We start from the raw sequence: 138,451 nt of genomic DNA, 5'->3' as shown, positions 1-138,451 counted from the left end.
GAATTCCTGGCGTCCGGTAGCTGGCGGCAACTAGGGCGACCTACCAACTTTTCCCCTGGGCATTTTCTCACCCCCTCCTCCACCCCCCAGTGCTTTCTTTTCTTCTCCCAGAGCTCTTTTTGAAAGGAGGCACCCAGGCCCAGAACGTGTTCTGCAGTTTAACTACTTCCAAATTCTTTGTTCAGGTCACCCCGGGACTCCATTGTCCGCTATTGAGAGCTGGGGCAGGCGCTCTCTTGCCGGCGGGCCTGAATCCATTAGGCCGCTGCTCGGGTCCCTGCCGCCCATTGAGTCACCCGCCAAACCCGGGCTCCTGCCCCACTCTGGTCCTCTCCACTCCCGCGCCCAGCTGCCCTTTTTGGAGGCCTCGGTGGAGTCCGCCCAAGGTTATATGGGTTTCTCCCCTTCCGGAGGGAATGGGCGCGGATGCAGGCCTAGTATGATTCTTGCTGACCCTGTCCCAGCCTGCGGGTTCTCACCCTGGGGGTTGCTGAGACCCTGTCGTCTGCCCCGCGGGGCAGCTTTTGAGGAGGCCGCAGTCTCGGCCTCAGGACTGGGCAGTGAGGGGACAGCCAGCACACACCACTGCGACTTCGCCACCCTCCCCTGCTCTCCTGCAACCCGAATTTCCCTTCCTCTCTTTCCTCCCAGCCCAGACCCCCAGCTTCCAGTCAGTTCAAGCCTCTCCTGAGTTAAGGGTGTGAAAAAAGGCAGCCCAGTGTTAGGGGAGAAGCACAGAAGGGCACATCAGCTCTGTCCTGCGCCCGCCTGGCGCCCCGTGTTCCCTTCGAAGGCCCGTCTCCTCAGCATGACAGGTCTCTCAGATCACTAGGAAAAGGATGAGAGAGAGATGCTCTGGTCTGAGGCATGACTTTCAGGCTCCCAGGGTGCCAGAGCGGGCTCCCCAGTGGCCTCACCTCTCCTGCCTCAGGACCCGAGGAGAGAGAGTGCCCAGGAACCCCTCTGAGAGCTCAGCTCGGTGGTGCGAGCCTGGGAATCCGACTCCGATGCCTAGGGCCTACCGAGCACTCCAGCGAGTGTCCCTCCCGGTCCTACAGGAAGGTGTTTGCACTCTGAGCCCCTAAAAGCCCAGGAGAGACTGAGAGTTCAGCTTGAACCCACGGGAAAAAACATCGAGATTCCAGAACCAGTGCCCACTAAAGAAAGGGTCGATTACTGTTAGCACTTCTTTTCCTGGCTCCCAGCCAGCCCTCCAGCCAGCCCCTAGCCTTCCAGCAGCCCCCAGCCTTCCAGCAGCCCCCATCCTACCCTTCTACTCCAGGACTATGGAGTCCCTGAGCCCAGGGTGAATAGACGCCTGGCCCCAGAGGTCACTCAAACCTCTGGCTCGACCTGCTTCGTCCATTTCGAGGATTGGCACGCCCTTCCCAGGAGCAGAACTGGAGGGAAAGCGGTTAGATGAGCTCATAGGCGGGCCGGGGATAGGAGGACCAGACCCTTCGTGGGAGAAGGGCCCGGGAGCGCAGAGGAAGAGCGCTGGATAGTGGTCTACGCAGGCCGCGGAGGGAGGGAGGACGGGTGGGCGACCTCTTTTGCACGATCTTCCCCAGGAAGCCCCGCGACTCGGACCCCCGGGCGGGGACCCCGGAGGGACGGGGAGACTTCGAGGAACCGACTGCGGCCTAGATGGATGGCGGAGAGGCCAGACTAGCGCTCCTGGAGTCTCTGCTGCAGCCCGCGCAGTGCCACCTGGTCATCCTCCTTGCCACAGGTTTCAAGACCCGAAGCTGGAGAGGCTGAAGCCCGCTCACGCCCAAGACCTGGCTATGCAATGCCAGGACTCTTGCAGGACGCAGGAGTTATGAGGATATCCCGGCCTCCCACCCTAAGCCCTCCTCCTGTTCTTTCCGTGTGTCCGCTGTCCTCCTGTTCACTGTACTGACCTCGCCGCCCTCCGGAGCGCGGCTCGGCGCGCTGTCCAACAACGCTCTCTGGCGGCAGTTTCCGGGAAGTACAGGCGCACTGTGGCCCGTGCAGGAAAGCCTCCAGACCAGCCTGATGGTTTAGGGTTGTCTCTTCTCACCCCTGGCTCCTCTAGTCTTCTCAGCCTGCACGTACATCACCCGCTCGCGTGCACCGGACCCTCTCACGGGAAACAGGCACTCAGGTAGTGGGAACAACAGTGAGGCAGCCAGTCTGCAAGCCTAAAGCTCACCTGTTCTACCTGGGACTGGGGTCTCTGCTATCCTAGCCTCCTTCAGGAAGATCCCATGAAGACCGAGGGGGATCAGGCAGTCTCAGGACTTCCCCCCCAGGGTTCTTGCAGCCAGGCAAACTGTGCTGCCCGTCACTTCCCAGCTTTCCCCTCCCCACCTCTGCAAAAAGCCTGAGGAATGAGATTAGGTCTGAAGAATGAGAGATGGGCCAAGGGAACGGTGGGACCTGTGGGCAAAGCCTGGGGTTTGGAGTCTTGAGTTCTAAGAGAGTTGGAGAGTCTAGGCTCACACCTCCAGTGGTAGGAGCATCTCTGCCCCTGCAAGCATGGTGTTCTGCTTTCTGCCTGACCATGTTTTGATAGGTTCTTGACATGTATTCAACAGAGCTGAGCTCCAACTACATGCCTCTGGGGACAAAACTCAGAGAGGGGAGGTAACTTGCTGGAAGTCACACAGCTAGAAATTGCTGGAGCCGGGATTCAGCTTCAGAAGCATGCCACCCTACCTCCATCTCTTGTCTTTCACCTGAATGATTTCAGAGGTCTCCCGGCTGGGGCTCCTCTTCAGAACTCAGCCCCCTCCAATATGTCATCCACACTTCTGGATGAGGACCCTTCTAAGATGCCAGTCTGATTGGTCATGTCTCCTCCTTGCTCAGAATCTTTCAGAGGGTTCTGTTACTTTCAAAATAAAAGCCCACGTTCCTCAGAAGCATTCAAGCTCCCCCCATGACCTGATCTGTGACCTCTTCTCTGGGTTCCCAACACTCCCGCCATCTCAGATGTCTTCATTTCCCCAAGGCCCACACTTTTGCACCACTCACTCCCTGCATTTGTGTGACCAACCCTTCCTCTGCCTGTAATACTCCTCTCTCCTGAGTATCTTTTGGAATCTAGGCAAATGTCACCTCCTGCATAAAACCTTCTGACTCAGACATGGCTCCCTTCAGATAAAAGAACAGATGGGCCTAAGCGGCCAGTTGGGGCTACTCTCTAGTTGCAGAGTGCAGGCTGCTCACTGTGGTGTCTTCTCTGGTTGCAGAGCACAGGCTCTAGGGCACGTGGGTCTCAGTGGTTGAGGCATGTGGATTAGTTGCCCTGGTGCACGTGGAATCTTCCTGGACCAGGGATCGAACTTGTGTCCCCTGCGTTGGCAGGCAGATTCTTATCCACTGGTCCATCAGGGAAGTCCTAAGTGGCCATGTCTGCACCTCCTGCATTCTTTCTTCTCCACGATGATCCATTGATTATATCAGGCATGGCCACTGGCCCCCTGAGGCTAGTTTCTGGCCCAGGTGGAGTCTCTCCTGAGCACTGAAGTGAGAGTAGGCTGAGCAGGTCTGCATGGGCCTGATGGATGCTGCATCAGCCCAGGCAATGGGAGCAGAGACGCTGAGAAGAGAATGGAGCCAATGGACAGAGAAAAGGTCCCAGGGCTCCAGGATGAGAGAGCCTGAGACTTCTCAGAGGGTTTCCGCCCCTCCCTGGCAGGAGAGTCTTGCAATAAGCCTGCATCCATTGGCCTGATTGGCATAGGATTCTGTTCTCTGCCCCTGACAGCTTCCTGACCCAGAAAAAAAACCCTCCTGTCAAGCCTGGCCTTCCTCCCTCGTGTGCGTGGGCACGTCCTGGCAATGGGCACATCTCGCGGAAGCGGCCCTCCTGACCACCTGGCAAGAATCACACCTGGCGTAATGCGGGCGCTTCTGTTGCGCCTGCTGCATAGCGCCACCGTGTGGCAATTCTGAGAAACACAGCCTGCCGTCCACTCGAGAGCCAGCCCGGGAAAGATGTGCTTATTGATTAACGTTTAAAATGTTTTAGGGTTTGCATTTTTCAGATTTGTTCACGGGGTGAGAGTTTGCTAACAGTTAATTGAGTGAGAACAAACCAGTCAATCCTAAAGGAAATCAACCCTGAATATTCATTGGAAAGACTGTTGCTGAAGCCAAAGCTCCAATACTTTGGCCACCTGATGCAAAGAGCTGACTCATTGGAAAAGACCCTGATGCTGGGAAAGACTGAGGGCAGGAGGAGAAGGGGGCAACAGAGGATGAGATGGTTGGATGGCATCATCGACTCAATGAACTTGAGTTTGAGCCAACTCCTGGGAGATGGTGAAGGATAGGGAAGCCTGGCGTTCTGTAGTCCATAGGGTCACATCCAACACAACTTATCGACTGAAGAGCAACAGTAATTGACTGAGTGTGCTGTCCTAGCACTTTATGATTAATCTTCACAGCCATCCTTATTCCAAGAGGTTCTTTCTCTCCTCATTCAACAGATAGGGAAACCGAGGTACAGAGAGGTTAAGTCGTTTGCCCCATCACAGGTATTCAGTCAGTGGCTGACGGGATGTGAATCCAGGGTCCACGTTCTTTACCACTACATTACACTGCCTCTTAGTAATAGTTTTCCATTGTTCCACTTCCTGTTCAAATCATCCAAATGTTCTTTTAAAAAAATAAAAACCAGGCAACACTTTTTATTGTTGTTGTTTAATCGCTTCAGTTGTGTCCAATTCTTTGTGACCCCATGGGCTGTAGCCCGCCAGGCTCCTCTGTCCATGGGATTTCCCAGGCAAAGTGTACTGGAGTGGGTTGCCATTTCCTTCTCCAGGGGATCTTCCTGACCCAGGGATCAAACCTGCCTCTCCGGCATCTCCTACATTGGCCGGCAGATCCTTTACCTTATCAGACTCTGTTGTACACCTCATCTGTTTGCTCTACACGACTGTGAGCCCAGTGAGGGAAGAAATCCTGTCTCATTCATCTCCACATTTTCGCTCCTAACAAGAAGACACAGGCAGCATCTCTAACAAATTACTTTTTTTTTTTTTTACTCTTTTATCGATGGCTGCTCTGAGTCCTCGTTGCTTCTCGAGGGCTTTCTGTAGGTGTGAGCAGGGGGAGCTCTTCATCGTGGTGCGCAGGCTTCTCATTGCGGTGGCTTCTCTTATTCTGGGACGTGGGCTCCAGGGTGTGCGGGCTTCAGCAGTTGTAGCTTTTGGGCTCAGCAGTTGTGGCACACGGGCTTCAGTTGCTCCCACACATGTGGAATCTTCCCAGACCAGAGATTGAACCCGTGTCCCCTGTATTGGCAGGTGGATTCCCATCCACTGTACCATCAGGGAAGTCCAGGCAACATCTCTAGAAGCTGCACCCTTCAAGAGATAAGAAGCTGCCGAGATGCTCTGCGTATTTCTGCTTGTTTTCATTACTCCCGTGGCAAATTCTGGCATTTCTCTTCTAGAGACAGCAACAAGTCTTTGAATTATTGTTTGTAAATTTCTTCACGTGTTGTACTCTAGAGGAAAAGAAAAAAATCGGAGTGGAGCCTCCTTGTGGACCACGGTCTGCCCTCTCCTTCTTAGTGCATCCTGGGAGACTAGGATTATGCAAGTCAGAGATTTCAGGAACTTGATCTGCACAAACAGGAAATGGGCTTCCTGATGAGGTAGTGAGCTCCCTGTTGTTGGAGGTATGTAAGCAGGGTCAAGAGGTTGGGGGAGACAGACAGGGATGCCCTCAGGCCACAGTTCATCTGGGGCTTCAGGAACCGTGTTGAAGTTCATGTGTTAAGCATCCAGCCCGTGCAGACCCCTCCTGGCTTCATTCTTTAATGGGTTGCTGGTCTCCATCTCCTTGCTTTCATGCCCTCATTTTCTCCCTGCCAAGCCCTTGTGATTTGGCTGCCTCTCTGTCCCTTTTGGTGATTGAAGTCACCCTCTCAGCGAAGGCCAGGGGATGCCAGCCAAGGCCTGGATACCTCCCTCAGGCCTGAAACAAGGAGCCTCAGGTCCTTGCTCTGGCTTCAGAAGGAGCCTGGCAGGCACTCTTTCTCCCTGTCTGCAGACATCTCTGCCTGTCTTGGTGATTACAGCCCCCACACCTTGACAGTCCAGCTTTGACAGCTTGTAGAGCAGTCATGTTCAGCTAGGATTTCCTCCCAAGCCAGGGTCACAGTTGCATAGGTTAGGTGCTGCATTTCTCCAGGGGGTGCCATTCATTTGCACCCCAGTACTTCCCCCCAGGGTTGCATATTGCAGAGGGAGGGAATCCTATCAGAACAATGGTGGTGGTTTGGTCACTAAATCATGTCCAACTTTCCGACTCCATAGACTGTAGCCCACCAGGCTCCTCTGTTTATGGGATTTTCCAGGCAAGAACACTGGAGTGGGTTGCCATGCCCATCTCCAGGGGATCTTCATGACCCAGGGATGGAAGCCGGGTCTCTTGCATTGCAGGCAGATTCTTTACCACCGAGCCACCAGGGAAGCCCCTTTACTGCTGCCACTGCTAAGTCCCTTCAGTCGTGTCCGACTCTGTGCGACCCCATAGATGGCAGCCCACCAGGCTCCTCTGTCCCTGGGATTCTCCAGGCAAGAATACTAGAGTGGGTTGCCATGTCCTTCTCCAATGCATGTGCAACCCCATGGACAGCAGCCCACCAGGCTCCTCTGTCCACGGAATTCTCTAGGCAAGAGTACTGGAGTGGGTTGCCATTTCCTTCTCCAGGAAGCCCCTATAGATAAGGAGAAATGTCATTAAAAAACATATATATCCAGGGTCTTCCCTGGTGGTCCAGTGGTTAAGAATCTGCCTTCCAATACAGTTTGAAACCTGGTTGGAGAACTAGGATCCCACACGCCGAGGAGTAACTAAGCCTGAGCACAACTTCTGAGCCCACGTGCTGCAACTAGAGAGTCTGTGCACCACAGCAAAAATCCTGAGTGCTGCAACTGAGACCTGATGTAGTCAAATAAATCGATAATATTTAAAATATATATATATCCATTATTGGGATATAATTACCTTTTCAGAAAAATTAAATCCTTCATTGTTTAGGCAAAACAACCATACAGAGTAAAGGTGGACTAAGTCTTCTCTTCTGATGGTTCTGTGGAGAAGATCTTGATTTTCAGTGGTGTGTGCAGCTGGCAGGGGAGGGCAGGAGATGTTTGTGTCTGTAAAAGGTGATCAGAGGGGCTTCCCTGGCAATCAGTGCTTAGGACTCTGGGCTTCCACTGCAGAGGGCCTGGATTTGATCCCTGGTCAGGGAACTAAGTTCCCTGCAAGCTGTGTGGTGCAGAATGAACCCCCCCCCCCCCAAATAGTGATCATAGAAAAATGTTGAGAAATCTGGTTGTCCCAAAGAGTGGACAAGCTCCTGGCTGACACCTCTGAGTGTCCAGCAGGAAGTGAATGCATTTTGGAGGGCACTGGACAGGCTGGGTGGGGGCCAAATGTGGTAAAAAAGCAGGGGGCCCAGCCACCAGCAGGAGAGGTCAGCCAAGGGGTAGCTTTAGGCCCCATGTAACCTCCAACAGCCTTCAATAGCCCCCCAAAGCATACCGATAATCACAATCCTACACCGTCTAAAGGAGGAGGAAGAAAAGAACCGGCAGGGTGTTCCTGGCAGGGGTCACGTCAACCTATCCACGCTGCATCTTGCGTGCCCCACATGGTTCCAAGAACAGAGTCAGCACTTCGCAAATCAGAGTTGGTTTCCCCTGAGGCCCCCTCCTTGCGGATGGCTGTCTTCTCTTCCCCAAGTTTTCACATGGTCTCTCCTCTGCACTCTCTGTGTCCTGTCCCCTCTTCCTATCAGAACACCAGTCAGACTGGATTACAGCCCACTCTGAGGACCTCACTGCAACTTGATTACCAGCCTGTCAGGGCCAGTGTGGATTTGGGACAGAGGGGTCATCACCATGCAAAGACCATGGCCATCCATGTCCTAGGGCGTGCAGTCCACGTCCACAGGTCTTACCTGGTCACCAGGTCACTGGACTCTCTTGCTCCCTCTCCCCCGCGAGTCCCCACCAGCATCCTTGCCTGAAGCCTGGTGTGTGTGGCTCCTTGAGGGACCTGCTGTCATTTCCTGATCTACACTCACCTGTCCTCACCCTGCATGTGCTCAGAAATCTGCCATCGGCTCCTGTTAGCCCTCAAGTCCCACATTCACCCTGGAAACTGGGACGGTTCCAGGCTGACCCTGGCCCTGGTTTCAGCCTGGTTGAGAAGAGAGATTCTGTTATTTCATATTTCCCCTGTCCCGTCCCTGCTTGCTGGCCAGCCAGGGCCAGCAGTGGGCCCCACCTCACTCCTAGCTAGAGCAAGTCATAAGATGCATCCCCCCAAAGGCCTGTTTTCATCTGTCCAAAGCCCTTCTGTCCTAGAGACAGGCTGGTTCTAGATCAAGACAGATTTTATGGCATAAACCCGGGCCACATTCCCAGCAGCCTGTGCAGGTGGCATCCGTGGGTGTTTGCGTCTCAGCTAAAGGGAAAGGCAGCAATACCACCCTTCTGTGCCACTCGGGCGGCTCCCAGCCCTGCTCACGAGTTAGTCATCACCTTGGCAGAGCCCACGGATCCACATAAACCATCTGGAATGAGGAAGGCCAAGTGAAGCGAGAAATCAGTGGAAAACAGCAGAGTGTCCAGGCAGTCGCAAATATGCTTGTGTAAAAGAGTACGTGCAGGCACAGAAAAATAATCACTCGATAGTGTCAGATGACAGACAGGGGTGTGGGTGCACTGCTCACACTGAAAATGACAAATATAGCAACTTCACAAAGTGCACCCACCGAAGCGTCAGCTGTGATTATCTCCGGGTGATGGGCTTGGAATATTTGAATTCTCTTTTTTTTGTTTGTCAGTGTGGGGGTGGTGGTGAGGACCAGCTTGGGTCTAAATGGGATTCAGACAGTCTGGGCTGGACTTGTGGACTAGGCTATTTGCATGTGACCTCTGGGAACTACAGTTCTAGTTCCGCAATCCCTCCAACCAGGATTCTTCTTCTTTTTTTAACATCTATTTGTTTATTTGGCTGCTCTGGGTCTTAGTTGGGTCATGCAGAATCTTTGTTCTGTGTGTGTGATCTTTACTTGCACCACATGGGAACAAGTTCTCTGGCTAGGGATTGAAGCCTGGCCCCCTGCATTGGGAGTGCAGTCTTAGCCACTGGGCCACCGAGGAAGTCCCCACCAATCAGGATTCTGGTCACTGTTTCTAGTGTGTGTAGGGAGTTCCCCCTCATCACCTGGCAATTTGTTGCTCACTAGCTGGGTGTCGTGTAATTCCACTCAATATGACACTGTGGAGATAGCATCAGATTCCACAGGTTAAGGGCTCGGTCCCACAAGATCACCCTCCACTGTGGGTGTCCCTTGCAAATCCATGTTGTCACCTGGGCTTCTGACCAACTGGCTATAAATCAGAGGTTTCCATGACCCCTTTCTTGGGTTTGATGAATTTGCTAGAATGGCTCACAGAACTCAGGAAACTCATTGACTCACTAGACCACTGGTGTGTTACAAAGGACATTAAAGAATGTGAGTCAACAATCAGGGGAAGAGATTCACAGGACAAGACCCTGAATAAAGGAGTCTGTGTCCTCGAAAAGTCTGGGGAGTTTGGGGCCCAGCAAGGTAGCATGTGGAAGAGTTCTGGTTCATCAACCTGGAAGCTCCCTGAACCCTCTCCTTTTGGATTTTTCTGGCAGCTTCATGGCATACGCAGGATTGATTAATGCATTGATCATTGGTGATTGATTCCTCCTCCAGCCTCACTGTCCTTCCTGGAAATCAAGGGGTGAGACTGGAAGTTCCACCTCTCTGTTCAGTGTTGGTTCCTCTGGCCACCAACTCCCCATCTTTAGAGGATTTCCAAAAGTCACCCCATTAGCATAAACCCAGTGGTGGTGGAAAGGGGCTTGTGAATGATGAGACAAACATTTATCTTTTACAGCTCTGAAGTCATTTCAGGAACTGAGATTGGCTTGGTGATGTTTGGTCACTAAGTCGTGTCCGACTCTCACATGGTTCTCACGTGAAAGCTGTGAGCCAGGAACCATGGATAAGGACCAAATGCACATTTCTTACAAATCACAACATCACAGGAATCTTCGAAAGTTTACAAATTCTATAATAATAATAGCTAACCTCATTATAAGGGTCTAGGTATTTGCCAAGCAGTTTGTTTGATTTTGATGCCTACATAACCTTGGTATGCTTATCTTACAGATGAGGAAACTGAGGCCAAGAGAAGTTGAGTAGCTCATCCAAGGTCACACAGTGCTAAGAACCCAGCTTTTAACCACTCACTCTGCATCTCCATGCTCAGTCATGTCAGACTCTCTGTGACCCCATGGACTGTAGCCCACCAGTCTTCTCTGCCCATGGGATTCTCCACGCAAGAATACCAGAGTGGGCTGCCATTTCCTCCTTCAGGGGATCTTCCTGGCCCAGGGATCCAACCCACGTCTTCTGTGTCTCCTGCATTGCAGGCGGGTTCTTTACCCACTGAGACACCAGGGAAGCCCCACTCACTCTGACCACCCTTCAGGTTCCCCCGTGGTTTTGAGAATGACCTCCCTCCATCTTCCCATCAGAGAAGCCAGGCACTCGGGGTGCCATGCTGGGGGCCAGCTGGCATGCAGACAGGCCTCAGTGAACTGACGGTGTGCCTTGTCCTTGAATCCATGTGAGATGCCCCCAGAGGTTCTGAGGAGTACCTGGGGGTAAGGGCTGGGGTCATGGGTGATCTCATCCATCAGAGGGCAGAAGGAATGAAAACCACAACCACAGAAAACTAAATAAACTGATCACATGGATCACAGCCTTATCTAACTCAATGAAACTAAGAGCCTCACCAGGTAGGGAGAATCAGTAATGTCAGTAATTCCATCTGTACCCACTAGGTGCCGCCACTAGCAGAAAGAGCTTACTGCTTTATTTATTTTTTTTTTTTCTGTTGTATGGAACTTTGTTCAGTCGCTCAGTCATGCCCAACTCTTTGCGACTTTGGACTACAGCGCGCCAGGCTTCCCTGTCCTTCACCATCTCCTAGAGTTTGCTCAAGCTCATGTCCACTGAGTCGATGATGCCATCCAACCGTCTTGTCTTCTGTCGTCCCCTTCTCCCCAGTCTTTCCCAGCATCAGGGGCTTTTCTGATTCAGCTCTTTGCATCAGGTGGCCAAAGTATTGGGAACTTCAGCTTCAGCATCAGTCCTTCCAATGAATATTCAGGGTTGATCTCCTTTAGGATTGACTGGTTGGATCTCCTCGCTGACCAAGGGACTCTCAAGAGTCTTCTCCAACACCACAGTTCAAGAGCATCAATTCTTCAGTGCCTAGTCTTTTTAATGGCCCAACTCATCCTGATCCATCAGAGGGCAGACAGAATGAAAACCACAATCACAAACTAACCAAACTGAGCACATGGATCACAGCCTTGCCTAACTCAATGAAACTATGAGCCGGGCCGTGTATAGGCCACCCAAGACAGACAGGTCATGGTGGAGAGTTCTGACAAAGTGTGGTCCACCAGAGAAGGGAATGGAAAACCACTTCAGCATTCTTGCCTTGAGAACCCCATGAACAGTATGAGGAGGGATGGAACTTCAAAAATTCACAAAAGTGACACACACCTCTCATAACAAAGCAGAGGTGTATAAAGAAAACACTTCATCGTCCCCTCACCCCTTATTCTTCCCCAGGAAAGTCAGGTTGAACCTCTCCACTCTTCTCTGAGCTCCAACAAACATAAAACACAGAGGTGGAGGATTAAAAAAAAACTTTGCTTTATTTGTTTATTTACTTTTTACAATATGGGGTCATCCTGTGGTCAGTACTTTTCAGCCTTCAGTCTTCACTGAACTGTCACGGGCATACCTCTAAATTAGAGAGCAGATGATGCTCATTATCCAGTCGTCATGCTCTGTAAAGACTCTCGAAAACAGGGAAGAAGCGAAGGCTGACCCAACTCTCCTAGGGTAACGTGGAGTTGGATTCTTGCCAACCTTGGGTCACTGTATTTTTCTCAGTGGATCAATAGGTAAGTATATAGCCTTGTTTGGGGGGATGTTTCTACTTAAAGACATCTTTTTAATGTGTACTGCTGGTTCATTAATGTTGCACTCAGGGTCAATAGCTCTATGACTTATGTCTGAACAGAGCTAATTGAATGACCATATTTTCGCCTTAAGGCCCATCGCATGCTGAGTCTGCTTAGGAACACCTGATGGTACTTCATTCACCTTTAGGCTTGGGGGTTGTTATAAAGACCAAAAGGGAAAAGGGAAAGGGAAGTCGCTCAGTTGTGTCCGACTCTTAGCGACCCCATGGACTGCAGCCAACAGGCTCCTCCATCCGTGGGATTTTCCAGGCAAGAGTACTGGAGTGGGGTGCCATCGCCTTCTCTGATAAATCACATACCAAAAAAAATGCATAGATGTGAAAAAAGATCATCCTGCATAAAATACCAAAAGGACACTTGTTTGGGATCTGAGAGCTGAAAGGAGAAGGCAGAACTCTGTCTTACTGGACCTCAGCTAGAAACGCCAGCACCTGGCCACTCAGGTTCTTCTCAGCTCTGCCCATGTTGGAGAATGACTGTGAAAATCCCACAGGTATCGATCTTGGGGGTTACAAGTAAATGCTAGAGAATGGGTGAATTCACAAACACAGAATCCATGAATCCACGAGTATGGATTGTGTTTTTTTTTTTCTTTTTTTCCTTTTTTGGCTGCTCTGGGTCTTCCTTGCTGCGTGTGGGCTTTCTCTGGATCCAGTGAGCTGGGGCTGCTCTCTAACTGTGGCTCGCGGGCTTCTCATGGAGGTGGCTTCTCCTGTTGCCGAGCCAGACTCTAGGTGTGCAGGCTCAGCAGTTGTGGGTCACAGGCCTGGTAGTTTGGGGCATGGGATCTCTCTGGACCAGGGATTGAACCAGTGTCCCCTGTATTGCCAGGAGGTCTCTTTTCAAAAAAGAAATGTGTCTATTTGCTTTTGGCTGTGCGGGTCTTCGTTGCTGCACAGGCCTTCGTTGCTGCACGGGCTTTTTCTCTAGCTGTGGCGAGTGGGGGCTGCTCTCTAGCTGTGGCGCTCAGGCTTCTCTGTTGCAGAACACAGGCTCTATCTAGGGCATGTGGGCTCAGTAGTTGTGGCACATGGGCTTAGGTGCTCCTAGCATGTGAAATCTTCTGGGACCAAGGATCAAACCCATGTCTCCTGCTTTGGCAGGTGGATTCTTTACCACTGAGCCACCAGGGAAGCCTGGCAGGAGGACTCTTAACTGCTGGACCATCAGGGAAGTCCAGGATTGTATATTGATTAAGATATATTTTCAAAAATTTCTACAGTTCATCTGTGGGTTTTTTTTTTTTTTTGAATGGGAGGAGTGGTAAACAGAGAAAAAATATTGCTTACTTAATAAAAAAAAAAAAAGGCAAGGGTTGGGGGAGTGGGTGAGCTTTCGCCTCCGCTATTAATTCCATTTGCCACCCTGGTCCTCCATGCAGAATTAAAGTGGAAGCAGTCGCTTCAAATGGAGGTGGCCCTTGGCTTGGGCTGTGGCCAGGGCTGAGGGGGTTGGGGGAGTGGGAGGCCACAACTCTGTCCACAAGGCACAGAGAACTCTGATGAGGGCAGGGAGCTGGGCGGTGTCCCGAGTCTTCCACTCCTGAGGGCTCAGCTGGTTGTGAGGGAGGCAAGGAGGCATTTTCTCCCCATTCCACAGATGAGCGACGGTGGTTCTTAGAGGTCCCCTTCTGCGGTCACGTAGCACTGGATGTGGCCCACCACTGGCTCAGGCCTTTCACTGTGATGCTTTCTCCCAACATCCATGGAGTCAGTGCTGCTCTGGGGCCTCTGGGGGCTAAGGGAAAGTCGCTCAGTCCTGTCCAACTCATTCGACCCCATGGACTATCCATGGGATTCTCCAGGCCCGAATACTGGAGTGGGTAGCCTTTCCCTTCTCTAGGGGAATCTTCCCAACCTAGGGATCAAACCGAGGTCTCCTGCATTGCAGGTGGATTCTTTACCAGCTGAGCTACCAGGGAAGCCCTTGGAAAATTCTGGGGGCTAATAGTGGATTTTCCCCTTTCCTCCTAGGTGGGTCTGGCCTGGAGGGCCTAAGGGATTGCCCCCAAGAGCAACTGAGCCTGTAAACAAGGCCAAGTAGAGGCCTATGAACAAAAGGAGTTTGAACCCTGACACCACCTGTTGAAGCCGTGTGACCTCCAACAGAGTATGCTGGACCTCCCCAGGCCCGAGCCCTCCTCTCTAGAAGTGAGAGCTTGTGAGGTTTCACTGCAGTAACAGGGGCTGATTCCCTACTCGGAAAGGCTCTGGTTGTGTTCCCCCTTCTCCAGAGCTAGCTGGCCCAGCAGCAGGGCAGGTGATGGCAGGCTGGGGCTAGAGAAGGTGGCCAAATGCCTTTTCGTCATTTGGCCCATCCTTCTGAATGCAGTGTCCCAAGAATGAGCCATTAGGCCCGACACAGAGGGGGATGGTTTGTGTCATATCCAGGTCACACCCCGGCTCACTCCAGGGTGCAGGGCGTGGACTTTACAACGCCTGATACCAAAGCCACCAGGACACCCCCCTCCCCCACTCCCCAAAGCAGCCTGTCTAGCCCCTTTATTTTACAGAGGGCAAGACGAATCACTTACAGTTCTCTTGGCTGTAAGCACCAGAAACCTGATTCACACCAGTTTTGGCAAGACAAAGGGAAAATGTATTGGCTTTCTCAGCCAAACTGCAGAAAGGGAAGGACGACAGGAACCTGACGTCATCGGGGTCTCATCCGGCTCTCCTCTCCTATCCCCTCCCTGCAGGTCAGACCAGCTTTCTCCACACTGCAGATGCACGGCTGCAGCAGATTTGAGACCTGACCCCCTCTTCTAGCTGCCGTTTAAAGAAATTCCAGGCAAAGAGCCTGGTGGGCTGCCTTTGGTTCACCTGCCACCTTTAGATCAGTCCCTGTGGCCAAGGTGGGGTCTGCAGATCTTTACGGACCACCTGTGGGAATCCATGGCTCAAGTGGTAAAGAACCCACTTGCTCGGGTTCAATCCTTGGGTTGGGAATATTGCCTGGAGAAGGAAATGGCAACCCAGTCCAGTATTCTTGCCTGGAAAATCCCATGGACAGAGGATCCTGGCGGGCTACAGTTCATGGGGTCACAAAGAACTGGACACAACTGGACACACACACAGGCATATTGTGGGAAGCTGGGTGTGTGCTCAGGGTGGGTGTGAAGTATAGCATGGAGGGTCCTGCTTGAGGAACCATAGTGACTTGACCATTGCCTGCAGTTAAGTTGAATGTATGTTAACCATGGAAGTAAGTGAACGTTGCTCAGTCATGTCCAACTCTTTGCGATCCCATGGACTGTAGTCCGTGGAATTCTCCAGGCCAGAATACTGGAGTGGGTAGCCTTTCCCTCCTCTGGGGGATCTTCCCAACCCAGGGATTGAACTGAGGTCTCCTGCATTGCAGGCGGATTCTTTACCTGCTGAGCCATAAGGGAAGCCCTAACCATGGAAGTAGATAATAATAATATATGGAAGGGGGAAATCACTTCTTTTTCTCTTTAATCACTTCTTTCCTTTTTAGTTTTCTTTTTAGTATTATTTTTGAACAATAACAAGTTTATCATTCAACATTCAAGAGCTGGGAATTCTCTGAAGGTCTGGTGGCTAAGGCTCCACGCTGTCAACACAGGGGGCCAGGGTTCGATCCCTGGTCAGGGAACTGGATCCCACATGTCTTATATAAGAGTTTGCATGCCACAGCTAAAGACCCCACATGCCACAACTTAGACCTGGTGCAGCCAAATAAATACTTAAAAAACATTTTTTTTTTTTTTAATTCAAAAGCTACCGCAAGATTGAAGTGAAGATTCTCCCTGTGTCCCACCTGGGGGCATTGATGGCGCCAGTTTCTTGCATTTTGGGGGGAGGCGAGGAGCCCTGAGAGCTCCCCTCAGGACGTCCAGGGTGGAGGGGAGGTCACGGGGAGAACCAGGTGCCAGTGTTCGCCGCTCCCATTAGGCCCTGGATGTGTCTGCTTTCTTGGTGGCCCAGGCTCCCCAGTTGAGCCCTGGGAGAAGCGTGGGAGACCCTGGTGCTGTGGTGTGTCAGCAGCTTCCACAACGCCCTTCCCTTCCCACCCCTGCCTGCTGGGGAGCTTAGGTTCTAATTCCTAAGGCTGACCTGATCATGGCCTGCCCCACCACAGGGGCTCTTCACTGCCCTTCAGACCCAGGACTGGCAGGAGGCTGAAGCACCCAAACTGGTGGTCAGACTCTGCCATCTACCAGGTACGGGTAGCCGAAGGGACCAGACCCACTCAGGAGGCGCTGAAGCAGAACAGCCAGACCCCACACACCTCGATGGGTGAGGGGTGAGGAGCCCTGTGCCGGTGGGTAAGGGTGGCCGCCTTTGCTCTCTGATCCTGCAGCGAGGCCATCGTTTTCCCCTGGGTTCCTCCCTCTCAGACACCAGTCACACTTCAGTGACCTTGGCTTCCATTTGGGAGTCACTGAGTCTCTCTGCAAACCCAGGGAGGGGCAGCTGAGCCCTGTCTTCTCTTGCTGTGGGTCCTGGGATTACACACCCTGCCCAGGACCCCCACACTGGGGGCATAGCCCTTGTCTGGAACCACCAGGCTTCCCCAGCAAAGTCTTCTGAGTTCTTCTGTTTGCTTGAGCCAGGCCTGCCCTCCTGCCCACTTGTGTGCTCTGCCTTCCAAAAGGTCACTGGTCCCTGAGCAGAGCTGCCTCAGGCCAGGCCTTCAGCTGCTTTTCCTGCCGCCTCTCAACTCCTGTGAGTAGGGGTCAGGGGATAGGGGGTGGTTTGCTGGCACTTTTTAGGAGTAGCCCAGCAGTCCCTCTCCTAGATCCTCATGCTTGGGAACCCACAGAAATTTGTGTGAGAACTTGGCCAGAAACCTCAATGGAGCTCTTGTTGTCCTCAGAGCATGGGTCAGGCCCAGGGTAATGATGAAACAGCTCCTGCCCTCAATGCTGGGAGCCAGCGTGTAATTCCCAGAGGCCCTTGCAGCTGGGGTTCTGGCTGTAATTTATATTCTTCCTGTGAGACACACATACGAGAGGCCTGAGAGGCCAGGGAGAGGCAGGGACCGCCTTCCTGTGGCCTCTGCACAGACCAGCATGCTCTGGCTGACATGATGGCTGTCAGAGCCCAACTCCGTGTGTCACCCTCTAGTCGCTGGATTCGCATTGTGGCAGCAGCCACAGTGGTAGCCGTGGCAACACTGGCCTCCTTCCCTCTAGAATCTGGCTCCAGGTCCCCCGCTGCAGTGGTGTGACCTTGAAGCAAGTCACCCGAGATACCCACTCCGCCAGCCCGTCCGCCATCTTTATTCTTGCTGATGAAGTTCTGTACCGAATCTCCTCTTGCAAGAAATAGCCAGGGTGTTCTCTAGTTCCTACTCTGAATGATGTGGCTATGAAGGTGAAAAAGAATTTATTCTCACCGGGAGATTCATTGGTCCATGCAACAAATATTGGCCGGGCACCTTCTTCCTGCAGATTCTGTGCTGGGCGCTAGGGATGTAAGGGAAACCAGACACAGCTCTCAGCGAGCTTGTGGCTGGGGTGGGTGAGGGCAGCAGGGAACTTAAGCACCCCATGGTATGTGATCCACACCAGAGAGCGCGATGGGAGCCCAGAGGAGGGTCCTGGCATCAGTCAACGTTCAGTTTCAGGAAACAAAGGGCTTTCCAGATATTTCTGTTGTTTGTTCAGGCTCTTAGTCGTGTTTGACTCTTTGCAGCCCCATGGACTGTAGTACACCAGGCTTCCCTGTCTTTCACTCTCTCTCGAAGTTTGCTCAAACTCATGTCCATTGAGTCGATGATGCCATCTAACCATCTCATCCTCTGTTGCCCTCTTCTCCTCCTGCCCCCAATCTTTCCCAACACCAGAGTCTTTTCCAATGAGTCAGCTATTCGCATCAGGTAGCCAAAGTATTGGAGCTTCAGCTTCAGTGTCAGATTTTTAAAAATTTATTTTAATTGGAAGATAATTACAACATTGTGATGGTTTTTGCCATACATCAATATGAATCGGCCATAGGTATACGTGTGTCCCCTCCATCCTGAGCCCCCCCTCCCACCTCCCTCCTCACCTGATCCCTCCAGGTTGTCACAGAGCACCAGCTTTGGGTGCCCTGAGTTACACATCAAACTTGCACTGGTTATCTGTTTTACATACGGTAATGTATATGTTTCAATTCTTTCCCTTTCCAGATATTTTAATACACAGGGGACTTAGAGAAGGGAATTAGGTGCTTACAAATCTTAGGAAGGGCTGGAGGGTAGATTCTTAGTTGGGCCTCCGGAATGAACTTCCAGAACTGACCCTCCAGCAAAGCGACCATCCTGCCACAGTCACGGCCAGGCCGGCAATTCTGCATCACTGTAGAGCACCGAGCATCGTGGGGAGAGCTCACAGGGGTACAGCGGTAGCTCTGGTGACCTCGGGCCTCTTGTGTTCTCAGATGAGAATGGCCAGGGCCCTGTCACACCTCCTGAAAGAGGATGCAGCAGGGACACTTGGTCACTATTTGGTTTGGATCACCCCTGTGGGCTAAGCCTCACTGCATTGACATCTAGTCTCTTTCAGACCTGGCTGGTCCATAGCTACCTTGGCTCGGGTACCTGCCTGAGCTAGTCAGTTGTGGTCGGGGGAGCACAGCTGGTTTCCTGAGGGGTGGGTCTTTGGGCACGGCAAGTCTTTGGGCACCTTCTGGCAGGACCCCCTCCCCTGTGGCGGCTGACCCCACCAGCCACTAACCTGAGCTGCTTCCTGGTTCTACGCTCTAATGATTACCTGATCACAACTAACCTTGTTCAGTCACTAAGTTGTGTCTGATTCTCTGTGATTCCATGAACTGCAGCACGCTAGGCTTCCCTGTCCCTCACCATCTCCTGGAGTTTGCTCAAACTGATGTCCATTGAGTCAGTGATGCCATCCAACCATCTCATCCCCTGTCATCCGCTTCTCCTCTTGCCCTCAGTCTTTCCCAGCATCATGGTCTTTTCCAGCACAACTAACCTCTGCCATTTTAAAGTGTTTCTGGGACAAAGCAGGGAATAAATAAATAAATAGCCACGCCAGTCCAAACTGAATGGCACATTACAATTACCAAATATGTCCATCATTTCCCCCGAAGGACAACAGACAGAATCTTCTCTCGAAACCCTGACAATTAAATGCCAAGGCAGGATGACCATTTCCTTCCAAGAGTGGGGTACTAGAGATGTCCCCCTACATGAGAAAACCTGCTCTCAGAGTCTTGCTCTCATTTTTCCCCCATTGAATGAATACCTTGTTTGTTACTGGGATGGAATGGGGTGTGTCCTCTTTTAATAGGAGAGCAAGACTGTCTCTACAAAAATTCTTGGTGCTTGGAATTTAGCCCAGTATGACCCATAAATCCCATTACTGGGCATATATACAGAGAAAACCATAATTAAAAAAAAACATATGCACCCCAGTGTTCATTATAGCACTATTTATGATAGCCAGGACATGAAGTGAAAGTGTTAGTTGCTCAGTCGTGTCCAACTCTTGGCAACCCCATGGATTGTATTCCACCAGGTTCCTCTGTCCATGGGATTCTCCTGGCCGGAACACTGGAGTGGGTTGCCATGCCCTTCTCCAGATCTTCCTGATCCACGTCTCCTGCACTTCGGGCAGATTCTTTACCATCTGAGCCACCAGGGAAGCTTTGCCAGGACATGGAAGCAACCTAAATGTCCATCAGTGGAGGAATAGATAAAGATGTGGTTCATATATACAATGGAATATTACTGAGCCACAAAAAGGAACAAAATTGGGTCATTTGCAGAGATATGATAAACCTAGAGACTGTTATACAGGAAGTCAGAAAGAGAAAAACAAATATTTTATGTTAATGCATGTATGTGGAATCTAGAAAAATGGTACAGATGCTCTTATTTGCAAAGCAGAAGTAGAGGCACAGACATAGAGAACAAGTGTGTGGACACTAAAAGGGAACACAGGGTGGGAGGAGTTGGGAGACTGGGATTGACATATCTACAGTATTGATAGGATGTAGAACATAGATGACTAATGAGAACCCTACTTGATGTTTGTGATGATCTAAATGAGAAGGAAATCCAAAAGAAGAGGGGATATATATGTATATATATATATAACTGATTCACTTTGCTGTACAGTAGAAACTAACACCACTTTGTAAAGAAACTATACTCCAAAAAATTAGCTTAAAAAAGTAAAAGAGTTCAATCCAACATACTCCTCAAAGGAAATGTCTCTGCAAGAGAGAAATACACATTTCTTTTAATACCACAGCTTATATTTTGAGCATAAAGTCTTTAGAGACAAACTAATGGCAAGAAACGCATTTGCCGTCTCCGGCGGGCAGGTGGAGTGGCCACTGCGGGTCTAGGCTCTGTGCTGTTCTCACCCTGCAGGGGACACTGCTCGCCAAGCCAGGCCAGGCCAGGATCTAACAGATTAGGACGTGGGATTCGAAATTTTGCAGCTGGCAAAACATGCCACGGGGCCTTTGCCAGGGCTCCGAGCCCATGGATATTTCAATCCTTCAGGAGTTGAGGGTTTTGCCCTTCTCTGTCTGGAAGGACACATGGCACTGATGCCATGGCCCCCAGGGTGGATCCTTGTGGGGATTTTTTTTTTTTCCCCAGCGATTTGTAGAACTGTCACTTCCAGAAGTTGGCATTTGTTTAGTATGTGAAATATGTGTAAGGATGCTAATGTCTGTCAGAGAAGGCAGTTCAGTTGCCTTTCTGGTGGTGTGTACATGTGGATTGAGATGCTTGGAGCTGATTAATATTATCATTATACATATATATATGAAATGAAATTATCTTGTTGACCCAGAATGTCCTCTTTATCTTAAACTAAGATATGTTAACTGTCTCCTTTCTGCAGAGTGTTCATAACATTTCATTCTTCTGATGGAAGAACTTACTTTCAGGAGTGTGTTTTTTTTTTTTTTTTAAGGATTTTAAAAAATAATTTTATTTTTGTCTGTGCTGGATCTTTGTTGCTGTGAGGCATACTCTCTAGTTGCGGTGCGCGGGCTTCTCATCACGGTGGCTTTTCTTGTTCCAGAGCATGGGCTCTAGGGCACAAGGGCTTCAGTAGTTGCAACGAGTGGGCTCAGTAGTTGCGGCTCCCGGGCTCCAGACCGCAGGCTCACTAGTTGTGGCACACGGGCCTAGTTGCACGCGGGATCTTCCCCAATCAGGGATCGAACTTGTGTCCCCTGCATTGGCAGGTGGATTCTTTAACTACTGAGCCGCCAGGGAAGCCCTCAGGTGTGGGTTTTTGTAAATCAGTTGAATTTCTTACTGGTGTTTGTTATTTTTAAATTTTATATGTTAAATTATAATTCAATGTATTTTAATGTATAAATTAGCTATTATATAGTCGTATATGTTGAAATTATATTTATGATGTGACAATTTTCAGCTTATGGTAGAAATAAATCGTTTTCTTTCTGAATGCTTCTCTGTATCAGAGATAGCTCCAGTATCACAAATCGTTGTGCAGCGAAGGTGAAATTAACAGCTGCAGAGCACATTGCAAATGGAAGAATCTTGTGTATTGGCCTGGCGAAATTTACTTCAGGGAAATTTAACTAAAGATATTTTTTAAAAAAAGCTCAATCATTTATTCAGCAAGTATTTAATGAGTGCTCAAGCTTGCTGGTTGCGACCACTGAGGCCCTGTGCCACAACTAGAGAATCCATGTGCTGCAACGAAAGATCCGACATGATGCACCAAAACCCTGTAACTGAGACCCGAAGCAGCCAAGTAAGTGATTATTGAAAACAGTTACCCCTCTGAAATATGAAGCACATTTTGAAACTAGCCTATGCCTCTCATCCCGATTTTTACACCCATGCCAAGGTGATCCCACGTGTGGTAGACAGAGACCTGGGACTCCACAGGAGCTGACCCCAAATGAGCACTCGACTCCCTTTACCATGTGTTTTTGGTAGAAACAGCTCAAGAGAGATGGTTGCCTTCTGCCTTCTGAAGCCTGGTAGTGAAGGCCTTGTTATTTCAGGGACAGACGCCCCGGAGGTGCTCATAACGCTGGTGCAGCTTTTACAGAGGTGCTGACGTAAGAATAATCACATGCTGTATTTTGTGAGCGATTACTCTGGGCCGGGCTGTGTTCTCAGAGCTTTACACTTAGAACTCATCTGACCCTCACAGCAACTGCATGGTGCTGATGCTATAACTGTCCCGTTTTACGGATGAGGAGGTTCATGAACTGCATAGTAAATAATATTTGGTTAAGACACCTCCCCTACCCACTGCTTCATCCTGGTCCTCTCGTTCAGCTCCTTGCGGGGGGATCCCACTGGGTCAAGCACAAAGGAGGAAGTCTCATGAAAAATATTGCTACATTCACATGTAGTACACAATGCTATCTTTAAAATGAATAACCAACAAGGACCTACTGTATAGCACAGGGAAGGCTGCTCAATATTATGTAACAACCTAAATGAGAAAAGAATTTAAAAAAGAGTAGAGACATGTATAACTGAGTCATTTTGCTGTATACCCGAAACTATCATGACATTGTTGATTAACTACATCCAATATAAAAGAAAAAGTCAAAAAAAAAAAAAGACCTATATCACTCAGATACAAATGTAAAATGTTTTTTAAAAAATAAACTCACATTTGCTTTCTGACAAATATCAGAAGGGCCGCTATTGCTGTGACCTGGGGTCTTATGCCAGTCATTCTGGGGCGGGCTAGTAGCAAACCCAGGATCAGGGCTGGCTTTCTGTCTTTTCAAACTCGCTTTCTTGCTTGTGGGGGCTTTAGTGGGCTCGAAGAAATGCCTGGTGGGTTGGGAATCATACGGTGCTTGGGTCCTAAGCCAGGCCCTGCACTGACTGTATGATTTTTGGATAAGTGAGTCAACCTCATACTTATTACTGGAGACTTTCTTTTCTTCCTCTGGTTCTCTGAGATGACCTAGAGGGGTGGGATGGGGAGAAGGGAGGGAGGCTCAAGAGGGAGGAGATATATACATAATTATAACTGATTTGCATTGTTGTAGGGCAGAAACCAACACAACATTATAAAGCAATTTCCCTGCAATTGAAAAAGAAATTTTTTTTAAAAGCAGAAAGACTGGGTATTAAAAAGAAAAAACAATGAACATCAACCATACCTTTCTAAGATTCAATTAGTCCAACCCCAAATTATTACTTTAATATAAATAATATTAATATAACTATTATAGTAATATAGTCATGCTAATAAAATAGTTAATATTGAAACAAACTAGTATTGTGTGCATGCGTGCATGCTTAGTTGCATCCAACTCTTTGCAACTCCGTGGACTGTAGCCCACCAGGCTCCTCTGTCCATGGGATTCTCCAGGCAAGAATACTGGAGTGGGTTGCCATGCCCTTCTCCAGGGTATTTTCCCAACCCAGGGATAGAACTCAAGTCTCTTATGTCTCCTACATTGGCAGGTGGGCTCTTTACCATTAGTACCACCTAGGAAGCCTCATAAATATAGTAAAAAGAAAAATCAAATAATAATAGTACCCATGTGCTAGTGGTAAAGGACCCGCCTGCCAATGCCAGTTAGACATAAGAGACTCGAGTTTGATCCCTGTGTCTGGAAGATTGGCTGCAGGAGGGTATGACAACCCACTCCAGTATTCTTGCCTGGAGAATCCATGGACAGAGGAGCCTGGTGGGCTACAGTCCATGGGGTCAGACAGAGTCGGACACCACTGACTTAGCACACACATCAATAGTACCAAAGGGGTCATTGAGCAGATTGAAGGAGAAGCTACTCTAAAGCGTTTAGCTTGGTTCGTTTGGCAGTGGTAGCTTTTGTTAAAGGTAGAACAGTGATAGTTTCTCTCTGAGGCAGAAACTGCTGAAGCTGGGCTTGGCAAAGATGACACAAAAAGGTCATCAGGAAGGAAGCTCCCTAGAGGGACCGTGGAGGAGAAGGCAGTGACCGGAGAGTCCCTTAGTCAGCAACAGTGATGCAGAGTCGCCCCAGCCTGCATCTCCAGCCTCAGCCTGTGTCTGGCCCACAGCCTAGGAGCAGGGGTCCTCAGCTTTCAGGGTTAGTGGGTGGTCACTGAGTAATACAGCAGAGCAGGTTTCCCTGGGTTCAAATCTTGGGGAAGCTCCACCACTTACCTGCTGTAGGGCTTTAGGCTCCCTACTTTATCTCTCTGGGCCTCAGTGTCCTCATCAGTAAAAGGGGATAATAACAGAATCTCTATCCTAGGGTTAATGCAAGGATTAATTAATTTAGATGCCACAACCTGACATCTTAATATGTGCTAGTAGTTATTACCAAGCTCCAGCCAGGTCCTGGAGCAGAGCATCCAATGAGACACAAGGTCAGTCTTCCTGGGTATTTAACAGCAGTGGAAGGGGAGATTAAAAAAATAAAATCAGCTTTTGTTACACCTGAGATTCGTGCTTTGCAAGAAAGTACAGAGTGTTTCCATCTGGGCAGGGGGTTCCTAATGAATTTGTCTCTTGCTCTGTGGGAGGAGAGGTCCAAGAAATTGTAGGGAAATGTATGTGGTTTCTCAGGTATTACTCCCTTGGACAGCAAGAAGATCAAACCAGTCAGTCCTAAAGGAAATCAACCCTGAATATTCATTGGAAGAACTGATGTTGAAATTGAAGCTCCAATACTTTGGCCACCTGATGAGAAGAACTGACTCAATGGAAAAGTCCCTAATGCTGGGAAAGATTGAAGGCAGGAGGAGAAAGGGATTACAGAGGATGAGATGGTTAGATGGCATCATCGACTCAATGGACATGAGTTTGAGCAAACTCCAGGAGATGGTGAAGGGCAGAGAAGGCTGGCATGCTTCAGTCCATAGGGTCACAAAGAGTTGGACAGGACTGAAGCTACTTAGCACAGCACAGTATATATACTAAATACATCTAGAACAATGTATAAACAAGGTTTCTTTTCTTTCTTTTTTTTTTTTTTTTTACAAGGTTTCATACTTAAAACTAAAGAAAGGGGAAATGTATGGGAGGATCTAGGTTCAGTGCTACTGTGCAGTCTTCAAGCCTTGTTCTGGGGCTTCTCACTGCTTCCCTGGGCGCGATCAGTTCACAGGACCAGCGGGGCAGCGTGTTTTCCCCCTTGTTCAGTGGCTAAGTCGCATGGGACTCTTTCTGACCCCATGGACTGCAGTGCACCAGGCTCCTCTGTCCTCCACTATCTCCAGGAGTTTGCTCAAATTCATGTCCATTGAGTTGGTGATGCTCTCTCACCATCTCATCCTCTGCTGCCACCTTCTCCTTTCCCTAGATGTCCCCAAACCACACCCCTGAAAAATACCGAAGTCCCTTGCTCAAGTCAGTCAGTTCAGGGTGTCCTGGCACACCTACGGCCTAGGAAGTGGGGGCCGACTTTCTGCGAGGCCTGAATTTTGTCCCTAATCAGCTGTGTGTCTTCAGGCGTGTCTCAAACCTCTCCCAGCCTCACTTTCTTCATCCGCGCGGCCGAACCTCCAGGATCCAGCCTCCAGGCTCTCGTCGTCTGCGTGGGCCTGATTCTCTGCAGCACTTTACAGTATATCAGAGGCACGTGGAGCAACAGGCGGTGGATTGCAGACAGGAGACCGCGAAGATGGAAGGCTACCTCTGGTGACTCCTCGGGCCGGTGGGGTGAGCCAGAAGCGTTGGCTGCGGCTGCTGCTGCTAAGTCCCATCAGTCGTGTCTGACTCTGTGCGACCCCATAGACGGCAGCCCACCAGGCTCCTCCGTCCATGGGATTTCCCAGGCAAGAGTACTGGAGTGGGTTGCCATTGCCTTCTCCATAGACGCGTTGGATGAGAGCTTAATACCCGGCGACAGATTCGGCTTCAAGGGAAGGCAGTATTTTTACTCATCAGAATTGTCCAGGATGAACAGAGGGAAGGGGCTTGCCTTCAAATGTGAATCTCTGTGATTCCCACGTATCAGTTCAGTTCAGTTCAGTCGCTCAGTCGTGTCCGACTCTTTGCGACCCCATGAATCGCAGCACGCCAGGCCTCCCTGTCCATCACCAACTCCCGGAGCCCACCCAAACCCATGTCCATTGTGTCGGTGATGCCATCCAACTATCTCATCCTGTGTCGTCCCCTTCTCCTCCTGCCCTCAATCCTTCCCAGCACCAGAGTCTTTTCAAATGAGTCAGCTATCCGCATCAGGTGGCCAAAGTATTGGAGTTTCAGCTTCAAATCAGTCCCTCCAATGAACACCCAGGATCCAGTTGATTTAAAATCGGAGTTCCCGCAAAGGATGCTCCTGCTTCTCTACCAGTGTGGGGGTATGAACACGGATGGTACCTTTTTAGAAATTGACCACCACTTCCGCTCACCTCCATGTAGCTGTAGCAGGTAGAGGAACAATTTCACAAGGACACTGCCGGGTGGGATGTGGGTGCAGTTACTTCTTCAGATCTGGGTGTTCCCAGACATGAAAGAGGGGTGATAATCCGCAACAGCGTTTCCCTACGGTCCTATTACTTGAATTCCTAAGAAATGATAAACCAAAAAGCAACTTTCCCCTTTGCGACCGCGGCAGGACTCGAACCTGCAATCTTCTGATCCGAAGTCAGACGCCTTATCCATTAGGCCACGCGGCCGCCCGCTAGCTAGTACTCTTTGGACAATCTAAAAAGTATTATTACCGCCCACCGGCTTGCCTGGGACTAACCCACCTGCTTCTTGAGCAGGGGAGGTCGGACCTTGATTCCCAGAGTTCCGCAGGGGAAGGTCCATCCGGAAGTCCTTTTTCCCCCCTACGGGCGGACCGGTCTACTTGTGGCTCTCCTATTGGTCGCGCTAGGAGTCTCCGGCCTGCCTCTTGGGTAGCCGCGGGACCTAGCAGGGTACAGACGGGAAGTTGCCCCTGCCTGTGAGGCGGATCGTTCGGGTGGAGGCCACAGGCCACCCCGAGGCTGCACAGGCCGCGCGGAGGGAGCCGGGGCGTCGCCAGCCTGGGTTCGGGAGCCGCAGACCAGAAGGCACCGGGCGGACTGAGGTTTCCGGCGGGTTCGGCGCAGGGGGGCGGGCGGCCGGGTCGCTGAGCGGCGGCGCGGCCCCTCCCTCTCCAGTCTAGGAGCGCGGCCCTGGGCTGGGCGGAGGCTCGTCCCAGCGCGCACCGCGGCGCGGCCGCCGGGCTCAGGCTGGCGGCCGAGGGCCCCTGCGGCGCGCTGGGCCAGGGCTCGGGCGGGGGTGGGGGCCCCGCGGGACTGCGGCCCCCTTGGCGGGCTCGAACCCGGGCACCGGCCCCTAAGGGCGCTAGGCCCTCGGGCTGCGGCGATCGGGGGGCACCGGCAGCCACCGTTTGCTGAGCACTTGCCGAGGGCCGTGCCCCGCGGCAGGTTCGCCCTGTGTCACCCGAACAGCAGTCCTGTATGACCGGTAGAACCCAGTCACCCCATTTTACAGAGTAGGGAAATGGGGGCCTAAGCCGCCTGCCCAAGGTCAGACGTCTCGGAAGAGCTGGAGCCGGGATTCAAACCCTGGTTGTCCCCACCAGAGTCTTGCGCTCTTAACCACTACCGTCTTCTTCTCTGATGAACTTAACGTGAACCTCGGTTTTCCGAGGGGTATTGGTATTTCCCAAGGTTGCTTGATGATCAACTGAGAACATGCACCTAAAGGCGCTAGTCACCCTGCTTTGGGACGCAGGCAGTGCTCGCGGAAGGAGGGCTGTTAAGATCGCACGTGCTCTGCATGTTGGTAACACTGTACATCTGTCTCCTTTAGGATTTGTGGGTGGAAGGCAGGCATGGTCAGAACCATTTCCCTGGCAGGAAAGCGGAGACAGGACGTGTCCCTCTCCACGTCTCTCAGCCAGTGAACGCTGCCAAGCTGGAGCCCAAAGCCAGGTGTCCTGACGCCCACCGAGGGGCTCCCTGCACCCACCATGAGCCGCCTGCTCTGGAGGAAGGTGGCCGGCGCCACCGTCGGGCCAGGCCCGATTCCAGCTCCGCGACGTTGGGTCTCCAGCTCCGCCTCCGACCCCGTCCCCAGCGACGGGCCGCCGTCGCCGCAGCCAGTGCCATCCTCGGTGGGCGGGCAGCTGCGGCACAACCCCTTGCACATCCAGATGCTCTCGAGAGGGCTCCACGAGCAGATCTTCGGGCCCGGCGGGGAGAGGCCCGACGAGGCCGCGGTGCGCCGCAGCGTGGAGCACCTGCAGAAGCACGGGCTCTGGGGGCAGCCAGCCCCGCCCTTGCCCGACGTGGAGCTGCGCCTGCCGCCCCTCCTCGGGGGCAGCCTGGACCAGCACTTCCGCATCCTGGCGCAGAAGCAGAGCCTGCCCTACCTGGAGGCGGCCAACTCGCTCTTGCAGGCGCAGCTGCCCCCGCGGCCCCCGAGCTGGGCCTGGGCGGAGGGCTGGACCCGGTACGGCCCCGCGGGGGAGGCCGAACCCGTGGCCATCCCCGAGGAGCGGGCCCTGGTGTTCGACGTGGAGGTCTGCTTGGCAGAGGGAACCTGCCCCACGTTGGCGGTGGCCATATCCCCCTCGGCCTGGTGAGTAGGGAGGGGCCAGGGTCAGGGGACTTGAGCCCTCGAGGGGGGCCCCCACTCTGTGTCTGACGGGTGGGTTTCCAGGGACTGTGGACTCAGTGGTGAACTGAAATCAGCTCGACCCCAGCTTTGATAGAGCTTACTTTATGGTGGGGAAGGTGTGGGTGGTAAAGGACACCCTAGCAAGTGTCAGGTGGTGATGGGCTCAGCAGAGTCCCAGTAACATGTACTTGAAGCTGACTGGGAGACCATTTGAGATTACCTTGATTTGATGCCTTTACCCCTTCCCCTAATAGCTTCCTGAAAAGTTAGTCCAAGACATTTGAACAGTGTTTCTGTTTGGGGATGTCTGGTTATTTTGGGCAGGAGAAACTTCCCTTTGGTGGGAATGTCCCAGGCGGTATAAGACACTTAGTGTCCCCAGCTGCTCTCTTAAGTGCCAGACCAAATCCCGCTGCCCCCCCATTTCAGTTTCCAAATACCCCTCCCCTCAGGTGACACCTTGCTGATCACCCCTAGTTGAGAAACACTTCTTCCATCTCCCAGCCTCCCAAGTAGGCCTGCAGGCATTTTGGTCCCCCAAATGTATATTCAATCACTCTTTTCTTTTTGAGTAACTTTCTAAGTGCTACCCAAGTTTCTTTTTCAAACAATGATGGCAGTACTGTTTCTCCCCTTTTTTTATTCTTCATTCCAGGATTAAAATACTATTTACAACCTTAATGCTTTCAGGCATGGCCAGCAAAAAAAAAGTTGGCAGTTTCTTTATTCCTATTGGAAGCTACATCTTTGTAAAGAAAGCTGCGAAATGTTAAATATGCAGTTGAAAATGGTGAAAACATGGCTAAATAGATAAGGTAGGCATTAATGGCTGAAAAGAGCAAAACCAGATGATTCCTTATTGATTAGTTCCAGTTAAGATGAGAATCTCAGAGCTTACTATGTAACTTGATGGTCAAACTAGAGGGAATACTCTCCATCATTTGAGAAAGTAAAGTAGGCTGTGGTGGCTGAAAGGAAATTAGGAAACCAGTGATAAGAACTGTTTTTTGATCTTTCGGTCATTCTTGGCCAGTTTACCTCTAGTCCCCTTTTTCTTTTCTCTTCTTCCTCTCCTGACGTTTCACCTCTTTCTCTTCCTGTCCTTTCCATCATCCTCTCATTCTCATACCATTCTTGCCAGTGGTACTGGGGGGCACCGCTCAGTTTGCCTGGCAGTGGAAGTCATTACTGAGGACCGGGCTCATACAGGGCCTTCCTCCTGGGAGCCTGACTGTGGTGGGGGCAGAAGGCTGGGGCCCTGACAGCAGCCCACTTAACTTTGGCATATCCCTGGCACCTGGCTGTCTAACGTCAGATGCCTGAGCAGCCCGCGGTTTCCAGTGGAAGGGAGAAGCCTTGCACAGGCCAGAGGGCAGCTTTCCCAAAGGCTGCAGGTGAGGGCTTTGGTCATGAGACCGGAGGGACACTGCACAGGCTGTCAGTGCCAAGCTGAGGCTCACAGGGAAAGTGTAGTGTTAATGGCGTTGGTTCTGACTCATCTTAAATATGCCAAAGGTGTTTGCATTTTGGCTTTCTTCTTTTTTATCACAAAAATTTGACAAGATGGCTCTCATGCACAGCTGCAGACCCAGATCTTGACACCAGTCTGGCTTTTTATTGCAACCAAAGTCCCTGTCATCCCTGCAGCCTCTGATATTTGACATCCTTCAGCCTTTTCTTCCGTGTTATTAAGGGCTTTGACATGCTGAATTGAGAGGGAAGGAGGTTGCAACTCGAGTTCCTGAGCATTTTCCCATCATTTGGGGTGTGGGTTAGATCTCACCAGGTTTAAAATTAGGAACCACTTTTTGCTGGTAATGCTCTCCCCGAGAGAAACTAGTTTTATGTTTGTCATTAGCTGTTGTGACAGATAACCCCTCCTCCCCTCCATAAGGGACACAGGGAGCTTGCTTGCAGCTGTGGTGGCCACACAGGTGGCCTCGTCACTCACTTTGGTGCTGAGTGGCCTTGACCCTTTGGCGTGATCCATGGTTCACAAGAGGCTTTTTGCTCAGTGGCCGTTTCCCTACACTTATCCTTGTGGATCTTGAGCAAACTCCGGCCTTTTCCCGAGTCAGTGTCAGGCCCCCAACAGACAGCACTCACCCCCTGTCCACCCCACCCCCCAGCTCTAGCACGTACTTCTAGAACATGTGCATACATCTCCTCCTTTCTGGCACTTTCCCTGGTCTGTCACTGGGGGTGGTTGCTCAGAGGCCCAGCACCTTCTCCAAGGTGCATGACTTGCTCTTTGTCCTTCGGAATCTTTCCAGCCGTCAGATGATTCATCCTGTACCTGTGTGCAGCGTTTGTCTTTTTTTGTTTTTTTTTTTTTGCCACTTTCAATTAAAAAAAAATTCCACTTTGGGTCCTATTATAATTGTCTGTCCCCTTTATTAGCTCTTTGAACATGAGCTGTTTCATGCTCATAGATGTGAGGGGTTGGTAACATTCATTAAGACATCTCAGAGCCAAGCACAGACTTGGTGAGCCCCAGACCTAACAGACATCTTGATGGCCAGGCTGCATGCCCGTCTGGGACACCGGGGACTGTGGCGCGTAGCTGCCTTCCTCTCTGTGGAGGTGGAGAAGTAAAGAAGGCTTTGTAACTCCTCCTCACTCCCAGCACGGCCCCTGACAGCACCCCACCCGACCTCCAGCTCTGTGAGGGTTAGGAGACCTTGTCCCCAGCTGCTAGCGCAGGACCTGCATGTGGTGGAAGGTGTGCAGTGGGGCTTGAGGAGCGGGGCGTGCACGTCTCTGGGCTGAGCCTGCCTGCCTCTCACCTCCTCAGGTATTCCTGGTGCAGCCGGCGGCTGGTGGAAGAGCGTTACTCTTGGACCAGCCAGCTGTCGCCGGCTGACCTCATTCCCCTGGAGGTCCCTGCCAGTGCCGGCAGCCCTGCTCAGCGAGACCGGCAGGAGCGGTTAGTGGTGGGGCACAATGTGTCCTTCGACCGAGCCCACATCCGGGAGCAGTACCTGATCCAGGTAGGGATCCTGGGGCTGACTGCAGGTCCTGGCTCGGGGTGGGCTCGGAGCCCGGCTTCCAGTGGCTGGGGAAGGACTGCGTGTCCTGGCTAGTGCCTCCATTGCCTTTGTAGCAGCTCCAGGGCCCCCTGCTGACCAGCCCTGCCCGTGGTCCTTGTGCCCAGCTCTTGGGTCCCCAGCATCCCTGGCACAGGACCTGAGCTGTCACAGTACTGATGGCCCTTGTCTGTATGCGGCATTTTAGAGCTTGACCTGGGCTTTGGAGGCCGTGGGCCCCACAGCCTGGGCAAGCGTCCTGCCTCAGCCACTGGTGAGCAGCATGTGCTTCTTGACACCCCTGAGCCTCAGTTTCCTCTTTTGTAAAAAGAGGGAGATAGCAGAAGTTGCATCAAAGGATTGCTGAGAGGGTTTGAACAGTGCACATGTCAGACACCCAGAACCATAGTGTGGCACTTCCTGAGTTTGTGGAAAGTGCCCCAGGAGAGGTGGGGCAGGTGGGAGCAGCCTTGGCCTCCAGCTGCAGATGCTGAGGCTCAGACAGCCTTGTTAACTTGGCCAGGGCCTCATAGCTGGTGAGTGGCAGGGCGGGGCAGCCAAGCCTGATAGCTCGGAAGGCTTGGTTTAGGCCCCTCTGTTCCCAAGGTGCCTCTCAGCGCTGTTGCTGGGAAGGGCCTTGTGTTGGGACTGAGCCTGGCCTGTGCCTTCCAGGGTGGCTAGGATCTAGAAGGCAGGCCCCTCACAGGTGGAGGAACAAGCACCAGCAAGTTTGAAGACACTGCGTCTTGAGCATCTAGCTGTGTGCTGGGAGGGGGGCTATGGTGGGGCTGGTGGGCTGAAGCACTGAGCTGGGGTAGGCAGGCCCCTCCGCTGCAGCCTCTCCCTACTCCTCAGGGTTCCCACATGCGCTTCCTGGACACCATGAGCATGCACATGGCCATCTCGGGGCTGAGCAGCTTCCAGCGCAGTCTGTGGATGGCTGCCAAGCAGGGCAAGCACAAGGCCCGGCCCCCTACTCAACGAGGCCAGAAGTCCCAGAGCAAAGCCAACGGCCCACCGGTGAGGGCACAGTGGGCGTGGGGGGACCCCGTCACAAGCCTGCCCATCTGGCTCAAGGCCACGCTGACCTGCCATGTCCCTCGCTCTGGCCCCCAGATCTCGTCCTGGGACTGGCTGGACATCAGTAGTGTCAATAACCTGGCAGACGTGCACGGCCTCTACGTGGGGGGGCCTCGCCTGGAGAAGGAGCCCCGCGAGCTGTTTGTCAAGGGCAACATGAAGGACATCCGTGAGAACTTCCAGGTATGGCAGGGGGTGGGGTGCTCCGGGGGTGCGGGCAGGAGCAGGCCCCTAGAGGCCCTGGGAGTGTAGCTGTCACACCTGACCCTGGGCCCCAGCGGCAGTAGTGGGATGACTGCCCACCCTGCGCCTTCCTGTCGCCTGTGCCAGGACCTGATGCAGTACTGTGCCCAGGACGCGTGGGCCACCTATGAGGTTTTCCAGCAGCAGCTTCCACTCTTCCTGGAGAGGTGAGGGAGTGCCCCTCTGGGAACCCCTGGGGGTCAGTGGGTTCCCGGTGGTACCTGGGCCCATTGTAGCCAGGTGCTGCTGGGCCTTTCTCAGGCTGGGGCCCTCAGCCTTTCTGGCCTGAGAGCACGGAGCTGCTCTGTCCAGGGGTGGCCACCTGGGCCTTGGGCTCTCGGGTGTCTACAGAGTCCTAGAGGAGAGGTCCCAGGCTGTGCTTATTTCATGGTCTGCTCAGCGCCCTCTCTGAACCCAGATCCTGAGCCACGGGCTTCACGTCCATCTTGGTTATGTGTCCTAGTGAGTCAGTCTGATGATGCGGTCAGAATTGGAAGCCTCAGCCAAACCCGGTTCTGATCTTAATTGTCCGGTCCAGCTCATGTGACCTTGGGCAGGGCAGTTGGTTTCTCTGAGCCCTGGTGGTCTTGTCTGTGAAGCACACACAGGCATACTTGACTATCCAGTTGTGAGGCTCTTGTGTGACACTTTGTGTGTGTGGAGTTGTTAACGCAGCGTCTGGCTCCTGGTCATTACTCAGCATGTGGCAGCCACCTCCATTTTTGTGAGCTGTCATTCCCACATTATCCCTGAAGATGGAATGATATCCCTATTTTATAGATGAAGGAACTTGGGCTCAGAGAGATGACATCACTTATGCAGGGTCTCATGGCTGGGAAGTAGGAGAGAGCTGGGGTTTAAACCCCTGTCTCTCTGATGTGGGTGGTTGGGTTGAGGATTGCCAGGCCGGCTCAGGGCTTGGGCCAGAGCCTTGCCTCCCGTGGTCATTTATGGCAGCCCTGGTGTTTGTCCTGAAGGTGTCCCCACCCGGTGACTCTGGCTGGCATGTTGGAGATGGGTGTCTCCTACCTGCCCGTCAACCAGAACTGGGAGCGTTACCTGGCGGAGGCCCAGGGCACCTACGAGGAGCTCCAGCGGGAGATGAAGAAGTCGCTGATGGACCTGGCCAACGACGCCTGCCAGTTGCTCTCGGGAGAGAGGTAGCCAGGCCCTTGGGTGGGCAGGGTCCTCCTACAGGGGCCGGGCAGTGGGAGGCCTGGCCTCTGGCGTGGCCTTAGCCCTGCCCTGGTGAACTGGCTGTGCAGGTACAAAGAGGACCCCTGGCTCTGGGACCTGGAGTGGGACGTGCAGGAGTTCAAGCAGAAGAAGGCGAAGAAAGGGAAGAGGAGGGAGCCGGCTGCAGCCAGCAAGTTGCCTGTCGAGGGGGCTGACGCCCCTGGGGACCCCAGGGATCAGGAAGGTGGGGAACATGGGCGGGAGGCGGGGAAGGGAGGGGCCCTGGGAAGGGCCTGGGACCCTGGGGTCCCTTGGCAGTGGTGGCTCCAGCCTTCCAGAGAAGAACCCACGCCCCCTGCAGTGGAAGCACAGAATTCGAACCACTGGACTGGACCGCTGGGCAGGTCCTGGGAGGGTCTTTCTGAGATACCCTTCCCTGGTCCTGATTGTCCTCCCCACCCTGTGCAGACCCCGGCCCCCCCAGTGAGGAGGAGGAGTTCCAGCGAGATGCCACAGCCCGCACCTGCTTGGAGCAGCTGAGGGGGACCACAGAGCTCCTGCCCAAGCGGCCCCAGCACCTTCCTGGACACCCAGGGTGAGCCCTTCCCCTCACATGTCCAGAAGCCACCCTATCCCTCCCTCCACCTCGAGACACCCGTATTCTGGGCCCCAGCACAGAGGGTAGTATGCGTATGCGCCCCTGCTAACACGCTGCCATCTGTTCCTGCCATCTTCCTGTCCTGCTGTCACCCCTGGGTCCCTGGGCTTGTTCACTACAAGTGCACTAAGCACCTGCTGTGTTCTGGGCCTTACTGCAGCCTCTGAGGGGCAAAGAGAAGCATAACTCCTTTCTAGTAGCTTCTTCCTGGGAGGAGCCAGCCTGCGCTGGAGTTGATATCCATCATGAGACAGGAGAGTCATCAGTGTCGAGGCAGAACCTAAAACTCTGCCTGGTGAAATCAAGGAAGGCTTCCTTGAGGAGGTGACCTTCATTCTCACCCCACAAAGTGGCAGAGATGGGAAAATAGGGGCATCCAGACCGAACAGCAAGGGGCCAATTTTGTGTTTCCCTGAGAGGAGGCCCCCTTAAATCTGTGCCCTGAGTGCCTCACTTGCCTAGCTCTGGCATTGGCTTTGGTGAACAGCCCGTGAGGGATGGAGCACTGGGGGCCCTGGTGTGCTTCTGGAGCAGCAGAGGTCGGGTAGACCTGTGCGCTGCTCTGGGCAGTTCCCCTGGTGAAGTGGAGCTTGGCGAGGAGTCTTGCCCTTGGCAGTGTGTATGGGTCCTGGAATAGGGAGCTGACACAGGATCTGTCCTTGGGGAATATTTGAATTATTCTAGGGGCCTCCATGGGGGTCCTGGCTGAGTCCCAGTGGGAGGGGGTGGTAATGTCAGGCTGAGGTCACCAGCAGGCCTTGGGATGGGTGGGCATTGTCACGGGTGGAGAGAGCCTTCCTCGTTACATGCTGTCCTCCCCTGACTGCTGTGACGCACTCTCTGCTGGCGGTGTAGGTGGTATCGGAAGCTGTGTCCCCGGCTCGATGACCCTGAGTGGACCCCTGGCCCCAGTCTCCTCAGCCTCCAGATGCGGGTCACACCTAAGCTCATGGCGCTGACCTGGGACGGCTTCCCTCTGCACTACTCGGAGCAGCATGGCTGGGGCTACCTGGTGCCCGGGCGGCGGGACAACCTGGCTCAGGTGTCGGCCGGCAGTACTCCCACGTCGGCTGGGGCGGCCTGCCCCCACACGTAAGGCTCTGGCTCGGGGAGGAAGGGGCTGGCATCTCGGGACCCTTCCCCTTGTTGGAGAGGCCAAGCCCAGCTCGGGCTAGGGTGAGGAGCCTGAGTTGGAGTGTCTGGCTTCTAGTTCTTTTTTGATGGCAGTCTTTCTGTCCAGGCCTCCGAGCCCTGTTGAGTTGAGAGCGTGGGGTTGGAGTGGGAAGGGCTGAGGCCCTGCTCAGGAGCCTGCAGCCCGGCTGTCCGCACAGGAACACGTAGAGGGCGGGCTGGAGGCTGTTGAACGTGACGGGTCTATGGACTTCGTGTGCCTCCGTTGAGTATCATTTATCGAGCACTGGTTATCTTCTGTGTTAATAAACCCATTACAGTGCTTCCTCGTTTGTTCCCCAGGCAGCCGCATGAGACAGGGTGGTTATCTTCATTTTAGAGCTGGCAGAAGAAAAGGCCATGGGGAAGTCTCTTGTCTGAGAGCCCAAACCCTTGAGCCTTTGACAGGCAGGTGCTGGGGAGAAGCCATAGTGCGTGAAGTGGCCCAGAACTGAGGGCCCTGGCTCAGCAGGGCATTCTGACCCTGCCCGCCTGTGGGGCCTGAGGACAGAGGGATGGGGGTCGGCCTGCGCCTGTGAGCTGAAGAGTGGGTGCAGGAGCCAGCCTGGGGTGGGCCTGGCCCTGACTTCCCGCTGCCCTGCTCCCCACATGCTCTTCTCCCGAGTCAGCCTGGGCCTCGAAGCCCAGCCTGCCAGCAGCGTGCTGTCGTTCTCAGCTTGTCCCTCGCTATCTATGAGCCGGGGAGAGTGCTGTCCATTCCTGCCTCAGGGCCGCTTCTGGGGACTGAACAGGGAACGGTGGAAGGCACCCGGCGAGCGGCCTGGCCCGGAGGGGGCCCGCGGTAATCAGGCTGCGGCTGCCGTTCTCTGCACAGAGCCATCGAGTCCCTGTACAGGAAGCACTGTCTTGAACAGGGGAAGCAGCAGCTGGAGCTGCCACAGGCAGACCTTTCCGAGGAGTTCCTGCTGTCCGACAGCGGCGCCATGTGGCAGACGGTGAGGGCGGCTCTGGCTCCAGGACGGGGCAGCCTCTGGGTGGGGGCCGGGCGCCAGGGGCACTCATCTGCTCACTCACCCCAGAGTGGGGCTGGCGGACGTGGGCCAGCCCAGCCCCCTGCTTTACTCGCTTGGTACCTGGGCCCCTCCAGGTGGAAGAATTGGGCTGCTTGGAAGTGGAGGCCGAGGCAAAGATGGAGAACTTGCAAGAGGCAGTCCCAGGTCAACCGCTAGCTCCGGTGAGCTGGGCGCCTGCTCAGGGCTTCTCTGGGTGGGTGCTGGCTGGCCACGTCCTCCTGTTGCGCCCAGGTAGTGCTTTCCCCCTCAGTTCCCAAGGTTTTGGGGGGCTGGGAGATGACCACCATGCCCTTAGGCAGCCCCACCCTTGTTGGAGGCCAGAGAGGGAGCCTGAGACCGCATGGCCATCCTGTCTTTTCCCAGCTGCATGCCATTTCAGGCCCTTATTCCCACCCCTACCCCATGGCCCTCGCTGAATGCAGGTGCTGGAGCAGGGCCTGATCTAGGTGTGTGGCCCCCACAGACTGCTGCTGGTGGCCCCAAAGCCAGCCAGCCAGCTTATCACCATGGCAACGGACCCTACAACGACGTGGATATCCCTGGCTGCTGGTTCTTCAAGCTGCCTCACAAGGTGTGTGTGCTGGTTCACACCCTGTTTCGTGGTGTCCTGGGGCACATAGTAGGCCTGCAGAGTGACTCAAACCAGGAGACGGCCTTGCTGTGGGAATGCCAGGAGTAGAGGGGCAGAGCATGATCTCGGACAAAAGTTGCCATCTCTCTGAGCCTTTGTTTTTTTTCTAAAAATTGGGTGGCAAGGGGCCTGATGGCAGAGTTAAATGACATAAGGCTAGAAAAAAGAGAAAAATGACATGGGGCATCTCTTTGTGACCCCATGGACTATAGCCCGCCAGGCTCCTCTGTCCATGGGATTCTTCAGGCAAGAATACTGGAGTGGGTTTCCATTTCCTTCTCCAAGGGATCTTCCCCACAGGGATTGAACCTGGGTCTCCTGCATTGCAGGCAGATTCTTTACCATCTGAGCCACCAGGGATGTTTTCGAGCCTTTTTCTAAAAATTGAGTGGCAAGGGGTCTGGTGGCAGAATTAAATGACATAGTGCGAGAAAACAAAGATCATCGCATCCGGTCCCACCACTTCATGGGAAATAGATGGGAAAACAGTGGAAACAGTGTCAGACTATTTTTCTGGGCTCCAAAATCACTACTGATGGTGACTGCAGCCATGAAATTAAAAGACGCTTACTCCTTGGAAAGAAAGTTATGACCAACCTAGGTAGTATATTCAAAAGCAGAGACATTACTTTGCCGACAAAGGTTCGTCTAGTCAAGGCTATGGTTTTTCCAGTGGTCATGTATGGATGTGAGAGTTGGACTGTGAAGAAGGCTGAGCGCCGAAGAATTGATGCTTTTGAACTGTGGTGTTGGAGAAGACTCTTGAGAGTTTCTTGGACTTCAAGGAGATCCAACCAGTCCATTCTGAAGGAGATCAGTCCTGGGATTTCTTTGGAAGGAATGATGCTAAAGCTGAAACTCCAGTACTTTGGCCACCTCATGCGAAGAGTTGACTCATTGGAAAAAACTCTGATGCCGGGAGGGATTGGGGGCAGGAGGAGAAGGGGACGACAGAGGATGAGATGGCTGGATGGCATGACTGATTCGAGGGACGTGAGTCTGAGTGAACTCCAGGGGTTGGTGATGGACAGGGAGGCCTGGCGTGCTGCGATTCATGGGGTCGCAAAGAGTTGGACACGACTGAGCGATTGATCTGATCTGATCTGGGCGAGAAAAAAGAGAAAAATGACATAGAGCATGTCAGGGGCCTAGTACCACATCTGGTGACTGATGGCTGTTACTGGGAGGGGAGCTGGGTGTGTGCCTGCATGTGAATGTGTGTGTGTTTGCGCCCATGTGTGTGTGTATGTTGCAATCAGGGATTTGCCCCAGACTGCTCTGCTGGTGGGGCAGTCTGGGCTCAGTGTTGGGCAGTGCCTTGGGCACTGGGGATCGCAGCACACCTCCAGGCCCCGCTTCCTCTGCTCTCCGCAGGATGGCAACAGCTGCAATGTGGGCAGCCCCTTCGCCAAAGACTTCCTGCCCAAGATGGAGGACGGCAGCCTGCAGGCTGGCCCAGGAGGCGCCAGCGGGCCCCGGGCCTTGGAAATCAATAAGATGATCTCATTTTGGAGGAACGCCCATAAGCGTATCAGGTGGGCCGTTGGGGAGGGCAGAGACTTGCTGCTATGCGTGCCTCTGACCAGGTCACCGCTTTCCTGGGATCCCTTCCCCTCCCCCCTCCCTACCCCCCCAACCCCGGGGCCCTGACAGCCTGTACTACAGCACAGGGCTTGCCCGGTCTGGAGGCCAGGCTCTCTGTGGTCCTGTTGCCGTGCACCCACGGACCAGGCTCTTTCCCTCTCCAGCTTTAGTTTCCTTGTTATGTAAGAAGACTGGTACTGTAGGTCCCTGAAGGCCCCTCCCAGCCCTGTGAGGCCCCTTCTGTGAAGGGCTAGTGGCCTGTAAGCTGTGTTGGGGGCTGGGTCCTAGGCCGGGAATGGCAGATGGATCAAAGTCTAGTTCCATGGTGGAGGTGGCTGCCAGCAGCACGCTCCTGTGAGAAGAGTCTGGCAAGGGCTGGTGACGTCTGCCCTGAGCGTGGAGGAGGCAGTGGTGGCAGGGCTGCAGCGGGGTGCCTCACGGTCACCCCAGGATGCAGGCAGAAGTGGCCTCAGCTGCCTGGCCATCTCCTTGAGGGCTTGTGCTTCTGAGTGGTAGATGGCAGGGCCCAGCCCGAGTCAGGTCAATGGAGAGGGTTGAACCGGCCGGGCACAGAGGGCACGCAGCAGAGCAAGGTAGTTGAGAGCCGTGTCGTGAGGGGGTGGCTCCTGCCCCCATGGCTGTGCTCAGCAGCGTGTCCCCACAGCTCCCAGATGGTGGTGTGGCTGCCCCGGTCTGCGCTGCCCCGGGCCGTGACCAGGTATGTCCTACTGGGGTTGTGGGAACAGGAAAGCTGAGTGAGGCGGGTCCTAAGACCAAAGCCAGCTGTGGGGATTCAGGTCCTTCCCCCCGACACCCCCACAGGCATGCCAACTACGATGAGGAAGGCCGCTACGGGGCCATCCTGCCCCAGGTGGTGACGGCTGGCACCATCACTCGACGGGCTGTGGAGCCCACATGGCTCACTGCCAGCAATGCCCGGGTACGTGTTCTTTGTACGTCTGGTCTCCCTGGCCTTCCTCTCCTGTCTCGAGAAGCTGGGGTTGCAATGAGCCTGTACTAAGATCTGAGTCTGGCGGGACTCAAGTCCAAATCTGGCATCACAGCCCCTCCATTTGTTGGGCAGATAAGTTCTGGGCACCAGCTCCTGGCCAGGCATGCGTGGCACAACTTTTGTGGAGTCTGCATGGGGCTGAGTGTGAGCCAGGCATGGGGCAGGGGATCTTTACCTGGAACTAGCAGAGCTGGCTGCATTCCCTAAAACCATGCCTTTGGGAAGGGCCACCACATCTCAGTCTAGTCAGGCCCCGGGGTGAGCAAGAGGAGTCTCACCGGGTACCTACGTGGGGTATGACCTCCCTCTTCCCACAGCCTGACCGCGTAGGCAGTGAGTTGAAGGCCATGGTCCAGGCCCCGCCTGGCTACGTCCTCGTGGGTGCCGACGTGGACTCCCAGGAGCTGTGGATCGCAGCTGTGCTGGGAGATGCCCACTTTGCCGGCATGCATGGTGAGCGGGAGCCAGGGCTGGAGCAGAGTGGAGGCGGCCTGATGCCTGGCCGGCGGAGCCGCCTCTCTCACTGTCGCCCTGCCCCCCAGGCTGCACAGCCTTCGGCTGGATGACCCTGCAGGGCAGGAAGAGCAGGGGCACTGATCTGCACAGCAAGACAGCAGCCACCGTGGGCATCAGCCGTGAGCATGCCAAGATCATCAACTACGGCCGCATCTATGGGGCCGGGCAGCCCTTCGCCGAGCGCCTGCTCATGCAGTTCAACCACCGACTCACGCGGCAGGAGGCAGCTGAGAAGGCCCAGCAGATGTATGCGGTCACCAAGGGCCTCCGCCGGTGAGTGTCCCCCCTTCCCTACCCCTGGGCCTCAGGCTTGCTTTATTGTCTTTGCTGCGCCTGTCTTTTTGACCTTCCCGTTGCCTGAGCCCTCATACGGCCTCTGACCTAGCTCTAGGTGGGTTGTCCTTCGGTTGTGATGTTTGCTCGCTTCACAGTCCGTTTTCCTCATAGCCGTGAGTTATCACTGAGTGGTTGCAGGGTGCGTGCTCTGCTCCTGCAGAATAAACAGTAATGTGGGGGTTGCAAACCCACATGCTCACAGGGCATGAGAGCAAGTGAGAGGGGGAGCAGAGTGTTGTCCAGGGAGGTGAGAGGGGAGACGGGGTCGGGAGGATGCTCTAGGGTAGCGTGTACTGGCGGAGGCAAGGCAGTGACAACAGACATGGCTGGGTCTTAGTCGTGGAGACCTTTGAAAGCGTCATGGTGTGGACTGAGGGGTGGTGGGGAAAGCCTGTTGTACCTGTGAGCAGGTGAGTGACATGACTGGCCAGCAGGGGACTAGCCTGGTGTCGTCTGAAGCCGCAGTGAAGCTGTGAGTCTAGGGCAGCAGGGACCGAGAAGGGTGAGCCAGGCTGGCTGTATGTCCTGTCTTCTGCCTTTCTAAATGCTCTTCCCACCCTCACCCCAAAATGCAGGGTGGTAGCCTTTGCTGCCTGCTGGACTGACATGACACCTGTTGGTCACTGGGCAGTGCAGGGTTGAAGGTTTAGGACAGTAATGGTCCCCTGTCCTTTATCGGGCTACCTTCAGGAAGCCCACAGAATCCTGGGATCCTGTCTAGGCTCTGTTTCTGCCTGCTGTGTGATCTCAGAGTCACTTAGCATCTCTGAGCCTTTTGACCCCAGGGCGGTTGTGGAAATGGAGTGGAGTTGAACACGCCTAGCCCAGGGTTTGGCACAGAATAGGCATTCCCGTGGAAATGACGGTTGTGACGCTGCCCCCCAGGTACCGGTTGTCAGATGAGGGCGAGTGGCTGGTGAAGGAGTTGGACCTCCCTGTGGAGAGGACCGAGGACGGCTGGGTTTCCCTGAAGGATCTGCGCAAGATCCAGAGAGAAGCTTCAAAGAAGTGAGACCCTTCTGTGTGTTCATGTCAGTGGGAGGGTTTGGGCTTGCCCGGGGAGAGCTGGCGTGCTTTTGCCCTGATATGGTGAAACACAAAGCTTGCCCTCTTTGTTCCCCAGATCGCGATGGAAGAAGTGGGAGGTGGTTGCTCAGCGAGCCTGGATGGGGGGCACAGAGTCAGAAATGTTCAACAAGCTGGAGAGCATTGCCACATCTGACATACCGCGTACCCCGGTGTTGGGCTGCCGCATCAGCCGGGCCCTGGAACCCTGTGCTGTCCGCGGGGAGGTATCGCCACCCTCGGAACGGGTCAACGGGGGCCTCGGAGGGCAGGGCTCCTGTGCCGCCTCCTGCTCAGGAGGGAGCTGCTTGTGGTCTGGCCCTCCTCACCTGTGCCTTCCCTCCCCAGTTTATGACCAGCCGAGTGAACTGGGTGGTGCAGAGCTCCGCGGTGGACTACCTGCACCTCATGCTTGTGGCCATGAAGTGGCTGTTCGAGGAGTTTGCCATTGATGGGCGCTTCTGCATCAGCATCCACGATGAGGTTCGCTACCTGGTGCGGGAGGAGGACCGATACCGCGCGGCCCTCGCCCTGCAAATCACCAACCTCCTGACCAGGTAGGCAGGGCCCACGGCTCCTCCGGCCTGAGCGTCTGTCAGCTACATGGGGCTTGGACCACACTGAGCACAATCTGAATTTTCATGCCCCCAGGAATAAGTGTTTCCACTTTTATCTCTGATTTTTAAAAACTACGAAGTCTTAAAAAGACTGGCTCAATATTTAGAAAAGATTTTTGGAGACTGAAAGTGTTGTATCGCCAGACTAGATCACTGGGGTGGTCAGGAGGTGGGAGGGGAGTTCTCAAACTGTGCTCCCCTTGGAATACAGCTTTGTTTTGAAAATCAGATGACAGGCTTTTCTCCAAGTATCTCAGAAAATTGAGGTACTTTTTCATTTGTAAACATTTATTCTTAAGTGCCAAAAGTTTGCTATTCTGTTAGTAAACAGAAAACATCGTTAACAGGGAAGCTCAAGTATACATATTGAGTTAATTTCCTTGTAGTAAAATCCCTAGTTTATATGATTGTATTAACTGATGTTACAGTTCCATGTTGATCTGCCACTAAGAACCAGTTTGGGAACCATGGCCTGTCCTGATTAATGGGTATATAATGAATGTTTACAATGATCAATACTGCTGCCCTCGTCTTCTGACCAAAGTGGGAAAAAAGGTGTGTTTTGAGTCCACAGTTGTACGCGAGTGTCTCAGCGGGAGGTGCTGGCCCATCAGCTTTCTTCGCTTGCACAGAGCCGGCTGGGCAGGCCCTGCAGGCCACCTCCTGGGAGATGGGTCTTGTTCATAGCGGGGGCGCGACTGCTGCAGGGGATCGGGTCTCTTTCAGGTGCATGTTTGCCCACAAGCTGGGTCTGAATGACCTGCCCCAGTCAGTGGCGTTTTTCAGCACAATCGATATTGACCAGTGCCTCAGGAAGGAAGTGACCATGGACTGTAAAACCCCTTCTAACCCAACTGGGATGGAAAGGCGATACGGGATTCCCCAGGGTGAGCACAACACCTTCCTTCCTTATTACACATGGGACGGGAGGTGGACTAGAAAGTGGTCTCAGACAACAGAGGCTTGGGGACTGGAGGGTAACCCCTATCTTGGGCTATGTACTGGGCTGGTTCGGTTTATAACGGGCCCTGAGTCCAAAGTGAGCATAATGTTCAGATCACAAAGGCATGTGTTTCTAGAAAGATGTTCCTAGTAAACGAAGTGTTTGACTCCGGTTTCTTTCTTCTTTAACCACACACACACACACAAAAGATTTAAACGAGATTTATTTTAAAGTCACAGTGGGTTCTTAGGTGACAAAATTATGCTCTGAATGCCAAACAAATTAGAAAGCTTAAAGTCTATTTAAAATGTATCTAAGACAAACATTTTATAAATAAAGAAAACAGATCCTCCCCAAATATGACCCTACCATTCTTGGCAATCCTTTTTGACCTTAACATTAAGCGTTTCTCACTTCTGACTGCTTCGTGAGGGGGCATCCTAACGAATTGCACTATTTTTCAGGTGAAGCGCTGGATATTTACCAGATAATTGAACTCACCAAAGGCTCCCTGGAGAAATGAAGCCAGCCTGGACTATAGCCCTGCCTGGAGGCTCTGTATTTGCTCCCATGGAGCTTCATTGGGGCAGTGCAGGCTCCTAAAACTCAGGCTTTCAGCTCTGCTTTTTGCAAAAGGGCTGGCCTGAGGCCAGCCATTTTTCAGTAGCAGAGCCTGCCAAGAATGATTGCCTCTAAACTGAAGGTGCAATTGAGTTCAGAACCAAGATGCCAATGTGGTGCAGGCAGCAGGACAAGGGGGCATTGTTGCTTGTTGGGTAAAAAGAAAGCAGAAGCCCCAAAGTTCACATTAACTCAGGCATTTCATTTCCTTTTTCCTTTTCTTCTTGGCTGGTTCTTTGTTCTGCCCCTCATGCTCTGATGCAGTGCCCTAGAAGGGGAGAGAAGTAACGCTGTAACATGAGAAGCCTGTTCAGAGGCAGTGGAAATAAAAACAGAAATCCTTTATCTTCTCATCAAAGCCTGTGTTGGTCATGCTTTCTCCCCCGTCCCACTCACGGGAGGTAACTGTTGGAGATGGGGGCAAGCTCTGCAGTAGAGCAAGGTGGTGCTGACTCCTTCCCTTTGGACTTCTGTAATGACGCAGGGAACACGGTGACAGAGAAGGGGCATCAAGATGCTGCAGAACTCCCCTGAACTCAAATGCCAGGGAGGCAGAGGCAGTGGACAGGGCCAGGTGTATTATGGCTTAGAGTGTGGTAAATGGAAGAATGTAGATTCAGGATTTTTTGAGAAGCTAGAAATCCAGGGTGGTTGATGTCAACTTCCAGTTTATCTTGGATATATGTAAGGTGATAGAAATTCTGGGCACCAGAGGTAAGGAAACACTGGGTTCTGCTTCAGAGATGCTGTAGGGCTCATAGCGTGCTGTTCCTCTCCCTTTAGTCTCAGCAGAGGGGAAAGGAGGCTAAGAAATGTGCTGACCCTCATTCAGAGTAGTGGCCCTACTTTGAATGACAGCATGGTAGAAGAGGGAAAAACTGGTTTCTGAGCCAGAGTGCTTAGGCTCATAATTTTCCAATGGTTTAAAAGGTTATGGGGAGAAGACCCACAGTAAGACCTTGTTTTCAACATTCCCTTTCTGGAAATGTCCACCCTAAAGGTATACAAGCCTGGGAAACTTCGGGGATGGTTCACCGTTTACAACCTTTCTCTTGAGAATGCTTAGTTTCGTCTTTGACCACCTTTTGGCTCTTTCTCTGTGGCTGCTCCCTGACAGGCTACTGACAGCCAGCCAGGAGGGCAGCTGAAGCCTCCTGCACTCTAGTCTGAGCAGGCACTGACCTCTTCATTTTCATCCTCCTCCTGCCGAAGAACCACGTCCAGGATGTTTCCCTTGATCTTGAAGTCTCGTGAGGTGCTGAGCTTTATATGCTTCATCAGGTTCACCTGGGACAGGATTGTAAACACAGGCACAGTTTGCCACCAATAAAACCTGCCCAGGACTGCCTAAGCCATCCCGGATAAACCCTTCAGTTCCTAGAGAAGCAAGTACACACCCACTAGACTTCACATCAGGTCCCCTGTGTCAATGTTTGGCTTCAGGCCATCAGATCAGAAATAGCAAAGAAACAAAAGAAACGCAGTCGCCTCCCCCCAGTGCAGTTGTGTTGCTTCAGTTTGCCAGGTCCCCTCACAGGCTAAGTGGAAATCAGTAGAAAAATTACAGAATATGCTTACCTTTGACCTCTTAGAAAGGTGGATGAGAAATTTTTCATACTGTTCAATGGCAAAGATGAGATTAGGAATTGGCTTGGTTTCCCGAAGAGCTCTGGCCTACAGGGCAAAGAAGAGAAGACCTAAATTTGGGGTTCAGGGGTGGTAAAGTGCTCTGAAACTGCCTATAGCAGAACTGCTTGTGGCTTTGAGGGAAAGAGAGTCTAACTTCCAATGAAATGCAGTTTTACTTATACACCAGTCATTAAGATTTTTTTTTGACAGTTCAGTTTCATCAAAGGACCTAAATGCTAATGGAGATGGCAATTAATCCTTTCTACTTGTAATTCCTAAACCTGTGTTTTCTAGAGGCTGGCTGAGGGAAGGGCCGTGGTGTGGGTGTCTGGCTGCCTCTCTGACTTGGGATTCTTGTGATGATGAGCCCCTCTGCACTGGCTCTGCTTCCGCTCTAGTCTACAGATGCGTTTTCATAGCTGCGATTCTCTCTCCCCTCAACTTGAACTGTAGCTTGTAGATCCTTCCATATGTTTCTTATGCATATAGACATGTTTTTATATTTTTTAAACTACAAATGAAGACACTTTACATCTTTTTTTTCTTTAACATTATCTTAGAATTCTGTATCTGAACATTTAGCTTTGTATTTTTTCATGTCTGCATAGTTTGTTCTACAGTATAAATATACTGTAAAAGCCAGCCCTCTATTGTGGGCATCTTAGTTTTCCCAGTATTTCACTTTTACTTACAACATTACTAGGACTGAATATACACAGGCCTTGACAATAGAGATATTCTACAAGTAGAATTGCTGCATTAAAGACTGGTGCATGTGAACAGTTATTGCTAAATGTTCCCCTTGAGAGAGGACTCAATTCTTACTTTGCCAGCAGTACCCTGGAGAATCCACTTTCCGGCACCAATCTTTCACATCCTTTAAGGGGCACCTTTTGCACTCACTAACTTTTCCTAAAATCAGCTCCTTCCCAGTGGTTATCCTAAGCTATTTCTATTTTTGAAGAGTTCAAGATTTCCTGGTACTTCCTGAATAGAGCATATACAGAGGAAAAAGATGTTCCATTTGAACAAAGTCCATGAGTTGAGAAGCAGCCATACACAAATAAGCACATTTTCCCCAGCTTTACTGAGATGTAATTCACATACCAGCCATTTACCCATTATATTGCATGCTTTTTTGTGTGTGTTTCTTTGTGCATTCACAGAGTTGTATAACCATCACCATAATTTTACAGCATTTTCACACAACCCACCTGCACAAGAAATCCTATACCCATTTTAGCAGGCACCTTCCCAGTTTCTCTAACATCCCCCTAACCACTCCTGCTCCCCAGTTCTAGGCAACCACTAATCTTTTTAGATTTGCCTTTTCTGGGCATTTTATATAAATGGATTCATATAACACCTAGTCTTTGTCCGATTGGCTTCTTTTACTTAACGTATTTTCAAGGTTCATTAGCAACCTTTTTTTTTTTGTTGTACTGCACGGCATGCAGGATCCTAGTTCCTTGACCAGGGATCAAACTGGTGCCCCCCTGCAGTGGAAGCGCAGAGTCCCAACCACTGGACCACCAGGGAATTCCCAGTGGCCACGTCTTGGTCACTGTCAGCAACTTACGATGGCTGTGGGGCCGGCAGCGGTTTTCTCCTTTTCTCCGGTACATTTTAGGCTCCTACTGTGCTTGTTCTAAAGAAAAGGAAACAAGTTCTCTCATTCCTGAAGGTTTTTCTGTAGAGCTACCAGGCTAGTGGTAATTTTCTAATACGATGATTATAGCGATAACGGGAGAACTCTTAGGGGGCCAAGTCTGGGTGAAGAGATTCTCCTGAAGCAGATGCTGGGCAATGGGAAACATTCTGGGACACTTCATAATCCTCAGATATTTTCCCGCTTTTTGTTGTTGGGAGATTTACAGTCTTGCTCTTGGATGGGTCTATCACAGGGAAGTGAGGTTAGGACCCACCGTTATTAACACTAGGGCAGCCAAGGGACTCATGAGCTACAAAGAACTGTCAAGGGGGGAGTAGGACTAGGTGTTCACTACTGGGATATTCGCTAAAAGGGCTAGAGAAAAGATAGGAAGCTGGAGAGGTTGTTCTCAGAGCCATGTGTCTCACATGACAAGTGGTTACAGGCTCCAGGACGGTTTAAAGGTCATAGAAACACTTTGTTTCCCTATGTTGCAGATAATCAAAATAAAGGGCTCCTGGAGAAAGGAACAATCAAGAAGGGGACCAGGAAGTACAGGATTCTGATAAGGCAGGAGAGAAGGGACACGTGAGGCAGAGACCACCCAAGTGTGAGGCACACAAACAGGAACCTTTTACTTGAAGGGGAGTTCTGTGCCCTCTAGGAATGACAGACCACGGCCCATGGGACAACTAACAGTTAAAAACAGAGGCCTGCAAACAGAGAGAAATCACACTACTACAGCCATGTGAGAGAGAGGAGGCTTGGTTCACATGGCATGTTCTGGAAAATAAGAAAATGTAGGGATCCCAGAGATGCTGGTGTGAAGAAACTTATTTTTGGCCCTGGAAGGCAGGGTAGAGGGTGAATACTTTGTAGGGGAGGGGCAGAGAAGCAGCACAGGTAGTAGAACTCATGTGACCAAATGGGAAGTGAGCCATCTTCCTAAAAGTTGTACCCCAGATGGGACCTTGTTGAAACTCCCTAAATCAATCCCAGCTATGGCCTGTTTCTGCTGATTCAGGCAGGACTAAAACTGTAGTGGGAAGAGAAGTATCTTTTAAAGGTATACAGTCCTGAGCAGGATGCTAAGCTACGGGTTTTGGAGCAATGGCTTTCACTGCTTTCTTCTCACTGAGATCCAAGGCTATGGGAAAAAAGGAGCTAAAAGAGAATAAGCAGCTCTTTGAAAGATGTGGCAAATGCAATCCAGATTTCTAGATAAAAGTTGGAGAGAGTTAATGGAACCTTGGGCTCTTGACTCATTAAGCACATCTCACAAAGACAAAAAGTGCCTGTGGATCAGCTGATTTGTCAAATAAGGCTTTAAGTCAAACACAGATTGAGAAGGGGAGAAATATCCAAGGAAGAATACATAAACCAGTTTTTGTGTAATGTAGAAAAAAAGATAGTCTGGAAGGTGCCTAGTGATAAGCAGAAGAAAAGCTTGAGAATGGGTCAAACACAAAACCCCAAACCTCCCAGCATTTTACAAGTCAGTGAGTGTCAAGTATGCTTCCAGAGCAGGGGCTGGCCAACTACAACCAAGAGGCCAAATCCAGCTCCTGCTTGTTTTTCAGAAGTTTCACTGAACACAGCCAAGCTCCTTCATTGTATATTGACTATGGGTGCTTTTATTCCACAACGGCAGAGTTGAGTTGTGACAGTGACTCTATGGCCTGCAAAACCCAGAGCATTTACCATCTGGCCCTTTGCAGAAAGTTTGCAGACCACTGTCACGGAGTCAAAGAACCCAGTTCGAACCTCAGCTTTGCCCCTTTTTCTGGCCGTACCACACAGCACGTGGGATGTTAGTTCCCCAACCAGTGATCAAACCCACGCCCCCTATATCAGAAGCTCGGAATCTTAACCTTTCTGTTTTTGGCCTTATGTCTGACAGCTTGGGAAATGATGCTCTAAGGTCATGTTCATTTTATTGGAACAGCAAATATTTAGAGAACACCTGCCTGGTGTTGTGTTAAGCACTTTCCACAAGTTACCTCATTTAGCCTCACCATGCCTGCTACTACTTCACTCACATTCCCAAAGGAGTGGGTTTGGAATCACCCAGAAATAGACCAAGTCACTGAGCCTAAGGATGCATGTTTCTCCTCTGCTCCAAGTGCAAGCATACCAAACACTTTTTCTCTCTAAATCAAACTTAGTGATCAGTCCCCTGGGAATACAAGGAGTCCTTTCTCACTTGAAGATACACTGTGATACAGACAATCACTTACCTGTACATAAGAAATAAACGAATAGCATAGAGGGGTCAGATGTGAACCAGACAGCTTCACCTGCAGCAAAGGAGAAAGAATTCAGTAACTGTAGGAATAAGATGCTTTCCCCATTCCTAGGAAAGGCATTCTCAACTCACCAGTTTTTCCATATTTTTCGGAATTCCTGTGGAGGGCTGATACACCTGGAGATACTAACAAAAGATTCCAAGATTCAGTATTAGGCAATGGCAGGACACCCACTTCTCTCAAAGGTTTCATAACGTTCTAGGGGAAAGCGTTGGAATCTTACATGCATGCATACTCAGTCATGTCCAACTCTGTGACCCTATGGACTGTCGCCCACCAGGCTCCTCCATCCATGGGATTTCCCAGGCAAGAATACTGGAGTGGGTTGCCATTACCTACCCTGGGGGATACTTTCCAACCCAGGGATTGAACCTGCATCTCGTACGTTTCCTGCATTGGCAGGCAGATTCTTTATCACTGAGCCACCTGGGAATCCAGATTTAGAATGCTATTCCTACACAGATGTCCCATGAAACTACAGGTAGTGACTCAGTGAGCACATGGTGTATGACTATTGCTCTGGCTGGAGAGAGGAAAAGAAAATAAGCTACCCAGATTCGTGCAGAATCTTAAGACTCCAGGCTTCCTTTTTTCCCTCCCCTAAGCTCCAAAGCTTCCCAGACAGGAGGCAATGAAAGATTTAAGTTTCTGACTTGTTCCATTTATTGCTTTAAAAATCCTTCAGGGTGATAGTCCCTGAATCTAGAAAGCCAATGACTTTGCTGTTTTTCTTTTAGAAAAAGCCAATAAAGATTATAGAGGTTCTCCGTATTTCTACCACAGAAGCTAGTTAGCCACACACTATAGCCAGAGCGGCACCTTCTCAGAAATGGCAGCGCTGCTGTTTGGGTACATGGTGTGAGGCGGTCCACCATCTTTCTTTGGTTGTCCGTGCCTTCCTAAGTAATGTGGGTCATTGCTAGAATCAGATCTAAATTACGTAGTTCCTAGCACTCTTGAATGTCTGCTGAGAATCAAAATACTGCAAATACAAAAAAAGTTTCTTGTTAACGGATACTAAGAAGCATTAACTTAAACTCAGGGCAAGTATACCTTGTATTTTCAAAAAATAAACTTATTCCCTACTCGTGTACCTGACCTGTGAGGCATTTAACACCTACTTGTTAAAGGACAAATACCCTTTCGGTGTCCAGACTGGTCTGAAATTGTCTAACTTTTTGTGTAATTGGAATCAGATTAAATTCTATAGCTAAAGTTTAGACTGAGTCTTAGAAGGTGTTTGAAAAGGCATTTATACTCAATTATACTCAATTAAGAGGCATTTACATTCATTATACTCAATCATATGAGCAACATGCTCATATGCTAAAGAAATATGGAGCTCTAAAAACAGATTTAGAATTATGCCTCAACTGTTATTTCCAGGCCTGTGGAGTCACCTGCCATCTACTGGTCAAACTGTGACTTGCAGAGATGTAGACATGGGTTCTGCCCTGGGGTGTTCAGCACCAGGGGCAGTGTCCTGGCTGGGTGGGGCAGAATGATGGTGGTGACTGACTCTCCGATACTCACATATTTGACAAGTGCTGTAAGAGTGGTGTACATTTTGCCAAGGTCCTTTAACAAGGTGTCCACACAGCTGCCTGATGGCAGGGCTGTCTGCACCAGCTCGTGGAAAAATGTGAGCAGAGTTCCCAACTGTATGATGGTGGTTTTCTCCATGGGATGGTTTGTTAGGGCTGCCTGAGAAGAGGCCTCTTCTGAAAGGAAATGAAGTTAATTAGCACATTCAAACCCAACTGACCTTATTTTCTAGTTCAAGTCAAAGAGATTTAGAAACCAACTAAACATCATTAACTAGGAAGTCTGGATGCAGAATACATTAATAATTATATCTTCTACTTTCATTACTTAGGAAGTCTAGCACAAACAAACAGACAGAGCTCAGGGGCTCTGCCTTTATGTCTCTTCCAGTTCAGGTTTTAGTTGGCTTTGCTTTGATCACAATTCCTGGAACCCCTCCCTCAACCCATGTTACCTGGTATGATTTTTTGATTTGCTTGTCCCTTAAGCTTGGTGATCAGCCAGTCCACTTCTTCTAGGACCTTCTCAGCTTTACTCAGAACAAGCAGCTGTGAAAGAAAAAAACGCCTGGCATGGCTCACTGCACACAGCTGCTGGTGTAACATGATAGCCACGGCCACCAGTGGGCGGGTTAGAGGCCTCAGGACTTTAGCCACTGTAATTCACTCCTCACAGGGAATAAAATGGAAGGGATGACAAGGCTATTTCCCAAGTGCCAGGGATCAACACTTACACAGACAGTAGGGGCAGCTGTTTTCAAATTCACCAATGCAAAGTTGTTTGTTTTCTCCACTTCCACATCCTGGGAACGGAAAGAGAGGTGAGATGTAATGACAGTAAGGCTGTTCCCCTGGCCTCTACTCCCAACTCAGGGCTCCATACTGAAGGCTCACTACAGTACCTCGTCTATGTCTCCAAGAAGTCCATGGATATCCTGGGACAAGTCACGCAGCAGACCAACAGGACTCTTACACGAAACATGGAGGTTGAAGAGCAAACTCAGCATGCCCTTGCAAAAGGAGGCATCCTCTAGGAGTAGGAAGGAAAGAAAACTCAGTTATAACCCAAGTCAGTCCTGTAGCGGGTGGGGGTGGCCTGGCTGGAATGCTAGCCTGTCATGTTTCAGGCACAACATCCCCATGCTGCACACACTCCAACCCAGGCAGCGGGTCCACAAAGGTACACTTCGACCCACAGGTGCAAATGAGGGGGATGTTTCCCATTTATTAGTCACTGTCAACATATAACTAGCATACGGGTCAAGAAATATCAGCACCCCAGGACACTCCCCTCCTCACCAAGGAAACTGTCATTCTGCCTTGTAACCTCATATCGAGTTTTGTCTGATTTTGAACTCGATCTAAGTAGCACCATGCAGTAAGTCCTCTGTCTGTGTCTGCCATCTGCTGAGTGTCATGTGCGCCGGACTCCTCCATGTCACGTGTCAGTGGAGTCTGTTCACTCCCACCGCCGTCCAGTGTCCCACTGCGCGCACAGTGCAACCCCTCGACCCATTTGACTGCTGACAGACGTCTGGGTTTGGTTTTGCCTATTAGAACAGTACTGCTGTGAGAATTTTCCCACCTGCTTATGCTGGGAGTGGAACTGCTTGATCGTAAGCCTATGTTTAATTTTAGTAGTTAAGTATTGCTAAATAATTTCCCAGAGTGGTTATACCAACTGACACCTCCAGCAGCAGTGAATGAGAGGTTCAACTGCACTGTATTCTTACCAACCCTTGGGGCTGGTTTTGTGTATTTGAAGTTTTGGATACTCCGGTGAATGTGTAATTTTCTAAATGTTGTTTGGTGCTGATGATTTTATATAAACCTGAAAAAGGAAATATGGCAGGAAACTTACCGCAACTGTTTTCCGTGCAAATCTTAGATGTCCAGGATAACATCTGCACAAACTGGAGATCATTAGGATATTATAGAAACATTCAAAAGACAGACCTAGGTGCTATCAGACTAAGAGAGCTCTAGGCCTTTGCAAGTCTAAACAAATCACCTACTAAAACATATGCCTGGATCTAAAGTGGTACTCTACTGAAAAACAGCATAAAAGTAAGTCCAAAGTTACGAGCTGAATTACTGATTCTTTTCTTAAATATAGCCTATGATTCAATTCTCAAATGCCCTCATTAAGGGCCAAAGGTCCTGGGGTCTGGGCTGTTATTTGAGCTTCCCTGGCCCCTCCCACCACAGTTTGGGGCTAAAGTGCCCTTCTTCCTCTTCCCATGCCCAGCACTCTCTGCATCTGAGACATCTTTAAGAATACTAAGCTAATAGAGGCATAGGAGAATAAGATCCTGGCCACAGTGACAGTCAAATTAGCCTTTAGGAACCAAGAGGCCACAGGAGGTTAAAAGGGAGCAGGGGGAAAAAAAAGAAAAGGGGCAAAAGAAAAGAGTTGGGGAAGCTTAAGGCCTTGGACTAGTAGGTCATGTTTCACTAGACACACACTCAGCTTTCTGCTTCAGCAGTTATTTGGGATAGGCTTCTAGCCACCAAGACACTGAAATGCAGTGATGTTTAAAGGTAAAATGACCAGTAAGAATTCAGGTTTTGATCTGTCAGGGAAAAAAAACTTCAGAGGCTAAATGAAAATTCTCTGTGAACTGATATAAAAATATTTCCCAGAATACAGTGATTACTGTAGAATACAGATGTCCAGAATACAGTGTTAAATGTAATAAATAAATAAAGCAGGATGCTGAAAAAGCTTTTGTGTGAAGAGGGTAGGGTTGAGCATAAGAAGCTATATTCATATTGCTGTACAGGAATAAAAGAATTCTTTACACAAGACACTAAAAGATATTTAGCTACTGGGGGAGAAGAACTGAACAGATGGAGGACACGGATAGAAAGGTGACCATTTCCTGCAAATTTTTTTATAATGTCTGGTTTTCAAATCATTGAACTTTATTACCCATTCAAAGTTAAATTAAAAATTTTTAGACACACTACCCGAAATTATGAGGGGGTGGTAAAATTTTAAAAATTTCTTCTTTATATTAGCCTTTCCAAATCTATTTTCCTTCAACTGTCCCCATGTTCCAATTCCCTGTGTTTCTTTCCTAGTCTTGGGCTCCTTGCAGCAAAAGTAGCAATATGAAAGAATGAAGCTGAAAGTAAAGTGGGATGCGTTGTTCCGATCTAGGATGAAATAAGTAGCAATGGGGATTTTCTTTGGGCTACCTGGAACTAAGACAACAAGAAAATGAAGTTTGCTTTTTCAGTGCTCAAATGTCGTAACATTCCAGGCTATAGTCTGGCTAGCTCTTCCTAAAAGCAAGGGCTTACACAAGGAGGCCTGCACCTCAGCACTCTCAACTTGTCTCCCCACAGGTCAGGAAATAGATGTGGGAGGACCACACAGCCCTAGTCTCAAGAACTCTCTTTATCATCCTTTAGGGAAATTACTCCTGAATGGAACAAACCCACAGAATATGGCTTCTCTTATTGCACATGTGTGAATGCTCATGTGGGTACATATATTCTTCGTGTACATGTGCAAACCCAAGCACATATACCTAAAATCTATCTGGGTAGAACAGATTCTCTTTTAGGACTATAATTATGCTTTCTGACTTATCACCTTTTGTTGAATATCCCCCAAACTCAGAATCAGCTAATTTTGATGAGAAGGTTAACTGCTGAATGTCAGCTACCTTGATAATTAACATACTTTCATCTTAGAAGGGGGTAGGGAAACACAAGAAGGTTGAAGGCCCCACAGATAAACAAGACTTTTTTTTTTTTTTACAGTGCTTATTGTTTACCCTTGACAGTGGCCAAATAAACAAAAGCAGTTAACTACGTCATGGTAGAAACACTATGTACGGGGCAGGGGTGGGTGGAGGTACATCTTACAGATCTTATATTAATTCAGGAGCATAACTGGATACATGATTTTAAATAAGCCAGATTTCAAGAGGACATTTAGTTGTACACTGTAAGATGTAGTATTCTGGCCTTCTGGGGGATGCAGAGTGGGACTGATTGGTGCTCATACCTCAGCAGAGATGGGCTTCAGCAGCTTGGACAAGCTGGTGAGAACAGTGGCCAGAAGCAGGGCTTCTTTGCTCTTAAAGTCTTCCTCTTGGCTGCTAAGTAAATTCAACAAGGACCTCTGAGAAAGGACACACAGAAACATTAGCAGACATGATACTAGCAAAGAGAAGAGACATCCAGCCAGAGATTCCTAAGGCTGGGACAGAAATGACTCAAAAATACCAAAAATCCAAGAGGATAAAATCTGGAAATAAGACCTGGATTGAGCAGGTAGTCTCCTACCCTTTTGTGATCAGACGTCTGAGTGTTCTCTTGAGCGCTATGGACTCCTCAAACCCCTGCCACATGTACATTAGGAATGAACTGTGCACCCAGTTTTGTTTATTTTAGGCTGCACCACACAGCTTGTGGGATCTTAGTTCCCTAACAAGGGACAGAACACGGGCCCAATGAAAGTGCTGTGTCCCAACCACTGATCGCCTGGGTGGTTCACAACTTCCTGAGGCCCATTCACTGACCTGAGGGCTAGACCATACCCCAGCACTGGCATTCCCTACACACTGTCCATTTCCTTTTTCTTTGTTCCTCTCTCACCACCCAAAACACTGTCTTTGGTCCGTCAGTCTCTTCCCACTATGTAAGCTATGTGAGGGTAGGGTTTTGTCTCTTATTTCTTGCTAGAACTTCAGCACCTGAACAGTTCCTGGCACATGATACGAACATTAAAGAAATCCTCTGGGATAAAAGATCCTGATACGTGACAGCTAGTGGTTAGAACCATCTGACAGACAAAGCCAAGTTACACTCCCTGCACGAGTGGGCTCCTGGCCAGCTCTTTGTATAATATCAGCTCAGTGATTCTTAGAGGCAATGAGTGCTGTAGATTGGGGTGGCTTGACACACATCCTTCCTTGAATGATGCTTTTAAATGCATTACCTTTCATTCTCAGAGCTGTCAAGTTGCTTGAATGATGACCCAGGAAAAACTGCTGTCCTACTTGTGGACGGTCTGCCTGTTCCCAGCTGGCCTGGTAACAGTCCCTTTCTGAGGACCCTCACAGCAGTCTCCTAGGTGTCTCACCTGAAACTGACGGATCTGGAAAGCTGCTCTCTCACTGACACTGACTTCCTCCTCTTCTTCCTCCTTATCTGTGGCATCTAGGAAAAGGAAAAGAACGCTATCTGCTTTGAAAGGGGCTTGGTTATTTTTTTTTTGCCAAGCTAAAATTTTAGGAGGCCAAAAAAGCCTGGAGGCAGCTTTAATTATATTCCTAACATTCAGCAGCTTCTTAAGGCTATATTCAGTTTCCCAGTCCCATCTGTGGTTAAATGGAATCCAGTAAGTGCCGATTCTGAATCCACTAGATGTCACTCCTTAGCCACACTGGGACTCTTCGCAGGTGTCCTCTGCTGGGCTAACAACTGGAATTGAGAGGTTTGGTTGAGAAAGAGAAACTCAGATCGAGCCAAGTTATCAAAACTGAAATGCCCACCCAGAGCCTTGAGAAACTGATGACACTTGGGCTGGTAGAACTGCTGCACGGCACTGAGTATCTTCTGTATGCCCTCCAAGCACAGCAGCGAGATGTTCTTTCCTTTCTCTCTCTTTCCCGACTCTTCCACTGAGGTAGGGATTGAAGTGTATCTCCAAAGCAAGACCCTGGGGAAAAGTGATTTTTAAAGTCAAGTTCACTGAGATACAATTTACATACAGTAAAATTCCCATCCTGTAACTGTATGGCTCTGCTGACTCACTTCCACAGTTGTGTACTCATCCCCCTCAATCTAGGTATTTCCATCACCCCAAAAGTTCTCATGTGCTCCTTTGCAGTCAGTTCTTTCTCTTTGATTTCCCAGGCAACCACCGATCTGTTTCCTGTCCCAGCGGTTTTACAATTCACAAACTATCATATAAGAATGGTATCATTCATTCTGTAGCTTTTGAAGTCCGGCTTTGCTAACAGCATGTAGCTCTGAGGTTCACGTCTGTTGTTGCACGTACTGGCAGCCTGTCGCATTTCACTGCTGAGCAGTATTCCAGGGTATGAATACGCCACAGATTGCATAGTCACCGATTTATCATCTTTAGGTTGTTTCCAGATTTTGCTATTACAGGTAAAACTACTATATACAAACTTTTATAAAAACATCTGCTTTCATTTCTTTTAGGTAAATACCTAAGAGTGGAATGGGTGTACCGTAAGATAGGTGTGTGCTTAACTTTTTAAGAAACTGACAAATTATTTTCCAAAGTGGCTGCACCATTTTACATTTATGTCAACAGTGTATCAGAGTTTAAATTCTGGGCATCCCTGGAGGCTTAGTGGTAAAGAATCCACCTACCAATCAGGAGACCTGGGTTTGATCCCTGATCTTAGAAGATTCTACATACAGTGGAGCAACTAACTACTTGAGCCTGTGCTCTAGAGCCCGGAGCTGCAACTACTGAAGCCTGTGTGCTCAAGAGCCCGTCCTCTACAACATGAGAAGCCACGGCAACGAGAAGCCCGTGTACCTCAACTAGAGTAGCCCCCTCTCACTCAACTAGAGAAAAGCCCGCACAGCAAGAAGACCCAGGGTAGCCAAAAATAAATACATAAATAAACATTAAAAACCAAAAAACAAAGAGTTTAAATTCTTCCACATCCATGACAACACTTTGGTATAGTCAATCTAAACTTTTAGGCATTTTAATAGGTGTTTACATTGAGGAAACCAGAATTGAAAGAGACACGTGTACCCCAATGTTCATCGCAGCACTGTTTACAATAGCCAGGACAAAGAAACAACCTAGATGTCCATCGGCAGACAAATGGATAAGAAAGCTGTGGTACATATATACAATGGAATATTATTCAGCTATTAAAAAGAATGCATTTGAATCAGTTCTAATGAGGTGGATGAAACTGGAGCCTATTATAGAGTGAAGTAAGTCAGAAAGAAAAACACCAATCCAGTATATTAACGCATATATATGGAATTTAGAAAGATGGTAACAGTAACCCTATATGTGAGACAGCAAAAAAGATACAGATATAAAGAACAGACTTTTGAACTCTGTGGGAAAAGGCAAGGGTGGGATGATTTGAGAGAACAGCATTGAATCATGTGTATTATCATATGTGAAATAGATCGCCAGTCCAGGTTCGATGCATGAGACAGGGTGCTCAGGGCTGGTGCACTGGGATGACCTTGAGGGATGGGATAGGGGGAGGGGGGGCGGTTCAGGATGGGGAACACATGTACACTCATGGCTGATTCATGTGAATGTATGGCAAACCACCACAATATTGTAAAGTAATTAGCCTCCAATTAAAACAAATAAGTAAATTTTTAAAAGAAAAAAAATTAGGTGTTTAGTGATATCTCATTGTGATTTTAATTTGCACTAACCTAGTGACTAATTATGTTGATCACCCTTTCATGTTCTTATTTGCCATCTATATATCTTATTTGGTAAAGTGTCTGTTAAAACACTTTATCCATTTTCTCAATTTGATTGTTTTCTTAACAAGTTTGAGTTCTTTATATACTCTGGTTACCAGTCCATCATCAGACACGTGTTTTGCAAATATTTCCTGTTAATTTGTGGCTTGTCTTTAAATTTCCTTAGGAATGTTTTTCAAGGAACAGAGTTAAATTTAAAAAAAATATTGATTGTGCTTCTGGTATTATACCTAGGAAATTTTTTACCTAAAACAAGGTTGTAAAGGTTTTTCTGTCTTCTAGATGTTTTACAATATTTGGTTTTATACTTATGCCTCTGATTCATTTCAATATTTGGTTATAACATGAGAAATGGATCAAAGTTCAATTTTTTTTCACATCAGTCGCTCAGTCGTGTCTGACTCTTTGTGACCCCATAGATTGCAGCATGCTAGGCTTCCCTGTCCATCACCAACTCCCAGAGCTTGCACAAACTCATATCCATCAAGTCGGTGATGCCATCCAAACATCACATCCTGTCTTCCCCTTCTCTTCCTGCCTTCAATCTTTCCCAGTATCAGGGTCTTTTCAAATGAGTCAGTTCTTCACATCAGATGGCCAAAGTATTGGAGTTTCAGCTTCAGCATCAGTCCTTCCAATGGATATTCAGGACTGGTTTCCTTTAGGACGGACTGGTTTGATCTTGCAGTCCAAGGGACTCTCAAGAGTCTTCTTCAACACACCAACTGATTCAAAAGCATCAATTCTTTGGCACTCAGCTTTCTTTATAGCTCAGCTCTCACATCCATACATGACTACTAGAAAAACCGTAGCTTTGACTAGACAGACTTTTATTGGCATAGTCATGTCTCTGCTTTTTAATATGCTGTCTAGGTTGGGCATAGCTTTTCTTCCAAACAGCGTCTTTTAATTTCATTTTTTCACATATTCCTGTACAATTGTTCCAGAAACACCTGTTTGAAAAGACTTTTCTTTCTCCATTCCATTGCCTTGGCACCTTTGTCAAAAGTCAAGACCATACTTGTGTAGATCAGTTCTGAACCATCTGTTCCACTGATTCTGGCAATACCTCACTATCTTAAATACTTATTTAATGTTCTATAAATATTGATTAAAGTCAAGCTGGATGATAGTGTTGTTCGAGTCTTCTACATCCTTTCTGATTTTCTATCTAATTCTACTGATTACTGAGAGAGGTAGATTATTATTTGTGTATTTCTCCCTCAGTATTACCATTTTTGCCTTAAGTATTCTGAAGCTGTTATTAGGTGCTATTAAGTACATATACATTTAAAACTGTTCTGTCTGCTTGATGAATTATTTAGTCATTATGTAATATCCCTTTTTATTCCTGGTATTAGATTAACATTTTATATGTGGCCAACAATCCACACCAAAACAGGACTAGGAAAAAACCCCAACATAGTGAGTGACTGCACTTCCACCTTTGGGTATGCCGAACTTCAAACCACCTTTCTCCCTACCCAACTTCAAACCACCTTTCTCTCCCCACCCCCGTCGTCGATTTCCTCTCTTGGAGATGCCACAGCAAGTGGAACAGGTCTCTAAGGGTGTGTGGGGCTTACCGAGTTATGTCACAGAGGTTCTGAAAGACCTTCTCTGGGTTTTGGCCATCAGGGCCACTCACATGCCCTGTTTCCTTTAGCTGCTGGACCTTCATCAGAGCCACATTCACTGCGTAGCGCATGAACTCATTGCTGGACCTCAGAACAGACAGGCTCTCTTCATGACTCTGGGTACTGTCCCTAGACAGGAAAAAAGAGACAGAAAGATTCCCCTGCTACTGGGACTTGAAATTACGTTTTCTAGGGACAGTTCACAATAGCACCCAGCCAGTTCTAAAAGACAGACTCCAGGCAGCCCACACCAAGAGTCACTGCCAAGGCTGTCTTTCTACAAATATTATTCTCAGCGTTACCTCCCTTTCTCCCCCTTCCCTCAATCCTTTAACTTTGATGAAATTTAAAGGTCAGTCTTAGTTAACTTTCTGTAATGTTTTTTTTGTTGTCACCCCCACCTTTTTTTTTAAATTCAAGCTTTTCTTTCCCTTCTTTTCATGCTACTTAGGTTGATTTCTTGGAATCTATCCTATCTTTTCATCCACTAGTTCACTGTTTCTGATGTTCCCTTTAGTAATTCAAAGCATCTCTTTAAATGCCTATGTGTCCTGCTTTCAAGAAAATTACAACCCCGTTGACTTACTTTTTACTGTATATATGCTAAGAATTGTGAATCCAAACTAGGTAATATCAGTGACCCTCAGTAGGTGTTTTTAACCCTCACCTTAAGGCTGTCTTTAAGCCCTGTGTTAGAACCTTACCTGAAAAGAGCTGTGAGAAGATCAGACACAAATTTCATGGACAAAAAACTATCGGTTGGTCGGTTGGCCATTTTTGTTTTGCCTTTACCAGATTTTTCATTAAGGATGTCGGAGAGCTTCTTGTAACACATAAATAAGCTCAGAATTGTTTCAAACTTAGTCTTACTGTATAAAAGGAAAGAGTCCACCAAGGACAGGCATCAGAATATTATGGTTTACTTTCAAGACAGTAATAAGGAAATCACAATACTTCTTTAGATGTCATACTTTAGACCCAATATTACAAATGAATCGATCTTCACTATTAACACAGTACTCCTAGGTAATACCCAACTGGGTCATTTCTTTTCCCCCTTTATTTGTATCAGTCATTGCAGAGAATGAAAGTTCAATACTACCACCAATCAAAATTTCTCTATTAAAATCAGGGGTTGTTATGTTCAAGGTCTGGGGAATGTTCAGTAAAGTAAAGCCTGATGGAGAGACAAAATTCACGAGCCTGTTTGGCATGTGCTTGGATGTTCCCTGGTAGAAAGAACATAGTTTGGTCTTAGGCTAGAGGTCCATCTAAGAGTGTCATGCGCTGTAGTCTGTTCATACCTAGCCTATTGTTAGTGTTAAGAAAACACACTCCCACACACAAAATGAACTACAAGTAGAGTTAGAGTATACCCTACCTGAAATTACTTATGAAGAAATTATATTCTATTAGAACCTCACAAATTCCCATAACAAGAGAAGCGCAGATATTATTTTTGATGCCAATACCAGTGCTCTGAGAAAAGTCTGCTGATTTGTCCTAAAAGACACAAGATAAAAATTAGTAAGCTACTAAAAACCTCCATTACTCAACACAGCTTAGACTTAGCAATTACCAGTTCGAAGTCCTCTAGTTCACTCTTAATCATTCTATTCGTAATCGACTCCAACATATCATCTAAGTATTGGTAGAACCCCTCTTCCTCCTCCTCTTCTTCTTGCTGTAATGGTACCACTCTGCTCTTATACCAGGCCAAACAGTGTTGAATACAACATAGCAGATAATCCTGTAGAAGAAAAGATAATAACTGAATATTCTTGTTAAAGGATAACCTATCAAACTGTTGATAACTGACAAATAATCCTTATCTATAAGGCTAAATAAAGTTATTCATTAGCATCACAAATTAAGTCAATCTGGAGTTAAAAACAAAACAAAACAGAAAAAAAGAATGGAACTAACAGAGGCATTGTTTTCTGGCCTTTCCCAAAGACAGTGGTTTCACAAGTAGCTGACACCTAAGAATGTAACATCAAATGTGCTATCTCTGATCTGGTACAAATACCAAGGAGCCAGGTTGTGAAATTAAATCCTCTCCAGCACCTTTGCCTGGAAAATCCCATGGATGGAGGAGCCTGGTAGGCTGCAGTCCATGGGGTCACTGAGTCGGGCATGACTGAGCAACTTCACTTTCACTTTCACACACTGGTGAAGGAAATGGCAGCCCACTCCAGTGTTCTTGCCTGGAGAATCCCAGGGACAAGGGAGCCTGGTGGGCTACTGTCTATGGGGTCATGCAGAGTCAGACACGACTGAAGTGACTCAGCAGCAGCAGCACCTTTGAGTCCCAAAGGCTATTCCAAACATATGGATTTAGGTTAAGGGAATCTTTGGGAGACCACCATAGCTTCTCTCTAGGCTGAGGACATCTGTTGTAAGTCACTCAGGAGTTTCAGTTTCTTTCTTCCCGCTAGATGAGAATAGAAAACCAACTGTCCCAGTTTCTCTGAAGGTTCAACAGAATGCCAGTTCTAGCTCAGCCTAAATCATACACTCCAGACTAATGAAGCAGATCGCCTGGGTTCACCTGCTTCTGGGTAACCTCCTTCTTCCAATTCTAAAGTATATCTGTTTAGTACTTGCAATCAAAGAGCCATTAATGGGAGGTAAAATGCTCCTTGGGAGAAGTGATAGATGCCTTGATTATTAGTCAAGTGTTGATATGCAGATATCTCACCACCAGAACCAAGGTGGTGATGGGTCAGGGAAGAGTCAAGAGTAAAAATTCACTGGGAGTACCAGGTGTTTCACAGAGAAGTCATCTCTTTCTGAAACTCAACCATATCAATAGGGCTGGTAGTTTTACTTAAGAGTAAAAATAATGGTTATGGGAGGAGGAAAGAATGGCTCACCAGTGGTTCCTGTAGAAAGACCTGATCTCCTTGGGTCAGAATACAAGCTTCTAATTTCAGAGGAGGCAGTACATCAGGTTCTGGCTCATAGAACTGTTTCAACTGTGTATGGGAAAGAAAAAGACATCACGGTTCATGAATGCTTTTCACTTTTTTAACTGGTCAAGCTAATGGCAACTTTAATGTTTAATGCTTTCTAAGACATTGTTTCCCAACTGTCCAAAGAACACTGCAGGAAAATCTGTTGCTTTGGCTCAACCCTGTCCTTCCTTTGCCCTTGCATCAGGCAGTGCACTGACTGACACCTTTCCTAGTCCACTTCATCACCTCTCCTATAAAACACCATGCTCTCTCACACCAGTTCCTTAATTTGTATAGGCTATCAAGCACTTTCAGTACAGCTTGGTTAATAAGAATAGAGGCTCCAGAGTCAGACTGACTGAATCTAAAATCCCAGTACCACTACTTATTAATTCAAGAAAGGTAGATGTCTTGGTTCCTCATCTGTGAAATGAGGATATTATTAATATAAGCATAAACATTTGTATACGATTAAATGTGCTAACACATGTAAGGAGCTTCAAATACTATTTAGCACATAACAGAGCTCAAAAAAAGTTAGTTAACTCAGCCATAAAAAAGAATCAAATGATGCCATTTACAGCAAAATAGATGGACCTGGAGATGACCATACTAAGTGAAGTCAACTGAGAAAGACAAATACTATATGATATCACTTATATGTGGAATCTTTAAAATGATACAAATAAAACTTATTTACAAAATAGAAATAGATTCACAGACCCAGAAAACAAACTTATGGTTATCAAAAGGGAAAGGGGGTGGGGAAAGGATAAATTAGGACTTTTGGATTAGCAGAAACAAACTATTATATATAAAATAGATAAATAAGATCCCAGTGTATAGCACAGGGAATTATATTGAATATACTGTAATAACTCATAATGAAAAAGAATATATATGTAACTGAATAACTTTGCTGTATACCAGAAACAAATACACTGCAAATCAACTATACTTTCATAAAAAAAAATGTTAATTGCCATTTTCCTCTTTTTAACTTTTGGAGTCTATATAATTTTATTGGTCCACATACTAACCTGAGTTGGGAAGCACTGCTCTATGCTTTCAGTCATAACTTGCCATGTTAATGTGCAAATGTAGATGGACTGATCATTAGTTTGAAAGATAAAATATAACAAGATATAAATTTTATATAAGATCAGGTCCAAGGTCCACTGAAAAACTTTTGATAGTGTAAGACCTTCCAATCATTTCTCCACTTCCAAATGGAGCTTCTTTAGCAGAATTAGCACAAAGCAACGGCATAAAAAAGGAGGAAGAGCGAGAGGGGACGAGAAGTACCATTTATAGCAAAATGGTGGGCTAGGGTTTAGAGAAACCCTCGCAGTAAAGAATAAAAAACACTGCATTAAAATTTTTATATAGATACATTTATTAAATAGATAGCTAAGATAAAAGGAAAGTAAAAGAAATCATGAAATTAAAGACAGAGCCTAGGGTCCGCATGGGGTTGTATCAGAGATTATATCTAGATTGTATCAGAGATTGTATCTGAGATTGTATCAGAGACCTTCACAGAAAGCTGGAATTCTCAAAAGCAGATATCCTTAGTGGATGAACCTAAAAAATAAATCCACCACATGGAGGAAGATAGTGAGGGGATATGTACTTACCTACCTACCTCTGACTTCAGGTGAAGGGGGAAAAGTCTTCTCAGGGACTTTCTAACCATAAGTTAGTTAGCTGAGGCTAGAATTCACATGACTTCAAATATAGGGTTATTTTAGAGTTAAGACTGTCCAAATCATTAGACAATATAGCTGAAAGTTTAAAGAAAGTGTTTAACTTTGAAACAAGTAAGGGGGGAAATGGAATAAAGGAAATTTCAAATTTTACAAAAACCAGAAAAAGAGGGAACATCCCCAATCATTTTACTAAGCTCATACTAAACCAAAGAAATTCAGTATGAAAAATGAAAATTATAGGCCATTCCTTCTTGTACAGATGTATGTATGTCCTAAATGGAAATCAAACCCAGTAGTGTATAAAAAAGGTAATATAATCAATTTGAGTTTATTCTAGGAATGCAATGTTTTTTTAAAAGATCAAATAATATAATTCATCACGGTAACAGATTAAAGGAGAAAAATCATATGGTCATCTCAATAGATACAGAAAAACATCTGATAAAATTTAACATGCATTCAAGAGTAAAACAACAGAACTGAAATGGCAGAAGAAAGTAAACTTGAAGACAGATTATGAGAAAATATAAAATCTGAAGAAAACAGTGTAAAAATATTGAGGAAAAATGAACCAAGATCTGTGGAACAGTATCAGGCATTCCAATATACATACCACTGAAGCCCCAGAAGAAAAGGAGAGAAAGAGGGGATAGGAAAAAATAATCTGATGAAATAATGAATGGACATTTCTCAAATTTGGTGACAAGCATCAACTTAAAAGATTCAAATAGCTTAATCAACTCCAAATAGGAGAAACACATGCTTCAGCTCTTGAGCCAGATCTGAGTTCAAATTCTAGCTCCATCACTTATTAACTGTGAGACCTTGGGCAAATTAAATTACTTAACCTCTTGGAGCCTTAAAACATACATCTGTAAAATGGAACTAAGCAGTTATTTCACAGGGTTTTGTGAGGACTAAATGAGATCATCCACCATATACCATTCATAAATTGCTTGCCCCTCTGTAAGTGCTAAACATTAAGTACTGTTGTTATTACTATTAGTACATAATAGTCTCTTGAACTCTCTCAACATATATTAAAAAAAAAATATATATATATCATACAATGAAATATTATTTAGCCATAAAAAGGAATAAAGACTGATGCACCCTACAATATGGATGACCCCTGAAAACATCATGTTAAGTGAAAGAAGTCAGTCATAAAAGACCACACATTGTTTGACTCTATTATATGAAATGTCCAGAATAGGCAAATCTATAGAGAGAAAAATAAGACTGATGATTGCTTAGGGGTAGAAGGTTTGAGGAAGGATGGGAAAATTAAAGGGGGGGTAGCTAAACGGTGTGGTTTTTTATGAGAAGATAAAACGTTCTCAATTGACTGGTGATGGTTGCACTTTGTGAATTCACTAATTCAAATAAATGCTTAATAATAAATGCTGAGAGTAAAAAGGTCTTATTCACATTAGAAACTCTTCAGCTAAATTCTTCTCATCTTGATGGTCCTTTGAAATATTTCATAATTTGCAGCTTTTTAAAAAAGCTGAGAAATATAGAAAATAACCTAAGAGACACTCATGAATATGTCACTCAGATTTGAGAAATGTCAATATTTTACTGTTTTCTCCAAATCACTCTTCTTTATCAGAAATAAACATAACAGATACTACTACTGATGGCCTTTGTATAAATGGTTCTACAAAATGCCCTTCTGACTTAGGATGTTAACTGAGAAGGTTAATTGTCAGACAATGGCAATATGGTAGACAGATAAACAGTGATTAAAATAAAACAACATGAAATAGCATCATGTACCCTAGGCATGTTTACAACGTACCAGTGGACTACTTAGGAATTATTTTATATTTTGAAAATTATTAAAAATGTCAATTACTTAATGCCTTGGTACCTGTTCCCTTATATCCATGAAAATATAATTTACCTGTGAGAGCAGAGTTTGCATGACTGAGTTAGCCAGCTGAGAATTCCTTCGAAGGACATCATAGAACCCCTAAAAGGAATCAGAGGACAAATAAGCTCTCTATCAGAGTCACTAGTGATTTGCACAATCTTAACTTTAAAATAACTTTGTGTTTCTTTACCTATTCTCAGCTCTCTGAAAAAAAGATGGAGGCCGTATATGCTAGAGGGAGAAACAATTCAGAAAGTTTAGGTTATTGGCCTACGCTAATGTGAGATCTCTGACAATGAGAACTGGATTATAAACTGACCATAATCCTCACAACTGTTAGACATCAGGTCTCGTCTGGCTTTGGGGTACTTTTCCCTTTCCCAGACCTCATTTTTTCCTCTTATCATACATTAGCAGCCTTCCTTTTTAGGGCACTCCCCTACTCTCCAGTGATTCAAAAGTGCCTCCTGGACCTAAGCACCCTAATGTGAATGACTATGACATTTCTTCCCATCCAAAATTTCCCAGTCTTAGTTTAAAACTGCTCAGATTAAAATCCTGGGGACGCTTTTCTTTTTGGAACCTGAGACAGAGGTTATACAGTCTACCAGTGAGAAACAGAAAATGAGAATTGACCACCCCCCCCCATTTTTTTTTTAAAAAACAAAGGATGATCAGCCCTAATAAGTATTAGGATATTTTATAAAAGTATAATGGTAATAAAAAGACAACTGTGTTCCTGGCACAAAAATTACAGAAAAATAAAGGCATAGCATACAAACAGAAAGACTCAGTACACATGAAAGAGGCAATATATTATACCTGAAAAAAGAAATGGCTAATCTCGGAGGAGTTGGGTCTTTATATATTAATATAAAAACTGCAGAAGAATTTAGTTAAACAAAAGCATTAAAAAAAATAAAAGAAAATGCTAGTAAATATTCACTGGAAGGATATGGACTCCACACAAAAGAGACAGTAGGTATCTCAAAGGTGAAGATTACAACCAAACTGTAAAATCTAAATTTCTAGCTCTAAAATGATTATCATTAAAAAAAAAAAAGCAAATGGCAATCTGGCCTGTACTTACAACAAGTATGACAAAAGGTATTTATGTTAATAATACGTAGAGTTTTTTACAAATCAAAAGTACTAACTTAAGTCTTTGATGAATAAATGAATACCAATATCCTAACAGATTTAGGACTACGAGACATTACAAAGTAATTTTTTAAATTGGGAGCTAAATAAGGGTTGAGGATTTCTTCTTTTTAATACAGATGACTGTGGAGAAGAGTTAACTTAGTAGTCTGAGACTGCTATCCTTGGTAAGGTCCGCTTCCATGGAAAGGTTAGCCCTTTGGCTGGTGGCTGTGAATCTGGCTGATCAACAGTTTCTTATACTGATATAAAACTCCCAAAACAATGAGAAGCTTACTGTGCCTAAACTGTATAAACAATATAGTTTATGTTCTTAAAGAGGAATCTGGTTTCCTGAGGACTTTCCTCTATGAGCCTCTTGCTTGTGCTATTTTTTGCTTTGTATTCTTAACTATAATCTTAGCCATGAGAACAAATACATTCTGTTTTATGACTCCTAAAGAAATTTTTAAATAGAGGTGGCTTTGGGGACCCCCCGCCAGTACAATTGTTCCAGCATTGTTTGTTGAAAAGACTATCCTCTTTCTATTGAATTACCTTGGGATCTTTGTCAAAACTCTACTGACCAACTTTATACTTTTCAATTGTGCTGTTCATCTTAGAGGTGCTTACATTCCATATAACTTGTAGAATCAACTTCTTAATTTCTACCAAAAAAGCCTGGGATTTCACTCAATTTACAGATCTTTCTGACACTTAAAAATATTGACAATATTGATTATTCTATTCTGTGAACACTGCGTATCTTTCCAATTACTTAACTCTTCTTTAATTTCTCTCAGTGATATTTTGAGGTCTTCAGTGTACATATCCTGCATATACTTTGTGGAACCTCTCCTTAAGTATTTTTCATCTACTATAAATACTACTTTCAATTTTGAACTGTTTGTTGCTAGTAAGCAGAACTATAAGTGACTATTACATGGTTACTGATCTTGTATTCTACAACCTTACTATATCATTTTTTGTAGACTCTTTGGTATGGTCTATGTACACTATGTGAATCAAGACAGCTTTACTTCATACTTTCAAATCTATAAGCCTTTATTTCTTTTTCTTGCCTTGTTGCATTGGATCAGACCTTCACTTCAATGTAGAACAGAAGTTTTGTGAACAAATATCCTGTTCCTGACCAGAGGAGAAACGCATTAAGTTCTCTCACTATTTAAATTAGATGTAGGATTCATAGACCCCTTTTATTAAATTGAGAAATTTCCCCTCTAATCCTCATTTGCAAAGAGTATCTGCGATTTTTCATCACAAATGTTAAAACAAAGGTATTCTTAATCATTAAAAAAAAAAATTCACTGCTTGACAGCATATGCTATAGACTTGAAAATGTTGTATCTTTAACCCGCCAATGTGGTCATTCACAGTGGTACATTACTGTCAAACAGTCAATGTGGTACAACAATATTCATAGTGAAAAACTGGAAGCCACAAAAATGCCCCCAAAATAAAAAAAAGTTAAATAAATTACTGTATACAAAAAGAGCACTTTTTAGCATTCAAAATTATGTAGCAAAGAACATTTAATAAAATAGGAAATGCTTACAGCATAATATTAAGAGATAAAAAGCTAGAGAAATCTATGATTCCAATTTTGTGTAAGTATGCATATGAGTGGTAGGACTAGTAATAATAAAAAAAAATTTTTTCTATACTTTCTATATTTTTTACAATAAACCTGAAAAATCCAATGTCAGGTGTGGTGCTTGGCAACTACAGTAGCTCAATAAATGCTATTTTAAAAATGCCAAATGAAAGTATAGCTGTGCTCTGAAATGACTTGCACTTAATCTACCTGCTAGATTACCTAATGTTCTCCATCCTATAAAATATGTGTGCTGAAGCACAAAGCATACTAAATGCTAGAAATTGTACTGCAGTCTCCCATGACTGCAGACTTTTGTTCCACTGGCTGAATTATATCCTAATTACAAGTCAGTAGTAATATTTGTTCCATTCATTTTTTGCTAATTGTACTGTCATTACGTAATCTACTCAAGACATTCTGTAAACTGTTGGAAACCAAGAGCAAAATGACAAGCTGTCTGGGGGAATTCCCTAGCAGTTCAGCGGTTAGAACTCTGCTCTTTCATTCCTGAGTGTGTGTGTTCAATCCCTGGTCAGGGAACTAAGATCCCACAAGGCATGCAAGCATGGCCAAAAAAACCCAAAACCCACTAAAAACACAAACAAAAAACCCCAAGAAGTTGTTTTTATGAAAACTAAGTTGAATATTTTGGAAATATTTAATAAAAGTAAATCTGTAAAACTGATTTCTGATGGATTGGGGGAGGGGTAAGACAATTCTAAAAACGGAAAAAACTAAACACATTTAGAAGATTTCTCTACTAAGACTAATCTGGAGTATTTTTCATACTCAAAAGCAAAAGAACTTTTCCTTAAAACAAAAGGCTGGTAAATTAACAGTACATTTAAATATTTCAAATGAAAACATTTAACATGTTTCAACTATTCTTTATGCTTCCTCACCTTCAATGAATTTTTGGCCAAGCATCAATAACTACTAGTCCTCACTGCACTAAATAAGAGCATATCTACTGTACTCTGGTAAGAAAAATTATTAAAATTAAAAGGATCAGTGGAGTTGGGGAGTGGAGTACTACATCTCTTTCACCCTATTGATTTACCTCATAAAGCATGAGTCGAACATCTGCCTGCTGACCTAAGCATCTCTTCAAACTATCCATGATCTCAAGGCAAAAGGTCTCATTGGCAACAGAATTGTAACGGCTATGGATATCCACATGGACCTGAAAGGAAGAGAGGTCAGTTCATGAAGATCTTACCTGAGTAAGTATTAATAGTTCCATTAAGGAGTAAAATGAGCTGGTATTTTTGGTTAAAGAACCTTACATTTAGCTTTCCCCATATGGCAAAACCCAGGGCTGAGGCAGACACTATAATCATTATCAAGCCATGATAAGTATCTTATTCTATTTTGGAATAAGAATTTTCAAGCACTTAAAAAAAATTAACTTACTCATTCCTTAAGATTTTCCTTGGCAATGTGGTACAATATTCCTAAGTCACCTACTTAGGAAGGCACACAGATTATTTCATGCCACTAGAATTTAGTAGTCATAATAAACTTAATTTTACTTAAAAGGCTGAGAATTGAGCTCTTCTGAGGGTTCCATGAACTCCTGAGAGGTTTAGAGGCAGGTAGTTTTGTTTAGATATGGACATGACAAAGAATAATACTGCCTGTTTGATTTACATAATAATTTCAGCAATTATAGACCAAGAACCCTAATCCTTATTTCAGGCATCTTAGTGAGGTAGTATTATTAATACTGCTGCTGCTGCTGCTAAGTCACTTCAGTCGTGTCCGACTCTGTGTGACCCCATAGACGGCAGCCCACCAGCTCCCCCATCCCTGGGATTCTCCAGGCAAGAACACTGGAGTGGGTTGCCATTTCCTTCTGAGGTCAAATCCTAGTTCTACACTTTACTGGCTATATCACTTAGGGCAAATTATTAACCTCTCTCTGTCTCAGTTTTCTTATATTTAAAATAGGGATATTAGCCATTCATAAATGATATCCAGTGTTCCTAATATTTAATCTATGGCATAAGTTATAAACAAAAGTGGTGAGCTGTTGTAACAGCAATAAAGGATTCCTAAAGAAACTGCTATACAGATGTCTCTTATTTACAAATCATATTAGTACTGAATTTAAATGACAATTTTACTGCTGCAAAGCCTAGATTATCATATTATTGTAAAAAGCTTTGTTTTCTTAGATTACAGGTTTTATCAGGTGTGCAAATAAATAAACTATTAAAACTGAGGACAGTAACAGTATTTACCTAGAGAACTGCTGTGAAGGTTAAATGAGAAAATAAATGTAAAGCACTCAGAACAGTGTCTAGCACAGTGTTGTCCATTAGAAACACAATACAAATTACAAATGCAAGCTGTATATATAATATTAAGTTTTCTAATAGCCAAATCAAAAGAGTAAAAAGAAATTGGTGAAATTAATTTTAACATTTTACTTAGCCCAACACAGCCAAAATATTATCTCAACACATAATCAAAATAAAAAATTATGATATATTTTACACTTTTATCTCACACTAAGTCTTCAAAATCCAGTGTGTTGTTTTATATATACAGCACAACTCAATTTGAACTAGCCACATTTCAATCAACATACAGTTCAAGAGCCAACTTGAAGCTAGAGGCTACCATACAGCAAATTTGCCATCAGTAAGTGATGGCTGATATTATCATCATCAGATCCTCAGTTTCAGGATCATCTGTACAACCAGAACCCGAGTAAAAAAATCTTTACATCATCAACTACTGCATCAGTACACACATGATAAGCTGGTGTGAAAAAAAGTCCTTACCTGGCTAACACCAATAGACTGGCTGCACTGAGAAGACGACAAGCTGCCTAAAACTTTGAAGTTCTTCAATAGCAGTAAAAACCCAGCAACTGCAGATTTTCGGGCATCAAGCTGGCTAGCTCAGGAATAGACAGAGAAGAAGTTACCAAACAGTACTGATTTCACAGGAATAAGCTTTTGTGTCAGAAAAATCCAGTTAGTTTTATACAGAAAAAGAATGTGTATTAACAATGAAGAACAGAGCAAAATAAACATACTAAACAAGGCATAGCTGTTCACATCAATTAGGAAGGACAGGAATTCAGCTGAAGTTTTCATCTACTTAACCTCATGACACCATCTCTACTCTTCTCTATCCTGCTGACAAGCCTTTGTGGGCAGTGAGAACAAGAGTCCTGAGAGGCTGCACAATGAGTTGATAAGTCAAACATAAGTACTAAACAACAAAGGAAATTGTTGATTTTCTGAGTCTAAAGGAGACTTCCCTTCTACATAGAGGAGTGCAGTGCTTGGCACCTTGTAAACCCTCCATCCAGAGAAACCATTCATCTCACTGAGACTACAACATACAATGCTGGCCTATCACACACGCTTCTGGGAAAGGACTAACAAAAACTGTCCGCTCTACAACATGGAGAAACAGCATTTGGCTGCTTACTAGTTGCTCCTCTGAATACCCATGAGTGTACTATAATATGGACAATGTGACAATAATTTGGTATTTTATCCTTAAAGTAGCAAATTCTTTCCACAGTACTCATCTCATAATCCCTTTAGGAGATGGTACTGTCATCTCGATCGTGCTTTAGAAATTTGCATGACTGCTGTACTAGAGGTGACTGCAGAGAGGACTTTAGGTAACATTAGAGAGCGTCATTTCCTAGGATCTCAGGGGATGCTACATACCTGGCAAACATGGCTTTCCGAAGGACAAGTATCAAGGAGTCTCTTATTGACATGCTGACTTTGAGAAGGGGCTGAAAGAGGAAGAATCAGTGTTAAAAACAGCAATTTGTTTATTAGCCTTAGCACATTTCTATTCAATACTGTCACCATTTGGCTTAAGAAAGCTTGGTTCCATTTTATAAACACGCTGCAATGTTTATTGCACTTAGTAATAAGAAGAGTTAATACTAATGCTAAATTGAAACTAGTTGTGAATACCTTTATATCTATTGTCTTCAATTAATAATTTCCTAAGAGCCTTTCAATTACTTCACTGACTTGAAACAGAATCAAAGGAGAGAGAATAGTACTATGAAGAGGGGATAAACTTGGAAAATAAACCCTAGCTCAGTGCTTCTGCTCTTTTAATAGAAGGTTCTGTCTTAGAATCAAGGGAAACAGGATTTCTTATACATACGTAATTATGAAGAAATACATCAGACTTCCACTGCAACCTTGTTCATGAGCTGCTTAGGAGTCAAAAGACTTACCTGCACTGCCTTCAGCAGTCCTTGTACGGTTTGAACGGGTAGAAAGGACAAATAGTCAAAAGTTTCTGTAACTTTAGATGAACAACTTTGAAGAACTAATGGTGAATACTTGATGATATCTGAAAGTAGGTCTGAAAAATGGAAGCTATGATCAGTTGCCTCAAATAACTAAAGAGGTTTTAAATAAAAGGAGCATAAATATAGAAAAAGAAATGATAAAAAAGTTTTCTGCTCCTTTCTCAAATAAGGCAAGTAATATACATTTCTGCTGATCCTATATACTGTAAGGTCAATGGTAACCAGATACTTTTAAAAAATTTTATGTCCAAAAGGAAGGAAGAAACTCATTATAGTGCCTGAACAACCAGCACACATTGTCTTCATATTTCCAAGCTGAAATAAATCAATAAATATTTATGAATTTTTATTATAAACAAGCATAATTATATGGTCCTACAAGGAATATACAGAAACACAAAACACGGTCTCTCTTCCTTCAAGAATGATAATTTAGATGAAAATCAAGAAAAAAAATTTTTTTTAATTTTATTTTTAATTGGATGATAATTACTTTACAATATTGTGCTGGTTTCTGCCATACATCAACATGAATCAGCCACAGGTATACTTATATTCCCTCCCTCTGAAACCTCCCTCCCATCTTCCAAGAAAAAAATATTTTAAAAGAATGAAAGAAGTAACAAAATCATATCAAGTATCTAATAATTCCAAACACTGTTCACTGTCTATGAAACAGTAGAGAATTTAAATAGGAGTGTAAAGAAAGTGATCATTATGGGATGGTATGCTTTAGGTGAGCAAAGAGGAAAAGGAAATTTAAGTTATATTCTAAAGAATGCACAAAGAAACAGGGAAAAGTCCAAGTAAAAGTACAGGAAGGTAAGTGTAAGACATATTCAAAGGATGGTGGGGAACTCTGTGGAGGTGGGGTGAAGGATTCAGAAAAGTAAATAATGGAAGTTAATGCTGGAAAGTGAGATTCAATCAAATTGTCAGGGACTTTTTTGTTTTTTTTTGGCCATGCCATGTGGCATCTAGGATCTTAAGTTTCGAAACCAGGGATGAACCCAGGCTCACATCAGTGAAAGCACCAAGTCCTAACCACCGGACAGCCAGGGTGCTCCATCAAGAACTTGAAGTAAGAGGATAAAGACCTGGTAATTTATGAAACAAGGTACTGGTGATTTCTGGGTGACAGACAGATGTTTTGGGAATACTGTTCTGGTAGCAATTTGCAGGGTGAATTGCTGCAGAGAGAAAAGAAAGCAGGGAAGCCAGTTAGGAAGCTGCTGCAGTAGCCTAAATGGAAGGTTATAAAGTTGGGAATTAGACAAATTGATGTCTGTGTGTGGCAGGGAGGGTATAAAAAAGAAGATAAAAACCATGAGGGAAAGAATGAGAGAACTTAGGTACCAAATGTATTCCAGAAGACTAAAAGAAATTCTAGCCTCTGGGACTCAGACATCCATGTTTCAGCTAACAGAAATAGGGACAAAGAAAGAGGTTGTTCGAAGGAAACAGTATTACATTTGAAATAAAAGAAAAAAAAAAAAAGCTAAATGGAAACAGCTAGCAGGAATGAAGGCACTCAGGCACTGAACTAAGCAAATAGTCCTGACATAAAGATTTGGGAGCCATGCCCACAAAAGCTCCCCCCCCCAAAAAAAAACCAAAACAAAACTGAAATCGTGAGAACAGAGGTGATGATATCTACAAGTAAGAGAATGTATAAAAAGAGGAAGAGACACTTTCCACCACGATGGAGTAACACTAACCAGTTATCTTCACTTTAAACACCTACAACAAAACAAGCCAAATTACATAAAACAACAATTTTCAAACACTAGATAATAAGCAGTACACAAAATGATCCCTGAGAGAGGGAAATACATGAGGAGAGGCTTATAATTGTCCCATGTTACTGCCTGGAGAGCTTCTAGACAGGAACACAGAGAAAAACTCAGAAGCCAGTGGTCTTCCTGAGTTAGAGACAGAGTTGAGAATTCAGGAAAGCCAAGGCAGCTAGCACTAGAAAGGAAAGGGCTGCAGTGAAAGCACCCTGGAGATGTGCAGGGGGCTCTCCTTGCATGTGAGCTGAGTGCTCCTCAGCATATGTATGTGAAAAAACAACCTGAGTGAAGCTAAAAGTTACTGGCAAGGAGTAGGCAAATCCATTCTCTGAGGTCATAAAGGGCAGGAAATAGTTCACATTCACAACACCCACACTGTACACACCTCATAATATACAAGGAACATTGCCTTAATTGCAGCATCAAGTTAGCCCTAGATTAAAAGCTGAATGGTCTTTCATTACACAACACAGAAATAATCATCAAAAGGATTAAATACTTTCCAAGAAACAAGTGAAAGTGAAGTCGCTCAGTTGTGTCTGACTCTTTGTGACCCCATGGACTATAGCCCACCAGGCTCCTCTATCTATGGAATTTTCTAGGCAAGAGTACTGGAGTGGTTTGCCATTTCCTTTTCCAGGGGATCTTTCCAACTCAGGGATCAAACCCAGGTCTCCCACATTGCGGGCAGACGCTTTACCATCTGAGTCACCAGGGAACTTAAAGCTCAAGAATATTTGAAGGAAAAAAAAATCCAGCAAATCAACAATGTGAAACTCATAAAGTCTGCCATCTGATCAAAACTTATTAATGATGCAAAGAAGCAGGAAAACACAACTCATGATGAAGACGACATAAATCAACAAAAACATATCAGAAACAACACAATGATAGAATTAGTAGACCAAACCTAAATAACACACTTCTAAATAACCCATGCATTAAAGAACAAATCACAAGAGAAATGAAAAAGTATGTGGAACGGAATGAAAATAAAAAACAAAATTTATAGGATGCAGCTAAAGCAATGTTTAGATGGAAATTTACAGTGTAACGCCTGTATTGAAAAAAAAGAGAAAGACCTCAAATTAATGACACATGCATTTAACCAAAGGTAGCACAGACTAAACCCAAGGTAAGAAGTGGAAAGGACCCAAAAAAGCACACAAATCAATAAAAACTAAAAACAGAAAAACAACAGAGAAACTCAATGAAATGAAAAGCAGGGTCTTAGAAAAAAATCAATAAAATTGATAAACCTCTTGCTGCTGCTGCTAAGTCACTTCAGTCGTATCCAACTCTGTGCAACCCCATAGACGGCAGCCCACCAGGCTCCCCCGTCCCTGGGATTCTCCAGGCAAGAACACTGGAGTGGGGTGCCATTTCCTTCTCCAATGCAGCAAAGTGAAAAGTAAAAGTGAAGTCGCTCAGTCGTGTCCGACTCTTCGCGACCCCATGGACTGCAGCCTACCAGGCTCCTCCATCCATGGGCTTTTCCAGGCAAGAGTACTGGAGTGGGGTGCCATTGCCTTCTCCGAAACCTCTTGCTGGTAAACACAGTATTCCAATAATACTATATTTTATGGACTCTGAAATCTAAAATTTTCATGTATCAGAAATATTCTTCTATTGATTTTTTTCACCCACTTTAAAAAAGCAAAATGAACCCAATGCAAGCAAGAGGAAGGAAATAATAAAAAGCAAAATTTGGTGAAATTGAAAATAAAAAACCAATAGAGAAAATTCAAACTAAAATCCCATTCTTTGAAAGGCTGTAAGCTGACAAGTTTCTAAGCCAGATTGATAAAGAAAAAAAGACAAATCACTGATATCAAGAATGCCTGAGTTTGCAGATGACGTGATTTCTATGTAGAAAATCTTGAAGAATTGCTGAAAAGCTACTAGAACTAATAAATGGGTTTAGCATGGCTGCAGGGGATAAGGTCAACATTAAAAAAGCAACTATTTCTACATGACAACAGTTAGCAATCTACAAATTGAAAAATTTTTAAATACTATTTACAACAGTGTCAAAAAAATGAAATAGGGATCAACTGACAAAAGATACAAGATACACACACTAAAAATATAGAACAGTGTTGAAAGAAATTGAAGACCTAAATAAATGGAGAGATATACTGTATTCATGAGTTAGACGACTCAATATGGTTAAGATGCCAATTCTCTTCCACATTAATCCATAGATTTGAGGCAATCTCCATCAAAACTTGAGCAGACTTTTTATAAAACTTGACAAACTGATTAGTAAATTTACTTGGAAATATAAAGGACCTAGAATAGCCAAAATTATTTTGAAAAAGAACAAAGTTAAAGGACTTACACTATTGATTCTAAGACTCAATATGAAGCTATAGCAATCAAGACATAACATAGCTCACTGGAATAGAAGATTCCTAAAATAGATCCACACATTATATAGTTAGTTGATTTCAATAAAGAAGCCATAGTAATTCAATGAAGGAAAGATAATCTTTTCAAAAAACTGTGCTGGAACAATTGGATAGCTATAAGCAAAAAAACAAACTGTTATATTATACCATACACAGAATTTAACAAAACTGGATCATATATTTAAGTACAACAGATGAAAATATAAAACTTCTAGTAGAAAATATAGGAGAAACCTTAGGGACCTTGGATTTGGCAAAAAAATTTTTTAAATACATGACACAAAAAGCAGCAACTATACAAAGAAATTGATGAACTGACAAAAATATTTGCTCTTCAAATGACATTGTTACAAAAATTAAAAGTCAAACCACAGACCAGGAGAAAATATTTGCAAAACCTGTATCTGACAAAGGATTTGGAAAAATTTCAAAATTATGCTGAAAAAACTAAACCAAAAGGAAAAAGAAAAAAAAAGGTACATATTGTAGGATTCCATTTACACAAAATATTTAAAATTTATAGTGACAGAAAGCAGACCAGACTAGATAGGTCAGGGAAGGAAAAGAGAGATGCAAGAATACATCAGAAAAAGGCACCAGGAAACATTTCTGGGTGATAGATAGGTTCATGGTCTTCCCCAGTGGCTCAGCAGGTGAAGAATCTGCTTGCAATGCAGGAGATAAGGGTTCAATACCCAGGTTGGGAAGATCCCCTAGAGGAGGGCATGGCAAACCACTCCAGTATTCTTGCCAGGGAAATCCCATGGACAGAGGACTCTGGCAGGCTATAGTCCAGGAGGTTGCAAAGGGTTGGACATGACTGAAAACTTAGCGCCCACACAGATATGTTCATCTTGACTGTGGTGATGGTCTCCATTTCACGGGTGTACACACACACCAAAAGTCAAACTGTTATACTGTAAATATGTGTACATTACTGTACCTCATTGTATTTCAGTAAAGCTGAATGTAAAGAAAGAAAAAGTAGAATGAAATGTCAAGTATAGAACTTTGGAGAACCTTGACATTTAAGGATAGAAGAAAGAAAACCAATCTCTAAGAAGAAAGAAAAACTGATCAAAGGCAGGATAAAAGATGCAAACTATTACAGTTATCAGAGAACTTCAGGAGAGTTATAAATAGTGTAGAATGAAAAGGAAATTAAGGAAGTTGATGATTAAGATGAGTGGATTTAGGCATTAGGAAATATGTACGAAAAAAACAAAAAATTCAGAGGTCACCAAAGAGACCAAAGAGGTCACCAAATGACCACTGGTCACTCTGACCAATGAAGTCAGAATGTCAAGGGTTAAGAGAGTGGGAGGTCAATAAGTAGACAGCAGAAGGACAGGACTCACTTGACAATTATTAAAACAAAAAAGAGAGAAAGCTGATGCAAAGTAGAAGTTTCACTCATATGCTCCTTTCCTTCTTGACAACCATAGACAATATAAAAGAATTTATTTTTACTGGCATCATAATCAAAGATCTTGCATTAATCTACTATATCATTAAGGTTTTTTCCCAGGATCCAAAGCATTATGACATTTAAATAAAAATATTCCTGACAACTTTTCCCACCCTTTCAAAGTTCAATACCTAAGAAATGATTGATGGGGGAGGATGCTCTGGTAACAACCCTGTTGAGGACCTGCTCCAGAATTTCTTGTCTGATCATCTCATGGATCTAAAAGGAGCAGAAGAATCAATAAAATATTCCTTGGTGAACTTCAGCTTACAATTGTATTAATACCTATTAGGCAGAATAAAGAAAAGTTTGAATATGGGTAAAACTGGACTGCTTATTTCAAAGACAAACATTATGCGAATCATCTGGAAAGAATCATTGAATTATCATCCTGTACTCAAATGATTCATTAACCAGGCAAACTTTTATTAGCCTTATAGAGAGATCATATGAAAGTACTGCTACATGTAAGGTCCAGCAGCAAACAGGAATAATTCTACCTAGGTATCTACTATTAGGTCAACGTCCATATTTCTGACAGTATGCACAACTTTCATATTAAAATTTAAAAGCCCATAAAAAAACCCTGAAAATCTAGAAAATCTTCAATAACCCTGTCCTCAGTTTCTAGAAGCAGAGTAGTTGCCTTAAAAAGGACCTGTTTTGAATTTTTACTTGAACTTTAGCTAAATTTCATACCTGAACTTGATTACTTTCGGTAGAGACTGATTTCTTTCAGACTCTGGATTAATAATTTGATTATTAGTAAATTCTATGTTCTACAGATACCGTGACAAGGCCAACAACTGTGTGAACCAAGTAGAACCTTGATTTAAAAAAAAGACTAATTTTAAAACAAAAAATATTAAGTCTCTTATTCTAAGAATGTTTTAAAATCAGATTACTGTTAAAGAGTCATGTGTATCTAACATACAACCCTCAAGGACTATTATATGGTATTCACTTTACTTCTGGATCAGAACATCAGATTTACATTTAAATTGACCTCCAAATAACACTGTTAGCAGATACTTTTGGTATGTAGATACACTGAAGAATGGATGTCAAGATGACTTAGAGAAATCACTAGCAAAGCAAATTTGTTTAGCCTCAGATATGATCTTATTTAGATTGAGATAACAATCGTAATATGGTAATGAATTAAAAGAATATGAATTTCCCATTTGGGGTTCTTCAAAAACAATAAACCAATAGGCATGATTCTTCAAATTTGATGTTCTACAGCGACCTAAAAGATTATTTTTTGTATAAGGGTATAAAAAAAAATTCAGAAATGATTTACTGCTGGAGGAAGAAGAGGAAATCATAAGGAAGCTAACCTATATTCAAACTTCTAAGAAATGGTCAGAAAGAACAGAAATTAGAATAGATGAAAAACTCAGATAAAGACTGAGAAAGTATTCATCAAACTGCATCTATTAATGTTTCAACTATTATCCCAGTTTCTGTTCTCAGAAACTGCTACATACTCAAATTGCCCAGTCCCCCAAACTCCCAGGTGAATGTCCTATTTGTAGTATAATACAACAAAATGAGGGAATGGTTGCTGAACTCGAGTCTCACCTTGAAAGTTTCCAATAGGATATTAGCTCCCAGCTTACAAGCATGCTGGTTTGGCATTCTAGAAAGACCTGAGCTGGTTTCAGCAGTTTTTCCATCAAGAATCTTCTTTGGCCCATAGGAATCCATTAAAATGAAGCCAAATTCTACCAAGCCCTGAGTAACATGATCCCAACTATGAACACTGCAGGAAAACAAAGTTTAGTTAAGAAGAAAAACTTAATAAAACACCTTACCTCTACACTCTTTGCCATGTTACACATTTCCCAAACCTGACCTGTATAACCAACACCCCACATGAGTCTTTCCTTTTCATGTACCCTTAATCTGGCAAAATTCTGAATTTTTGGAGGAACAGTAATGGGGAATTGGTAGGCAAGCAATCTCTACCGACAGATCACCATGAAAATCCAGAAACTATGGAACATGAAGCAACATATGGAAGAAACTGGAATATTTCAGTGTACAGATCATTAGAGATTGCCACTCAAGATTTCATGACTACATTTTAATTTCTGCTTCTACTATTCCCCTCATGCCAATAACAACACATATACATATGCTTACAAGTTTGTCTTCCTCTCTAGATTGAGATTCTCTATGGTGGAGAGCACACTGTAGTCATATTTTTGCTCATAGAGCCTAGCACAAATTCTGGCATATAGAAGGTACTCGGTAAATATTTATAATAGGAACATTTATATTCATATTTATTTCATATTCATATTTATAGTAGGAATTGGTCTGATGAATGACTGGATTTCAAAAGCATGAAATAAAACTACAACCAACCTTTGGAAAGCAAGAGAATCCCTGGTGATTTTATACCACTTAATGTTACCCACTATAGTGGAAATCATGTTTATAATAACCTTTATATCATTACATCTACCTGCTAAACAGCAACAAATTATAATGCAGCATTAAAGAATGAAAGAGTTGTGAATAGATTCTCATAACATTCTGACAGATTTTAACAACAGTCACACTCTGGGGATCTGGGATCAAGATAATAAAATGAGTACATGCTCCATTTTTCCCAACCTGAATACTTACAAATGACAGAAAAGATAGATATAACTGTGTGTGAATGTCTATATGTGGTGCATGCATACAATCCATGATAACGTGGAAAAATAAGAGGTGCTTTGACTGTCTAGAAATTATGAAGAATCCTTAAAAAATGAAAGTAATAGAAGGAAAAAAGAAATCATAGACAGCATTATGCAGACTGAAAGGGTGCCTCCAAAAGCGGATGCCAAGGGTAGGTATGCTGGGAACTGGAAGGAACCCTGGGGCAACTTTTGTGGTGACTGGCTAGGATACCCCTGGATGAAGTTCAGTACACATCAACCTTCTCCACCTTTTTCTCCAAGACCTCACTGCATCTGGGGCCTGAGAGGCAGAGCAGCACTCTGAGAGGATGACAACATGCTGAAGGATGAGGGAGACACCATACCTAGAAGATCAGCCCCTGGTACATCCTACTGCTACCCTCGTATCCCTGAGGTAGAGTGTGTTAAATAAATACAGCACTCTCAGACAAACTAATGGGGAACGTCAAATATGATAATAAGGAAATAAGTAATCACCAAATACAAGAAAATAATACGACCAGGAAAGAGAAGCACCAAACTCAACAAAGAGAACCAATCCTATGGGAAAAGATTAATGGAACAAATAGAAGATTTTAAAAGTCTAATGAATATTCTCAGAGAAGAAAGACTATTGCAAGAAACAAAAAATAAACTGTTATGAAAAAACAACCAAGTGGAAATTTTGGAAATAAAAAACATGATGGATAGAGTGAAAACCTCAGCAGATGGCCTAAGAATAAAATGCACAGAACTGAAGAAGTAACTAAAGAATGAGCTCAGGAATTTTTATTTTATTTTGGCTGTGCCAGGTGTTAGTTGTGGCATGCAGGATCTAGTTCTCTGATTAGGAATCAAACCCAGGGCTCCTGCATTGGGAGCATGGAGTTTTAGCCACTGGACCATGAGCAAAGTCCCAGGAATTTTTGTAGAACTTGACACAAAAAGACAAAAATACATAAAGTATGAAAGAAAAATTGAGACATAGTATACAGAGCAAGATATTCCAAGAGAAAAAGGAGAGAGTACTCAAAAAAAATGAAGAAAAACATTTCAAGAGGAAATACATGAATCCTTATAGTGGAAGGGTACATTAAACACCAAGCAGAAATCAGATGGGCCAAAGTATGAGATTCAAAAGATAAATGCAAACAAAGAAACCAGTAAAATAATGAAGTCTAAGTAAGTATTGCTTGTTAGTAATAATGCTGAACAAGAAGGAAGTGGAGAAATTGTGCCCTAAAGTTCTCATTTTGGAGAGAAGAGGCAGTTACAATCCATTTTGCTACAAAATGTCTTATCTGTAATGTGAAAGAGTTCATATGTGATTGGTACAGATGGGAGTAAGTACAACCTAGAAGTTGTATTGGTTCATAGTGATTTTTTTCCTAGTACATTAATGTTTTGCACCTTCAGATTATCTGCAGGTAAGCACAGAAATTGTCAACAGAGCTAAATACAGCAAACCAAAACCACAAAAAAAGCATGACTCAGTAAAGAATATTATAACGGCTGATGTATACATGTATACAATGAAATACAACATTAACCATGAAAATAACAACCAGGATGGTAACCAGTTTTTTTTCTATTTTTTCTATTTTTACTTCTATATTTGGTTAAAGATAGATTTGCCTAAAACTGCTCGTCAGTTGTCTAAAACTACTAATTCAATTCCATCCATCATTCCCAAACTCCAACAGTTACAGTAAAAAAATCTGTTTTTTATTTACCTAAAAAGCCAATGAAGACTTAGACCAACAGAGCAGTAATAGTACTAAAGGAGCCGACTTCAGTTTCGTATTCTTGCTAACAAGGTGGCCAAGAAATCAAGCCTTGGGATTTTAGAATCTGTTGATACAGGGGAAGTCTGCTTGATCAATTTTAAGGGATTTAAACCTTGATATGTGAAGTCAACAACTATAGTCAACAGTTTTCTCTGATGGGCCATAAGTATGGTACCGCACTGCATTTTCTAGCACTAAATAGCTTAAACCTTATGGTTCATAAACTTACCTATTATTTACCACTTCCAAGATCATGGTTGAAATACAACATTCATTAGGAAATAGACTCTGAATATATTTTGAGCCTTGGAGAAGCTGAAGATCCTTAAAGTTTTTTATAACTGAAGACTTTAAAAAGTCAAACACCTAACATAATGAAAGAAATAGGAAAATGAAGCAAAAATGTATAGCCCATACTAGAGAATCTTAACCCTGTAACTGTTCCTACTTGCTGCCACACACTCATATCCCTATAACTGTTTCACTAGATGAGCATGACGCAAAAATTATAACTTTCAGTGAGAACTTAAAAGGAGCTGAAGACATGCCTGACTTGAGAGAAAAATGGCTAAAAATCAATATTACCCACACCCAGGGAAACACGTATGAGAAAAAAGGGTAAAGGATTTTATATTTTCATTCTTGCAAATAATATTTCTAAGAAATATTCCTTGACCAAGTTGAAACCTATTCTCATTAATTTCAACTTGGTCAAGGAATATTTCTTAGAAAGCTACAACATAATACGACTGCTATGAATACCCAGCTAAACTTGCCATTCTTGCTACCTGGACTGTGTGATGTTCCCACTGCTATTCCCATCTCAGCCTCTGGCTTGCCACATAGTTTGAAACAGAAGTATAAATCAAGTATCTGAAGAAGTCTTCAAGCAGCTCCCAGAGAAGAGTGTGGGCCTACATTCTTACAGGGGAATTTGCTGCTGGCAGGATGGGAGTGAAATTATTTAGGAAAGGATAAACAGGCTCTTACACTCCTTATCAACTACAGAAGGAAACCAAAAGTCACTCATAAATACCTGTTCCTCAAATCTTTGTATTCTTGTTACAGAGAGCAAGAGGGCGATGCTGAAAGGACAAATACTGCTGAAATCTCCTTGCTGTGTTGCCTAGAACAGACAAACCAAAAAGAAGTCATAACTTACATTTGAAAAATACAACATATTCTACTTAATAACAGGTCCTTAAGTGGATCAGAAACCTAAACCTAAGAGCTAAAACTATAACTTTTGGGACTTCGCTGGCAGTCCAGCAGTTAACTCTGTGTTTCCAATTCAGGGAGTGCAGGTTCAATTCCTGGTTGGGGAACTAAGATCCCATATAACACAGTATGACCAAAAAAAAAAAAAGCCTACAAAACTTTTAAAAGGAAACACAGCTTGGTATTTTAAATCATAATTTTTTCACATGTGAATTGAATAAACTTGGGGGAAGTAATGTATAGCTTACATTTGGAAGGATAGAATTTGTTTATATATAAAGAACTGGAAACAAGAAAAAAAAATAAAAGGAAACACAGCAGAAAATCTTCAAGAGTTCGGATTAAAGATTTCTCAGATACAATGCCAAAAATATAATTTATGTAAGTAAAAAACTGATAAACTGGGCCTCATTAAAAATCAAAACTCTGGTGCTTCAAAAGAAACACCATTAAGAAACAAGCCACAGACTGAAAAAAATATTTGCTAATCACATACACGATAAAGGACTTGTACCCATAATATACAAAGAAATCTTAAAACTGTGTAAGCCATGCAATCAAAAGATGGGGAAAAGATTTGAATAGACATTTCATCAAAGATTGTTGATGTTGCTGTTCAGCTGTTAAGTCATGTCTGACTCTGCAATACCAAAGATATTAGAATGGCCAATAAGCTGTTTTATAGCTATCAGAATAGGTATAAAAAAACAGACAGTAACAAATGTTGGCCAGGATGTGGGAAAAAAAGGAGTCCTCATACAGTGCTGGTGGCTATGTAAAATGTTGTAGCCACTTTAGAGGACAGTTTGGTAGTTTCTTTAAAATATAAACATGAATGTATTACAAAACCCAGAAATTCTACTGGTAGGTATCTATCAAGAGAAATGAAAACATATGTCTCTACACAAAGACATGCATTTGGATGTTCACAGCAGCATTAGTCCTAATAGCCAAAAAGTAAAAACAACTGCAGTGTCCATCAACTGGTGGACATCTAATCAACGGACACACACACACACACACACACACACACACAGTGGAAGACCATTCAACAACAAACAAGAATGAAATACTGGTAAATGCTACAACATGGATAAAAACCTTGAAAAATTATGCTCAATGAAAGAAGCTATACACAAAAGATTATATATTAAGTGATTTCATTCATATGAAATGTCTGGGAAAGGTAAATCTATAGAAACAGGCATGAAGGATCTTACAAGGTGATGAAAATGTTCCACAACTGAATTATGATGATGGTTGTTGCACAACTGGGTAAACTTAAGAAAAATCACTGAATTATACTTTAAAATGAGTGTATTCTATATTACATAAATTGTAACTCAATAAAGTTAAAAAATAGGTTTTTGAGCCCTAAAAGAAATGGCAGACAACAAAAGAAAAAAATAAATCAAAGATGAATAAAAGAGAAAACCAAAAAACAAAAATAAAACAGTAAACAAATACAAAGCTTGTTCTTTGAAAAGAACAGTTACTAGAAACCTAAATAAAAAAGAGTATATAGACACAGAGAAGATAAAGGAGCTTTAAAGGCTACTTTTCACATTTGGTCTTTAAATATCTTCTCCTACAAAAGGGACCTGAGGCTCCTTGGAGAAATCAGATGCAATAAGGAAAGCACAGGTGTGTTTTGGATAGCTTACGCCATGGAAGTGCTCAAAGACTAACATGGCCATGTTAGAAGGACACATAAGCCAACCTCAGGGATCCAAATGGCCAAATATGGATCATTCTGGGTACTGTTTATGAGTACATGGAATTTTAAAAGGTTCATGGTTGCATAACAATATTCAAAAAAAAAAAAGAGGGAGGTGTGGGGCTCTTTTCACAGAAAACCAACTAGAAGGAATGACCAATAAAAACTTCTGATTTTAATTCTACCATTTTGCAACTCCCAGTATAATTACTGATTTAGGACAAGAATCATTAATAGATGGGAAACCAAAATCCACTGTGTGGAAGATTGCTAAGGAAAGGATTTTCACATGTCTCAAATTATGACCCCATGGATTAATTTCTAATTACAAAGGGAAACATATATCTTTGCAAGTGAAGAAAACTGCTGGTCCTTGTCTTAATAAAATGATTTGGCTAAGACTGCCTGATACTATGAGCCTTTTGATGTGATGCAATAGAATTAAAGCCTCTGGGACAAATCTAGCTCACCACCTTTTTTTGTACAGCCCATGAGCTAAGACTGCTTTTCACATTTTTAATTGTTGAGGGGAGAAAAGTCAAAGGAGTAATAGTATTCCATAACACATGAAAATTAAATAAAATTAAAACTCAGTGCCCATATAGTTTCACTGGCCCACAGCCACACTCATTCATTCATGTGTTGTCTCCAGCTGCCTTCTTGCTACAAGAGTAGTGTAGTGGTGACAGAGGCCATGTCATCCGCAAAGCCTGAAATAGTTTATCTGGTCCTTCAGAGAAAGTTTGCTGACTCCAACAAGAGAAAAAACACAACAGCACTTGAGACATATTCTCACCAAAAATGTTTAACTTGAATCTAATCATGGGGAGACAATAAGACAAATCTGACAATATGAGACACAAGAAAACTGGGCAGGATTCTTAAAAAATTCAATAAAAAGGTATTAATCCTTATTCTTATGAGACACATGTGGACATATTCAGGCACTGAAGTGTCAATATTTCTTCTTTTAAATGGTTCAGAAAAAATATACTTGAGAGAGGTGAGATAAGGTAAATGTAGCAAAATACTTAAGAGTTCAAAACATTTCTAATTTTTATCTTACTACTTCACAAATATTTAACAATGACTTAGCTTCACAAAACTCCATGATTTACTATGAGAAAGAGACAATTTCCCCAATTTGCAAATAAGGAAACAAGTCAAGAGTGAAGTTCATATAATAATGGAGCTAAGGCTAAATTTTGAATTTCCTACAGAACAGTCTTCATCTTTAAACAAACAAACAAACAGAAAAACACTAGAACACTTAAGGTCTGGTTTTAAAAAGGGACTTGCTTAAAAATGTAGTGGTATCATGTATCTTCCACTTTCAAAGTTAAAAAAGAGACCCTCTAGACCCAGGGTCTTTCTATAGTATTTCTATGTATTGGTTTCCAGTCATTAAACGGCATAAAAAGAGGCTTGAGTTCAAACGTCCTTGTTTCATAGAGATCCTGGATCACCTTAAGAGTCTGGTTACTACCTTCAAGTGTCTCAGGAGTTCTCTGCCTAGCTCAAAATCCAACTTGATGGCAAACACAATATGTAGAATAATGGTGCCTTCCACGTGACGAAGTTCATCCAATGGTACAGTAATAAGATCCAAGTACCTAAAAGATTCAACAGAAAGGTTTGAGCTATAGCTTGACCAAGAGACAACAGTGCATTTGCTCATATGAACGAATAGAAAAACTCAGGCTGAACTAACAGGATCACTGGAGGCAGGCAGAAAGTACAAAATCTACTTATTCTTTGCTCCTTTTCATGAAACTTCCTGAATGAACTGTCTATGGTCATTATTTCCACTTGTTTACCTCTCCCCAGTTAAATCCAACTCAATTAAGCTTCTGTGCCCTCCCTAACCTCCCTTCCAATGCTATTTGATTATCCTTGCAAGGGCTACAAATGACCTCTACATTGTCAAAATCAATACTCAAGTCTCACCCTAATTAAAGCCTCAGTAGATCTGACACAGTTAATCCCTTTCTTTCTGGAAACATGTTCTTCTCTTAGCTCCTGGGGCACTGTCACTGGCCTCAAATTATTTGTGCTGGCTCATCCTTCAAGTGGTGGAATGCCTCTGAGAGTTCAATCTTGGGTTCCTTTTCTCTTTTCACAACTTCCCCAGGGACCCTAAAGAGCCTGCAGGCTTCAGTCCCTTCCAATCTGTATCTCTGGTCCCAACCTCTCCCTGAAACTCCAGACTGCCTGCTCAGCACCTTCATATAAGATACTAATACATATCTCAAACTTCCATGGTAAAAACTGAGCTTCTTCTCCTCTAAACCTGCTTGTTCTGTCAGTCTTTCCTGACTCAGTATACAAGAACAACTTCTCATCAACTGCTCAAGTACAACAACTTAAAATTGTTATTCCAGGTTAGTAGATTGAGATAGGATTAAAAGCACAAATGCTGCAGACAAATTGCTTGCATTCAAATCACAGCTCCACCAATTTATGGCTATATAACCCCAGGAAATCCCTTAATTTCTCTGTGCCTTGGTTTCTCCATGTATAAAAGAGAGACAAAATGGAGTTGCTGTGAAGTTTAAAGTGCTAAAAAACAGTACTTGGCACACAGCAAGCATTCTACAAATATTTGCTTCAAAAACTCTTTTCCAGCCATACCGTGCTGTGTCCTGCCTTTGGACTAACTCTTCCACTGAGAATGTTTTTTTCCTTGAGCTACATATTATGGCTCTTATCCTTCAGGCTTCAGGTAACACAGCACATTCTCAGAGGTTTCCCTGACCCCTCAACCTAACGTAGCCATGCTGTCACTGTCACATCATCCACTTGAAACGTATGCATAGCCCTTTCCACTCTAATACTTTTCTTGTCATTTCTTTTCTTTTCTCATTAAAATTTCTCCATGAGAGCAGGAACTTTGACTGGTTCATCACTGTCCCAGGTCCAATAGCTTCTGGCACAGAGTAAACACTTAATAAATGCCTTTGAAGTCTATAACTACAGAGTCATTATTGCTGTTTTCCAGGAAAGATTAAAATAAGAGTTGAGGAGACTACACTATTTTTTAACTTTATTACTGAGCAGCTGAGGGGAAGGTAGGGACTGAAGAGTTAGATAACGAGATGATGAATTTGGAAAAATGATTTTATTTCTATACTCTTTGACTCACTCATCACCACTTTGTTCCTCATTGTGTTGCTGATCTAGCTTGTTGAAGAAAGCTATGATTCCTACCAAGACCCTCTTCCGGCTTCCCTGAAAAAGAATAAAACAAAATAAATAAGGGCAAGTTAAACTACTTTTCAACTTAAAGAATTTTCAAGTATGAATTTAAATAAATTATAAGCTAGACTCACACTAAGAATTTATAGAACACTTTCATAAAAACACTTTTTGAAACAGAGTTTGAAATACATCTTAATATCAGACTCTAAGGGGCCTACAATCCACCCTTTCAGAGCTCTTCATCCCTCTTCCTACCACACACACGAGACCAGAGATAACACACATTCACTCTGAGGACCATGACATTTTTAGTAGACCAAATTGTCATATGTGAAATGAAAGTTTCTATGTCCTAGTACATAAAATAAAGAGTATGAATAAACTGAATGGTAATAATTGGTCATTACACCAGAGTTTAAAAAAATATTTTATTTATACCTTTGAGGAGAGAACCAGAAGTTGATAGACCAAGGGTGGTATTTCTTGAAGATTCAATTTGGAGAACACCTTCAACACTTTTTCCACCACAAATTCCACCTCTTCTGTAGTCAGAGGGACAGCCCTGTGGATCAAAGATTCTAAAGGTTAGAGACCAATTTGGGAGATATCAGAATGTTGTTAATTGCGTCTTTTGATTTTTCTCTAATGGAGAACCTTAAAGGAAACCAATAATCTTTCCTCAGCAAAGTTATCTTGGAAATAAAACATCATATACTTTAAATAAGAAATTAAAGCAAAAAAGGGTGGGGGGAAATCTTGTAACAGAAAACAGAGGTATCAATACTCTTACTCAGGAACAGTGGTATTTGAGCTTACTACATTTCAATTTCTAGCAGGTAAGTTCTCACAGCAGGATTAAAAAAGAAGGGAATGATGATACTTACTTGAACATAGAGGTGAGTTGGATTACATACTGATGATCCCATCTGATTAAAAATGAAAAAGAAAAGTTTATGTTGTTTTAACTTATTTACATGTTACTTTATAAAATTAGCAAGGAAGAAAAGAATTAGGGCCATTTCAAGTTTGATTTGCTGCTACTGGGAAATAACATCAAAGAAATGACATTTAAAACAATGAAATAACAGCTTTTAACCTACTGGACTGGCACAATCAAAGCCTGATGACATTCAGTGCTGGTGAGATTTTGGTGAACAAACACTTCACATACTATTTTGTGGAACATACACTGATATAATCCTTCTGGGAAGACAAGTTGGCAATACTACTTACCGACTTTAAACATGCACATAACCAAAGAGCCACCCAGCTTACTATTAGGAATATATCCCATGTACATGCTTATAAAAGGTCACCCAGACATAAAAGAATGTTAACTGCAACATCTTTTATAATAGCAAAAACCCAAATAGCCAATATTATTTACTGGCAAAAACTAAATAATCTAACAATTAGAGATTAGCCAAATATTAGAATACTATGGAACTATTAAAAAGAATGATGTAAAGTAGTATATGCTGACATGAACATATGTGTTAAATGAAAAATGCAAGGTACATTACAATGTAGAATGAATAATATTTTGTGTAATTAAGAATAAATGGATAAACATACCTGAGCTGATACATGCTTAAAATTATTTCTGTAAGAGACCTTATGAACCATGAAAGCAGTTATCTCTGGTTTGGATAATCTAGTTCCTTTCAACATATTGAAGTATAATCACAGTATTATGTAACTTAGTATTCTATTCATTTCAGGCTATATATATAAAAACACGTATTAAGGATTTACTATATATATACATATATACACAAAGATCTTTCATCTTCGCTATATGTCTTTATATATTTCATTTTTAATGGGTATAAATTGCATGGAGTGGCTCTTTTATAGCTTACATACCACAACTTACATATCTCTATTATTGTGTCCTTAAGCTAGTCACAAATTTCTGTATTGAAATGTTCATGTATGAAGACTTTCTTATACAATGCAGTTTTTCCTTAGCATAGACACTTGTATTTCAGGTTTAAAGATACAAATATCAGGCTTAATGATAAAAATATCACTTATATATCCCCCCCGCCCCAAAATAAAAGATAGTGGCAAGGTGACTTTCTAGCCTTGAAGACCCTGGGACTCCAAATAATACTATAGGGCTAAATTGCTGTGTTAGGATGACAGTTAAGTAAGTAGAGACTATATGTATAATGTTAGAATAAAGAATACAGCAAATAACCTCTCTCAAAAACTCATCACAGACTAAATGGTTTTATAGTGGTAAATCATAAACAAAAAAATGGACTAAAACTTCAGTGATATAAATTCCCAAAATAATGGTATTCCTTTTTTTGGTGACTTATAGTCCTGAGAAAAATTCTTCATATTATTAAGGACTTACCTGCCAGAACAGAGGGTGTTAATCAACTGCTTCTTACATTCTTCCCCACTTAGTTCACCTAGAAATGCAAAATACACTGAAGAATAAATCCGATTAAGTGAAGAAAGAACAAGCCACTGAAATTGGAAGAAAAATTACCTTTTCCATAAGTCAGATTTTCCTTTTTGGTACCAAGGGCAGTGAGAATGACGGGCAACAGCTCCAAAGATTTTCCGTTTGTGAGCTTGCCTTCATTGATAGCACTAACAAACTCATTGGCTAATTCAACCAATAGCTGTCCCGGAAAACGGTGAACCTAAAGTTCATGGGATTAAAAAACATTCAGCAGATATCTAGATGTTTGATACCTCTTTCCAAAAATCAGTCTTTTGCTGAGTTGACAGAACTGGCATTGAAGCCCAAAACGGGTTCTAAAAGTGATTCAGGGAATCATTCTGCTCTGGTAAAGGATTTCAAAAGGTCAGGATCTTCCATTAGTTCCCTGATGTTCTTAAATATTCCAGCTCTTGAAAGAGACACATGTCCATGATACTGGAAACGTAACATAAACATCTAGGTGGTTTATGGCTCATTCATCGGCTATTTTGTTTTAGAACGGTAGTTCTTACTTGTAAGTAGGAACTATGGTGGGTCTGAGACGTTTACATTTTCCCTCCCTCAACATATAACCAACCCCGCTCCAAATTCAACCAAAACCAAAACAGTTTTGTTTTCCATCTCACCTCCAGCATTAGCAATCCTGTGATTTCAGATGCTACTTCTTTCTGTAAATCCCCTGATTCCAACAACTGGATACAACAACTGTATATCTTAAGTCTCTTAAGAGCTCCAGCTTCCTCAGAACAGGGTAAACCTTATCATTTTCAACAGGTAGCACAGAAACAAAGAAAGAAAAAAGGAAGAAGTCTGACAAGGTTGAAGGGCAAACAGGAATAACAAACAGCTTTGCAGTTGAATACAGAAACAGAATTATCAAAATACTTACTATGGTACTTAGAACAGCCAATATTTAGGAGCTTTGAAAAAGTTTTTTAATTTAGACAGAAAACTGAAATACCAGTTTTTCTGTACACTTCCATCCATGCCATTAATTTTTAAAATAATTTTATAGTGCAGAAGAAGGAACACCTTCTAATATTTCTTAAAGCTTTTCGGGATCCAATAACCCAAATTAAGTAACATACTTTACTTCAAAACATCATCACTGAGTGAAGTCAGCAGGAAAAGAGAGAAAAATACCTTGAGGTGAATGGGAAGAAAAAAACACATTCCAAAAGTTATTGAATACAGCTAAAGTAGAGCTTAAAACGAAACCTACAGTTGTAAATACCTACATTAAAAAAGATCTCAAATCAATAACCCAAGCTTCTACCATAAGGAATTATAAAGAGATGAAACTAAAGTCAAACCAAGTGAAAAGAATATAAAAATAAAATCAGACATAAATGAAAGAATAGAATAATAAAAATCAAGGAAACCAAATCTTTTTCTTTGAAAAGATAAACAAAGTTGAAAAATCTTCAGACTGACCAAGAAAAAAAGAGAGAAGAATCAAATTACTAAAATCAGGAATGAGAGTGGCATTACTACTAATCTTGCAGAAATTAAAAAAAAATAAAGTAATACAATAAACAACATATGAAATGAATAAATTGCTGTAAAGACACAAAGTTATCAAAATTGACTAAAAAAGATAATAGAAAACCAGAACAGACTTATAAATAGAGACTGAATTAGCAATAAAACCTCTTCTACAAAGAAAAGTCCAGAACCAAATGGCTTTACCGGTGAATTCACCAAACATTTAAAGAATTAACAGCAACTCTTCCAAAAAAACAGAAGAGAAGGTAACATTTCCAAACTGAGTCTATGAGGTCAGTATTACCTTTATACCTAAACCAGACAAAGACCGGAGAAGGCAATGGCACCCCACTCCAGTACTCTTGCTTCGAAAATCCCATGGGCGGAGGAGCCTGGTGGGCTGCAGTCCACGGGGTCGCGAAGAGTTGGACACGACTGAGCAACTTCACTTTCACTTTTCACTTTCATGCCCTGGAGAAGGAAATGGCAACCCACTCCAGTGTTCTTGCCTGGAGAATCCCAGGGACGGGGGAGCCTGGTGGGCTGCCGTCTATGGGGTCGCACAGAGTTGGACACGACTGAAGTGACTTAGCAGCAGTAGCAGACAAAGACATTCTAAGAAAACTATGAATGATATTCCTTGTGACTACAGATGCAAAAATCCTCAACAAAATATTAGCAAACTAAATTCACCAACATAAAACAAAGACTGTACTCTCTAACCAAACTGGATTTAACCCAGTAACACAATACTGGTTCAATGTATGAAAATCAATTTCATATACCACATAAATAGAATAAAGGATAGAAGTCACATGATCACCTCAGCAGATACAGAGAAAGCATTTGAAAATTTCAGTACTGTTTCATGATTAAAAAAAAAAAAACACTCAACAAACTAGGAATAGAAGGAAAACTCCTTAACCTGATAAAGGGCATCCATGAAAAAACCACAGAGGTTAAAGTGTCTGCCCACAATGTGGGAGGCCTGGGTTCGATCCCTGGGTCGGGAAGATCCCCTGGAGAAGGAAATGGCAACCCACTCCAGTATTCTTGCCTGGAGAATCCCATGGACGGAGGAGCCTGGTGGGCTACAGTCCACAGGGTCGCAAAGAGGTCGGACATGACTAAGTGAGAGACTTAACTAACTTAACATCATACTTGCTAATAAAAAACTGAAAGATTTCCCCCTGAAATCAGGGAAAAAAACAAGGATGTTCACTCTCAGCATTTCTATTCAATACTGTACTGGAGGTTCCAACTGAGGTAACTAGGTTAGAAAAATAAAAGGCATCTAGATTGAGAAAGAGGTAAAGTTACATCTATTTGAAGATGACATAATTTTGTTTATAAGGGCTCCACAAAAAAGAAACTACTAGAACTAATCAGCAAGTACAGGAAGGTTGCAAGATATGAGATCAATATACTCATCTACTGTGTTTCTATACACTAGCACTGAACAATGAGAAGATTAAGAAAAGAATCTCATTTACAATCACACTCAAAGAATACTTCAGAATAAATTTAATAAAAGTAGTGCAACACTTGTACTCTGAAAAGAACAAAATATTGTTGAAAGAAATGAAAAAGAACCTAAGTAAATGGAAAGATATGTCATGTTTATTAATGGAAGACATATAAAGATAGCAATACTTTCCATAGATAGATTCAACATAATCCCTACCAAAAACTCAGTTTCCGTTTTTGCAGAAATTGACAAGCTAATCTTAAAATTCATATGAGAACTCATGAGACCCAGAATATCCAAACTAATTCTAAAAAAGAAAACAGTGGAGGACTTACACTTCGCAATTTTAAAGCTTACCACAAAGCTATTCTAATCAAGACAGTGTGGTGCTGACACAAAGAGACACATCTCGATCAAGGGAATACAACTCTGAGTCCAGAAATAAACCCTCGCATCTATGGGCAATTGATTCTCAATAAAGGTACTATGGTGGTTCAGTGGCTAAGACTGTGCTCCCAATGCAGGCGGCCTAGGTTCAATCCCTGGTTATGGAACTAGATCCCACATGCTGCAACTAAGACATAGCACAGCCAGATAAAATAAATATTTTTTAAAAAGAAGAAAAAAATGGGGAAAAATGAAGCTGGACTCCTACCTCACATCATATACAAAAATTAACTCAAAAATGGATAAAAGTTTTACATGTAAAAGCTAAGATTATAATCTTGAAAAGAAAACACAAGAAATCTTTTCAAGAAATCTTGAAAAGGTATAAATCTTTGTAACTTTGGATTAAGCAATGATCTTTTAGATAAAAACCAAAAGTGCAAGCTACAAAAAATTAATTTTTTTTAATTAAAAAAAAATCAAAATTTAAAACTTCATGCATCAAAAGATACCATTAAAAAAATGAAAAGAACCTAAAATGGAAAAAAACTTTGTGATTCATACATCTAATAAGGGACCTATATCTAGAACATTTAAATATTACAACTCAGTAATAAAAAGACAATCAATTTTTAAAAGGTCAAATAATTTGAACACACATTTCTCCAAAGACATACAAATGGTCAGTAAGCACAAGAATAGATATTCAATATCATTAGCCATCAGCAAAATGCAAATCAAACCCACAATTAGATACCCCTTCACACTCACCAGAGTGGCTAGAATGAAAAAGACAATAACAAGTGTTGACAAAGGATGTGGGCATTGGGAATTCTTATTCAATAGTGATGGAAACAGGATGCAGCAGCTTTGGAAAACAGCTCATCAGTCCTCAAACACTTAGACACAGAGTCACCATGCTGCCACTGCTACTAAGGCGCTTCGCTTGTGTCCAATATGACCTAGCAATTCTACTCTTAAATATTTACCAAACAGAAATGAAAATGTTTTACACAAAAATTTGTAGCAGGATTCATAATTGCTAAAAAGTGTAGATAACCTAAATGTCCACCCATTCATGAATGGAAAAGTATGATCTATTCAGATAATGGAATATTATTCAACAGATAAATGAAATACTGATACAGGTTACAACATGGACGAATCTTAGTAACCTTACAGGAAGTAAAAGCAGCCAGTCACAAAGGACACATACAGTATGATTCCACTTTTATGAAATATCCAGAATAGGCAAATCTATAGACAGAAAGCAGATAAGTGGTTTCTTAGGGCTGGAGTGGATCAGGAATTTAGGAGGTGACAGCTAAGGAATGTAAGGTTTCTTTCAGGGATAATACAAATATTCGAAAATTTTGACAGGCGTGCATCTTGGTGAATATATTAAAAGCCGATGAATTGATATTTTAAGTGGGTGAATTTTATGATGTCAATTACATCTCAATAAAATAATATATACTTTAAAAGGGTGAATTTTTTAGTACATGGATTATATCTCAATTTTATAAAACGTATCATTAGCTAACTATTGGTCCTTCACAGCACTGATTTAACAGGATTAAAATAGTTATGAGGCAGTTTCCATAAATATTCGATAATTCATGCTAATTTGAAACTCAGATTTCCAAATCTATGATTTTAAATAAGGTAAAAATAAGGTTAGTTACACAAGTGGGAGCCATGATAATCTGTTCCCAGTTTTACTCTTATTACTTTCACTTAGTATACATAGGCAGCAGCTCCTGATTCTCTGTTACTTCCTGGTCTCAGATATTTCTACAGAACAGTCATTTAAAAAGTTTCCAAATTTTAAATATGTGTTTTTGAACCCTTGCAAGGCAAGACCCAATTACTTGAGGGGGTAAGAAAAATAAACCAAGTTAAAATAACCTCCTAAGAGTCTAAAGCCACTTTTAATTTGTGCTTATAGAATTTTATTCTACTACAATTTATAAAATGATTGTGAGTTACAATCTGCCACAATATAAAACTGGCCCTTGTTCAAGATACAGAAACAAATATTCCCCACTGGGAATTAAGCATCTCTAAATAAGTCAACTAAGGTATTCCATTTCTTTAACTCAGAGCTCCCTAGCCTCTTGTTAAACACAGATTAAGTATTAAACATTGCCGTTCTCCACAAGCTTAAAAGCACAAGTAAACCAAACCGTATTTTATGAAGTACAACCTTTACAGGTTCTAAAACTAGCAATACAATCTCAGATAGCCACTTCTACCTGCCTTAGAAAAATTATTTAAGTCCACAAGATAGTGCTATTGATTCTGTAAAATCCCCAAAACAGAAAAGTTTCAGCGGGGCTTCAAGCAATACAAAGAGTAGCAATAGGAGCCAAAAGTAAACAAACATACCAGTGAACCCAGAGAGAGAAGAGGCATTATTATTACCTTTGAAGATGGCTTTCAGCAGTGCTCCAGCAGTTTTTCCTCTCACCGCCTGATTCTGAAGGAGGTCAGTCAGCTACAAAGAACGGAAGGAAAAGGTACAAGTCTGGCAACAATTTCCCTATTTGAATGACCTAAACTCCCAATATGAAAAACGCTCATCTGTCAGAATCATATCTTTCAGAAACTCCAGGCATCAAAAATAAGATATGTGTTCACATTATAGAGGGTGGATCATAAGATGATACTGGGTGGTCAAGATGAAATTTATTCATACGTTCATTCTACAAACATTTATTAAGTATTTAATCAGCACTAGGTATTGAGCTATGTTCTTGGGGATATACATTCATTCAACAAATACTCTGAATATGTTCCTCTTCCTCAGCATTAGGTATACAAGAATGAACAAGACAGACACAGTCTGACTCAGTTTACAGTAAGACAGAAGCAAAAAGGATAACAGGAAAAAAAATCAGAAAAAGAAATGGTTGAAAAGACTGAAACAGATAGTAATTGAGGAAAGGGAGGCAACTTCCGCTAGAGTAGTCAGGGAGAAAGCTTCTCTGAGGTGGAGGACATTTCCATATAGAGAATTGGAGGATGAGAAAAAGCTGGTTATGCAAAGGGGGAAAAGGAAGACACTTCAGATGAAGGCATTGTTACACGCAAAGGTCCTGAAGGAGCAAGGCGTTTGGCAAGTTGGATGGCCTGAAAAAAAATTTTAAAGACCAATTTGGATGAAAAGTAGTAAGGAAGAGTGGCACAAGATGAATTTCGAGAGAACCAGATGATAAGAATCTTGTAGGCCATGGTAGGAAGTTCAGATTTTTGTCGAAATGCAATAGAAGTAACTAAAGAGAAAAGAGGAGAGGGACATGACAGATGTTTAAAAAATAAATCAGTCTTCCTCCTATGGCAGAAACTACACTATAGAAGGGTTTAAGAATGAACTAGAAATACGCTAGGAGATTGCTACAGTGATCAATAGAGAGATAATGGCCTACACTGACGTCATCAGAGAAGTCATGAGCTGAACTGTGTTCCCCTGCAAAATTCATGCTTAAGTTCTAATCCCCAGCACCTCAGAATGTCATTTTATTTGGAAACAGGGTCATTGTAGGTGTAATTAGTTAAGGTGAGGTCACATGGGTAGGCCCTAATCCAATATGACTAATGTCCTTAGAAGAATGGGAAACTTGGGACAGAAACACATACAAAGCAAGAACGCTATGTGAAGATGAAGGCAGAGACCACGGGTGGGTGATGCAAGGCCAGGAATCTCAAAGATTGTCAGCAATCGACGAGAAGCTAGGCAAGAGGCGTGAAACGGATAGTCACAGCCTTAGTAGGAACCAACAACGCCGACACTGTGATCCTGGACTTCTAGTCCTCAGAACTGTAAAAATAGCTACTGTAGTTTGAAGTACTTTGTAAGATGAAGTACAGGTGGTCCCCAACTTAAAACATTGGATCAACTTTGATTTTCAACTTTACAGTGGTGCAGAAGTGATACACTTTCAGTAGATACTGTATTTCAAATTTTTGCCCTTTCCTGGGCTAGTGATCAGCTTTGGGATCACAAGGATAAACAACCAATACACTTAAACCATTCTGCACCCATGCAACCATTCAGTATTTCACTTTCAGAACAGTATTCAATAAATTACATGAGATATTCAAGACTTTATTAAAAAACAGGCTGTTGGATGATTTTACCCAACTGAAGACTAATATTAAAGTATTCTTGGCACATTTAAGGTAAGGTTAGGCTACGATGTTTGGTAGGTGTATTAAATGCATTTTCGATTTACGATATTTTTCAATGTATATTTTCAACTTAAAATGGGTTTATTGGGATATAACCCCACCTTAATTTGAAAATCAGTACACTGAAGATATATTTGAGAGCTTGATCAGGAGGACTTTACTCGGGTCTGAATGTTTATGTCCTCCAAAATTCATGTGTTGGACTCTTCAGACCCATTGTAATGGTATTTGGAGGTGGAGACTTTGCCAGGTGAATAGGTATAAGGACGGAAATCCCACAAATGGGATTAGAGCTCTTATGAGAGATCCCACAGAGCTCCCAGGCTCTTTCTACCATATGAAGGTACAATGTGAAGCCTGAAATCCAGAAGAGAGCGCTTACTTGACCATATTGGAACCATCATCCAGGACTTTTGGTCTCCAGAACTATGAGAAATAATTGTTGTTATAAGTCACCCAGTCTACTGTATTTTGTTATAGCAGCCTGAATGGACTAAGACAAAGACAGATTTCCTCATGGTTTAGAAGTGAAATGGCTGTGGTGATAAAGGAAAAAGAAAAATTAAGGAGAACTCAAATTTCTGGCTTAAGCAACTAACTGGCTAGATGGTGACACCATTTACTGACATGGTGAAAATTTGGGATTAAGCAAGCATCTAAATCTTCCAGAGGGCTTGTTAAAACAGAGACCCTCACTTGCAGTTTCTGATTTAGCACATCTGATGTGGGGCTCAGAACTACTATTTCTAAGATATCCAAGTGGAGATGTCAAGTTGATAACTGGATATGCCAAAGTAGAGCTCAGAGAGGAAAGAGGTCAATGGGAACATGTAAGATCATCCAGGGAGAAAATGTAAAGATAAAAAAAGCACAAACATTCAGTGATTAAGCAGCAGCAGCCAGAAAAAACTGAGAAGATGAGGTTGATAATATCCAGACAAAGGACTACCACAGAAGCCTTCTACATGTGCCTGGTCTTTCTGACTGGAGTTTCTCTCTCCCTTCTTAAATACTTAATAAGGAAGTAGCTGACTGCTCCGCCTGGAACCTCCAATAGCCCTTGACATAACCCTTATTAGAGGAGAGGTTCCCAACCAGGGATTACCCCCTTACCTCCACCCCAGGCAGGGTATACAGGGCAATGTCTGGAGACATTTTTAGTTGTTATAACTGGAAGGGTGCTGTCACCTAATGGGTGTAGGCCAGGGATGCTATTAAACATCCTACAATGCTTAGGACAACCTCCCTCAATAAGGAATTATCCACTCTAAAATATACACAGTGCCAAGGCTGAGAAACCCTGACTCTTCTTGAAAAAATTCAGTTTTAAGAGAAGGCAACATGGCATACGGGGAAAAAACTGGCCCCAGAATCAGAAGACCCAGATATGAATCCTCGCTTTGCCATATATTAGCTTTACAACCTCAAGTTATCTAACCTGTTATGCGTGTCTAGTCCCTGCCTCAAAGCACTGCTAGAAGGGTTACATTAGATGACAGGCAGAGAGGACCCTGTGCAGTTCTAGTGCACAGCAGGTTCCAAACAAATGCTGGCTCTCTCCCATTCCTCCTGTCCTCTATTCCTGTTTCGTCCTCCTCCCTCTAGTTACATGATCTGCAGTCTTAGTTTTTGACCTTATTCAGTTACCTTTTTACTGCATTTTAAAATGCAAAAGTAAACCAAGTGTGTGTTAGTCACTCAGTCATTTCCGACTCTGTGACCCCATGGACTGTAGCCCGCCAGGCTCTTCTGTCCACGGGATTCCCTTAGGCAAGAATACTAGAGTGGGTTAGCCATTCCCATCTCCAGGGGATCTTCCCCACCCAGAGACTGAACCCAGGTCTCCTGCATTGCAGGCAGATTCTTTACCATCTGAGCCACCAGAAAAGCCCCAAGTAAGATTAAGTATCCTTGCTATATTGGAAGGCTTAACATTTTTTCTTTTAGTGGACAGACTGGAACTACCAAGTTAATGGCACCGTGAAAATAGATTTTTATAAGACAGGACATTCCTCATTTTCTGTTGTCTGATGCTTCCTCGTGAGTAGACTTGAGTTTACGCATTCTTGGCCAGAATACAAGTGATACTGTGTCCTTCTTGGAGTATTACACCTGGAGGCATGTGATACCATCTGTCCTTCACTGGTAGTATGAGTCTGATCACCCAGTCAAATGTGTTGCCTGATTTTCCCACTTTATAATTATTTTTTCCCCTCCCTTTGCAACCAGTATGCAGTTTGTGGAAGTAACTTTAAGACCATGCAAGTATCGTGTTCCTCATCTCACTTTCTCTTGTATAATGAAAAAGCCCAGCAGCAACCTCTAATATCAGGTTCTCAAAGTCAGCATCACCAGGTATGGCACATCACAAGCCCAGTGATATAACACACAGTGAAAAGGCATGGAGCCATTTCTGTGGTCTTTTTGCTAAGGATGCATGTCCTGAGTCCAATCATGAGACACATCAGACAGTCAGCAAAATAATGGATCAAAACTCTTCAGTGTTCTCAAAAGACAGAGAAAGACTGAGGAGCAGTTGCTGATTGCAGAAAATCAGGGGAAAATAACAATTAAGTGCAGTGTAGGATCCTGAGTGGGATTCTGGAACATAAAAAAAAAACGGGTATCAGTGAAAAAACTACCAGGTAGGGTTCAAATACTCTTTAGTCTCACTAAAGGTACTGTACAAATATTAACTTCCTGGCTTGTAAAATTTTACTGAAATTATTACGTAAGATGTTAACACTGGGGAGAGAACTATACAGAAACTCTACTATTTTTACAACTTTTCTGTAAATCTAAAATCAATTCAAAATAAAAAGTTCAAAAAACTGCTCCCTGGATTTAGCATCCACTGCTGCTTCTGCCTGATCCAATCTTGATCATGACTGTTGCCAAATGACGATTTTCTAACTTTATGGTAAGCAAGAACCTTTCCCACCATTTATTTTTTTTTTATCAATATGGACTCACAGATTTCTTTATATTTCAGTGGTTTATAATTCATAACTGAACTTGATTATTTTGATGTTCACATTTCACCAATGGAAGCCCCTTCAAGCTGTCTTTATCAGGAAGCTTTCCTTATGTATATACATACATTACGTAATATGTGTGCTCTAAAACAACTTGTGTAGCACTGGGACTATCTAGATCTTACCTCTGATTTCTAAAGGTTTGGTAGAAGCCTCCTGAAAAACTATCTGGGCCTGGTATTTTTGTTGAAGTATAACTGCTAACTTTTTTTCTTTTATGAAAATTGATCTGTTTAAGCACTCCATCTCAAATTGGGTTGATTTCATTAAACTGTATGTTCCCAAGAAATTATAGTTGTATAAATGTACACAAATGCCCTTACTGCTAAGCCACTTCAGTCATGTCCGACTCTGTGCGACCCCATAGACAGCAGCCCACCAGGCTCCGCCGTCCCTGGGATTCTCCAGGCAAGAATAGCGGAGTGGGTTGCCATTTCCTTCTTCACTGCAGGAAAGTGAAAAGTGAAAGTGAAGTCACTCAGTTGTCTCCGACTCTTAGCGACCCCATGGACTGCAGCCCACCAGGCTCCTCCATCCATGGAATTTTCCAGGCAAGAGTACTGGAGTGGGGTGCCATTGCCTTCTCCAAATGCCCTTAAGTAGTCCATATCTCTTCCTCTCCCCCATTTCTTTACATCTGTGCTGCTGCTGCTGCTCCTAAGTCACTTCAGTCGTGTCCGACTCTGTGCGACCCCAGAGACAGCAGCCCACCAGGCTTCCCTGTCCCTGGGATTCTCCAGGGAAGAACACTGGAGTGGGTTGCCATTTCCTTCTCCAATGCAGGAAAGTGAAAGTGAAGTCGATCAGTCGTGTCCAACTCTAGCGACCCCATGGACTGCAGCCTACCAGACTCCTCCGTCCATGGGATTTTCCAGGCAAAAGTACTGGAGTGGGGTGCCATTGCCTCCTCTGTTACATCTATGAGTTGTTATCAAATAAACCCTTGTCTCCTAAGGTGAGTGGGGGATAGATGAAGCGGCAGAATTAATTCTAACATGTCCCTTACATCTCTCATCATGCCTGGCATCTACTTTTGGCAGAACTTGCTTCCCAATACTCACATCATCTTCTTTCAGGATTTGAAGAAATTCCTGTAGGCCATCTGCTGTTTTTTCTGCTGCTAGAGATAAAATTTTCTGGTCCATTGTTGCACAAACAAGGAACTGAAAAGGAAAAATGTCAAGAGCTGGATAAAACTCCCAAAAGTAAACAAGTTTGATTTTTTCCCTTCTCTACTTGTTAACTGAGTATTTCAAATATGTTATGTACACAATGAATACTCAACAGGCTAAGGACTACCAACTGTAGGAGTAGGTGATTCTTAACCAAACCAAAGAATCTGGAGAATCCCCTGGAATTTCCTTATTAGAAAGCTGTAGTCAAATTAAGTCGTCTCATAATTCAATTGTTCACATTTTCTTTTTTTTTTTTTAAGTATCTACCCATTATGCTACCTAGAACAAAGCTGTCATTTAACAGTATTGCAAATATATACTATTATCTACACATACACAATAAATGAATAAAGCAATAGCACTGTAAACACATTTATACCAATTAAACGGTACAAAAATAAATGAGAAGTTAACAAGGCTAAGAAATAAAAGTGTGCTCAAACATCAAGCAGGCTTCCTAGCAAAGGAAACCTTGAACTGGAATTTAAAGATTAAATGTAGATAGTCACCAGAACCACATGGTGTACATTACTGGGGAGGAAGGTACTGTCAACAAAGGCATTCATAAGAGAATGTGAAAAACTTACTCGGGGAAAATGAGTACGTAGCCTGAGGTAGAGAGTTCAACTAGGGGAGCAGTGAGAAGGAAGGCTAGTAAAAGGGAGGGGCTAAGCTGTGCAAGATCTCAAATGTCGAATTAAGGAAGTTAGGCCTTATTCTGTAAGTAATAGTGACAAAAAGTTCTGGAGTAAAAGAGAATCTGACAAGACTGAAACAGTGTTTGAGGAAACTAAATATGTCATCAATGCGCAGATTAAAGTAGGGAGGGAATAAGGAAGAAGAGCAGAGGCTAAGAGTCTACTGGGAGCTATTTTAGTGGTAGTGACAAAGGCTGGTGTTGGGGCCTGACTCTGGAGACTGCAAAGGAAAGGGTGAAATGGAAGCACATTAGGCAGATAGGATTTAGTGAGCAGTGAGTAGCTATGGGAGTATTACGAGAAGAGGGCAATGCAGACTGGTGGAAAGAAAACCTCCTCCTGTATTTCCTGCTGCTTTCAATCTCCCTAAATTATACCATCATCCACCCAGCTGCTGAAACAAGAAACCTGGGCAACATTCTTAACCACTTCACCTTCATCCTTCACATCCACTACCAAGTCCTGTGTCCCCAAACATCTCTCAAGTCTACTTCTGAGATTCACTACTGCCACATTATTCCAAAGTCACCATCATCTCTCACCTAAACTACTACACAGCTTCCTAACTCATTCCCCACCCAGCAGCTAAAATGTCTTTGAAACACAAACCAGATTTGTGATTCATCCTCATCTTAAAAACTACTCGGTGGCTTTCCATTATTAGTCCAAAATCCTGACGTCAGGATATAAAGGTTTGGTTCAGTCGCTCAGTCGTGTCCGACTCTTTGCGACCCCATGAATCGCAGCACGCCAGGCCTCCCTGTCCATCACCAACTCCCGGAGTTCATTCAGACTCATGTCCATCGAGTCAGTGATGCCATCCAGCCATCTCATCCTCTGTCATCCCCTTTTCCTCCTGCCCCCAACCCCTCCCAGCATCAGAGTCTTTTCCAATGAGTCAACTCTTCCCATGAGGTAGCCAAAGTACTGGAATTTCAGCTTTAGCATCATTCCTTCCAAAGAAATCCTAGGGCTGATCTCCTTCAGAATGGACTGGTTGGATCTCCTTGCAGTCCAAGGGACTCTCAAGAGTCTTCTCCAGGTCTCCTCTCCTTCGGGAGAACGGAAGGACGCCTGCAGCCTACTCTAGACACCTCATCTCAGATTCACTGCAGCAAGTGGAACAAGCTTGGATTTGATTCCTTGAGACCCAGGAAGATGTCTGACCATCCGCATCCCCATCCGCATCCGCATCAACATCAGCATCAGCATCACCATCAGTGCAAGGAGCCCTGCCATCCACCTCCAAAAGTGTGCCCACCCAAGTGCCATGAGTCTTGCCCACCTCATCCATGCCCACCTCCACTAAGCCAGAAGAAATGCCCTCCTGGGCCACCATGCCCACCATGCGAGCAGAAGTGTCCACCCAAGTGGAAGTAACAGCACCAGATTTCATCTGGACCAAGAAACAAGATCCAGGCTCTCCCATTGTCCTCCCTTTGGCCATGGTGATGGATTGTATCTTCCTTAATCTCCCTCCTGGACTGACAGCTGGCAGAGAAAAGGCTTGCTTCCTGAAGCTGACACCACGTTGTTGGAAGAGCAGCAGGATCATCGCTTGATCTCTCTTTGCCATCTGTGTGTCTGTATCTGCACTGTGATCTTGACCCCATGAGCAATTAGCGTGTCTATTCTTTGCTTCTCCAATAAAGCATATTCATAGTCCAAAAAAAGAAAAAGAGTCTTCTCCAACACCACAGTTCAAAAGCATCAATTCTTCGGCGCTCAGCCTTCTTCACAGTCCAACTCTCACATCCATACATGACCACAGGAAAAACCATAGCGTTGACTAGACAGACCTTTGTTGGCAAAGTAATGTCTCTGGTTTTGAATATGCTATCTAGGTTGGACATAACTTTCCTTCCAAGGACTAAGCGTCTTTTAATTTCATGGCTGGTCCATGTTAATTCCTTTTCATCACTCTATATTCCAGCTACACTGAACTGCTCAGTCCTTCAAACCCCCAAGTTCCTCCTGCCACAGTCAATTCCACATGATTTTCTGTCTGGAACTTATATAAAAATAAATACCCCTTCTTTCATCCCCTGCCCACCGATCTTTTTATTGTTAATTCCTAAAAATCCTTCAGGTCTCAGCTCAATCCCACACTCCTTTACAAGCTCAGTCTAAACACTCCCCTATTACATTCTTTCAAGGCAACTGTAATCTCTCACCATCACCACACTTTTAACATTACACTTATTATTAGATTAAGAATTACATCTCCCACTCCATTACAAACTCCAAGAGGGCAGGGGGCCACCTCTGGTTTTATCACTGAATCTCCAAGACTTAGCACAGTAAGCTCGTAATAGGTGCCCAATAAATATTTGTGGGGAAAATGACATTGATCCTCACACCAGTCCTCTGAGGTTGGTGCTATTACTCCCAATTCAGATGAAGATCATTTGAGATTCAGAGAAATTAAGGAACGTCCCCCAAAGGTTAGAAGGCTAGTAAGTTGCAGAAGTAGAACTGAAACCTAAGTCTGTCCAATTCCAGACCCCAAAACCCATGCTTTTACGTACTACTGGGGACTCTTACCTACGATTAGCCCCTCTATTAGGGGCTGAATGGTAGAGGATTCAGAAAAGGGATATCAACCAAAGAAACGTCCAGCCCTAAAGGGAAGATGCTGAACTCCTTCTATTTCAGCAGGTACATTTGCTAAATTAGTCCTAAAACCAGAATTGAGTAGCACACAGATAGGTGGCTGTTAAGTCCCTGTGCGGATAGCAGACTCCTTGTCCAAAGGCCCTGAGGTTAGTGAGGCACCACGAAAGGGAGACGCCGCGGGTTTAGCACCCGGGCTTCTCGGAGAGCGAGAAGTAAACACAGAGAAACTATAAAACAAGGCAGCTGGGGATAATCGCTGTGACCGAGCTACAAAGGCGAAACGGGTTTAGAGAAATGTCTCAGACGTAGGAGCTGAACGCTGATGGAGAGGAAGAATTTAACGAGAGGGCCAAGGGTGTAGGCCGCCCGAGGAGCAGGAAACGCTAAAGGCCACAACGGGAGACGCCAGGGCACAGACTCTTTCGGGCCAAGGAAAAAGCCAGAACGCCATTCGGAAGGGGCGCCGTCCTGTCCTCCCAGACCCCTTACCTCCCGGGAGCTGAGTCCCTCCTCCCCTGCGACGCGCGAAGCTCCTCTAGCCGGTCACTTCCACTTCAACGCAGCCACTGAATTCCAAAAAACCCGCGCAACCTGCCGTTTCCGTCCTTCCGTTACCCTGAGCAACGGGTCCCGCCCCCTGCGGCTTATTTCCGTTACCCGGGAGCTCGTGCTTGGAGCGTACCATTAAGACAACTGGGGAGGGGGGGGAGCTGTGGAATCCTCGGACGTTCCCACTCAAAGTGGGGGGGGGGGCACAATCTCTGAACGCTAATTCGGGACCTCAGAATGAGCAGGGGAAGTGTGGCCCGGGCATAGTCACCACGATGTCCTGACCAGTTAAGGCTTTCCTATGTACTATTGGGGAAAGGGTCAGTGAGAGAGGCAATGAATCAAGTAATGCTTTGTTGCATGGGAAATGCCTGGAAGGCAGAGGAAGTCTCCTACTCCTTGTGCCGTAAGAGGTGCCAGTTGCCCCTGTAAAGGAAAAATAAATGTTGCGTGCAATTCCTGTACTTCAGGAATCAAGTCCGTAGCCCTGCAGTCTCCGGTCTCAGTGTGCCTGAAGGGAAAACAGGAAACGTTCTGTGTTTTGAATGTACCGATCCTTAGATAGTGAAAATGCAAATCTAAGGAATAATTTAAATGAACCTAGATTCCTGCATTCATTGGAAGGACTGATACTGAAGCTCCAATACTTTGGCCACCTGTTGCAAAGAACCGATTCATTGGAAAAGACCCTGATGCTGGGAAAGATTGAGGGCAAGAGAAGAAGTGGGTAACAGAGGATGAGATGGTTGGATGGCATCTCTGACTCAATGGACATGAGTTTGAGCAAACTCCAAAAGATATTGAAAGACAGGGAAGCCTGATGTACTGCAGTTCATGGGGTTGCAAAGAGTTGGTCACTATTTAGCGACCGAACAAGATTCTTGCATCTTCCTACACATAGAAGAGCATTTAAATCATTATCTTGAAATGGCTGGGTTTTTGTGTATGATCAGTTATCTTTTGATGTTCAATTTGATGGATGGATTTCCCACCCATCCACCCACTGCAAAAAAATCTCATATATATCCTCCCTTAAGGGCTAAGCTGTTTCCTGGGTTATCATTCTGTGTAAGGTCCCTGGATAAAACTTAACTCACTTTTAGGTTGTGTATTTTTCTCTCAGTTGACAGCCCTAAGATGTAAGTCCATGTGGCTAGAGGGGTTATTGCATGCAAAACCTCAGCATTTAGCACAAAGCCTGAGCTACAGTCTATGAAGTCACAAGAGTCAGACAAGACTTGCAACTAAGCCACCACTGCTGGCAAAGCAGTAAATATTTGTAAAACAAACAACTGACAGTAGAACAAAGAGCAATGGAGGGGAGGTTTGAGAGCCTGTGTTAGGTTGAAGGGGCAGCTTGTGCAAAGGGTCTGATGGCAACAAGCAATCAAGCCCCCGGCTGGCTCAGGAGATGCAGGTGCTTTGGATGGAGGTGGAAAAGCAGTCTTTTTCACATTAGGAGCAAGTGAGGAACAGCTCAAGACTGAAGTCAGGATCCTCTGCTGCTGCTGCTAAGTCGCTTCAGTCATGTCTGACTCTGTGCGACCCCATAGACGGCACCCCATCAGGCTCCCCCCGTCCCTGGGATTCTCCAGGCAAGAACACTGGAGCGGGTTGCCATTTCCTTCTCCAATGGATGAAAGTGAAAAGTGAAAGTGAAGTTGCTTAGTCATGCCCAACTCCCAGCGGCCCCATGGACTGTACCCTACCAGGCTCCTCCGTCCATGGGATTCTCCAGGCAAGAGTATTGGAGTGGGGTGCCATTGCCTTCTCTGAGGATCCCCTTAGGAGGCTCTAAATTGTCCTGAACAAAGGTGGTGGTGGCCCAGGCTTGGGAAAAGGTGGGAGGGGTTGAGGAATATTCAGGCTTGAGTGACAGGGGTGGAAGTGGGTGATACTGCCAATGAACTGACACACAGGGAAGGATGCAAGTTTGAGGGTGATAGTGTGGCTTTTAGACTTGGACTTGCCAAGTGTGAGACCATGGGATGGCATTGGAAGGAATGCTAAGATCGGGGAGTATTCAATCTGGAGACTGAATCCCAGTCCCCAGGGGTGGAATCCATCTACTTGGCCAGTTCTGGAAGAAACATAGCTCCTGGAAGAGAACGATGCCTCTCAGCTGTCTACTACTTGTTCACGGCCCTTCATAAGCACTTTATTATTTCTACCATATCCCTGGCCCAGTGTTGAGCTGTGATGTGTGGCTAAAGTGGGCTTCCCTGGTGGCTCAAACAGTTAAGAACTCACCTACAATGCAGGGGACCTGGGTTTGATTCCTGGGTCAGGAAGATCCCCTGGAGAAGGGAATGGCAACCCATGCCAGTATTCTTGCCTGGAGAATCCCATGAAAAGAGGAACCTGGCAGGCTACAGTCTGTGGAATTGCAAAGAAACACAACTGAGCGACTAAACACACAAACACATGTGGCTAAAGCACAGCAGCTGAGTTGGAAGATTATTCCTGAGGGGACTCCTTTAGCTTTCCAAGGAAGAGAATTTACCTCATGTTCTCCCCACAAAACCACCCTTCCAGGATGCTTCTGGGGAAGGGCCAGCAGTCATGAATTTGTGTGTCTGTGTAGCTCAGACAGGCTCGTTTTCGGCTTCCATTTTTGCATTCCCAGGTGCACTTGCTGCATTGCCCATGTAAGTATTTACCTACTGGCATTGACAACTAGAGGGGCTTGCCTCCTCTATTTGCATGAATGTATCATCTGTAATTCCTGTTAGTGCTCATGGGTGTTATGTATGTAAAGGATGAGAACAGACTTAGACTCATGACAGTGTTTTCCATCCTGGTGCAAACTTCCTTACTAAGCAACAAACCTTGCCCATCTGCTTCAACCACCTAGACTCCATACACTGGGCAGCTAGGCATACACTGATTCTAGAAAATACAGCCAGTTAAAAACAGGTTTGCAATGTTGGAACCACATGTTTCTCAGACCTGGTTCATGTTTGGGTAATAATATTATAGCTGCTGATATTTGCAGGGCTCCAGAGAAAAACTTGGAGAAGGAAATGGCAACCCACTCCAGTGTTCTTGCCTGGAGAGTCCCAGGGACGGGGGAGCCTGGTGGGCTGCCGTCTATGGGGTCGCACAGAGTCGGACACGACTGAAGTGACTTAGCAGAGAAAAACTACACATGGAGGCCCCCCATCATTTCCCACTCACTCCTGCAGTGTAAGGGCCTTCATATGCCTGCACGTGGACACTCAGTCTGAAAATCCACACCACGTGTCTCCCTGAAAGCTGCCCTTGGCTACCCTTGACTACCTTTGGGCCCAGGGCTATACACACTAACAGGTCCACTCCAGGAAGGGTGAACTTAGGAAGAAGTCAGTATAGACTGAGGAACTGAGCTTGGAGACGTTTGGGAAGGTACTCCGAGTATGGTCTAAAGAAGAGTATGTGGGCTTCAGAAGATATACCCTTTAAGTTCCTTGGACTCATCATCATCAAAGAAGGGGGCCATTGAGGCACCACTAAGCCCAAGCACTCCAGTTGCCTGGATTTAAGGATGACATTGCTTGAGGGAATAATCAAAATAGCATGTAAAAATTTTTCTTTTTTTAAAAAGAGGGAGCTTCCTTGGTAGCTCAGTGGTAAAGAATCCACCTGAGAATGCAGGAGACATGGGTTCGATCCCTGATCCTGGAAGATCCCACATGCCACGGAGCAACTAAGACAGTGCATCAAAACATTTGGACACCCAAATGTCCACCAACAGATGAATGAATAAACAGAATGTGGTATATCCATAAGGCGGGATACTATTCAGCCCTAAAAAGGGAATGAAATCCTATCACATGCTACAACATGAATGAACCCACAGGACATGTTAAGTGAAATGAGCCAGTCAGAAAAAGACAAACACTGTTTGATTCCACTCATATGAGGTATCTAAAGGAGACAAACTCCAAGAAAGAGAAATTAGAATGGAAGGGGCTTCTCTGGCAGTCTGGTGGTTAGGACTCTGAGCTTCCACTGCAGGGAATGTGGGTTCAATTCCTGGTTGGGGACCTAAGATACCACATGTTGTGCAGCACACACACACAAAAATAAAGTAGATGGTGGTTGCCAGGGGCTGGGGAGAGGGGGGATTTGGGAGCTGTTGTTTAATGGGTGTAGAGTTTCAGTTTCATGATGAAAAAGTTCTGAAGATCTGTTTCTCAACAATGTGAATATACTTAACACTACTGAAGTGTATACTTAAAAATGGCCAAGGTTTGAAAAAGATATTACTATCTGGGAAGTCCAAAGAATTATTAAGAAGAACCAGCTGACTTCATTCTGAAGAAATTCTGATTTAGAAGGGCTTAAGTTATGCTGAAGAAGCTGAAGTTGAACGGTTCTATGAAGACCTACAAGACCTTTTAGAACTAACACCCCAAAAAAGATGTCCTTTTCATTATAGGGGACTGGAATGCAAAAGTAGGAAGTCAAGAAACACCTGGAGTAACAGGCAAATTTGGCCTTGGAATACGGAATGAAGCAGGGCAAAGACTAATAGAGTTTTGCCAAGAAAATGCACTGGTCATAACAAACACCCTCTTCCAACAACACAAGAGAAGACTCTACACATGGACATTACCAGATGGTCAACACCGAAATCAGATTGATTATATTCTTTCCAACCAAAGATGGAGAAGCTCTATACAGTCAGCAAAAACAAGACCAGGAGCTGACTGTGGCTCAGACCATGAACTCCTTATTGCCAAATTCAGACTTAAATTGAAGAAAGTAGGGAAAACCACTAGAACATTCAGGTATGACCTAAATCAAATCCCTTATGATTATACAATGGAAGTGAGAAATAGATTTAAGGGCCTAGATCTGATAGATAGAGTGCCTGATGAACTATGGAATGAGGTTCGTGACATTGTACAGGAGACAGGGATCAAGACCATCCCCATGAAAAAGAAATGCAAAAAAGCAAAATGGCTGTCTGGGGAGGCCTTACAAATAGCTGTGAAAAGAAGAGGAGCGAAAAGCAAAAGAGGAAAGGAAGGATATAAACATCTGAATGCAGAGCTCCAAAGAATAGCAAGAAGAGATAAGAAAGCCTTCTTCAGCGACCAATGCAAAGAAATAGAGGAAAGCAACAGAATGGGAAAGACTAGGGATCTCTTCAAGAAAATCAGAGATATCAAAGGAACATTTCATGCAAAGATGGGCTCGATAAAGAACAGAAATAGTATGGACCTAACAGAAGCAGAAGATATTAAGAAGAGATGGCAAGAATACACAGAAGAAGTGTATAAAAAAGATCTTCATGACCCAGATAATCACGATGGTGTGATCACTGACCTAGAGCCAGACATCCTGGAATGTGAAGTCAAGTGGGCCTTAGAAAGCATCACTATGAACAAAGCTAGTGGAGGTGATGGAATTCCAGTTGAGCTATTCCAAATCCTGAAAGATGATGCTGTGAAAGTGCTGCACTCAATATGCCAGCAAATTTGGAAAACAGCAGTGGCCACAGGACTGGAAAAGGTCAGTTTTCATTCCAATCCCAAAGAAAGGCAATGCCAAAGAATGCTCGAACTACTGCACAATTGCACTCATCTCACACACTGGTAAAGTAATGCTCAAAATTCTCCAAGCCAGGCTTCAGCAATATGTGAACCATGAACTTCCTGATGTTCAAGCTGGTTTTAGAAAAGGCAGAGGAACCAGAGATCAAATTGCCAACATCTGCTGGATCATGGAAAAAGCAAGAGAGTTCCAAAAAAGCATCTATTTCTGCTTTATTGACTATGCCAAAGCCTTTGGCTGTGTGGATCACAATAAACTGTGGAAAATTCTGAAAGAGATGGGAATACCAGATCACCTGATCTGCCTCTTGAGAAATTTGTATGCAGGTCAGGAAGCAACAGTTAGAACTGGACATGGAGCAACAGACTGGTTCCAAATAGGAAAAGGAGTTTGTCAAGGCTGTATATTGTCACCCTGTTTATTTAACTTATATGCAGAGTACATCATGAGAAACACAGGACTGGAAGAAACACAAGCTGGAATCAAGATTGCCGGGAGAAATATCAATAACCTCAGATATGCAGATGACACCACCCTTATGGCAGAAAGTGAAGAGGAACTAAAAAGCCTCTTCATGAAAGTGAAAGTGGAGAGTGAAAAAGTTGGCTTAAAGCTTGATTGATTCAGAAAACTAAGATCATGGCATCCGGTCCCATTACTTCATGGGAAATAGATGGGGAAACAGTGGAAACAGTGTCAGACTTTATTTTTCTGGGCTCCAAAATCACTACAGATGGTGACTGCAGCCATGAAATTAAAAGACGCTTGCTCTTTGGAAGGAAAGTTATGACCAACCTAGATAGCATATTCAAAAGCAGAGACATTACTTTGCCAACAAAGGTTCGTCTAGTCAAGGCTATGGTTTTTCCTGTGGTCATGTATGGATGTGAGAGTTGGACTGTGAAGAAGGCTGAACGCCGAAGAATTGATGCTTTTGAACTGTGGTGTTGGAGAAGACTCTTGAGAGTCCCTTGGACTTCAAGGAGATCCAACCAGTCCATTCTGAAGGAGATCAGCCCTGGGATTTCTTTGGAAGGAATGATGCTAAAGCTGAAACTCCAGTACTTTGGCCACCTCATGCGAAGAGTTGACTCATTGGAAAAGACTCTGATGCTGGGAGGGATTGAGGGCAAGAGGAGAAGGGGATGACAGAGGATGAGATGGCTGGATGGCATCACTGATTTGATGGACGTGAGTCTGAGTGAACTCCAGGAGTTGGTGATGGACAGGGAGGCCTGGTGTGCTGTGATTCATGGGGTCGCAAAGAGTCGGACACGACTGAGCGACTGATCTGATCTGATCTGATTTGAAGTTTTAAGTTAAGCCTTAACTTAAGCTGTTAAGTTTTTAACAGCTCACTGTTTGTATTCCCAGTGTCTGGAGAAGTGGTACATAGTGGGTGCTTCATATATTTGTTTAATGGGTGCAAAGCTATGAACACATCCTTAGAAAAATAGGTTTTTAAATTATTTCAATGAAATAAATTTCAAAATGAAGATTTTGACTTAGGGACTTCCCTGGTGATCTCATGCATATGTAGTCGCTTCAGCTGTGTCCAACTGTGCAACCCCAGGGACCACAGCCAGCCAGGCTCCTCTGTCCATGGGATTTTCTCAGCAAGAATACTTGTGTAGGTTGCCATGCTCTCCTCCAGGATATCTTCCTGACCCAGGGATTGAAACCTTGTCTCCTGAATTGCAGGCAGATTCTTTACCACTGAGCCACCAGGGAAGCACCTCTGGTGGTCTAGTGGTTAAGAACTTAGCTTGCAATACAACGGGCACAGGTTCAATCTCTGATCGGGGAACAAAGATCCTACAAGCCTTGCAGTGTGGCAAAAAAATAAAATAGAGTTACCATAAGATCCAGCAATCCCATTCCTGGGCATACATCCAGACAAAACTATAATTCAAAATGATACATGAACCCAAATGTTCATTTCAGCACTATTTATGATAGCCAAGACATGGCAGCAAAATAAATGTCCATCAATAGATGAATGATAAAGAAGATATGGTACATACATATTAATACAATGGAATATTAGCCATAAATAGAATGAAATAATGCCATTTGCAGCAACATGAATTGAGAGATCATACCAAGTTAAATAAGCCAGCAAAACCAAATACATATGATATCACTTATATGTGGAATCTTAAAAAAAAGGTTCAAATGAACTTATTTACAAACAGAAGTAGACCCACAGACATAGAAAACAAACTTACAGTTACCAAAGGAAAAAGAGGGAGGGAAGGTGAATGAGGAGTTTGGGATTAACATATACACACTACTATAAACAAAATAAATAATCACCAAGGACCCACTGTATAGCACAGGGAATATACTCAACATTCTGTAATAACTTATAAAGGAAAAGAATTTGGAAAAGAATATATATATAGGCTTCCCTGGTGGCTCATTGGTAAAGAATCCACCTGCCAACACAAGAGACACAAGTTCAATCCTTGGGTTGGGAAGATCCGTTGAAGAAGGAAACGGCAACCCACTCCAGTGTTCTTGCCTGGGAAATCCCATGGACAGAGGAGCCTGATGGGCTACAGTCCATGGGGTCACAAAAGAGTTGGACGTGACTTCGTGACTAAACAACAGCAATATATATATATGAATCACTTTGTTTTACACCTGAAACTAATACATTATAAATCAACTATTCTTCAATTTGAAAAAGAAGAAAAAGCCATTGTCACCAATCTCAAGGCTTCAACACAGCCAATCTTCCCTAATAAGTTTAACCATTTTTTCTTCATGAAGATTATTTCAAAGTTTCCTATCTCCTCCTTTACTCTCAGCAGATGACCTGAACTTTATACCAAATCTTTAAACTCACTGTCATCAGCACAAATTCTTCTCTTTGGCTTCTTGTTGTGATGGGAGAGTGTTCAACCAAACTGGCTATGTCTAGTACTTCTGCTGGAGCACCGAATCCTATTCTCTTCCATCTTCTCAGCAAGAAACTCACTTACTGTCACTTCCCCCTCTCTGAGCTTGGTCACTGTTGTTGTTAAGTTGCTCAGTCGTGTCTGTCTCTTTCCCACCCCATGGACTGCAGCACACCAGCCTTCCCTGTCCTTCACTATCTCCCAGAGTTTGCTCAAACTCATCTTTAACCTCTCCCTTTCTACGGCTTCCTTCCTATAAACACTGCCATGACAAGATACCACAGACTGGGTGGCGTAAACAAGAGACATTTTTTTTTCTAACAGTTCTGGAGGCGGAAAACTTGAGATCAAGGGGCTAGCATGGTCCAACTCTGGTGAGGACCCTCCTCCTGGCTTGCAGATGGTCAATTTCTCATTGTGTGCTTAAGGCCTTTCTCCATGTATTCACATGGAAAGAGAGAGAGAGAGCTTGGTCTGGGCCTCTTCCTCTTCTAAATAAAGGCATTAATCCCATGACGAGGACCCCACTGGCAAGATCTTATCTAAATCTAATCCCCTGTCAGAAGACCTGCCCCTTAATACCAACACATTGAGGGTTGGGACTTCAACATAAGAACCTGGTGGGAGACATAAACATCCAGTCCATAGCAAATACTTGTGTCTTTTTCTTTAGTGGTGGGAGTTAAAACCAACCTGCCCTCTGAAAGCACCAACTGGTTTTTCCCTGTATTGTTGTGTTGCATGCGTGTTCAGTCATGTCCGACTCTTTGCGACCCCATGGACTGTACCAGGCTCCTCTGTCCATGGAATTTTCCTGGTAAGAATACTGGAGTGGGTTGCCATTTCCTACTCCAGGGGATCTTCCTGACCCAAGTATCAAACGCAAGTTGCGGGCAACTCCTGCATTCCAGGTGGATTCTTTACCGCTGAGCCGCCACATATTGTTAAACCTACTAATTTGAAAATACTCTTTGAACAATATATTGGTTGATTTTACTCTTCTACTCATTACTTTCATCTCTGGCACCTCCTTCTCCCCCACTGCCACAGGGCAGGCCTTTTTTCATGGGATAAATGAGCATGCCTCTTGGAAAAACTGGAGCTTTTTTTTTAATTGAAGGATAAATGCTTTACAGAATTGTGCTGGTTTCTGCCAAACATCACCATGAATCAGCCATAGGTATACATATGTCCCCTCCCTCATGAACCTCCCTCCCACCTCCCTTCCCATCCCACCCCTCTAGGTCTTTAGAGAGCCTGGTTTGAGTTCCCTGAGTCAAACTGCAAATACCCATTGGCTATCTGTTTTACATATGGTAATGTTTGTTTCCAAGTTACTGTCTCTATACATCCCACCCTCTCTTCTCCCCTGTGTCCATAAATCTGTTCTTTATGTCTATGTCTAAGAACAGGAGCTTTTTATTATTTATTTTTAATTTTTTTTTTTTTTGGCTACACTGTGCAGCTTGCAGGATCTTTAGTTCCCTGACCAGGGATTGAGCCAGGGCCCACGACAGTGGAAGCATGGAGTCTTAACCACTGGACGGCCAGGGAATTCTGTGGAGTTTTTAGAGCACAAGGTGACTGCCAATCTTTGTGGGTCAGCCCACACTAGTTGAGGGACTCTCATTACTACTGTGTAATTTTAAGGAAGATGTAGAATGTCTAGTCAAGACTATGGTTTTTCCAGTGGTCAAGTATGGATGTGAGACTTGGACTATGAAGAAGGCTGAGCGCCGAAGAATTGATGCTTTTGAACTGTGGTGTTGGAGAAGACTCTTGAGAGTCCCTTGGACTGCAAGGAGATCCAACCAGTCCATTCTGAAGGAGATCAGCCCTGGGATTTCTTTGGAAGGAATGATGCTAAAGCTGAAACTCCAGTACTTTGGCCACCTCATGCGAAGAGTGACTCATTGGAAAAGACTCAGATGCTGGGAGGGATTGGGGGCAGGAGGAGAAGGGGACGACAGAGGATGAGATGGCTGGATGGCATCACTTGTTGCAGGAAGGTGGACCCCTTCCAGGGCCCGAAACTGGGCTCTTGTCTAACACTCGGAAATGAATTGTCCGAGGAGACACATGTGGTAACAAAGCAAGAGACTTTATTGGGAAAGGGCACCCGGGTGGAGAGCAGTAGGGTAAGGGAACCCAGGAGTACTGCTCTGCCACGTGGCTCGCAGTCTCGGGTTTTATGGTGATGGGATTAGTTTCTGGGTGGTCTTTGGCCAATTGTTTTAATTCAGAGTCTTTCCTGGTGGCTGCACACATGGCTCAGTCAAGATGGATGCTAGCGAAAGGGATTCTGGGAAGTGGACGGACACGGTGTCTCCTTTTGACCTTTCCTGAACTCTTCCGGTTGGGGGTGGCTTATTAGTTCCGTATTCCTTATCAGGAGCTCCTGTCATAAAACAACTCATGCAAATGGTTACTATGATACCTGGCCAGGGTGGGTGGTTTTAATCAGTGTGCTTCCCTTAACAACTGACTGGATGGACGTGAGTCTGAGTGAAGTCTGGGAGTTGGTGATGGACAGCGGGGCCTGGCAGTGCTGCGATTCATGGGGTTGCAAAGAGTCGGACACGACTGAGCGACTGAACTGAACTGAACTGAGAATGTCCCTCAACCTGGGTTTTCCCACTTCTGAAAGTTGGGGAGTTGAGGCCCGGCCACCCGCTGGGGTCCTCCTTGGCCCAGGAGGGAGGCCCCTCCCTCTGTGTCTCTAGCCTGGCAGAGAGAGCCAAGGAGCCCAGAGGGTCTGCCGGTGCAGCCTGTGCAGGGCAGTGTCCCCACTCACACAGCAGCACCATTGTTCCAGCCAGAGAGGCTGGACGTGAACGTGACTCTTGGGAGCGGGGAGGGACAGGGCAGAGGCACAGAAGGGCTGTGAGCAGAATGCCACAGAAAGCTCTGCTCCTTATACAGGGCCTTGTGGCCTGGCAGCATCCTGAAAATCCCCACTCCCGTCAGGGCTGTGCCATCAACTCGAAAGCGATCTTGGTAGAAAAGAATATTCCTCATGATGGAGTTCATCACCCAGTTTGTTTGTTTGTTTTTTAAGTAATTTGTATTATTATTTTTGGCTGTACCATGTGGCGTGCAGGATCTTAGTTTCCCCAACCAGGGCCCGAACCCGGGCCCCCTACAATGGAAGTGTAGAGTCTGAACCACTGGACTGCCAGGGAAGTTCCCCTCATCCAGTTCTGACAGAGTCTCTTCTGTGGTCTCTGGGCTTCCCAGGGAGCTCAGTGGTAAAGAATCTGCCTGCCAATGCAAGAGACTCAGGTTCGGTCCCTGGGTAGGGAAGAGCCCCTGGAAAAGGAAATGGCAATCCGCTCCAGGATTCTTGCCTGAAAAATTCCATGGACAGAGGAGCCTGGTGGGCTACAGTCCATGGGGTCGCGGAGTCAGACATGAACTGAGCACGCATGCACGCTTCTGGGGTCTCTACGTTTCCTTCCCACAGGGCTGCTTGAGCTCTCACCACCGCCTCCTTTCATTAGTGCCCTCACACTTTGTGAAGTACCTGCGGAAAAAAAAAATCCAAGGACGCATCTCTATCAGTTTGCTAAAGCTGCCGTAACAAAATACTATAGATGGAGTGGCTTAAACAACAGAAATTCATTTCTCACAATTCTGAAGGCTAGAAGTTTAAGGTCAAGGTGTCAGCAGGGCTGGTTTCTTTTTTTCCCCTTCTTTTTGGTTATGCCACACACGGCTTGTGGGATCTTAGTTCCTTGACCAGAAATGGAACCGGGGACCTCACAGTGAAAGTGCAGAGTCCTAACCACTGGACTGCCAGGGAGTCCCCAGGGCTAGTTTCTTCTGAGACTTCTCTCCTTGACTCGTAGATGGCACCTTCTTCCTGGGTCTTCACGCAGTTTTCCCTCTGTGTGTTGGCGTCCACATTCCCTCTTCTTATAAGGACACCAGTGATTTGGATTAGGGGCCACCGTGATGACCTCATTTTTCCTTAATATCCTCTTGTATCTCCAAATAGAGTCCCATTCTGAGATCCTGGGGAATAGGACTTCCTCTAATGATCCCCACTTCTCTGAGGAGGAAACTGAGTCACTCAGCGGTGAAGTCACTTTTTGAAGCTAGAAGGTGCTGGAGGGGGCAGAATGGCTCCTAAGCCGGCTCTTATCACTGCACACCACTGCCTAGACGTGGGTCAGCCTGGGCTTGTCCTTTCCCCACGAAGCCTTAACCAGTTACCTTCCCCGGTGGGCCCTGCTCCCTGCCCTACCATGCCAGGCCCGGCTGGGCTCAGGGAGAGGGTGACCGGCCCAGATTCTCTGCCACTGCCATTTCATCAATGATCACATTTCAATTTTCCCTCCGTCTCCAGCATGTCTTACCCTAAGGAGTGCTTTCTCAGACCCCCTCTGCAATGAGAGAGAGGAAGGGGAGGAGAGAAGGGGACTGACCCAGATCCCACCCCCACGGCCTGGCTTCCACATGGCTGAGCAGGAACTCTGGAGCAGCCGCACACAAAGGAGGGCTTTGAGCGAGCTCTAGCCAGGCCCAAGCTGAGCCCCTCTCCCCCTTGGTGCGTCACTTGCCCCAATCTGGGCCTCCCTGTGAGCCTGATTTAAACGGAAACTGTGGGCCCTGAGAAGTTCCTTGTGACCCAGTAATCCCAGCCTGCTGACTGGACCACACCCCCAGCAGAGGCAACCTCCAGGCTCCCGGAGGACACAGGCACCAGGTGTCCCAAGGAGGAGCTGCTAACTTGTCAGGTAAGTCAGTAGCAGGGGCCTGGCTGGGCCAGGAAGCTTAGGATTAGGGTAAGGAGTTTGTGGTGGGGAGATTCCAGGCTGCCCCCAAAACTGAAACCAACTGGCCATTCTTCAGGGTGAGTTCGACCAACCTGATGGCAGATTTAGCAAATAAAAATACAAGATACCCAGTTAAATGTGAATTTCAGATGAACCACAAATACTTTTTTAGTGTAAGTGTTTGTGTTCTCAGTCTTTATAACCCCATGGACTGTAGTCTGCCAGGCTCCTTTATCCATGGAATTTTTCAGACAAGAATACTGAAGTGTGTTGCTATTTCCTACTCCAGGGGACCTTTCCAACCCAGGGATTGAACCAGAGTCTCTTGCATCTCATGCATTAGCAGGTGGATTCTTTACCACTGTGCCACCTGGGAAGCCCTTTTTAGTATAAGTATGTCCCAAATATTGTATGGCACATACTTAAACACGTCAAAACTTTTTTGTTCATCTGAAATTCATGTGTAATTGGACATTCTATATTTTATCTGGCAAGCCTAGATGGCAGGGAATAGCTTTGACATGAAGTGAGGCGTGGGTTTTTTTTCCATGTATACAACTTATAAATCAATAGTTTCAAATCACAGTTAGTAGTTTGGACATATTTTATTTTTAATTTTTTGGCCATGCACAGCATGTCAGATCTTAGTTCCCCAACCAGAGATCAAACCCACATCCCCTGCATTGGCAGTGCAGAAGCTTAATCACTGGACCATCAGAGAAGTCGCCTGGGGATATTTTATTTTATTTTTTAAAACCCTTTTTATTTTGTATTGGGGCATAGCCAACTAACAATGTTGTGATAGTTTCAGTTGAATAGGGAACTCAGCTATACATATACTTGTATCCATTCTCCCCCCAATTCCCCTCCCATCCCTGGGCATATGTTAAAAAGAGTTGCTGTACTGACTTTAACCCTTCATTTCTAAGACCCTTGATCTTGTGATGATCCGCTTAACTCTCTGGGGGCGTCTAGCTGTCTCTCCCGTCTGAGCCTCTCGCTCAGGGAGTTCTATTAGCCTTGCCATTCCTGTTCCAGCAAAACCGAAGTGAGAACACAGTCACATTTCAGTCTATCTTATATATCTTCCTGCATATTTGGAAGTCTCTGTCTCAGAAAGTTGACTTCGATTTTATTCCTGTTGGTGGATTACAGCCCCCCAGAACTTCCCTGTCCTGCTGGGGCTGCGGAGTGGGACAGGCAGGAGATGGAAGATCCTCAGATACTCCCTGGAATCTTCTAAGACTCTCTCTGCAAGCTGGGGTAATGATCCGGATGGTGCTAAGAAAGAGAAGGGGAACTATGTTTCAGAGCAAAACACTGTGCTAGGTACCCTACAGAACTTCTATGATCTTTGTTACTACTCTGTTTGGTAGGTGTGGCTATTATCCCCAATTTGCAGATGAGAAAACTGAGGCTCTGAAAGGTTTTATTGGCCTAAAGTCACATGGGTGATAGATAACAAAGGCTGATTCAAACCTGGGTCTCTCTGACTCTCAAGTGTGGTTTTCTGTGACACCTGCTGTCCTAAGAGTTTGCCTGGAGATGTCTTGGCTCTAGGTGTCAAAAAAAAAGTCTTGGTGTCAGGCAGACATAGGTTCAAGTCCCACCTCTGCCACTAATCAACAGTGACCAGGTGACAGAACTGACCGACAGGAACCTGGTCAGAGGCAGGAGTGGAGTGGTGACGGGCCTGGGGATGTTTAGGTAGGAGAGGAGAAAATGTGAAAATAGAATTGTCTCCAAAAGTACTCAGCGGGGTGTCATGTGGGCAAAGGATGAAATTTTTTCTGCTGGCCTCCCACTGCTTCTGTGTATATTATTTAATAAAATCTTCATAACCTTCCACCTCCCTTTTATAGGGGACAACCCCAATTCAGGTTAGATCACATCACTTGCAAGGGGAAGAGACAGAATTTGAACCCAGATCTGACTTCTGCCACAACAGGCTGCCTCTTGGTGCTGATGGAAAGTAACAGCTTGGTCTTGAGTCCTGATCCCTGGCTATATCTGGCTGTGTAACCTTGGACAAATCACCTACTCTCCTGGGCCTGTTTCCTCTTATGTAAAGTGGATATCATAATGCTGGCTCCCAGACAATGGATTTGAAAAGTGCATCACAAGGCACTGAACACACATTCAGTTATGGTTATGTAACTAGCCATCATCCCTCCAGGGAGTGGATTCACTGGAATGGTGCCATTCACTAGGCTGGGGAGTTTCTCAGATGCCCCTTGGGACTGGAAAAAGGGGGACACAAATGCGAGGGATTGCCTTATCCCTCAGTGACCATGTAACCAAGAGTGGAAGCCTGTTCTAGTTTCTCCCTGGCTGGGCCATCTCATTTTAAGAACTGAAGTTCGAGGTATATTTGTGTGTGCTCCTTCTTAGAGGGGTGTTTCCCAAAGCACAGCCCAAGAACCACCTTATTCAGGGCCACTGGGGGTGCTGCTTTGTTTTTTTTTGACTGCGCCATATAGCAGGTGGGATCTTAGTTTCCCAACCAAAGACTGAACCCGGGTCCCCTGCACTGGAAGCACGGCGTCTTAACCACTGGATCATGAGGGAAGTCCCTGGGGTGCTGCTTTAAAATACAGATGTCTGGTCTCCAATTCAGAGTCAGGCACAGGGCCGAGGCATCTGTATTCTTAGCAAATGCCTCATGTTACTCTGATGCACTCAAAAGTCTGAGATTCATTGTTCTGAGACAATAACAGAAGAACCTCTCCATGTCTCCCCTAGAAAGGAGGCTGCCTTGAGAGGCCAGGACGGACGAAGTGGGCTCCTTCTTTGTTTGCAGCACTTCCAGTCTTCCACAGACAGCATGTCAGAGGGGGTGAGTACCTCCGTGCCCTGGGGCTCCCTTCTGTCCACCTTCCCTCCTTCCTTTTCTTCCTCCCTGTTTCTCTATTATCTGCTCTCCTCAGGGTTATGGGCATCCACCCTTTAGACCTCTCGGTAGTCCCTGACCCCACCCACAGGGAGGAAGTTCAACAGTGACCTTGGGCAAAAGCACTAGCTTGGGGTCTGAGCAGACCCATTTGGCTGGCTTGCTCAGGCTGATGGGGGCCTTTTCCTCCCTTTTCCTGGCTTCTCCCTCCTCAGGCGGGCACGTTCCGCATGGTCCCTGAAGAGGAACAGGAGCTCCGTGCCCAACTGGAGAGGCTTACGACCAAAGACCATGGACCTGTCTTTGGCCCGTGCAGCCAGCTGCCCCGCCACACCTTGCAGAAGGTGAGGTAGCCTGGGGGTGTGTGAAGGGACAGGTAGGGAGGTAACAAGGGGGAATATATTTATTTTTTTATTTGGCTGTGTCAGGTCTTAGTTGCAGCGTGTGGGATCTTTAGTTGTGGTATGCAGGAGCTGTTAGTCACGGTATGTGAGATCCACTGCCCTGACCAGGGATTGAACCTGAGTTCCCCTTATTGGGAGTACCGAGTCTCAGCCACTGGGCCGTCATGGTAGTCCCAACATAAGGGAATACTGATAACATCCTCTCTCCTGTAGAAGAGGTCCAGTACCAGCCCTCCGGGTTATTCTGGACCTAAAAGACTGACTTGTTCTAGGGGCTATTCTGAAGTCAGGGCCATGGTAGCAATTGGGTCAACCAGATGTCCAGGCTACCCGATTCTAAGATTATGGCATCAACAGGGTTCCCTGAAACCAAGGCTGGGACCTAGGGCTTCTGGGTCAGGGATCATCCTGGACTCAGACATGAGGAACCCTGATTTGCAATGGCCTTAGAGAGCACAGATACAACTGCTGCCCCCAACTGAATAGGAAAGGGCCCAAGTCCTAATATCACAACGACTTCCAACTTGTTGTGTCATCTTGAGCAAACTGCTTTCCCTCTTTGGGTCTTGTCTTCGGTATCTATGAAAGAAGGTTGTTGGACCAGTTCAGAGATGATCAGACTGTGGCAGAGCTGGCCTGGGGTTGAGCTGGCCCTGGGCTCCTGGCTTCCATCTCTGCTCCCTGGGCATCTCAAGGGAAAGCTGCTTCGAGTTCCCCCAGACCTACCTTCGTCCCTCATGCCATCCAAGGAAAGAACAGCCCCTGGCATGCTCAGGATTTCTCCAGGCTTATCCAAGGGGAGGAATGTGAGGGAGAGGGCAGGCTGCCATCTGACTGGTATCTTTAATTTTTTTGTTAATTAATGGTATCTTTAATTTTGAGAAGATCAGAAATTAACCTGGGATGCAGCAGACTGAAGCAATTAACAGTTCAACCTGATTAGGAGTTTCAACTTCAACTCTTTTTACCTGGGTGATCTTGAGCAAGAATATCTTGACCTCTATGAGCCTCAATCTGCTCACCCTGAGAAATGGGGGATAAGAATACAACCTTCTTGTGATGGACTGTGGCCAAGATTTAGAAACATCATGTACTGGACTTCCCTGGTGGTCCAGGGGCTAAGACTCTGCCCTCCCAGTGCAGAGGAACTGAGTTCTATTCCTGGTCAAGGGAACTAGGATTTCAGATGCCCCAACTAGGAGTTTGAATGTGTGTGTGTCAGTCTCTCAATCATGTCTGACTCTTTGTAACCCCATGGCCTCTGCGGGCTGCAGCTAAGACCCAGAGCAGACAAATCAATACATTAAAAAAAAAAAAAGTATCTACAGGACTTCAGTTCAGTTCAGTCGCTCAGTCGTGTCCGACTGTTTGTGACCCCATGAATTGCAAAACGCCAGGCCTCCCTGTCCATCACCAACTCCCGGAGTTCACTCAAACTCATGTCCATCGAGTCAGTGATGCCATTCAGCCATCTCATTCTCTGTCGTCCCCTTCTCCTCCTGCCCCCAATCCCTCCCAGCATCAGAGTCTTTTCCAATAAGTCAGCTCCTCGCATGAGGTGGCCAAAGTACTGGAGTTTCAGCTTTAGCATCATTCCTTCCAAAGAACACCCAGGACTTAGCAGCGTGCTAATTCAGGGCTCCAGTAAGCATAGGCTGTTGTGGTTAGAAACATTTAGTCCTTTGGCCGTCTCCTGCAAACAAACCCAGGATGAGCAGTTTGACCTAATTTTCTCCAAATATAACGGGCAGTCTGAGCTGCTGCCAATGCTGATGCTGCTCTTGTGGGCAGAGGAGCGATGGCACTACCTGCCGTGCCCTCTGCCCGTCCGCCGGTCTGGCACCGGGAGGAGCCTCCTGCACCGCGCCTACCTGACTTTGTGCCTGCACCCTGCCCCTGCTCCAGGCCAAGGACGAGCTGAATGAAAAGGAAGAGACCCGGGAAGAGGCAGTGCGGGAGCTACAGGAGCTGGTGCAGGCGGAGGCCGCCTCGGGGCAGGAGCTGGCCGTGGCCGTGGCGGAGAGGGTGCAGGGAAAAGACAGTGCCTTCTTCCTGCGCTTCATCCGCGCGCGCAAGTTCCACGTGGGGCGCGCCTACGAGCTGCTCAGAGGTGAGGCCCCAGGAAGGTTGCGGGGGTTGGGGAGTGGGAGGGGAAGGTCATGAGGGTGGTGTGGACCCTCATCCAGGCACTGAGGAGACTGGCCACTCCACCTCCTTCCCATGCTCTATCAAGTGACTGTATCTGAGCCTCCTTCTCCTCATATGTAAAATGGGTGTGTGAGCTGAATAGTCTCGAGATCCTTTTCTGTTCAGACAAAGGAGTGAGTCTGGCAGGACCAGATTTCTGGAGATCCGGCCCCTCTTTCCACTCTCAATGAGCAGAACTTAGCCACCCAAACTGGGAGCCCAAGAGGCCCCTCTTTCCACTTTCAATGAGCAGAACTTAGCCACCCAAACTGGGAGCCCAAGATGCGAGAGCTTCCTCTCCAAGCCCTGCTCCCTCCTCGCCCCCCACCGGCCCCTCCTATGCTTTGGCTCTGGAGCGCTGCATGGAAGGTAGGTATGAGCCTGATTCCTCGCAGGTACTCAAACCTCACAAAGAGTGGAATCGAAGATGGTGCCTGCCCTGGGAGTGAGCCTGGAGAACAGAACCTCCCTGGCCACGCCCACTGGATGGAGACCAGTGTCCCAAGGGAATCAAGTCTTTGGTGCTGTCGGAGGGAACGGTGTCTGAGCAGGCGCTCAGCAGCCTAATGATTCTCCTTCTTCTTAAAAAAATTTTTTTCATTATTCTTTTTGTTTTTTTTTTGGCTGTGGGATCTTAGTTGCCCCACCAGATATCCACCAGTGCTCCCCTGCAGTAGGAGCCTAGAATCTTAACCACTGGACTGCCAGGGAAGTTCTTCTCCTAACTTCTTCCTTCCTTCTACAAATGTTAATTCACTGCTGCTCTGTGCCAACGGCTGTTTCAGGCCAAAGGATGCAGCTGAGAACAAAGTAGACAAGAACTGTCTGCCCTCGTGGGCCTGATAGTCTAATGGTAGAAATAACAATCCAAACCTCCCAGGATCGCATCTGGAGAATGGCTTGTATTCTGCCAGCTTCGGAGTCGGGAGGGAAAGCAAGCCTGGCAGAGGTACCCATTCCATTCCCAGTTTGCTCAGTATCTGGTGATTGGAAGACACTCTGCAACAAGAGAAAAAAAAAAAAGAAAAAAAAAAAAAAGAAGAAAAAAAAAAAAAGAAATAACAATCCAGACAATTAAAAATATACAGAGAAAAACAAAAGAGGTGGATATAAAGGATTGAGGGGTTTTAGGTAAAATGATTAGGAAAGCTCTAGTGCAAAGGAAACTTTCAAAGAAAAACTAGAAAGAAGTGAGATGCCCTAGGAGAGAGCAATAAGGCAGAGGGCACAGCAAGGGCAAACACTGCATGGTGGCTGCCTGGGGTGTTGGGGGGACAGCAAGGAGGTCAGTGCCTTTCCCTTGGCAAATGCCTCCCAAACTCCTCCTCTGGGCCTGGCACCTCCAGGGTCTGGTGGAGGAGACAACCGCAGAGAAGAAGGGACCCATTCAGGATGGCTCAGGATGGGGTTGGTGGAAGTTCCGCTGAAATTAGAAGGGATCTCTGTGTCCTACCTGGGGTTTGGATTTTATCTGGGGGTCATTTCCCCACCCCTGCTCAGCTAACCCTGTGCCCAACTGAAACACCTGTGTTTCTACTCGTGGGAAAGAGAAAAATAACCAGTAGTAGCTGTCCTCAGATTTACGATTACACCTTATGTTTACTGATGTTTACTGATTACACCTATACAGTTTACTGATGGCATTCATACCTGGAAAAATTCATGCACTTTTTTTCTCACTTTTTATTGTGTATTAGGATATAACCAATTAATAGCGTTGTGATAGTTTCTGGTGGACAGCAGAGCAACTCAGCCATCCTTCCCCCTGAACTCCTCTCCCATCCAGGCTGCCACACAACTTTGAGCACAGTTCCCCGTGCTAGACCGTAGCGTACCTGGAATCTTGTTTGTTAACCACAGCAACTTGGCGAGATAGCATTATCCTCCTATCTTTTGGAGGGGAAACTTGGGGCACAGAGAGGTTGAGTACCCTGCCGGGTTATACACAGCATGTAGATGAGGAGCCAGGCAGGAGCCCGGGTCTCTGCATGCCCACCATGTGCCACCCCGGGAGGGGCTGGCTCCCTGAGGGGCCGGCTCCCTGAGGGGCCTCCTCTGCTCCGCCTGTGCCAGGCTACGTGAACTTCCGGCTGCAGTACCCAGAGCTCTTCGACAGCCTGTCCCCAGAGGCTGTCCGCTGCACCGTTGAGGCTGGCTACCCTGGTGTCCTCTCCACGCGGGACAAGTATGGCCGAGTGGTCATGCTCTTCAATATTGAGAACTGGGACTCTGAAGAAATCACCTTTGATGAGGTCAGTGGGGGCTCTCCTGGTTCCCTGCCATCCTCTGGGCTGGGTTGCCTTCTCTAGATCTGGTCTCCACTGGAACCTCATTCCTGGCTCCCCGGGAGGCAAGGTTTGTGAGGGAATATCTGGTAAACTCATGGCACCAAGCCCTTTCCGGGCAGGAAGAGAACTCCTTGGATGTGCTGTGGCAGCTGGAAAACCCAGCAGCTTTGCAGGCAGGGCCCACTGGCCAGTACATGGCTGCCCCCTGTATCCCTACTGAATAGGACTGACAGTTGGGGCCATGAGCTGGGATCAACCCTGCCAAATGCTGAAAGTGGAGAGCAACACAGAGAACAGGGCTTAGTGGACTGTGGACTGGGAGAGATTCTGGAAAGCATGGGTTCCAATCTGTTAAGCGCCTGAGTTCTTTGCATTTGTGTATGTGTGTGATTTCACTTGCCAAGCCCTTAAGAGAGCTGTCATAATTGGGGATATAGGGTTCATCTGGGGAGGACGTTGGCATGTGACACCAAGCCTTAAAAAAATGTACAAACTTATTTTAGAAAATGCCATCTAGTTGTCGCAACATGTATTTAAAAGTTTATCTTTCCCCCCAGTGACTTGAGACACCATCTTTATCATATTCTGCATCTTCATAGGTGCTTGGATCTATTTCTGGACTTTCTACTCTGTGCCATCGGTCTGTCTTTTCATGCTCCACATTGTTTTAATTATAGAGACAGGATCAGTTCAGTTCAGTTCAGTCGCTCAGTCATGTTCAACTCTTTGCAACCCCATGGACTGCAGCACGCTAAGCCTTCCTGTCCATCACCAACTCCAGGAGTTTGCTCAAACTCATGTCCATTGAGTCAGTGATGCCATCCAACCATCTTATCCTCTGTCGTCCCCTTCTCTTCCTGCCTTCAATTTTTCCCAGCATCAGGGTCTTTTCAAATGAGTCAGTTCTTCATATCAGGTGGCCCAAGTATTGGAGTTTCAGCTTCAGCATCAGTCCTTTCAAAGAATATTTCCAACTGATTTCCTTTAGGATGGACTGGTTGGATCTCCTTGCAGTCCAAGAAACTCTCAAGGGTCTTCAACACCACAGTTCAAAGCATCAATTCTTTGGTGCTCAGCTTTCTTTATAGTCCAACTTTCACACCCATACATGATTACTGGAAAAACCATAGCTTTGACTAGATGGACCTTTGTTGGCAAGGTAATGTCTCTGCTTTATAATATGCTGTCTAGGTTGGTCATAACTTTTCTTCCAAGGAGCAAGCATCTTTTAATTTCATGGCTGCAGCCATCATCTGCAGTGATTTTGGAGCCCCCCAAAATAAAGTCTGTCACTGTTTCCACTGTTTCCCCATCTATTTGCCATGAAGTGACGGGACCAGTGGATGAAGCACAAGCTGGAACCAGAATTCCAGGAGAAATATCAATAACCTCAGATATACAGATGAAAGAGCCTCTTGATAAAAGTGAAAGAGAAGAGTGAAAAAGTTGGCTTAAAGTTCAACATTCAGAAAACTAAGATCATGGCATCTGGTCCCATCCCTTCATGGCAAATAGATGGAGAAACAGTGGAAACAGTGGCAGACTTTATTTTTTTGGGCTCCAAAATCACTGCAGATGGTGACTGCAGCCATGAAATTAAAAGACACTTATTCCTTGGAAGGAAATTTATGACCAACCTAGACAGCATATTAAAAAGCAGAGACATTACTTTGCCAGCAAAGATCCATCTAGTCAAGGCTATGGTTTTTCCAGTAGTCATGTATGGATGTGAGAGTTGGACTGTGAAGAAAGCTGAGCATCAAAGAACTGATGCATTTGAACTGTGGTGTTGGAGAAGACTTTTGAGAGTCCCTTGGACTTCAAGGAGATCCAACCAGTCCATCCTAAAGGAGATCAGTCCTGAATGTTCACTGGAAGGACTGATGCTGAAGCTGAAACTCCAATACTTTGGCCACCTGATGCAAAGAACTGACTTATTTGAAAAGACCCTGATGCTAGGAGGGATTGAAGGCAGAAGGAGAAGGGGACAACAGAGGATAAGATGGTTGGATGGCATCACCGACTCAATGGACGTGAGTTTGGATAAACTCCGGGAGTTGGTGATGGACAGGGAGGCCTGGCATGCTGTCCATGGGGTCACAAAGAGTTGGACACAACTAAGCGACTGAACTGAACTGAATTGATGGGACCAGATGCCACGATCTTAGCTTTCTGAATGTTGAGCTTTAAGCCAGCTTTTTCACTCTCCTCTTTCATGTTCGTCAAGAGGTTCTGTAGTTCTTCGCTTTCTGCCATAAGGGTGGTATCATCTGCATATCTGAGGTTATTGATATTTCTCCCGGCAATCTTGATTCCAGCTTGTGCTTTATGCAGCCCAGTGTTTCTCATGATGTACTCTGCATAGAAGTTAAATAAGCAGGGTGACAATATACAGCCTTGATGTACTCCTTTCCCTATTTGGAACCAGTCTGTTATTCCATGTCCAGTATAGAATGTTTAATATCTGTTGGGATTCGTTCAGTCCTTAATGCTCCTCTTTTTCAGGGCTTTTCTAGCTATTCTTGCATGTTTACCCTCCCTAAAACAATTAGAATTAACTTGTTTAGCTTTAGGAGAAATGTCAGAAGATTTTTATTGGAGTAACATTAATATAAATAACAAACGAGGAGAATCAGCATCAGTATGAATGCAACATCCATGGCCAGTGGTACCACCCACAAAAAAGGGATGCCTTCCCTTTTATGACTACATTTTGAGCGTCCAGAAGTTTTTCAGAGTTTTCAATCCTTATGCACATTTGTCGTTAAAGTATTTATTTTATTGTTTTTGCTATTAGTTGAACTTTCTCTTCCATTATATCTCCTAATTGGTTATTTTTTGCGTCTATGAAGATTATTGTTTTTGTCTCTTAGTTTCATATCCTAGTATTTTTACTGAATTTTCCTGTTATTTGTTAGTCATATACAGATTTCCTAAGAATGCTATCATAATATCTGTAATTAGAGGAAATTTTTTCTTTTCCTTTTCTAGCTCTTATGTCCCTGATTAAAACAAAAACAAAACAAACCAACAACAAAAAAACTTGAGTGCATTGGTCAATACTTCTGTGGTGGGGGGAAGTGATGGAGAAGGCAATGGCACCCCACTCCGGTACTCTTGCCTGGAAAATCCCAGGGGCGGAGGAGCCTGGTAGGCTGCAGTCCATGGGGTCGTGAAGAGTCGGACACGACTGAGCGACTTCACTTTCACTTTTTACTTTCATACGTTGGAGAAGGAAATGGCAGCCCATTCCAAAGTGCTTGCCTGGAGAATCCCAGGGACGGGGGAGCCTGCTGGGCTGCTGTCTATGGGGTCGCACAGAGTCGGACACGACTGATGCGACTTAGCAGCAGTAGCAGGGGGAAGTGAGCATGCTTATCTTGTTCCTGATCCTACTGTAGTGTCTGCTACTGAATAAGATATTGGTTTTAGGACTGAAGCATACATATATCTGCTAAGGAAGAGACTTACAAATTTTTTTTTCTGATTACATAAGTGATACCACTCATTTTAGAAAATACCAAAAAAAAAAAAAATCACAAATTTAAAATCATCCAGAATTCTACCATCCAGAGATTTCTACCACTGACATTCTTCCAAGTCTATTTTTGCAAGAAACCTAGAAACATACGTGCATACAAATGCATACAGACGTACACATTTTTTCTTACAAATATGGATCGTATTCTACAATAATATACCATGAATGGATATCTTTCTGTATCATTAGTCTTATATATCACTGTTCCAGAATACCCCATGGTGTGAATATACCATAATTTCACCAGTCCCTTTGCTGGACATTTAGGTTGTTCCACTGTTACAATGGTATAAGGATAGACACTCTGGCATCTAACCATGGATATGACACTGAAGATGATTTGATTATTTTCTTGGGATACATTCAGAGAGGTGGACTGTCCCAGCTCCAAGCCTGTGACAGATTACCTCTAATTTGCTCACTGGTATAGCTCTTCCCTTAAGACTGTTCTTAAAAATGTTCTTTCTTTTGGCTGTGTTGGTCTTCGTTGCTGTGCAGGCTTTTCTCTAGTTGTGATGAGTGGGGGCTACTTTCCAGCTGCAGTGTGCAGCTTCTCATTGCAGTGGCTTCTCTTGTGGAGCACAGGCTCTAGGCGCACGGGCTTCAGTAGCTGTGGCTCTTGGCCTCTAGAGCTCAGACTTAGTAGTCATGATGCAAGAGCTTAGTTGCTTTGTGGCAAGTGGGATCTTCCCAGACCAGGGGTCAAACCCGAGTCTCCTGCGTTGGCAGGTGGATTCTTTACCACTGAACCACTAGGGAAGCCCTCCTCTTAGGACCTTGAGTCTTAGCTGTCCTTATGGCTTGGATCTTACAGCCCATTCACTTGTGCCCAAGATCTTGCAGGCATACTGCGTCATCCTGGAGAAGCTACTGGAGAATGAGGAGACTCAAATTAATGGCTTTTGCATCATTGAGAACTTCAAGGGCTTCACCATGCAGCAGGCTGCCGGACTTCGGCCTTCCGATCTCAGAAAGATGGTGGACATGCTCCAGGTGAGGCCTCAGAACTCTGTCCTGCAGGAGCCTGTCATGGGTGGGGAGACTGAGAGGCAGGGCCCAGGTTTCTGGTTTAATGATGCTGGATAATCACAACCCCAACCACAAACACTTCACGGTGATCCACAGTTTGCCATGTATTCACATTCATCAGTTCATTTACTCTTTAAAAACATTCTCTCCCTGCTTCATTTTACAAACCTGGAAACCTAGGCTCAGAGATTTGAGTGACTTCTCAAGGTCACACAGCTATCAAGGGGCAGAGGTGGGACTTGAACTGCACCTTCTGACCTGGAATCCCATTCTCTGTCCCCTTTTGTCATGCTGTCTCCCTCTGCTTGTGAATTTATCCTGAGAAAGAGATAGCACTAATGCCCCAAGACAACTCACTCCTATATACTCATGTATCTGAAGTCCTTTCTTAGAATGGATACAGTGACAGAATTTATTTTCTTGGGCTCCAAAATCGCTGCAGATGGTTACTGCAGCCATGAAATTAAAAGATGCTTGCTTCTTGGAAGAAAAGCTATGACCAACCTAGACAGCATATTAAAAAGCAGAGACATTACTTTGCCAACAAAGGTGCATCTAGTCAAAGCTATGGTTTTTCCAATAATCATGTGTGGATGTGAGAGTTGGACCATAAAGAAAGCTGAGCGTTAAAGAATTGATGCTTTTGAACTGTGGAGAAGACTCTTGAGAGTCCCTTGGACTGCAAGGAGATCCAACCAGTCCATCCTAAAGGAAATCAGTCCTGAGTATTCATTGGAAGGACTGATGCTAAAGCTGAAGCTCTAGTACTTTGGCCACCTGATGTGAAGAACTGACTTATTGGAAAAGACCCTGATACTGGGAAAGATTAAGGGCAAGAAGGGAAGGGGATGAAAGAGGATGAGATGTTTGGATGGCATCACCGACTCGATGGACATGAGTTAGATTGAGCAAGCTCCAGGAGTTGGTGATGGACAGACAGGGAGGCCTGGCATGCTGGAGTCCATGGAGATGCAAAGAGTTGGACATGATTGAGCGACTGAACTGAACTCAACTGAATCTAATCTTAAATCCGCTTTGCTTTGGAAAGGAGAGATGGGAGGTAAGGGTCACGGGAGGGGATGGAGGACAATTGTTGTTGTTCAGTCACTCAGTCCTGTCCAGCTCTTTGTGACCCCATGGACTGCAGCTCACCAGGCCTCCCTGTCCCTCACCAACTCCCCAAGATTGCCCAAACTCACGTCCATCGAGTCAGCGATGCCATCCAGCTATCTCATCCTCTGTCGTCCCCTTCTCCTCCTGCCTTCAATCTTTCCAATGAGTCGGTTCTGCGCATCAGGACAATAAGGCATGACAATAGTGTCCCTCTGGTCTATCACAGCTTGTAGTCTACTCAGCAGGCAAGTGGATTTGAAAAAACTCGGTCACCTAAAAGCCAAGCAAGGCTATCTTTCCATTTCCACTCCATGTAATGACAGAGTCTTGTGCATCAGCAGGAAGAGGGTTGGGCTGCTTCTGGGGCATCCTTCCTTCAGTTTGGACCTACAGCATAACCAGGGCTCCCCAGATATTGGCCTGGGGATGGAACCTGCAGTGGGCTATCCTCTGGAGCAACTGTGTGATGACAACTCTGTCCTTGTGTCGTGGGGAGGGGCAGTGTAGTGGGAAAGTGAGTGGGAACCTTTGAGGTCACGGGGCCATGTGGTGGGGGTGCTGTCTGTCCCTGCAGGATTCCTTCCCAGCTCGGTTCAAAGCCATCCACTTCATCTACCAGCCCTGGTACTTCACCACCACCTACAACGTGGTCAAGCCCTTCTTGAAGAGCAAATTGCTCCAGAGGGTGAGTGCATAGCTGCACAGGGAAGGTGCCCGCTGATCGTCTGGTGTGTGGGTGAGTGAGTGAATGGGCTTGTAGCAGGAAAGGGTTCAGGAGACAAGAGGGATGAGGGTGGAGGAGGAGGGAACCCCACCTCCTCGGGCTCTGTATGAAGACTTGGAACTAAGTGGATCCCATGGACAGCACAGCAAGGAGGACTTTTGAGAAGGACATCGCCAGGCAGAGATGGCATGTGTGCCTTTGTCTTCCTGTTCCTCTTCTCCCCCAACCTCATCCTAGGGTACCTCCTTGCTCAGACCCATCTCCTCTGCTTCCTTGCAGGTATTTGTCCATGGAGAAGACCTCTCCAGCTTCTACCAGGAGTTTGACGAGGACATCCTGCCCTCCGACTTTGGGGGTACACTGCCCAAGTATGATGGCAAGGCCGTTGCTGAGCAGCTCTTTGGTCCTCGGGACCAAACTGAGAACACAGCCTTCTGAGAACATCTCCTGCCATCTGACCTGTAGTTAGCATCCCTAGGCCTCTCCTCAACTGCCCTGGACCCAGAATGCTGTGAAAAAGGGCTTCCTGGGGTGACTGTGGTTCCTCTGAACCATTCTAAGTTTGGGCAAACTCAGATGTCATTCTCCTCCCAAGCTGGGGGCCAATAAAAAAGCAGGGGAATTTCCTGAACATGAAAAAGTGAGGATAGTTATATTTCTACTGCCTCTGAAGCTTTAGGACACAGACTTGGTATGGGGTTGAGTTTCAAAGACTCTAATCAAGCTTCTGAATGATTTCCTTTGTAATAGAGTTTTACTGTTTAGGATCTGTGAAAATAGGCAAGGAGTCTGGTTTTAAAGGTCTCTTCCTCCTTAAAAATACAAAAAATAAAAGATCAAAGAGGAGTAAAGTAAAAGCGTTAGTTGCTCCGCCCAAACGAGGAGGGATGTGAGTCCAAAGGATCTGGCAAGTACGGTGACCTTAGTGGCTGGGAGGCAGGTGAAAGGTTTTCCATGCTGAATTATGGGGTGGAAGCACTCTTGACGTGGCTGCATTTTGGGGTGGTCGGGTCCTCCTCCTCTGATGTATGCAGTGATGGTCAGGAGCTTTGACCTCCTTCAAGGGTGACTGTTGTGTCCCCCTCCTTCTGTCTGTGGAGTCTCTCCATCAAAGCTGTCTCCTCCAGACCCCTTGCCTCCACGGATGGTTTTACTTAGATTTACAGACGGTATCTTCTCTGAGCACTCTCCCAGACCTCAAGTTATATGGTGAAAACTCTTCTTTGTCTGCAGTCTCACCCTACAGCAGTGAGCTTCTACTTTCAAGCTCTGCATATTTAGACAAACATAAATGCTTTTCTTTCTGTGGAGCTGGCTTTCCTCAAAGCATCTGGTGATTTTTGAGTATGTGCTGGGCACGTTGCTCCCTCTTGGGGAAAGCCTGGCTTCTTCTGGGCATGGGGCTCAGAGGCACTGACTGATTCTTCTCCCAAGGTCCTGCACTGACTTTCCCACTCAGACAGACACTTGTTCCTGTTATCCAGCTTGTGGTGATGAGTGAGGGTCAACTGGCCTGGCTCTTCTCACTGAGGCACCTCAGTACTCATCCCAAGACTTCCCTGCTCTTGCCTCCTTCTGAGCACGAAAGCACCCTTGGTGCTGGGCACACCGTTTGGTGCAGGACCCTCAGCTGTTTCCTGGGCTGTGGGTTCAATCCAGTGCCCTCTGCTTTCACGCCTTTGGAAATTTCTCTGAAGCCACTGAATTCTCTTTCTTGTTTTCCAGTGTGGCTATGTACATGTACATCTATATGTGACTGTGCATATATATGCATTCATTCCTTGTATCTTTTCTTTCATTTCTGGGGTTTGTAGTGTATACTCATCACCCGAGTAACTTTCTCCTTTATCACTTTCACAGTCAACAATCTCTATTTTCTTAAATGATATACATACAACCTCAGAGCTGGAGGAAGAATCACAGCAAGTTATTATGGGTGGCTGACCAGTGAAGAGGGTTCCCTGGTGGCTCAGCGGTAAAGAATCTACCTGCAATGCAGGAGACCTAGATTTGATCCCTGGGCTGGGAGGATCCCTGGGAGGAGGGCATGGCAACCCACTCTAGTTTTCTTGCCTGGAGAATCCCATGGACAGAGGATCCTGGCAGGACACAGTCCATAGGACTGCAAAGAGTCAGATATGACTCAAGTGACTGACCATACACGACCAGTGAGGATTTCTCGCAAACCCGTCTTCAAATTCTTTAAAACCTGAAGCCTTTCCATATCAAACCTTACATGGAACTCTATTATCAAGCCTGAAAAGAGTGGAGCTGCTCTGATTGAAGAGGGCTCTGCAGCCTCATCCCCAAGAGATCTAGAATATCTGGAGCTAAGAAGGCTATGTCCAGGGTGAGGACAGAAGCATGCTGCTGGGGGCAAGTGATAGGAGAATGGGGCTTGTATTTGCCGAGATAGAGGGCACTGGTGAGTCAACAGTACAGGTGTTGGTAGAAGCCGGGAGAGGATGAGGCTGAGCTGAAAAGGTGAAAGGAATGAGCTTTGTTAAAGCTTTCAAGCTACACTTACAATTGTTTTGCAGAGGAGTTGTCTCCCAGATTTGAGGAAAACCCTGGCTGA

The 138,451-nt window shown here is 45.0% G+C and overlaps 3 protein-coding genes and 2 non-coding genes across 8 annotated transcripts; 3 read left to right on the top strand and 2 right to left on the bottom strand.

Annotated features, from left to right (window-relative positions):
• Window positions 1-26,582: 26,582 nt before the first annotated feature.
• On the bottom strand, window positions 26,583-26,655 carry TRNAR-UCG. The gene has a single exon. It is a non-coding gene; the product is annotated as a tRNA-Arg (tRNA).
• A 218-nt stretch (window positions 26,656-26,873) lies between these two features.
• POLG (DNA polymerase gamma, catalytic subunit) lies at window positions 26,874-44,664 on the top strand. Of its 2 annotated transcripts, XM_027520636.1 has the most exons (23): window positions 26,879-27,053; window positions 27,785-28,555; window positions 31,389-31,584; window positions 32,476-32,640; window positions 32,737-32,883; window positions 33,031-33,110; window positions 33,921-34,103; window positions 34,209-34,363; window positions 34,588-34,714; window positions 35,633-35,869; window positions 36,783-36,903; window positions 37,056-37,142; window positions 37,445-37,552; window positions 38,987-39,147; window positions 39,861-39,914; window positions 40,019-40,136; window positions 40,526-40,661; window positions 40,751-40,997; window positions 41,946-42,068; window positions 42,184-42,352; window positions 42,474-42,682; window positions 43,469-43,629; window positions 44,150-44,664. In XM_027520636.1, exons 2-23 carry the CDS (start codon window positions 27,945-27,947, stop codon window positions 44,206-44,208), a joined length of 3,654 nt encoding a protein of 1,217 aa, XP_027376437.1. In that variant the 5' UTR covers window positions 26,879-27,053; window positions 27,785-27,944; the 3' UTR covers window positions 44,209-44,664. The 2 variants fall into 2 exon arrangements, with proteins under 2 accessions (XP_027376438.1, XP_027376437.1); XM_027520637.1 differs by lacking the exons at window positions 43,469-43,629; window positions 44,150-44,664 and adding an exon at window positions 43,171-43,289 and having other exon boundaries at window positions 26,874-27,053.
• FANCI (FA complementation group I) lies at window positions 44,249-108,560 on the bottom strand. Of its 3 annotated transcripts, none has more exons than XM_027520633.1 (38): window positions 108,416-108,560; window positions 104,499-104,600; window positions 98,636-98,708; window positions 93,498-93,628; window positions 92,914-93,070; window positions 92,776-92,833; window positions 91,295-91,336; window positions 90,849-90,972; window positions 90,355-90,440; window positions 88,699-88,825; window positions 85,314-85,403; window positions 84,507-84,643; window positions 81,400-81,580; window positions 79,947-80,034; window positions 74,066-74,196; window positions 73,536-73,606; window positions 72,630-72,744; window positions 70,901-71,023; window positions 67,113-67,181; window positions 63,414-63,515; window positions 62,117-62,287; window positions 61,919-62,040; window positions 61,242-61,406; window positions 60,487-60,666; window positions 56,947-57,113; window positions 56,535-56,611; window positions 55,455-55,571; window positions 53,298-53,349; window positions 52,339-52,466; window positions 52,171-52,239; window positions 51,892-51,985; window positions 51,426-51,613; window positions 49,964-50,017; window positions 49,824-49,883; window positions 47,515-47,583; window positions 45,885-45,980; window positions 45,489-45,593; window positions 44,249-44,574 (listed from the first exon to the last, which is right to left on the bottom strand). In XM_027520633.1, exons 2-38 carry the CDS (start codon window positions 104,580-104,582, stop codon window positions 44,494-44,496), a joined length of 3,984 nt encoding a protein of 1,327 aa, XP_027376434.1. In that variant the 5' UTR covers window positions 104,583-104,600; window positions 108,416-108,560; the 3' UTR covers window positions 44,249-44,493. The 3 variants fall into 3 exon arrangements, with proteins under 3 accessions (XP_027376434.1, XP_027376435.1, XP_027376436.1); XM_027520634.1 differs by having other exon boundaries at window positions 51,426-51,610; window positions 108,416-108,540; XM_027520635.1 differs by having other exon boundaries at window positions 53,298-53,340; window positions 108,416-108,540.
• Window positions 108,561-121,397: 12,837 nt separating this feature from the next.
• Window positions 121,398-136,719, top strand: RLBP1 (retinaldehyde binding protein 1). The gene is made up of 8 exons (XM_027521644.1): window positions 121,398-121,658; window positions 124,440-124,533; window positions 124,803-124,931; window positions 126,897-127,101; window positions 129,252-129,430; window positions 133,842-134,000; window positions 135,724-135,834; window positions 136,153-136,719. The coding sequence occupies exons 2-8, from the start codon at window positions 124,522-124,524 to the stop codon at window positions 136,309-136,311; spliced, it is 954 nt and encodes a 317-aa protein (XP_027377445.1). The 5' UTR covers window positions 121,398-121,658; window positions 124,440-124,521; the 3' UTR covers window positions 136,312-136,719.
• On the top strand, window positions 128,049-128,188 carry LOC113880201. Its single transcript, XR_003507665.1, has one exon. It is a non-coding gene; the product is annotated as a small nucleolar RNA SNORA7 (small nucleolar RNA).
• Window positions 136,720-138,451: the final 1,732 nt, after the last annotated feature.

Source organism: Bos indicus x Bos taurus, chromosome 21, assembly GCF_003369695.1.
Source record: "Bos indicus x Bos taurus breed Angus x Brahman F1 hybrid chromosome 21, Bos_hybrid_MaternalHap_v2.0, whole genome shotgun sequence".
Classification (NCBI taxonomy): Eukaryota; Metazoa; Chordata; class Mammalia; order Artiodactyla; family Bovidae; genus Bos; species Bos indicus x Bos taurus.
Note: the sequence above shows the minus strand (reverse complement) of the source record. Positions and strands in the feature narration are given on the sequence as shown.

Coding starts and splice junctions, on each gene's coding strand:
- RLBP1 (XM_027521644.1), top strand. Junction 124,932..126,896: donor CCCGCCACACCTTGCAGAAG/GTGAGGTAGCCT, acceptor CCCCTGCTCCAG/GCCAAGGACGAGCTGAATGA. Junction 135,835..136,152: donor AGAGCAAATTGCTCCAGAGG/GTGAGTGCATAG, acceptor GCTTCCTTGCAG/GTATTTGTCCATGGAGAAGA.
- FANCI (XM_027520633.1), bottom strand. CDS start 104,582: ATGGACCAGAAAATTTTATCTCTAGCAGCAGAAAAAACAGCAGATGGC. Junction 60,667..61,241: donor CTTCTCACAGCTCTTTTCAG/GTAAGGTTCTAA, acceptor TTTCCTGTCTAG/GGACAGTACCCAGAGTCATG. Junction 49,884..49,963: donor CGAAAAATATGGAAAAACTG/GTGAGTTGAGAA, acceptor CCTTTGCTGCAG/GTGAAGCTGTCTGGTTCACA.
- POLG (XM_027520636.1), top strand. CDS start 27,945: ATGAGCCGCCTGCTCTGGAGGAAGGTGGCCGGCGCCACCGTCGGGCCA. Junction 40,998..41,945: donor GTCACCAAGGGCCTCCGCCG/GTGAGTGTCCCC, acceptor GCTGCCCCCCAG/GTACCGGTTGTCAGATGAGG. Junction 42,353..42,473: donor CCTGTGCTGTCCGCGGGGAG/GTATCGCCACCC, acceptor TTCCCTCCCCAG/TTTATGACCAGCCGAGTGAA.